Below are 121,607 nucleotides of genomic sequence, written 5' to 3'. Positions count from 1 at the left end.
TTATTTCGTATACAAATTGGTGTGACAATTCTTCTGGGTAGTTATCGTCTGGGAGTACCATCTACACCTGGGCAGTGAACTTGTTAGTAAGCTACTTTCTTAACAATACAATACGCAGTTCCTGTAGGTGCGAGAGAAAAAGAGAACATTCACGTGTTTACAGGTGTATTTGTGAGGCAATGTCTTTCAGGTCGGTTCTGACTATACTTGGGGGTCAATGGGCGGGGGTTCGGGCTCAGGTGGCGGAAGTATTTTTACTCCTTGAGCGTGTGACCATGGGGTGAGCAGTATGGGTATCACTCCTTTCTTCGTCAGTTATTGTCTCCGGGGAAGTTGGGTAGTGACACGGTAAGGGAACAATTGGGTCGTTGTCTGTGGTAGAACTTCCTTCCTCTGTAGGGGATGTTGTTGCTGTTCTTCCACTGGACCTGTCGTTGGCGCTGGGGCGGGTCTGCAGTTTGTAGATCTTTACATCATGTAAGTGGTTCCAGGCACGCTTGTCTTTTAGTTTTACTGCTCTTGTTGATACGTCCTCTACCAGATGGGGGCCAGTGAACCTCTTATCGTTCCACTTTCTATTGAAATTGCGAAGTAGCACGTGGTCACCTTTGGCAAGTTTGCACAAGTTCTCCTTTTCTAATTCGGTACTGGCGCCTTCTTCTTGATTGCTGGTGGACCCGCCCCGTGTGCGCTCGAGCTGTTGAGACACAAACACAACACTAGTAATCAAAGAAGACACATATTGATACATTTCATCACCTAACACACTTGCTGAACTTTCGTGGTCAGTGAATGCCCTTGACGTTGGCGTTAGGGGAAGGCGCATTTGACGTCCAGTAACCACCTCGTGCGGGGTGAGGTGGTGGTCGGACCCTGGCCTATTCCTCAATTCGAATAGGGCTAATGGAAGGCAATACAACCAGCTTTTCTTTGTTGTTTGTTGTATTTTTGCAATTGCCTCCTTCAGTAGGCCATTCAGGCGTTCACATACACCGTTAGCCTGTGGGTGGTATGCACATGCAAATTTATGTTTTATGTTCAGCAAGGATGTAATATGTTGGAACATTTCGTTTGCGAAATGTGGGCCGTTGTCTGACCTTAACACCTCGCACACTCCCCACCTGGGGAAGACCTCCCTTACTAGGAATTTGGCTGCTCTAAATGCATCTGGGTGTGAACAGGGCCCTGCTTCAATCCATCTAGAGAATGGGCATACTACTACAATCATATACCTATTACCTTGACATATGTTGATCATATCAACATAGTCAATGTGAAGGTGCCGAAAAGGTCCCTCTGGCCGGGGTATGGTACCTCTTATCACCTTTAGGGTATGACCGGCCATAAACTGCTGACATGTAAGACAATTGCTGATAAAATTTGACACATGAGAATTTAACTCAGGACAGAACCAATCTTCTCTAATTCGTACTGCAATTATTTCCTTGCCTGTATGGGCTGGGTGATGTAATTGGCTCAGGGCGGTGTTTAAAAGTGCCAATGGTATTACAACTTTCCCAGTGCTGCTCTGGCGCCATAATGCGTCGGTTGGTGACATTGTACATCCTCTTTTTACCCATATTTCTTTTTCGGCCATTGGTGCAGCCGCTTGTAGCTCCATAATCTGTGTGGCTGGAAGATGGGTGTACCCTTCTCTTATCAACATCTCCCTAGCCATTCCCCTCCCTCTCCCTCTCTGTGAGTCTGTAGGGTTCCATATCTCCCCAAAGTATGCAGCATATTTCGCATGTGCGTCTGCTGCTGCATTCCCTTTTGAGATGTGATCTTCCCCATTGGTGTGTGCGGTGCATTTTACTAGGGCTAGTTCTTGGGGGTCATTTATTACTTCAATTAGTTCAGCTAATGAGAGGGCATGTTGCACTGGGGTGCCATCAGCTCTCCTAAACCCTCTTCTTCTCCATTTTGATAGCCCTGAGTGGACAGTGGATGTAACATATGCACTGTCGGAATATATTGTTACTCGTTTGTCAAAACTTTCCTTCAATGCCAATATTAGTGCAACCAGTTCTGCGGCTTGAGCAGAATAATGCTGTGGTAATTGTACACATTTCATAGCCACACACACCGGCGCCTCCATCATTTTAACCACTGCTGCCCCCGTCCTCCTTATCCCATCTCCTTGATCAATAGTTGATGACCCATCAATAAACAAAAGTTCACCTCCCTCTAGTGCGTTTTCTTCAACTTTTCTAGTACCCGAGTACAGTTCAGTTATTTGGGTGCAATCATGGGCATAATCTCCCTCTTCAATTACTTCTGCTAGGAACCTTGCAGGGTTAACCGTGCTACATCTAACAATTGCTAGTTCAGCTCTAGACAAGATGATCTCATAACCTGATGCCCTTTGCGTTGTTAGTGTGGACTTAGGTTTATTCAATATTGCAAATAGTGCCTGTTCCACAAACAGTGTAGTCGGACACCCCATGGTTATTGCTGATGCTTTTTCCACTGCAAAAGCAGCTGCAGCGAGACCTTGTTTGCAAGGGAAGTGGCCTAACATCACAGGGTCTAAGTGACCGCTGTAAAATGCTACTGGTTTATAGCCCATGCTCATTTTTTGGGCCAATACTGCCTTCATCACTGCTGAGTCGCAATGTGAAAATATAAAAAATCGTCGCTCATAGTCTGGGGATGCCAGTACTGGAGCAGTTGAGATTGCATCTTTCAATTCATCAAAGGCCTCTCTCATTTCCATAGTCCACCTCAACTTTTTCTCTCCTTTATTTGCTTCTCTCAAACCCTCAAGCAGGGGTCCTATGTATGAGCTGTAATCAAATACCCATGCTCTGCAGTAGTTGCACAGCCCCAGAAATTGCTGCAGTTCTCTCACAGTCTGTGGCATTGGAGTGCTTGAAATGGCCTGTGCTCTTTGTGGTGCAATCTTTCTTCCATGTTGGGATATCAGTTGGCCAATGTAAAGTACCTGTTCCTGACAGTATTGTATCTTATTCATGTCTACCTTGTACCCTTTTTCAGCCAATATCGTCAACATTTTTAAGGAGTCCTCTCTACATTTACTTTCGTTTATACTGCAAATTATTATGTCATCCACATACTGCAACACTGTGCTTTCCATTTCAACGTTACTCAAATCCATCTGTATTACTCTATTGAAAATTGAGGGTGATTCACAATACCCCTGTGGCAATCTGGTATGTTTCCACTTTGTGTTTCGGTAAGTGAAGCTTGTCAAATCTTGTGAGTCTGGGTGTAATGGTATTGAGAAGAAAGCATTTTTAAGGTCAATCACTGTAAACCGTGATGCTTCTGCTGGAATGCCACACAATATTGTGGCCGGGTTTGCTGTTACTGGATACTCTGCTTCCACTATGTTATTCAAGGGCCTGAGGTCTTGTATGAAGCGCCAAGACCCCCCTTTAGCCTTGCACACTGGGTACACAGCCGTGTTGCAGGGTGACTCTGAGGGGACCAATATGCCATTGTTTGTAAGAGCCGTTATGGTTTCATATATACCCTCATCTGCCTCTCTTGACAGTGGGTACTGTTTCACTGTTGGTAGTATTGCACCTTTTTTCAATTTTATCCTTACACCCCCTATGCTTTTTATGCATCCCACGTCATAAGGGCTAGTAGTCCATAATGATTTGGGCACCTTTGACATATCCTCCTCAAAGAAGGGGACTGGGGTGCATGCGGGTGCCTCAAGTGCCATTGCAATTTTCTGTGCTACTTGTTTGTGAGCCACCCTTAGCCATATTCCTATACTCATCATGAACACCATTTCACCTTCCTCCTTTTCTTCTGAGAACAGCTCCTCATCTGACACCTGGGTCAGCCTACACCCTTCTGCTAGTGCTATCACTGCCCTCCATGCTCTCCCTTCTTTATCTTGGGCATGTACAGCAATATAATCAGCTGTTGCAATAATGCTCTCAATGTCCATTACAAACACCTTTCCTTCTGGTTCATTAACAGGTGTTTCTGGTCGGAACAGATAGGCAGCTGGCCTCCTCCATATTTTCCCTTCTATCCCTGGCATCCATGCAAATGCCATGTCTGTTCCATACTGGAATAGCTCGCCATCTACTGGCTCCGCCCTAATCGCTGTCTGTCCACAGTATGCTTGCATAATCTGTCGTGCTGCGAGCATGTTAATCCCTGGAGTAGAGCAAATTATGCCATCCTCTGTAAAGGAGATCGTCATATTCAACCTGTTCATTATGTCCCTCCCCAGTATATTCACTGGTGAGGCACTATAATATAAAAGTGGAACTGACAGATCATAATCTCCAATAGATAAGGGAACGTTATCAGTGAATGGAACCAACCCCTTAGCCCCAGAAAATCCTTGGGTGTTCATGGCTTCGCCTGACATCTTAAATTTACCTTCCCTTATGCAAGACCGGGTTGCCCCGGTGTCAACAAGGAATGATAATTTTTTGTCACCTATCGTTACCTCTATGCGTGGCTCCTCCGCACTATTAGGTGTTACTGACAGGGTTGGACACACGAAGGCCGTCTGTGGGCTGTCCTATTGTGGGTACAATGATTGGCCATTCCCTGTGTAAGGGTTGTGTCCCAAGACCGTCACCCTACCCAATTGCGTTTGTTGAGTTTGGGGTTGCTGTGTTAACGTTGCTTGTTGTTGTGGCAGTGGCTGTTGTTGTGGTATTTGTTGTTGTTGTGGGTCATTTCCTTGTTGTAACGTCTGCTGTTGTTGTATACCCTGCAGTTCTTGTGGGGTCCTAGGTTGTGCTTGTTCATTCCATGCTGGTGTCCCTGGCCTGACCCTACACGTACGTGACATGTGTCCTAATAACCCACAACTCCAACACACGGGTGGTTCCCTGCTTTGCCATGGGAAGCTCCCTGTGTTGTCCTGGTATACTGGTTGCCCTGTGGGGTAGGAATGTCTAAGTCCTCCCACCTGCTGTTGGGCATAGTATCCTCTCCCTCTCATAAATCCTCCTCTCCCCCTATTATAACTATAATACCCAGCTCCTTGCATTGGGTACCCTCCTCCCATGTTTGGTGCGTGTAATTGCAGTGGCGGGACTGGGACTTGTTGTGTTATAATCTGTGGAGGTGCTATTTGAGCAGGATCTTGTGCAGCCACTACTTGTATTGGGCTTTGGGCCATTGGTGTGGGCGTAGTTATTAGTGCCCCTTCCATTGTGTATTTAGTAAGTTTTTTCTGTACTAGTTTAGCCTCTTCTTTTTTCCTGTCCTCTTCTTTTTGTTTCATCTTTCCTTGCCATGTCCTGCAGTGATGTACTATAGTCAGTTGTATTTCTGGCCATGGTTTTGCTTCCATTCCCACTACTTTCTTTAGTTGTTTTTGAACTCCTTCTGGGAGCCCTTGTACTAGTATATGATAAAATATGGCTGGTGTTTTGTCCCATTGTTCTCTAGTTTCCATGCGCCACTTCTCTTGGATATCCTGGATATAATCAACAGGATCCTCATTCTCACGCATCTTACGGGAAGTAATTGCTCCTATGTCTGATGTGTCTGGGTATTGTACTCTCAGTGCCTGCCATAGCGCATGTCTGCAGTTTGCAAACGGTGCCCCATCATGCGATGTGTTTGTTATTGTTACCCCATGGAATCCCGCTCTCTTCCAAATGTCATCCGCTCTACCCCCTAATATTGATATTAACAGGCCCTTTACATCTCCTACTGCTAGTTTCTGTCCCGCGGTGTGTTTTTCCATTTCATATATCCACTTACCCGCACCTCCACTTAGTGATGGGAGCCTACATTTTATATTTTCCTTATCCGTATGCTTCCAAGGGACGTACTGTGGTCTAACCCCTCCTCTCTCCAACAGTGGCATTAAGTTGTGTCTGGTGTCACCCTTTATGTTCCACAATATCGAGTCTTCACACCCCTCCTCTTCTTCCGGTTCCTTTACCTCTTCAATTTCGTCCTTATTACCCCTGCTCCTAACTCCTTCTCCATCCTTTCCCCTTTCGTCATTTCCTGTAGTTAATGTGGGCGTGTTTATTTGTCTGTCTTGCCTGCGACTAGGGAGGTCTCTAAGCCTACATGCATAGGGTGTCAGTTCGTCCATGAAGGGCGCGAGCTTTATTCTGCGCAGCGAGCGTGTGGTGGTTGAGCATGTAGGGTGCGATGGGGGAGGGCGTGATGGAGATGGGGATGGTGTGTTTTCATGGGTTTGTCTTTCCACTAGTCCTTTCACTCCCTCCTCACTTCTCTCCAAGTCCTCCCTTCTCCTACTGATCCATGGCGAGCCTATGTTTGTTCGAGTGAGGTATAGCTTATCTAAGCTTTCCCTCTCACTCTTTCTTCCTTCACTCTCCACTCCTTCTTCCTCCTCACTGCAAAAATCATTCATAAATGGCACCCCCACTCTGCCTTTTTCCCTTTTATTGTTACTGTCTCTAAGTCTATTAGGTCTATTTCTCCTTTTCCTTTGTTATCAACCGCTCCCCCTAGTGCTGATGTTGTTGCTACTTCTCTACTTCTATATACATCCCCCCATCTTTTACACTCCCTACTCCTCCCCTCTCTTTCTCCTTCCCTTTTCTCCTCCATCTCCCTACTATTTTCCTCCCTCTTCCTTTTCAATTCCTCCATCACTTCGTTGCTCATCTGTTCCAATATTCTTTCATCCTCTTTCTTCCTTTCCTGTTTCACTCTTTCTCTCTCCACGATACTTTCTATTATTTTCCCCTCTTCATATTTCTTAGCTGTCTCTGATAGTACCCTCCTCTTCCATATTGCCATTTCCTTTTCTCTTTCTTCTTCTTCCTTCTTCTTTTCTCTCAACACTACTCTTGATACCCTGTCTGCTGCTGCTTTTACCCTTTCAGCTTCTCTCCTTTGCTCCTCATTTTGTTCCCTTAATTTTTCCAATTCGTTCTTACCTTCTTTTCTTTTCTTTTCCTCACTCTCTCTTTTTCCTCCCTCTCAAGCTGTTTGATCAGTTCATTCTGCTCATCCCTTAGCTTTGCTAATCTTTCCTCTAAAATCTCTTCCTTTTGCCGTAATAGCTCCTCCCCCCTTATTTCACTCTCTCTTGCACTATATTCGTCTGTTCTCTTTACTACCTCCCTCTCTTCTCCAGTTAGTGAACCTCGTAATTTTAATAATATTTGTGCAGCTACCCACTCATCATGTCCTATCTCTACAGTCTGCTCTTCTCCAATCTTCCCCTCTCCCACTGCCATTTTCCTATGAGCCACATATGGTGGAGGGCTGTATTCCGGGTTCGAGTATCCTTCAGCCGCCCTTAACTGTCCTTCTATTTCTCCTAATTCTCTTAAAGGGTACAACCCTCCTCCCTCCGTTTTCACTCCCGGTGTTATGGGTATCTCGTTGTTCAGTTCCTTTTTTATGTCGTCTGATTTAACACTCTTTTCTCCTGCCTCTCCTCCGTTCCCCGTATTGTTTGTGCTTTCACGCCCCTGTTTCCCATCCTCTCCTTCTTTCTTAGTCTCCTTTTCTTCCGGTGTTTCCCCCATAGTGAACATTCCATTTGGTCCCGGTCGGGACCCCTGGAACATCCTCCATAAGTTAAACACCTCCACATGGTTTGCCAACTTCTTCCCCTTGTATGTATTGTGCAGATGGTTTAGCAGTGAATGTTGGGCATATGGATCGAAACTCCCATTAGGCGGCCATGGTGTTAACATTTTGTTATCCGTCCCCTGGGTCCACTCTATGCTGTACTTTATTAACTTCTCCCTATGGGGTGGCAGTGTGGTGCATATGTGTTGTAATGGTGTAGTGAGGGTGTTCCCGTATGACATGGTTACTCTCCACTTGTTATCCTTTCCTTCACTGGTAGTTTACAATATACAACCTTATATTGTTTACCTGGCCCCGTAAGTATGGGGACTTACGACAATCCGTTATGTATGGTTTTACATTTGTTGATTCCCTTCTGTTACTACACCCTTACGGCCCCCTGCGGCCGAAGCGCACACAGCCCCCTGCGGCTGTGTACCCTTTACGACGCTCTTATATAGTTGTCCTGTTTCCCCGTTCTCCTCCCCCTGTTACACTTGCCGTGGCCGGCGTTCTCCATGCGCAGCCACGCCCCTTTCCCCTTCTTCTTTTCCCGATCCACTCGTTTATCGTTTATCTCCGCGCCCGCTCCCTTATCACATTTCTCTTCCCCACCACTCCCAAAACCAAACTTCCTTGCGTTCGCGCTATCCTATTAAATCCCTTCTGGTGACGTCACTGATCTCTTCGAGCTAATGGTACATTCTTATTATTTTCTTTTAAGTTCAAAATACACTTGCAACCTACCCCCGCTAACCCTACAGCTGTCTTCCTGTCACTCCTGGAACAAGGTAATCAAATCAATAATATAATCGGACTGCGCACACTGCGTCGCCTCGCGTGTGATACGCCCCTCAACAGGAGGGCTTAACCAGCCAATTATCTTCCGTATTGGGCAACTTAATTAACTAGCCACCGCCTACAGGGAATCGTCATCTACCTATCGAGTGTCTTGCTCGAACAATAGGGATCCTCGTCTACTCATTGATCAATAAATGCCAAATCGTAGGAAACCACACACACACACCCACCCTCACACGTGGTCGCGACTTAGGCCAATCAGTGCCTTACGAGCGGCCGCACGTGATGTTTTCGTGCTCCGCCCTCCCTCTTCCGCGTAACGTAGCCGACTGCTCTCGCACTCGTTTCGCTACCATTCATTCCATTGGCAACACTAAGTTTTTAGACCTTCGCCGCGCATCTGTACAACACCTCCCTCATTCACTTCCTCCCCCCTCCCTCACAATTTTGCATTGCTTGTTGTGCGTGTCATGCTCACCAAGTTCTCTCGATGCAGGGCCGCTCGACTGCGTGCACCCCTCCAAGCGGCTCGCCACCTCCCTTCGTCTGGACCACGTCTGGACACTCGCCAACCGCGGGTGGGATACTTCTCAACCGGCTCCCGAGGGCCAATATCCGGATTGCGCCGTCCGGTCTTCTCGCAGCTCCGCGATGGTCCTGCAGTCCTCAGAAGGGGACAACGGCAGAGGGGGCCGCGCCGCCGGGCCTCCTCGCAACGGGAGTGCCTGGAAAAATTAAAAATATATGGTCGAAGTAAAAAAGAAAAAGTCGATCTTAAACAGATCTCAGCAGTGCCTCCAACTTGTCGGGGGGAAATTCTGCCGGGGTCGGCCGGGCCGTCCGCGGACCTCCAGGCAGGGAGGCCCCAACTCCTCCCGTGTATCCCAGTTGAGACAGAGCGCGAGACACACACAAGGAGCAAGGTGACTCTGCTGTTTATTAGACAAAAACGGCAGGGATGGGTCAAGGAGCGTACGCGTCCGTCCTGACACACACACAATCGTGGGGCTCGCAGGCCCTTTTTACTGCATTATGACGAGCTATTCGCGTCACTTCAGAAAGTTAACAAAAAACCTATCGCCACTCTTAATTGGTTGCTCGAGTGGTAGGGTTAGTATAGCACACATATAGAGGACAATGTTACTGGACAAAGGGTAGTCAGGTGATATATCTGGGTTGTCCCTACAATTAGATACATGAAAATTGTTACATGAAGACTCCTGAGGATTGGCTAATATTACTGACGTCTGAGATAAGAGCCCCATGTTCTGATTGGTGCACCCGTGAGCTTCCCAGCCTGGGACCACCGTTGTTCCCAGCTCTCGGTGTACCTGCGATTGCAACAATGTTTCAATATGGGTACGTGCAGACAATGTGAGGATTTATTCATAGTTGGAAGGCTGACCGCTCCCACTGTCGCAGATGTCCATTGAGCCTTTCAAGTGTATCTGCCTGTGTCTCGTAGCGAGGGATCCAGACGCCTTTTCTCTCCTGGGTTTGGCATCTCGTCAGGTTCGGCTTGGTCACGTGGGGAGGGACCGTGTTTGAGGCAGAATTCTGCACAATTAATATTGCTCTTCCACTGTGTGTCTGGTTTAATTTGCAGGTGTGACCTTAACGTTGGTGCGCGGAGTGCGAGGCTGCAACATCGTGCCTTTGATGCTTTGTTCTTGGAATGTGGGTTTGCAACATCGCGACCTTGGCTGGTTGTTTCACCGGGCCCATTCTGCAGGATCAGCAACCAGACTCTTGCTTTGTTAACGTCCACGGGAGCTCTTGTTTGAGGCCTACTTGGGCCTGGTGCATACGTGATCCGGTTGGTGCATGGGTGCTTTAAGTTATAGTAGCATATAGTTCCATGACCAGTATCGTGTCTTCATTATAGTTCTTATAGTGGTAACTGGTTTCAAGAGAAGCGTGAGCAAGCTTTGTAAATGAGTTCATGACGCGTCTTGCGTTTCTGCATTCTGAAAGCCTATGTAAAAATAATAAAGATGCACGTCCGTGAATATGCCTGTCGCCTACGTCATAGCACTGAGTATATTCTTCGTGTATGATCGGTGTGGGAATGTCCAATGTGTGTATTTGTGCAGAGGTGCTTCCCGTTGTGTAGGTCGTCATGGCATCTCTAACGACGTGTAGATTTTAGTCTAGTTGTCCGTGCCGCAGGTGTCGGCATGGCCAGTGCGGGCTGTTGGGCAGGCAGATGGACACATCCGTATGTTCCTATACCAGGGTATTTGGTCATCTGGTAAATGAACAAACTCTTCTCGTGGCGGGTGTCTGGGTCGTGACCCTCTAGGCCAAGCGCGAGAGGTGAAGGACGGGAGCCTGGTCTTCGATTCTCCCACTTCAATGCAATCACCATCAAAGCAATGATTGTTCAGCCACCAAACCCTCCTTATAAGTATAAGGGGTGCAGATGATGTCCTTTATCTGCCTTGGTAAAATACAGTGAGGTTTCCTTTGCAAGAATTCATACATTTCGTATCACATGTAGATCTTGGAACATGGAAAAAAAATCTTTTGTCAAATGCACAAATTCTGCAAAATGTAACTGCTTCTCTACTGCAGTTTGTTGATTTTGTGCTAAGAGCATAGTTAAACCCAATTGTTCATTGTTTTGTATATGAAATGATGATATATCCTATTGTTTCTTACAGTGCATTGGGTTGAAAAACATTTTAACATGATCTATTTAAGAGGGTATATGGTTATGAAACAGGGACTTCTTGAACTACACTCCTACGCTCTACCACTGACATAAACCCTTCAATGTTGAAAACTGCCTTTTTTTAAAAAGGTGATAGAGTGGGTGACTCTATGGAACTTGTAGAACTAATGACATCAGTGCACTTCTGGTCAGCTGTACAAATTAATACATTTCATTAAGGGCATATTATTGGTTTCCACCACAGTTTTATAACATTCATATGAGCTTCCAATGGACTATTTCAAACTAATCATATCACCAGTAGAACTTGGGTGAATGTAAAACACAGCTTGTATCATATGAAGAAATCCTAAACAGCTTAATGGTGTTTACCCTATGTTTCAGGTGATGATCAGGAGTATTTCAAATGTAGAAATGTGTTGCTCATTACATAAAATGCTAAGATTGTAAATGTTTACTTCAATTTATTTAATTAAAAAAATATTTCTACAGGTAAAACAGTTGGACAAGGGGGCACCCAGATTTGAACTAGGGACTTTTGATCTGCAGTGAAATGCTCTACCCCTGAGCTATACCCCCATTTCTGAAATGTATACCTTTATTTATTAAGTAATATGTACAAAGTGGAAGCAACAGGCAATCACCATCAAAGCAATTCATTTTCAGCCACCAAACCCTCCTTATAAGTATAAGGGGTACAAAAGATGTCCTTTATCTGCCTTGGTAAAATACAGTGAGGTTTCCATTGCAAGAATTCATACATTTCGTATCACATGTAGATCTTGGAACATGGAAAAAAAATCTTTTGTCAAATGCACAAATTCTGCAAAATGTAACTGCTTCTCTACTGCAGTTTGTTGATTTTGTGCTAAGAGCATAGTTAAACCCAATTGTTCATTGTTTTGTATATGAAATGATGATATATCCTATTGTTTCTTACAGTGCATTGGGTTGAAAAACATGTTAACAGGATCTATTGACGAGGGTATATGGTTATGAAACAGGAACTTCTTGAAAAGCACTCCTACGCTCTACCACTGAGTTAAACCCTTGAATGCTGAAAACTGCCCTTTTTTAAAAAGGTGATAGAATGGGTGACTGTATGGAACTTGTAGAACTAATGACATCAGTTCACTTATGGTCAGCTGTACAAATTAATACATTTCATTAAGGCCATATTATTGGTTTCCACCACAGTTTTATAACATTCATATGAGCTTCCAATGGACTATTTCAAACTGATCATATCACCAGTAGAACTTGGGTGAATGTAAAACACAGCTTGTATCATATGAAGAAATCCTAAACAGTTTCATGGTGTTTACCCTATGTTTCAGGAGATGATCAGGAGTATTTCAAATGTAGAGATGTGTTACTCATTACATAAAATGCTAAGATTGTAAATGTTTTCTTCAATATATTTAATTAAAAAAATATTTCTACAGGTAAAACAGTTGAACAAGGGAGCACCCAGCTTTGAACTAGGGACCTCTTGATCTGCAGGCAAATGCTCTACCACGGAGCTATACCCCCATTTCTGAATTGTGTACCTTTATTTATTCAGCAATGTGTACAAAGTGGAAGCAACATGCAATCACCATCAAAGCAATGCATGTTCAGCCACCAAAACCCCCTTATAACTATAAGGGGTACAGATGATGTCCTTTATCTGCCTTGGTAAAATACAGTGAGGTTTCCATTGCAAGAATCATACATTTCGTATCACATGTAGATCTTGGAACATGGAAAAAAACTTTTGTCAAATGCACAAATTCTGCCAAATGTAACTGTTTCTCGACTGCAGTTTGGTGATTTTGTGCTAAGAGCATAGTTAAACCCAATTGTTCATTGTTTTGTATATGAAATGATGATATATCCTATTGTTTCTTATAGTGCATTGGGTTGAAAAACATTTTAACAGGATCTATTGAAGAGGGTATATGGTTATGAAACAGGAACCTCTTGAAAAGCACTCCCACGCTCTACCACTGACATAAATCCTTCAATGTTGAAAACTGCCCTTTTTTAAAAAGGTGATAGAGTGGGTGACTCTATGGAACTTGTAGAACTAATGACATCAGAGCACTTCTGGTCAGCTGTACAAATGAATACATTTCATTAAGGGCATATTATTGGTTTCCACCACAGTTTTATAACATTCATATGAGCTTCCAATGGACTATTTCAAACTGATCATATCACCAGTAGAACTTGGGTGAATGTAAAACACAGCTTGTATCATATGAAGAATTCCTAAACAGCTTAATGGTGTTTACCCTATGTTTCAGGTGATGATCAGGAGTATTTCAAATGTAGAAATGTGTTGCTCATTACATAAAATGCTATGAATGTAAATGTTGACTTCAATTTATTTAATTAAAAATATATTTCTACAGGTAAAACAGTTGGACAAGGGGACACCCAGATTTGAACTAGGGACCTCTTGATCTGCAGTGAAATGCTCTACCCCTGAGCTATAACCCCATTTCTGAAATGTCCACCTTTACTTATTCTGTAATATGTACAAAGTGGAAGCAACATGCAATCACCATCAAAGCAATGCATTTTCAGCCACCAAACCCACCTTATAAGTATAAGGGGTACAAAAGATGTCCTTTATCTGCCTTGGTAAAATACAGTGAGGTTTCCATTGCAAGAATTCCTACATTTCGTATCACATGTAGATCTTCGAACATGGAAAAAAAACTTTTGTCAAATGCACAAATTCTGCAAAACGTAACTGCTTCTCTACTGCAGTTTGTTTATTTTGTGCTAAGAGCATAGTTAAACCCAATTGTTCATTGTTTTGTATATGAAATGATGATATATCCTATTGTTTCTTACAGTGCATTGGGTTGAAAAACATTTTAACAGGATCTATTGAAGTGGGTATATGGTTATGAAACAGGGACTTCTTGAACTACACTCCTACGCTCTACCACTGACATAAACCCTTGAATGCTGAAAACTGCCCTTTTTAAAAAAGGTGATAGAGTGGGTGACTGTATGGAACTTGTAGAACTAATGACATCAGTTCACTTATGGTCAGCTGTACAAATTAATACATTTCATTAAGGCCATATTATTGGTTTCCACCACAGTTTTATAACATTCATATGAGCTTCCAATGGACTATTTCAAACTGATCATATCACCAGTAGAACTTGGGTGAATGTAAAACACAGCTTGTATCATATGAAGAAATCCTAAACAGTTTCATGGTGTTTACCCTATGTTTCAGGAGATGATCATGAGTATTTCAAATGTAGAGATGTGTTGCTCATTACATAAAATGCTAAGATTGTAAATGTTTTCTTCAATTTATTTAATTAAAAAAATATTTCTACAGGTAAAACAGTTGAACAAGGGAGCACCCAGCTTTGAACTAGGGACCTCTTGATCTGCAGGCAAATGCTCTACCACGGAGCTATAGCCCCATTTCTGAATTGTGCACCTTTATTTATTCAGGAATATGTACAAAGTGGAAGCAACATGCAATCACCATCAAAGCAATGCATGTTCAGCCACCAAAACCTCCTTATAACTATAAGGGGTACAAATGATGTCCTTTATCTGCCTTGGTAAAATACAGTGAGGTTTCCATTGCAAGAATCATACATTTCGTATCACATGTAGATCTTGGAACATGGAAAAAAACGTTTGTCAAATGCACAAATTCTGCAAAATGTAACTGCTTCTCGACTGCAGTTTGGTGATTTTGTGCTAAGAGCATAGTTAAACCCAAGTGTTCATTGTTTTGTATATGAAATGATGATATATCCTATTGTTTCTTACAGTGCATTGGGTTGAAAAACATTTTAACAGGATCTATTGAAGAGGGTATATGGTTATGAAACAGCAACTTCTTGAAAAGCACTCCCACGCTCTACCACTGACATAAATCCTTCAATGTTGAAAACAGCCCTTTTTTAAAAAGGTGATAGAGTGGGTGACTCTATGGAACTTGTAGAACTAATGATATCAGAGCACTTCTGGTCAGCTGTACAAATGAATACATTTCATTAAGGGCATATTATTGGTTTCCACCACAGTTTTATAACATTCATATGAGCTTCCAATGGACTATTTCAAACTGAACATATCACCAGTAGAACTTGGGTGAATGTAAAACACAGCTTGTATCATATGAAGAATTCCTAAACAGCTTAATGGTGTTTACCCTATGTTTCAGGTGATGATCAGGAGTATTTCAAATGTAGAAATGTGTTGCTCATTACATAAAATGCTATGAATGTAAATGTTTACTTCAATTTATTTAATTAAAAAAATATTTCTACAGGTAAAACAGTTGGACAAGGGGACACCCAGATTTGAACTAGGTACCTCTTGATCTGCAGTGAAATGCTCTACCCCTGAGCTATAACCCCATTTCTGAAATGTCCACCTTTACTTATTCAGTAATATGTACAAAGTGCAAGCAACATGCAATCACCATCAAAGCAATGCATTTTCAGCCACCAAACCTTCCTTATAAGTATATGAGGTGCGAAGGATGTCCTTTATCTGCCTTGGTAAAAAACAGTGAGGTTTCCATTGCAAGAATTCATACATTTCGTATCACATGTAGATCTTGGAACATGGAAAAAAAAAATCTTTTGTCAAATGCACAAATTCTGCAAAATGTAACTGCTTCTCTACTGCAGTTTGTTGATTTTGTGCTAAGAGCACAGTTAAAACCAATTGTTCATTGTTTTGTATATGAAATGATGATATATCCTATTGTTTCTTACAGTGCATTGGGTTGAAAAACATTTTAACAGGATCTATTGAAGAGGGTATATGGTTATGAAACAGGAACTTCTTGAAAAGCACTCCCACGCTCTACCACTGACATAAACCCTTGAATGTTGAAAACTGCCCTTTTTTAAAAAGGTGATAGAGTGGGTGACTGTATGGAACTTGTAGAACTAATGACATCAGAGCACTTCTGATCAGCTGTACAAATTAATACATTTCATTAAGGGCATATTATTGGTTTCCACCACAGTTTTATAACATTCATATGAGCTTCCAATGGACTATTTCAAACTAATCATATCACCAGTAGAACTTGGGTGAATGTAAAACACAGCTTCTATCATATGAAGAAATCCTAAACAGCTTAATGGTGTTTACCCTATGTTTCAGGTGATGATCAGGAGTATTTCAAATGTAGAAATGTGTTGCTCATTACATAAAATGCTAAGATTGTAAATGTTTACTTCAATTTATTTAATTAAAAAAATATTTCTACAGGTAACACAGTTGGACAAGGGGGCACCCAGATTTGAACTAGGGACCTTTTGATCTGCAGTGAAATGCTCTAACCCTGATCTATACCCCCATTTCTGAAATGTTCAACTTTACTTATTCAGTAATATGTACAAAGTGGAAGCAACATGCAATCACCATCAAAGCAATGCATTTTCAGCCACCAAACCCACCTTATAAGTATAAGGGGTACAAAAGATGTCCTTTATCTGCCTTGGTAAAATACAGTGAGGTTTCCATTGCAAGAATTCATACATTTCATATCACATGTAGATCTTGGAACACGGAAAAAAAATCTTTTGTCAAATGCACAAATTCTGCAAAATGTAACTGCTTCTCTACTGCAGTTTGTTGATTTTGTGCTAAGAGCATAGTTAAACCCAATTGTTCATTGTTTTGTAAATGAAATGATGATCTATCCTATTGTTTCTTACAGTGCATTGGGTTGAAATACATTTTAACAGGATCTATTGAAGAGGGTATATGGTTATGAAACAGGGACTTCTTGAACTACACTCCTACGCTCTACCACTGACATAAACCCTTCAATGTTGAAAACTGCCCTTTTTTAAAAAGGTGATAGAGTGGGTGACTCTATGGAACTTGTAGAACTAATGACATCAGTGCACTTCTGGCCAGCTGTACAAATTAATACATTTCATTAAGGGCATATTATTGGTTTCCACCACAGTTTTATAACATTCATATGAGCTTCCAATGGACTATTTCAAACTGATCATATCACCTGTAGAACTTGGGTGAATGTAAAACACAGCTTGTATCATATGAAGAAATCCTAAACAGATTAATGGTGTTTACCCTATGTTTCAGGTGATGATCAGGAGGATTTCAAATGTAGAAATGTGTTGCTCATTACATAAAATGCTAAGATTGTAAATGTTTTCTTCAATTTATTTAATTAAAAAAATATTTCTACAGGTAAAACAGTTCAACAAGGGAGCACCAAGATTTGAACTATGGACCTCTTGATCTGCAGTCAAATGCTCTACCACTGAGCTATAGCCCCATTTCTGAAATGTTCACCTTTATTTATTCAGTAATATGTACAAAGTGGAAGCAACAGGCAATCACCATCTAAGCAATGCATTTTCAGCCACCAAACCCTCCTTATAAGTATAAGGGGTACAAAAGATGTCCTTTATCTGCCTTGGTAAAATACAGTGAGGTTTCCATTGCAAGAATTCATACATTTGGTATCACATGTAGATCCTGGAACATGGAAAAAAACTTTTGTCAAAAGCACAAATTCTGCAAAACGTAACTGCTTCTCTACTGCAGTTTGTTGATTTTGTGCTAAGAGCATAGTTAAACCCAATTGTTCATTGTTTTTTATATGAAATGATGATATATCCTTTTGTTTCAATCAGTACATTGGGTTGAAAAACATTTTAACAGGATCTATTGACGAGGGTATATGGTTATGAAACAGGGACTTCTTGAACTGCACTCCTATGCTCTACCACTGAGTTAAACCCTTGAATGCTGAAAACTGCCCTTTTTTAAAAAGGTGATAGAGTGGGTGACTGTATGGAACTTGTAGAACTAATGACATCAGTGCACTTCTGGTCAGCTGTACAAATTAATACATTTAATTAAGGGCATATTATTGGTTTCCACCACAGTTTTATAACATTCATATGAGCTTCCAATGGACTATTTCAAACTTATAATATCACCAGTAGAACTTGGGTGAATGTAAAACACAGCTTGTATCATATGAAGAAATCCTAAACAGTTTCATGGTGTTTACCCTATGTTTCAGGAGATGATCAGGAGTATTTCAAATGTAGAAATGTGTTGCTCATTACATAAAATGCTAGGATTGTAAACGTTTTCTTCAATTTATTTAATTAAAAAAATATTTCTACAGGTAAAACAGTTCAACAAGGGAGCACCAAGATTTGAACTATGGACCTCTTGATCTGCAGTCAAATGCTCTACCACTGAGCTATACCCCCAGTTCTGAAATGTTCACCTTTATTAATTCAGTAATATGTACAAAGTGCAAGCAACATGCAATCACCATCAAAGCAATGCATTTTCAGCCACCAAACCCTCCTTATAGGTATATGGTTGCGAAGGATGTCCTTTATCTGCCTTGGTAAAATACAGTGAGGTTTCCATTGCAAGAATTCATACATTTCGTATCACATGTAGATCTTGGAACATGGAAAAAAAAATATTTTGTCAAATGCACAAATTTTGCAAAATGTAACTGCTTCTCTACTGCAGTTTGTTGATTTTGTGCTAAGAGCATAGTTAAACCCAATTGTTCATTGTTTTGTAAATGAAATGATGATATATCCTATTGTTTCTTACAGTGCATTGGGTTGAAAAACATTTTAACAGGATCTATTGACGAGGGTATATGGTTATGAAACAGGAACTTCTTGAAAAGCACTCCTACGCTCTACCACTGACATAAACCCTTGAATGCTGAAAACTGCCCTTTTTTAAAAAGGTGATAGAGTGGGTGACTGTATGGAACTTGTAGAACTAATGACATCAGTGCACTTCTGGTCAGCTGTACAAATTAATACATTTCATTAAGGGCATATTATTGGTTTCCACCACAGTTTTATAACATTCATATGAGCTTCCAATGGACTATTTCAAACTAATCATATCACCAGTAGAACTTGGGTGAATGTAAAACACAGCTTCTATCATATGAAGAAATCCTAAACAGCTTAATGGTGTTTACCCTATGTTTCAGATGATGATCAGGAGTATTTCAAATGTAGAAATGTGTTGCTCATTACATAAATGCTGATATTGTAAATGTTTTCTTCAATTTATTTAATTAAAAAAATATTTCTACAGGTAAAACAGTTGGACAAGGGGGCACCCAGGTTTGAACTAGGGACCTCTTGATATGCAGTGAAATGCTCTACCACGTATCTATACCCCCAATTCTGAAATGTTCACCTATATTAATTCAGTAATATGTACAAAGTGGAAGCAACATGCAATCACCATCAAAGCAATGCATTTTCAGCCACCAAACCCTCGTTATAACTATAAGGGGTACACAAGATGTCCTTTATCTGCCTTGGTAAAATACAGTGAGGTTTCCATTGCAAGAATTCATACATTTCGTATCACATGTAGATCTTGGAACATGGAAAAAAAACTTTTGTCAAATTGACAAATTCTGCAAAACGTCACTGCTTCTCTACTGCAGTTTGTTGATTTTGTGCCAAGAGCATAGTTAAACCCAATTGTTCATGTTTTGTATTTGAAATGATGATATATCTTATTGTTTCTTACAGTCCATTGGGTTGAAAAACATTTTAACAGGATCTATTGAAGAGGGGATATGGTTATGAAACAGGGACTTCTTGAACTGCACTCCTACGCTCTACCACTGAGTTAAACCCTTGAATGCTGAAAACGGCCCTTTTTTTTAAAAGGTGATAGAGTGGGTGACTGTATGGAACTTGTAGAACTAATGACATCAGTGCATTTCTGGTCAGCTGTACAAATTAATACATTTCATTAAGGGCATATTATTGGTTTCCACCACAGTTTTATAACATTCATATGAGCTTCCAATGGACTATTTCAAACTAATCATATCACCAGTAGAACTTGGGTAAATGTAAAACACAGCTTCTATCATATGAAGAAATCCTAAACAGCTTAATGGTGTTTATCCTATGTTTCAGGAGATGATCTGGAGTATTTCAAATGTAGAAATGTGTTGCTCATTACATAAAATGCTAAGATTGTAAAATTTTACTTCAATTTATTTAATTAAAAAAATATTTCTACAGGTAATACAGTTGAACTAGGGACCTCTTGATCTGCAGTCAAATGCTCTACCACTGAGCTATGCCCCTGTTCTGAAATGTTCACCTATATTAATTCAGTAATATGTACAAAGTGCAAGCAACATGCAATCACCATCAAAGCAATGCACTTACAGCCACCAAACCCTCCTTATAACTATAAGGGGTACACAAGATGTCCTTTATCTGCCTTGGTAAAATACAGTGAGGTTTCCATTGCAAGAATTCATACATTTCGTATCACATGTAGATCTTGGAACATGGAAAAAAAACTTTTGTCAAATGGACAAATTCTGCAAAACGTCACTGCTTCTCTACTGCAGTTTGTTGATTTTGTGCCAAGAGCATAGTTAAACCCAATTGTTCATGTTTTGTATTTGAAATGATGATATATTTTATTGTTTATTACAGTCCATTGGGTTGAAAAACATTTTAACAGGATCTATTGAAGAGGGGATATGGTTATGAAACAGGGACTTCTTGAACTGCATTCCTACGCTATACAACTGAGTTAAACCCTTGAATGCTGAAAACTGCCCTTTTTTAAAAAGGTATTAGAGTGGGTGACTGTATGGAACTTGTAGAACTAATGACATCAGAGCACTTCTGATCAGCTGTACAAATTAATACATTTCATTAAGGGCATATTATTGGTTTCCACCACAGTTTTATAACATTCATATGAGCTTCCAATGGACTATTTCAAACTAATCATATCACCAGTAGAACTTGGGTGAATGTAAAACACAGCTTCTATCATATGAAGAAATCCTAAACAGCTTAATGGTGTTTACCCTATGTTTCAGGTGATGATCAGGAGTATTTCAAATGTAGAAATGTGTTGCTCATTACATAAAATGCTAAGATTGTAAATGTTTACTTCAATTTATTTAATTAAAAAAATATTTCTACAGGTAACACAGTTGGACAAGGGGGCACCCAGATTTGAACTAGGGACCTTTTGATCTGCAGTGAAATGCTCTAACCCTGATCTATACCCCCATTTCTGAAATGTTCAACTTTACTTATTCAGTAATATGTACAAAGTGGAAGCAACATGCAATCACCATCAAAGCAATGCATTTTCAGCCACCAAACCCACCTTATAAGTATAAGGGGTACAAAAGATGTCCTTTATCTGCCTTGGTAAAATACAGTGAGGTTTCCATTGCAAGAATTCATACATTTCATATCACATGTAGATCTTGGAACATGGAAAAAAAATCTTTTGTCAAATGCACAAATTCTGCAAAATGTAACTGCTTCTCTACTGCAGTTTGTTGATTTTGTGCTAAGAGCATAGTTAAACCCAATTGTTCATTGTTTTGTAAATGAAATGATGATCTATCCTATTGTTTCTTACAGTGCATTGGGTTGAAATACATTTTAACAGGATCTATTGAAGAGGGTATATGGTTATGAAACAGGGACTTCTTGAACTACACTCCTACGCTCTACCACTGACATAAACCCTTCAATGTTGAAAACTGCCCTTTTTTAAAAAGGTGATAGAGTGGGTGACTCTATGGAACTTGTAGAACTAATGACATCAGTGCACTTCTGGCCAGCTGTACAAATTAATACATTTCATTAAGGGCATATTATTGGTTTCCACCACAGTTTTATAACATTCATATGAGCTTCCAATGGACTATTTCAAACTGATCATATCACCTGTAGAACTTGGGTGAATGTAAAACACAGCTTGTATCATATGAAGAAATCCTAAACAGATTAATGGTGTTTACCCTATGTTTCAGGTGATGATCAGGAGGATTTCAAATGTAGAAATGTGTTGCTCATTACATAAAATGCTAAGATTGTAAATGTTTTCTTCAATTTATTTAATTAAAAAAATATTTCTACAGGTAAAACAGTTCAACAAGGGAGCACCAAGATTTGAACTATGGACCTCTTGATCTGCAGTCAAATGCTCTACCACTGAGCTATAGCCCCATTTCTGAAATGTTCACCTTTATTTATTCAGTAATATGTACAAAGTGGAAGCAACAGGCAATCACCATCTAAGCAATGCATTTTCAGCCACCAAACCCTCCTTATAAGTATAAGGGGTACAAAAGATGTCCTTTATCTGCCTTGGTAAAATACAGTGAGGTTTCCATTGCAAGAATTCATACATTTGGTATCACATGTAGATCCTGGAACATGGAAAAAAACTTTTGTCAAAAGCACAAATTCTGCAAAACGTAACTGCTTCTCTACTGCAGTTTGTTGATTTTGTGCTAAGAGCATAGTTAAACCCAATTGTTCATTGTTTTTTATATGAAATGATGATATATCCTTTTGTTTCAATCAGTACATTGGGTTGAAAAACATTTTAACAGGATCTATTGACGAGGGTATATGGTTATGAAACAGGGACTTCTTGAACTGCACTCCTATGCTCTACCACTGAGTTAAACCCTTGAATGCTGAAAACTGCCCTTTTTTAAAAAGGTGATAGAGTGGGTGACTGTATGGAACTTGTAGAACTAATGACATCAGTGCACTTCTGGTCAGCTGTACAAATTAATACATTTAATTAAGGGCATATTATTGGTTTCCACCACAGTTTTATAACATTCATATGAGCTTCCAATGGACTATTTCAAACTTATAATATCACCAGTAGAACTTGGGTGAATGTAAAACACAGCTTGTATCATATGAAGAAATCCTAAACAGTTTCATGGTGTTTACCCTATGTTTCAGGAGATGATCAGGAGTATTTCAAATGTAGAAATGTGTTGCTCATTACATAAAATGCTAGGATTGTAAACGTTTTCTTCAATTTATTTAATTAAAAAAATATTTCTACAGGTAAAACAGTTCAACAAGGGAGCACCAAGATTTGAACTATGGACCTCTTGATCTGCAGTCAAATGCTCTACCACTGAGCTATACCCCCAGTTCTGAAATGTTCACCTTTATTAATTCAGTAATATGTACAAAGTGCAAGCAACATGCAATCACCATCAAAGCAATGCATTTTCAGCCACCAAACCCTCCTTATAGGTATATGGTTGCGAAGGATGTCCTTTATCTGCCTTGGTAAAATACAGTGAGGTTTCCATTGCAAGAATTCATACATTTCGTATCACATGTAGATCTTGGAACATGGAAAAAAAAATATTTTGTCAAATGCACAAATTTTGCAAAATGTAACTGCTTCTCTACTGCAGTTTGTTGATTTTGTGCTAAGAGCATAGTTAAACCCAATTGTTCATTGTTTTGTAAATGAAATGATGATATATCCTATTGTTTCTTACAGTGCATTGGGTTGAAAAACATTTTAACAGGATCTATTGACGAGGGTATATGGTTATGAAACAGGAACTTCTTGAAAAGCACTCCTACGCTCTACCACTGACATAAACCCTTGAATGCTGAAAACTGCCCTTTTTTAAAAAGGTGATAGAGTGGGTGACTGTATGGAACTTGTAGAACTAATGACATCAGTGCACTTCTGGTCAGCTGTATAAATTAATACATTTCATTAAGGGCATATTATTGGTTTCCACCACAGTTTTATAACATTCATATGAGCTTCCAATGGACTATTTCAAACTGATAATATCACCAGTAGAACTTGGGTGAATGTAAAACACAGCTTCTATCATATGAAGAAATCCTAAACAGCTTAATGGTGTTTACCCTATGTTTCAGATGATGATCAGGAGTATTTCAAATGTAGAAATGTGTTGCTCATTACATAAATGCTGATATTGTAAATGTTTTCTTCAATTTATTTAATTAAAAAAATATTTCTACAGGTAAAACAGTTGGACAAGGGGGCACCCAGGTTTGAACTAGGGACCTCTTGATATGCAGTGAAATGCTCTACCACGGATCTATACCCCCAATTCTGAAATGTTCACCTATATTAATTCAGTAATATGTACAAAGTGGAAGCAACATGCAATCACCATCAAAGCAATGCATTTTCAGCCACCAAACCCTCGTTATAACTATAAGGGGTACACAAGATGTCCTTTATCTGCCTTGGTAAAATACAGTGAGGTTTCCATTGCAAGAATTCATACATTTCGTATCACATGTAGATCTTGGAACATGGAAAAAAAACTTTTGTCAAATGGACAAATTCTGCAAAACGTCACTGCTTCTCTACTGCAGTTTGTTGATTTTGTGCCAAGAGCATAGTTAAACCCAATTGTTCATGTTTTGTATTTGAAATGATGATATATCTTATTGTTTCTTACAGTCCATTGGGTTGAAAAACATTTTAACAGGATCTATTGAAGAGGGGATATGGTTATGAAACAGGGACTTCTTGAACTGCACTCCTACGCTCTACCACTGAGTTAAACCCTTGAATGCTGAAAACGGCCCTTTTTTTTAAAAGGTGATAGAGTGGGTGACTGTATGGAACTTGTAGAACTAATGACATCAGTGCATTTCTGGTCAGCTGTACAAATTAATACATTTCATTAAGGGCATATTATTGGTTTCCACCACAGTTTTATAACATTCATATGAGCTTCCAATGGACTATTTCAAACTAATCATATCACCAGTAGAACTTGGGTAAATGTAAAACACAGCTTCTATCATATGAAGAAATCCTAAACAGCTTAATGGTGTTTATCCTATGTTTCAGGAGATGATCTGGAGTATTTCAAATGTAGAAATGTGTTGCTCATTACATAAAATGCTAAGATTGTAAAATTTTACTTCAATTTATTTAATTAAAAAAATATTTCTACAGGTAAAACAGTTGAACTAGGGACCTCTTGATCTGCAGTCAAATGCTCTACCACTGAGCTATGCCCCCGTTCTGAAATGTTCACCTATATTAATTCAGTAATATGTACAAAGTGCAAGCAACATGCAATCACCATCAAAGCAATGCACTTACAGCCACCAAACCCTCCTTATAACTATAAGGGGTACACAAGATGTCCTTTATCTGCCTTGGTAAAATACAGTGAGGTTTCCATTGCAAGAATTCATACATTTCGTATCACATGTAGATCTTGGAACATGGAAAAAAAACTTTTGTCAAATGGACAAATTCTGCAAAACGTCACTGCTTCTCTACTGCAGTTTGTTGATTTTGTGCCAAGAGCATAGTTAAACCCAATTGTTCATGTTTTGTATTTGAAATGATGATATATTTTATTGTTTATTACAGTCCATTGGGTTGAAAAACATTTTAACAGGATCTATTGAAGAGGGGATATGGTTATGAAACAGGGACTTCTTGAACTGCATTCCTACGCTATACAACTGAGTTAAACCCTTGAATGCTGAAAACTGCCCTTTTTTAAAAAGGTATTAGAGTGGGTGACTGTATGGAACTTGTAGAACTAATGACATCAGAGCACTTCTGATCAGCTGTACAAATTAATACATTTCATTAAGGGCATATTATTGGTTTCCACCACAGTTTTATAACATTCATATGAGCTTCCAATGGACTATTTCAAACTAATCATATCACCAGTAGAACTTGGGTGAATGTAAAACACAGCTTCTATCATATGAAGAAATCCTAAACAGCTTAATGGTGTTTACCCTATGTTTCAGGTGATGATCAGGAGTATTTCAAATGTAGAAATGTGTTGCTCATTACATAAAATGCTAAGATTGTAAATGTTTACTTCAATTTATTTAATTAAAAAAATATTTCTACAGGTAACACAGTTGAACAAGGGGGCACCCAGATTTGAACTAGGGACCTTTTGATCTGCAGTGAAATGCTCTAACCCTGATCTATACCCCCATTTCTGAAATGTTCAACTTTACTTATTCAGTAATATGTACAAAGTGGAAGCAACATGCAATCACCATCAAAGCAATGCATTTTCAGCCACCAAACCCACCTTATAAGTATAAGGGGTACAAAAGATGTCCTTTATCTGCCTTGGTAAAATACAGTGAGGTTTCCATTGCAAGAATTCATACATTTCATATCACATGTAGATCTTGGAACATGGAAAAAAAATCTTTTGTCAAATGCACAAATTCTGCAAAATGTAACTGCTTCTCTACTGCAGTTTGTTGATTTTGTGCTAAGAGCATAGTTAAACCCAATTGTTCATTGTTTTGTAAATGAAATGATGATCTATCCTATTGTTTCTTACAGTGCATTGGGTTGAAATACATTTTAACAGGATCTATTGAAGAGGGTATATGGTTATGAAACAGGGACTTCTTGAACTACACTCCTACGCTCTACCACTGACATAAACCCTTCAATGTTGAAAACTGCCCTTTTTTAAAAAGGTGATAGAGTGGGTGACTCTATGGAACTTGTAGAACTAATGACATCAGTGCACTTCTGGCCAGCTGTACAAATTAATACATTTCATTAAGGGCATATTATTGGTTTCCACCACAGTTTTATAACATTCATATGAGCTTCCAATGGACTATTTCAAACTGGTCATATCACCTGTAGAACTTGGGTGAATGTAAAACACAGCTTGTATCATATGAAGAAATCCTAAACAGATTAATGGTGTTTACCCTATGTTTCAGGTGATGATCAGGAGGATTTCAAATGTAGAAATGTGTTGCTCATTACATAAAATGCTAAGATTGTAAATGTTTTCTTCAATTTATTTAATTAAAAAAATATTTCTACAGGTAAAACAGTTCAACAAGGGAGCACCAAGATTTGAACTATGGACCTCTTGATCTGCAGTCAAATGCTCTACCACTGAGCTATAGCCCCATTTCTGAAATGTTCACCTTTATTTATTCAGTAATATGTACAAAGTGGAAGCAACAGGCAATCACCATCTAAGCAATGCATTTTCAGCCACCAAACCCTCCTTATAAGTATAAGGGGTACAAAAGATGTCCTTTATCTGCCTTGGTAAAATACAGTGAGGTTTCCATTGCAAGAATTCATACATTTGGTATCACATGTAGATCCTGGAACATGGAAAAAAACTTTTGTCAAAAGCACAAATTCTGCAAAACGTAACTGCTTCTCTACTGCAGTTTGTTGATTTTGTGCTAAGAGCATAGTTAAACCCAATTGTTCATTGTTTTTTATATGAAATGATGATATATCCTTTTGTTTCAATCAGTACATTGGGTTGAAAAACATTTTAACAGGATCTATTGACGAGGGTATATGGTTATGAAACAGGGACTTCTTGAACTGCACTCCTATGCTCTACCACTGAGTTAAACCCTTGAATGCTGAAAACTGCCCTTTTTTAAAAAGGTGATAGAGTGGGTGACTGTATGGAACTTGTAGAACTAATGACATCAGTGCACTTCTGGTCAGCTGTACAAATTAATACATTTAATTAAGGGCATATTATTGGTTTCCACCACAGTTTTATAACATTCATATGAGCTTCCAATGGACTATTTCAAACTTATAATATCACCAGTAGAACTTGGGTGAATGTAAAACACAGCTTGTATCATATGAAGAAATCCTAAACAGTTTCATGGTGTTTACCCTATGTTTCAGGAGATGATCAGGAGTATTTCAAATGTAGAAATGTGTTGCTCATTACATAAAATGCTAGGATTGTAAACGTTTTCTTCAATTTATTTAATTAAAAAAATATTTCTACAGGTAAAACAGTTCAACAAGGGAGCACCAAGATTTGAACTATGGACCTCTTGATCTGCAGTCAAATGCTCTACCACTGAGCTATACCCCCAGTTCTGAAATGTTCACCTTTATTAATTCAGTAATATGTACAAAGTGCAAGCAACATGCAATCACCATCAAAGCAATGCATTTTCAGCCACCAAACCCTCCTTATAGGTATATGGTTGCGAAGGATGTCCTTTATCTGCCTTGGTAAAATACAGTGAGGTTTCCATTGCAAGAATTCATACATTTCGTATCACATGTAGATCTTGGAACATGGAAAAAAAAATATTTTGTCAAATGCACAAATTTTGCAAAATGTAACTGCTTCTCTACTGCAGTTTGTTGATTTTGTGCTAAGAGCATAGTTAAACCCAATTGTTCATTGTTTTGTAAATGAAATGATGATATATCCTATTGTTTCTTACAGTGCATTGGGTTGAAAAACATTTTAACAGGATCTATTGACGAGGGTATATGGTTATGAAACAGGAACTTCTTGAAAAGCACTCCTACGCTCTACCACTGACATAAACCCTTGAATGCTGAAAACTGCCCTTTTTTAAAAAGGTGATAGAGTGGGTGACTGTATGGAACTTGTAGAACTAATGACATCAGTGCACTTCTGGTCAGCTGTACAAATTAATACATTTCATTAAGGGCATATTATTGGTTTCCACCACAGTTTTATAACATTCATATGAGCTTCCAATGGACTATTTCAAACTAATCATATCACCAGTAGAACTTGGGTGAATGTAAAACACAGCTTCTATCATATGAAGAAATCCTAAACAGCTTAATGGTGTTTACCCTATGTTTCAGATGATGATCAGGAGTATTTCAAATGTAGAAATGTGTTGCTCATTACATAAATGCTGATATTGTAAATGTTTTCTTCAATTTATTTAATTAAAAAAATATTTCTACAGGTAAAACAGTTGGACAAGGGGGCACCCAGGTTTGAACTAGGGACCTCTTGATATGCAGTGAAATGCTCTACCACGGATCTATACCCCCAATTCTGAAATGTTCACCTATATTAATTCAGTAATATGTACAAAGTGGAAGCAACATGCAATCACCATCAAAGCAATGCATTTTCAGCCACCAAACCCTCGTTATAACTATAAGGGGTACACAAGATGTCCTTTATCTGCCTTGGTAAAATACAGTGAGGTTTCCATTGCAAGAATTCATACATTTCGTATCACATGTAGATCTTGGAACATGGAAAAAAAACTTTTGTCAAATGGACAAATTCTGCAAAACGTCACTGCTTCTCTACTGCAGTTTGTTGATTTTGTGCCAAGAGCATAGTTAAACCCAATTGTTCATGTTTTGTATTTGAAATGATGATATATCTTATTGTTTCTTACAGTCCATTGGGTTGAAAAACATTTTAACAGGATCTATTGAAGAGGGGATATGGTTATGAAACAGGGACTTCTTGAACTGCACTCCTACGCTCTACCACTGAGTTAAACCCTTGAATGCTGAAAACGGCCCTTTTTTTTAAAAGGTGATAGAGTGGGTGACTGTGTGGAACTTGTAGAACTAATGACATCAGTGCATTTCTGGTCAGCTGTACAAATTAATACATTTCATTAAGGGCATATTATTGGTTTCCACCACAGTTTTATAACATTCATATGAGCTTCCAATGGACTATTTCAAACTAATCATATCACCAGTAGAACTTGGGTAAATGTAAAACACAGCTTCTATCATATGAAGAAATCCTAAACAGCTTAATGGTGTTTATCCTATGTTTCAGGAGATGATCTGGAGTATTTCAAATGTAGAAATGTGTTGCTCATTACATAAAATGCTAAGATTGTAAAATTTTACTTCAATTTATTTAATTAAAAAAATATTTCTACAGGTAAAACAGTTGAACTAGGGACCTCTTGATCTGCAGTCAAATGCTCTACCACTGAGCTATGCCCCCGTTCTGAAATGTTCACCTATATTAATTCAGTAATATGTACAAAGTGCAAGCAACATGCAATCACCATCAAAGCAATGCACTTACAGCCACCAAACCCTCCTTATAACTATAAGGGGTACACAAGATGTCCTTTATCTGCCTTGGTAAAATACAGTGAGGTTTCCATTGCAAGAATTCATACATTTCGTATCACATGTAGATCTTGGAACATGGAAAAAAAACTTTTGTCAAATGGACAAATTCTGCAAAACGTCACTGCTTCTCTACTGCAGTTTGTTGATTTTGTGCCAAGAGCATAGTTAAACCCAATTGTTCATGTTTTGTATTTGAAATGATGATATATTTTATTGTTTATTACAGTCCATTGGGTTGAAAAACATTTTAACAGGATCTATTGAAGAGGGGATATGGTTATGAAACAGGGACTTCTTGAACTGCATTCCTACGCTATACAACTGAGTTAAACCCTTGAATGCTGAAAACTGCCCTTTTTTAAAAAGGTATTAGAGTGGGTGACTGTATGGAACTTGTAGAACTAATGACATCAGTGCACTTCTGGTCAGCGGTACAAATTAATACATTTCATTAAGGGCATATTATTGGTTTCCACCACAGTTTTATAACATTCATATGAGCTTCCAATCTACTATTTCGAACTGATAATATCACCAGTAGAACTTGGGTGAATGTAAAACACAGCTTGTATCATAAGAAGAAATCCTAAACAGGTTAATGGTGTTTACCCTATGTTTCAGGTGATTATCAGGAGTATTTCAAATGTAGAAATGTGTTGCTCATTACATAAAATGCTAAGATTGTAAATGTTTTCTTCAATTTATTTAATTAAAAAAATATTTCCACAGGTAAAACAGTTGAACAAGGGGGCACCCAGATTTGGGCTAGCGACCTCTTGATCTGCAGTCAAATGCTCTACCACTGAGCTATACCACCACTTCTGAAATGTTCACCTTTATTAATTCAGTAATATGTACAAAGTGGAAGCAACATGCAATCACCATCAAAGCAATGCATTTTCAGCCACCAAACCCTCCTTATAACTATAAGGGATACACAAGATGTCCTTTATCTGCCTTGGTAAAATACAGTGAGGTTTCCATTGCAAGAATTAATACATTCCGTATCACATGTAGATCTTGGAAAATGGAAAAAAAACTTTTGTCAAATGCACAAATTCTGCAAAACGTAACTGCTTCTCTACTGCAGTTTGTTGATTTTGTGCTAAGAGCATAGTTAAACCCAATTGTTCATTGTTTTTTTTTATATGAAATGATGATATATCCTATTGTTTCTTACAGTGCATTGGGTTGAAAAATATTTTAACAGGATCTATTGAAGAGGGTATATGGTTATGAAACAGGGACTTCTTGAACTGCACTCCTACCACTACCACTGACATAAACCCTTGAATGCTGAAAACTGTTCTTTTTTAAAACGGTGATAGAGTGGTTGACTGTATGGAACTTGTAGATCTAATGACATCAGTGCACTTCTGGTCAGCTGTACAAATTAATACATTTCATTAAGGGCATATTACTGGTTTCCACCACAGTTTTATAACATTCATATGCGCTTCCAATGGACTATTTCAAACTGATAATATCACCAGTAGAACTTGGGTGAATGTAATACACAGCTTGTATCATACGAAGAATTCCGAAACAGCTTAATGGTGTTTACCCTATGTTTCCGGAGATGATCAGGAGTATTTCAAATGAAGAAATGTGTTGCTCATTACATAAAATGCTAAGATTGTAAATGTTTTCTTCAATTTATTTAATTAAAAAAATATTTCTACAGGTAAAACAGTAGGACAAGGGGGCAACTAGATTTGAACTAGGGACCTCTTGATCTGCAGTCAAATGCTCTACCACTGAGCTATACCCCCGGTTATAAAATATTCACCTTCATTAATTCAGTAATATGTACAAAGTGCAAGCAACATGCAATCACCATCAAAGCAATGCATTTTCAGTCACCAAACCCTTCTTATAAGTATATGGGGTGCGAAGGATGTCCTTTATCTGCCTTGGTAAAATACAGTGAGGTTTCCATTGCAAGAATTCATACATTTCGTATCATATGTAGATCGTGGAGCTTGGAAAAAAAATCTTTTGTCAAATGCACAAATTCTTCAAAATGTAACTGCTTCTCTACTGCAGTTTGTTGATTTTGTGCTAAGAGCATAGTTAAACCCAATTGTTCATTGTTTTGTATATGAAATGATGATATATCCTATTGTTTCTTACAGTGCATTGGGTTGAAAAACATTTTAACAGGATCTATTGAAGAGGGTATATGGTTATGAAACAGTGACTTCTTGAACTACACTCCTACGCTCTACCACTGATATAAACCCTTCAATGTTGAAAACTACCCTTTTTTAAAAAGGCGATAGAGTGGGTGACTCTATGGAACTTGTAGAACTAATGACATCAGTGCACTTCTGGTCAGCTGTACAAATTAATACATTTCATTAAGGGCATATTATAGGTTTCCACCACAGTTTTATAACATTCATGTGAGCTTCCAATGGACTATTCCAAACTGATCATATCACCAGTAGAACCTGGGTGAATGTTAAACACAGCTTGTATCACATGAAGAAATCCTAAACAGCTTAATGGTGTTTACCCTATGTTTCAGGTGATGATCAGGAGTATTTTAAATGGAGAAATGTGTTGCTCATTACATAAAATGCTAAGATTGTAAATGTTTACTTCAATTTATTTAATTAAAAAAATATTTCTACAGGTACAACAGTTGGACAAGGGGGCACCCAGATTTGCACTAGGGACCTCTTGATCTGCAGTGAAATGCTCTACCCCTGAGCTATACCCCCATTTCTGAAATGTTCACCTTTATTTATTCAGTAATATGTGGAAAGTGGAAGCTACATGCAATCACCATCAAAGCAATGCATTTTCAGCCACCAAACCCTCCTTATAAGTATATGGGGTGCAAAGGATGTCCTTTATCTTCCCTGGTAAAATACAGTGAGGTTTCCATTGCAAGAAGTCATACATTTCGTATCACATGTAGATCTGGGAACATGGAAAAAAATCTTTTGTCAAATGCACAAATTCTGCAAAATGTAACTGCTTCTCTACTGCAGTTTGTTGATTTTGTGCTAAGAGCATAGTTAAACCCAATTGTTCATTGTTTTGTATATGAAATGATGATATATCCTATTGCTTCTTACAGTGCATTGGGTTGAAAAACATTTTAACAGGATCTATTGAAGAGGGTATATGGTTATGAAACAGGGATTTCTTGAACTACACTCCGACGCTCTACCACTGACATAAACCCTTCAATGTTGAAAACTGCCCTTTTTTAAAAAGGTGATAGAGTGGGTGACTCTATGGAAATTTTAGAACTAATGACATCAGTGCACTTCTGGTCAGCTGCACAAATTAATACATTTCATTAAGGGCATATTACTGGTTTCCACCACAGTTTTATAAAATTCATATGAGCTTCCAATGGACTATCTCAAACTGATCATATCACCAGAAGAACTTGGGTGAATGTAAAACACACCTTGTATCATATGAAGAAATCCTAAGCAGCTTAATGGTGTTTAACCTATGTTTCAGGTGATTATAAAGAGGATTTCAATGTAGAAATGTGTTGCTCATTACATAAAATGCTAAGATTGTAAATGTTTTCTTCACTTTATTTAATTAAAAAATATTTCTACAGGTAAAACAGTTGGACAAGAGGGCACACAGATTTGAACTAGGGACCTCTTGAGCTGCAGTTAAACGCTCTACCACTGGACTATACCCCCAGTTCTGAAATTTTCACCTTTATTAATTCAGTAATATGTACAAAGTGGAAGCAACATGCAATCACCATCAAAGCAATGCATTTTCAGCCACCAAACCCTCCTTATAACTATAAGGGATACACAAGATGTCCTTTATCTGCCTTGGTAAAATACAGTGAGGTTTCCATTGCAAGAATTAATACATTCCGTATCACATGTAGATCTTGGAAAATGGAAAAAAAACTTTTGTCAAATGCACAAATTCTGCAAAACGTAACTGCTTCTCTACTGCAGTTTGTTGATTTTGTGCTAAGAGCATAGTTAAACCCAATTGTTCATTGTTTTTTTTTATATGAAATGATGATATATCCTATTGTTTCTTACAGTGCATTGGGTTGAAAAATATTTTAACAGGATCTATTGAAGAGGGTATATGGTTATGAAACAGGGACTTCTTGAACTGCACTCCTACCACTACCACTGACATAAACCCTTGAATGCTGAAAACTGTTCTTTTTTAAAAAGGTGATAGAGTGGTTGACTGTATGGAACTTGTAGATCTAATGACATCAGTGCACTTCTGGTCAGCTGTACAAATTAATACATTTCATTAAGGGCATATTACTGGTTTCCACCACAGTTTTATAACATTCATGTGCGCTTCCAATGGACTATTTCAAACTGATAATATCACCAGTAGAACTTGGGTGAATGTAATACACAGCTTGTATCATACGAAGAATTCCGAAACAGCTTAATGGTGTTTACCCTATGTTTCCGGAGATGATCAGGAGTATTTCAAATGAAGAAATGTGTTGCTCATTACATAAAATGCTAAGATTGTAAATGTTTTCTTCAATTTATTTAATTAAAAAAATATTTCTACAGGTAAAACAGTAGGACAAGGGGGCAACTAGATTTGAACTAGGGACCTCTTGATCTGCAGTCAAATGCTCTACCACTGAGCTATACCCCCGGTTATAAAATATTCACCTTCATTAATTCAGTAATATGTACAAAGTGCAAGCAACATGCAATCACCATCAAAGCAATGCATTTTCAGTCACCAAACCCTCCTTATAAGTATATGGGGTGCGAAGGATGTCCTTTATCTGCCTTGGTAAAATACAGTGAGGTTTCCATTGCAAGAATTCATACATTTCGTATCACATGTAGATCTTGGAACATGGGAAAAAAAAACTTTTGTCAAATGCACAAATTCTGCAAAACGTAACTGCTTCTCTACTGCAGTTTGTTGATTTTGTGCTAAGAGCATAGTTAAACCCAATTATTCATTGTTTTTTATATGAAATGATGATATATCCTATTGTTTCTTACAGTGCATTGGGTTGAAAAACATTTTAACAGGATCTATTGAAGAGGGTATATGGTTATGAAACAGGGACTTCTTGAACTGCACTCCTACCCTCTACCACTGACATAAACCCTTGAATGCTTAAAACTGCTCTTTTTTAAAAAAGGTGATAGAGTGGGTGACCGCATGGAACTTGTAGATCTAATGACATCAGTGCACTTCTGGTCAGCTGTACAAATTAATTCATTTCATTAAGGGCATATTATTGGTTTCCACCCCAGTTTTATAACATTCATATGCGCTTCCAATGGACTATTTCAAACTGATAATATCACCAGTAGAACTTTGGTGAATGTAATACACAGCTTGTATCATACGAAGAAATCCGAAACAGCTTAATGGTGTTTACCCTATGTTTCCGGAGATGATCAGGAGTATTTCAAATGTAGAAATGTGTTGCTCATTACATAAAATGCTAAGATTGTAAATGTTTTCTTCAATTTATTTAATTAATTAAAACAATATTTCTACAGGTAAAACAGTTGGACAAGGGGGCACCCAGATTTGCACTTGGAACCTCTTGATCTGCAGTCAAATGCTCTACCACTGAGCTATACCCCCAGTTCTGAAATGTTCACCTTTATTTATTCAGTAATATGTACAAAGAGGAAGCAACATGCAATCACCATCAAAGCAATGCCTTTTCAGCCACCAAACCCTCCTTATAAGTATAAGGGGTACAAAAGATGTCCTTTATCTGCCTTTGTAAAATACAGTGAGGTTTCCAGTGCAAGAATTCATACATTTCGTATCACATGTAGATCTTGGAACATGGAAAAAAAAAACTTTTGTCAAATGCACAAATTCTGCAAAACGTAACTGCTTCTCTACTGCAGTTTGTTGATTTTGTGCCAAGAGCATAGTTAAACCCAATTGTTCATTGTTTTTTTATGAAATGATTATATATCCTATTGTTTCTTACAGTTCATTGGGTTGAAAAACATTTTAACAGGATCTATTGAAGAGGGTATATAGTTATGAAAGAGGGACTTCTTGAACTGCACTCCAACGCTCTACCACTGAGTTATACCCTTGAATGCTGAAAACAGCCCTTTTTTAAAAAGATGATAGAGTGGGTGACTGTATGGAACTTGTAGAACTAATGGCATCGGTGCACTTCTGGTCAGCTGTACAAATTAATACATTTCATTAAGGGCATTTTATTGGTTTCCACCGCAGTTTTATAACATTCATATGAGCTTCCAATGGACTATTTCAAACTGATAATATCACCAGTTGAACTTGGGTAAATGTAATACACAGCTTGTATCATACGAAGAAATCCGAAACAGCTTAATGGTGATTACCCTATGTTTCAGGAGATGATCAGGAGTATTTCAAATGTAGAAATGTGTTGCTCATTACATAAAATGCTAAGATTGTAAATGTTTTCTTCAATTTATTTAATTAAAAAAATATTTCTACAGGTGCAACTGTTGGACCAGGGGGCACCCAGATTTGAACTAGGAACCTCTTGATCTACAGTCAAATGCTCTATCACTGAGCTATACCTGTACTTCTAAAATGTTCACCTTTATTAATTCAGTAATATGTACAAAGTGCAAGCAACATGCAATCGCCATCAAAGCAATGCATTTTCAGCCACCAAACCCTCCTTATAAGTATATGGGGTGCGAAGGATGACCTTTATCTGCCTTGGTAAAATACATTGAGGTTTCCATTGCAAGAATTCATACATTTCGTATCACATGTAGATCTTGGAACATGGAAAAAAAATCTTTTGTCAAATGCACAAATTCTGCAAAATGTAACTGCTTCTCTACTGCAGTTTGTTGACTTTGTGCTAAGAGCATATTTAAACCCAATTGTTCATGGTTTTGTATATGAAATGATGATATATCCTATTGTTTCTTACAGTGCATTGGGTTGAAAAACATTTTAACAGGATCTATTGAAGAGGGTATATGGTTATGAAACAGGGACTTCTTGAACTACACTCCTATGCTCCATCACTGACATAAACCCTTCAATGTTGGAAACTGCCCTTTTTTAAAAAGGTTATAGAGTGGGTGACTCTATGGAACTTGTAGAACTAATGACATCAGTGCACTTCTGGTCAGCTGTAAAAATTAATACATTTCATTAAGGGCATATTATTGGTTTCCACCACAGTTTTATAACATTCATATGAGCTTCCAGTGGACTATTTCAAACTGATCATATCACCAGTAGAACCTGGGTGAATTTAAAACACAGCTTGTATCATATGAAGAAATCCTAAACAGCTTAGTGGTGTTTACCCTATATTTCAGGTGATGATCAGGAGTATTTCAAATGTAGAAATGTGTTGCTCATTACATAAAATGCTAAGATTGTAAATGTTTACTTCAATTTATTTAATTAAAAAAATATTTCTACAGGTAAAACAGTTGAACAAGGGGCACCCAGTTTTGAACTAGAGACTTCTTGATCTGCAGTCAAATGCTCTACCACTGAGCTATACCCCCAGTTTTGAAAAGTTCACCTTTATTAATTCAGTAATATGTACAAAGTGCAAGCAACATGCAATCACCATCAAAGCAATGCATTTTCAGCCACCAAACCCTCCTTATAAGTATATGGGGTGCGATGGATGTCCTTTATCTGCCTTGGTAAAATACAGTGAGGTTTCCATTGCAAGAATTCATACATTTCGTATCACATGTAGATCTTGGAACATGGAAAAATAACTTTTGTCAAATGCACAAATTCTGCAAAGCGTAACTGCATCTCTACTGCAGTTTGTTGATTTTGTGCTGAGAGCATCGTTAAACCCAATTGTTCATTGTTTTGTATATGAAATGATGATATATCTTATTGTTTCTTACACTGCAATGGGTTGAAAAACATTTTAACAGGATCTATTGAAGAGGGTATATGGTTATGAAACATGGACTTCTTGAACTGCACTCCTACCCTCTACCACTGACATAAACCCTTGAATGCTGAAAACTGCCCTTTTTTAAAAAAGTGATAGAGTGGGTGGCTGTATGGAACTTGTAGAACTAATGACATCAGTGCACTTCTGGGCAGCTGTACAAATTAATACATTTCATTAAGGGCATATTATTGGTTTCCACCACAGTTTTATAACATTCATATGAGCTTCCAATGGACTATTTTAAAATGATCATATCACCAGTAGAACTTGGGTGAATGTAATACACAGCTTGTATCATACGAAGAAATCCGAAACAGCTTAATGGTGTTTACACTATGTTTCAGGAGATGATCAGGAGTATTTCAAATGTAGAAATGTGTTGCTTATTACATAAAATTCTAAGATTGTAAATATTTTCTTCAATTTATTTAATTAAGAAAATATTTCTACAGGTAAAACAGTTGGACAAGGGGGCACCCAGATTTGAACTAGGGATCTCTTGATCTGCAGTCAAATGCTCTACACTGAGCTATACCCCCAGTTCTGAAATGTTCACCTTTATTTATTCAGTAATGTGTACAAAGTGGAAGCAACATGCAATCACCATCAAATCAATGCATTTTCAGCCACCAAACCCTCCTTATAAGTATAAGGGGTACAAAAGATGTCCTTTATCTGCCTTCGTAAAATACAGTGAGGTTTCCAGTGCAAGAATTCATACATTTCGTGTCACATGTAGATCTTGGAACATGGAAAAAAAAAGCTTTTGTCAAATGCACAAATTCTGCAAAACGTAGCTGCTTCTGTACTGAAGTTTGTTGATTTTGTGCTAAGAGCATAGTTAAACCCAATTGTTCATTGTTTTGTATAAGAAATGATGATATATCTTATAGTTTCTTACAGTGCACTGGGTTGAAAAACATTTTAACAGGATCTATTGAAGAGGGTATATGGTTATGAAACAGGGACTTCTTGAACTGCACTCCTACACTCTACCACTGACATAAACCCTTGAATGCTGAAAACTGCCCTTTTTTAAAAAAGTGATAGAGTGGGTGACTGTATGGAACTTGTAGAACTAATGACATCAGTGCACTTCTGGGCAGCTGTACAAATTAATACATTTCATTAAGGGCATATTATTGGTTTCTACCACAGTTTTATAACATTCATATGAGCTTCCAATGGACTATTTCAAACTGATAATATCACCAGTAGAACTTGGGTGAATGTAATACACAGCGTGTATCATACGAAGAAATCCGAAACAGCGTAATGGTGTTTACACTATGTTTCAGGAGATGATCAGGAGTATTTCAAATGTAGAAATGTGTTTCTCATTACATAAAATGCTAAAATTGTTAATGTTTACTTCAATTTATTTAAAAACATATTTCTACAGGTACAACAGTTGGACCAGGGGGCACCCAGATTTGAATTAGGGACCTCTTGAACTGCAGTCAAATGCTCTACCACTGAGCTATACCCCCAGTTCCAAAATGTTTACCTTTATTAATTCAGTAATATGCACAAAGTGCAAGCAACATGCAATCACCATCAAAGCAAAGCATTTTCAGCCACCAAACCCTCCTTATAGGTATATGGGGTGCGAAGGATGTCCTTTATCTGCCTTGGTAAAATACAGTGAGGTTTCCATTGCAAGAATTCATACATTTCGTATCACATGTAGATCTTGGAACATGGAAAAAAAACGTTTGTCAAATGCACACATTCTGCAAAACGTAACTGCTCCTCTACTGCAGTTTGTTGATTTTGTGCTAAGAGCATAGTTAAACCCAATTATTCATTGTTTTGTATATGAAATGATGATATATCCTATTGTTTCTTACAGTGCATTGGGTTGAAAAATATTTAAACAGGATCTATTGAAGAGGGTATATGGTTATGAAACAGGGACTTCTTGAACTGCACTCCTACCCTCTACCACTGACATAAACCCTTGAATGCTGAAAACTGCTCTTTTTTAAAAAGGTGATAGAGTGGGTAACTGTAAGGAACTTGTAGAACTAATGAAATCAGTGCACTTCTGGTCAGCTGTACAAATTAATACATTTCATTAAGGGCATATTATTGGTTTCCACCACAGTTTTATAACATTCATATGCGCTTCCAATGGACTATTTCAAACTGATAATATCACCAGTAGAAATTGGGTGAATGTAATACACAGCTTGTATCATATGAAGAATTCCGAAACAGCTTAATGGTGTTTAACCTATGTTTCCGGAGATGATCAGGAGTATTTCAAATGTAGAAATGTGTTGCTCATTACATAAAATGCTAAGATTGTTAATGTTTACTTCAATTTATTTAAAAAAATATTTCTACAGGTACAAAAATTGGACCAGGCGGCACCCAGATTTGAACTAGGGACCTCTTGAACTGCAGTCAAATGCTCTACCACTGAGCTATGCCCCCAGTTCTGAAGTTTTCAACTTTATTAATTCAGTAATATGTACAAAGTGGAAGCAACATGCAATCACCATCAAAGCAATGCATTTTCAGCCACCAAACCCTCCTTATAACTATAAGGGGTACACAAGATGTCCTTTATCTGCCTTGGTAAAATACAGTGAGGTTTCCATTGCAAGAATTCATACATTTCGTATCACATGTAGATCTTGGAACATGGAAAAAAAACTTTTGTCAAATGCACAAATTCTGCAAAACGTAACTGCTTTTCTACTGCAGTTTGTTGATTTTGTGCTAAGAGCATAGTTAAACCCAACTGTTCATTGTTTTGTATATGAAATGATGATATATCTTATTGTTTCTTACACTGCATTGGGTTGAAAAACATTTTAACAGGATCTATTGAAGAGGGTATATGGTTATGAAACAGGGACTTCTTGAACTGCACTCCTACCCTCTACCACTGACATAAACCCTTGAATGCTGAAAACTGCCCTTTTTTAAAAAAATGATAGAGTGGGTGACTGTATGGAACTTGTAGAACTAATGACATCAGTGCACTTCTGGTCAGCTGTACAAATTAATACATTTCATTAAGGGCATATTATTGGTTTCCACCACAGTTTTATAACATTCATATGAGCTTCCAATGGACTATTTCAAACTGATAATATCACCAGTAGAACTTGGGTGAATGTAATACACAGCTTGTATCATACGAAGAAATCCGAAACAGCTTAATGGTGTTTACCCTATGTTTCAGGAGATGATCAGGAGTATTTCAAATGTAGAAATGTGTTGCTCATTACATAAAATGCTAAGATTGTAAATGTTTTCTTCAATTTATTTAAAAAAATATTTCTACAGGTGCAACAGTTGGACCAGGGGGCACTCAGATTTGAACTAGGGACCTCTTGATCTGCAGTCAAATGCTCTACCACTGAGCTATACCCGCACTTCTAAAACGTTCACCTTTATTAATTCAGTAATATGTACAAAGTGCAAGCACCATGCAATCACCATCAAAGCAATGCATTTTCAGCCACGAAACCCTCCTTATAAGTAAATGGGGTGCGAAGGATGTCCTTTATCTGCCTTGGTAAAATACAGTGAGGATTCCATTGCAAGAATTCATACATTTCGTATCACATGTAGATCTTGGAACATGGAAAAAAAACTTTTGTCAAATGCACAAATTCTGCAAAACGTAACTGCTTCTCTACTGCAGTTTGTTGATTTTGTGCTAAGAGCATAGTTAAACCCAATTGTTCATTGTTTTTTACACGAAATGATGATATATCCTATTGTTTCTTACAGTGCATTGGGTTGAAAAACATTTTAACAGGATCTATTGAAGAGGGTATATGGTTATGAAACAGGGACTTCTTGAACTGCACTCCTACGCTCTACCACTGACATAAACCCTTGAATGCTGAAAACTGCCCTTTTTAAAAAAAGTGATAGAGTGGGTGACTGTATGGAACTTGTAGAACTAATGACATCAGTACCCTTCTGGTCAGCTGGACAAATTAATACATTTCATTAAGGGCATATTATTGGTTTCCACCACAGTTTTATCACGTTCATATGAGCTTCCAATGGACTATTTCAAACTGATAATATCACCAGTAGAACTTGGGTGAATGTAAAACACAGCTTGTATCATATGAAGAAATCCTAAACAGCTTAATGGTGTTTACCCTATGTTTCAGGAGATGATCAGGAGTATTTCAAATGTAGACATGTGTTGCTCATTACATAAAATGCTAAGATTGTAAATGTTTTCTTCAATTTATTTAATTAAAAAAAAATTCTACAGGTAAAACAGTGGACAAGGGGGCACCCAGATTTGAACTAGGGACCTCTTGATCTGGGGTCAAATGCTCTACCACTGAACTATACCCCCAGTTCTGAAATGTTCTCCTTTATTAATTCAGTAATATGTACAAAGTGGAAGCAACATGAAATCACCATCAAAGCAATGCATTTTCAGCCACCAAACCCTCCTTATAACTATAAGGGATACACAAGATGTCCTTTATCTGCCTTGGTAAAATACAGTGAGGTTTCCATTGCAAGAATTCATACATTTCGTATCACATGTAGATCTTGGAACATGGAAAAAAAACTTTTGTCAAATGCACAAATTCTGCAAAACGTAACTGCTTCTCTATTGCAGTTTGTTGATTTTGTGCTAAGGGCATAGTTAAACCCAATTTTTCATTGTTTTTTATATGAAATGATGATATATCCTATTGTTTCTTACAGTGCATTGGGTTGAAAAACATTTTAACAGGATCTATTGAAGAGCGTATATGGTTATGAAACAGGGACTTCTGGAACTTCACCCCTACCCTCTACAACTGACATAAACCCTTGAATGCTGAAAACTGCTCTTTTTTAAAAAGGTGATAGAGTGGGTGACTGCATGGAACTTGTAGAACTAATGACATCAGTGCACTTCTGGTCAGCTGTACAAATTAATACATTTCATTAAGGGCATATTATTGGTTTCCACCACAGTTTTATAACATTCATATGAGCTTCCAATGGACTATTTCAAACTGATAATATCACCAGTAGAACTTGGGTGCATGTAATACACAGCTTGTATCATACGAAGAAATCCGAAACAGCTTAATGGTGTTTACCCTATGTTTCCAGAGATGATCAGGAGTATTTCAAATGTAGAAATGTGTTGCTCATTACATAAAATGCTGAGATTGTAAATGTTTTCTTCAATTTATTTAAGAAAATATTTCTACAGGTAAAACAGTTGGACAAGGGGGCACCCAGATTTGAACTAGGGATCTCTGCAGTCAAAATGCTCTACCACTGAGCTATACCCCCAGTTCTGAAATGTTCACCTTTATTTATTCAGTAATATGTACAAAGTGGAAGCAACATGCAATCACCATCAAAGCAATGCATTTTCAGCCACCAAACCCTCCTTATAAGTATAAGGGGTACAAAAGATGTCCTTTATCTGCCTTCGTAAAATACAGTGAGGTTTCCAGTGCAAGAATTCATACATTTCGTATCACATGTAGATCTTGGAACATGGAAAAAAAAACTTTTCTCAAATGCACAAATTCTGCAAAACGTAACTGCTTCTCTACTGCAGTTTGTTGATTTTGTGCTAAGAGCATAGTTAAACCCAATTGTTCATTGTTTTTTTTTATATGAAATGATGATATATCCTATTGTTTCTTACAGTGCATTGGGTTGAAAAATATTTTAACAGGATCTATTGAAGAGGGTATATGGTTATGAAACAGGGACTTCTTGAACTGCACTCCTACCACTACCACTGACATAAACCCTTGAATGCTGAAAACTGTTCTTTTTTAAAAAGGTGATAGAGTGGTTGACTGTATGGAACTTGTAGATCTAATGACATCAGTGCACTTCTGGTCAGCTGTACAAATTAATACATTTCATTAAGGGCATATTACTGGTTTCCACCACAGTTTTATAACATTCATATGCGCTTCCAATGGACTATTTCAAACTGATAATATCACCAGTAGAACTTGGGTGAATGTAATACACAGCTTGTATCATACGAAGAATTCCGAAACAGCTTAATGGTGTTTACCCTATGTTTCCGGAGATGATCAGGAGTATTTCAAATGAAGAAATGTGTTGCTCATTACATAAAATGCTAAGATTGTAAATGTTTTCTTCAATTTATTTAATTAAAAAAATATTTCCACAGGTAAAACAGTTGAACAAGGGGGCACCCAGATTTGGGCTAGCGACCTCTTGATCTGCAGTCAAATGCTCTACCACTGAGCTATACCACCACTTCTGAAATGTTCACCTTTATTAATTCAGTAATATGTACAAAGTGGAAGCAACATGCAATCACCATCAAAGCAATGCATTTTCAGCCACCAAACCCTCCTTATAACTATAAGGGATACACAAGATGTCCTTTATCTGCCTTGGTAAAATACAGTGAGGTTTCCATTGCAAGAATTAATACATTCCGTATCACATGTAGATCTTGGAAAATGGAAAAAAAACTTTTGTCAAATGCACAAATTCTGCAAAACGTAACTGCTTCTCTACTGCAGTTTGTTGATTTTGTGCTAAGAGCATAGTTAAACCCAATTGTTCATTGTTTTTTTTTATATGAAATGATGATATATCCTATTGTTTCTTACAGTGCATTGGGTTGAAAAATATTTTAACAGGATCTATTGAAGAGGGTATATGGTTATGAAACAGGGACTTCTTGAACTGCACTCCTACCACTACCACTGACATAAACCCTTGAATGCTGAAAACTGTTCTTTTTTAAAAAGGTGATAGAGTGGTTGACTGTATGGAACTTGTAGATCTAATGACATCAGTGCACTTCTGGTCAGCTGTACAAATTAATACATTTCATTAAGGGCATATTACTGGTTTCCACCACAGTTTTATAACATTCATATGCGCTTCCAATGGACTATTTCAAACTGATAATATCACCAGTAGAACTTGGGTGAATGTAATACACAGCTTGTATCATACAAAGAATTCCGAAACAGCTTAATGGTGTTTACCCTATGTTTCCGGAGATGATCAGGAGTATTTCAAATGAAGAAATGTGTTGCTCATTACATAAAATGCTAAGATTGTAAATGTTTTCTTCAATTTATTTAATTAAAAAAATATTTCTACAGGTAAAACAGTAGGACAAGGGGGCAACTAGATTTGAACTAGGGACCTCTTGATCTGCAGTCAAATGCTCTACCACTGAGCTATACCCCCGGTTATAAAATATTCACCTTCATTAATTCAGTAATATGTACAAAGTGCAAGCAACATGCAATCACCATCAAAGCAATGCATTTTCAGTCACCAAACCCTTCTTATAAGTATATGGGGTGCCAAGGATGTCCTTTATCTGCCTTGGTAAAATACAGTGAGGTTTCCATTGCAAGAATTCATACATTTCGTATCATATGTAGATCGTGGAGCTTGGAAAAAAAATCTTTTGTCAAATGCACAAATTCTTCAAAATGTAACTGCTTCTCTACTGCAGTTTGTTGATTTTGTGCTAAGAGCATAGTTAAACCCAATTGTTCATTGTTTTGTATATGAAATGATGATATATCCTATTGTTTCTTACAGTGCATTGGGTTGAAAAACATTTTAACAGGATCTATTGAAGAGGGTATATGGTTATGAAACAGTGACTTCTTGAACTACACTCCTACGCTCTACCACTGATATAAACCCTTCAATGTTGAAAACTACCCTTTTTTAAAAAGGCGATAGAGTGGGTGACTCTATGGAACTTGTGGAACTAATGACATCAGTGCACTTCTGGTCAGCTGTACAAATTAATACATTTCATTAAGGGCATATTATAGGTTTCCACCACAGTTTTATAACATTCATGTGAGCTTCCAATGGACTATTCCAAACTGATCATATCACCAGTAGAACCTGGGTGAATGTTAAACACAGCTTGTATCACATGAAGAAATCCTAAACAGCTTAATGGTGTTTACCCTATGTTTCAGGTGATGATCAGGAGTATTTTAAATGGAGAAATGTGTTGCTCATTACATAAAATGCTAAGATTGTAAATGGTTACTTCAATTTATTTAATAAAACAAATATTTCTACAGGTACAACAGTTGGACAAGGGGGCACCCAGATTTGCACTAGGGACCTCTTGATCTGCAGTGAAATGCTCTACCCCTGAGCTATACCCCCATTTCTGAAATGTTCACCTTTATTTATTCAGTAATATGTGGAAAGTGGAAGCTACATGCAATCACCATCAAAGCAATGCATTTTCAGCCACCAAACCCTCCTTATAAGTATATGGGGTGCAAAGGATGTCCTTTATCTTCCCTGGTAAAATACAGTGAGGTTTCCATTGCAAGAAGTCATACATTTCGTATCACATGTAGATCTGGGAACATGGAAAAAAATCTTTTGTCAAATGCACAAATTCTGCAAAATGTAACTGCTTCTCTACTGCAGTTTGTTGATTTTGTGCTAAGAGCATAGTTAAACCCAATTGTTCATTGTTTTGTATATGAAATGATGATATATCCTATTGCTTCTTACAGTGCATTGGGTTGAAAAACATTTTAACAGGATCTATTGAAGAGGGTATATGGTTATGAAACAGGGATTTCTTGAACTGCACTCCTACCCTCTACCACTGACATAAACCCTTGAATGCTGAAAACTGCCCTTTTTTAAAAAAGTGATAGAGTGGGTGGCTGTATGGAACTTGTAGAACTAATGACATCAGTGCACTTCTGGTCAGCTGTACAAATTAATACATTTCATTAAGGGCATATTATTGGTTTCCACCACAGTTTTATAACATTCATATGAACTTCCAATGGACTATTTCAAACTGATAATATCACCAGTAGAACTTGGGTGAATGTAATACACAGCTTGTATCATACGAAGAAATCCGAAACAGCTTAATGATGTTTACACTATGTTTCAGGAGATGATCAGGAGTATTTCAAATGTAGAAATGTGTTGCTTATTACATAAAATGCTAAGATTGTAAATATTTTCTTCAATTTATTTAATTAAGAAAATATTTCTACAGGTAAAACAGTTGGACAAGGGGGCACCCAGATTTGAACTAGGGATCTCTTGATCTGCAGTCAAATGCTCTACACTGAGCTATACCCCCAGTTCTGAAATGTTCACCTTTATTTATTCAGTAATATGTACAAAGTGGAAGCAACATGCAATCACCATCAAAGCAATGCATTTTCAGCCACCAAACCCTCCTTATAAGTATAAGGGGTACAAAAGATGTCCTTTATCTGCCTTCGTAAAATACAGTGAGGTTTCCAGTGCAAGAATTCATACATTTCGTGTCACATGTAGATCTTGGAACATGGAAAAAAAAAGCTTTTGTCAAATGCACAAATTCTGCAAAACGTAACTGCTTCTCTACTGCAGTTTGTTGATTTTGTGCTAAGAGCATAGTTAAACCCAATAGTTCATTGTTTTGTATATGAAATGATGATATATCTTATTGTTTCTTACACTGCATTGGGTTGAAAAACATTTTAACAGGATCTATTGAAGAGGGTATATGGTTATGAAACATGGACTTCTTGAACTGCACTCCTACCCTCTACCACTGACATAAACCCTTGAATGCTGAAAACTGCCCTTTTTTAAAAAAGTGATAGAGTGGGTGGCTGTATGGAACTTGTAGAACTAATGACATCAGTGCACTTCTGGTCAGCTGTACAAATTAATACATTTCATTAAGGGCATATTATTGGTTTCCACCACAGTTTTATAACATTCATATGAACTTCCAATGGACTATTTCAAACTGATAATATCACCAGTAGAACTTGGGTGAATGTAATACACAGCTTGTATCATACGAAGAAATCCGAAACAGCTTAATGGTGTTTACACTATGTTTCAGGAGATGATCAGGAGTATTTCAAATGTAGAAATGTGTTGCTTATTACATAAAATGCTAAGATTGTAAATATTTTCTTCAATTTATTTAATTAAGAAAATATTTCTACAGGTAAAACAGTTGGACAAGGGGGCACCCAGATTTGAACTAGGGATCTCTTGATCTGCAGTCAAATGCTCTACACTGAGCTATACCCCCAGTTCTGAAATGTTCACCTTTATTTATTCAGTAATATGTACAAAGTGGAAGCAACATGCAATCACCATCAAAGCAATGCATTTTCAGCCACCAAACCCTCCTTATAAGTATAAGGGGTACAAAAGATGTCCTTTATCTGCCTTCGTAAAATACAGTGAGGTTTCCAGTGCAAGAATTCATACATTTCGTGTCACATGTAGATCTTGGAACATGGAAAAAAAAAGCTTTTGTCAAATGCACAAATTCTGCAAAACGTAACTGCTTCTCTACTGCAGTTTGTTGATTTTGTGCTAAGAGCATAGTTAAACCCAATAGTTCATTGTTTTGTATATGAAATGATGATATATCTTATTGTTTCTTACACTGCATTGGGTTGAAAAACATTTTAACAGGATCTATTGAAGAGGGTATATGGTTATGAAACATGGACTTCTTGAACTGCACTCCTACCCTCTACCACTGACATAAACCCTTGAATGCTGAAAACTGCCCTTTTTTAAAAAAGTGATAGAGTGGGTGGCTGTATGGAACTTGTAGAACTAATGACATCAGTGCACTTCTGGTCAGCTGTACAAATTAATACATTTCATTAAGGGCATATTATTGGTTTCCACCACAGTTTTATAACATTCATATGAACTTCCAATGGACTATTTCAAACTGATAATATCACCAGTAGAACTTGGGTGAATGTAATACACAGCTTGTATCATACGAAGAAATCCGAAACAGCTTAATGGTGTTTACACTATGTTTCAGGAGATGATCAGGAGTATTTCAAATGTAGAAATGTGTTGCTTATTACATAAAATGCTAAGATTGTAAATATTTTCTTCAATTTATTTAATTAAGAAAATATTTCTACAGGTAAAACAGTTGGACAAGGGGGCACCCAGATTTGAACTAGGGATCTCTTGATCTGCAGTCAAATGCTCTACACTGAGCTATACCCCCAGTTCTGAAATGTTCACCTTTATTTATTCAGTAATATGTACAAAGTGGAAGCAACATGCAATCACCATCAAAGCAATGCATTTTCAGCCACCAAACCCTCCTTATAAGTATAAGGGGTACAAAAGATGTCCTTTATCTGCCTTCGTAAAATACAGTGAGGTTTCCAGTGCAAGAATTCATACATTTCGTGTCACATGTAGATCTTGGAACATGGAAAAAAAAAGCTTTTGTCAAATGCACAAATTCTGCAAAACGTAGCTGCTTCTGTACTGAAGTTTGTTGATTTTGTGCTAAGAGCATAGTTAAACCCAATTGTTCATTGTTTTGTATAAGAAATGATGATATATCTTATAGTTTCTTACAGTGCACTCGGTTGAAAAACATTTTAACAGGATCTATTGAAGAGGGTATATGGTTATGAAACAGGGACTTCTTGAACTGCACTCCTACACTCTACCACTGACATAAACCCTTGAATGCTGAAAACTGCCCTTTTTTAAAAAAGTGATAGAGTGGGTGACTGTATGGAACTTGTAGAACTAATGACATCAGTGCACTTCTGGGCAGCTGTACAAATTAATACATTTCATTAAGGGCATATTATTGGTTTCTACCACAGTTTTATAACATTCATATGAGCTTCCAATGGACTATTTCAATCTGATAATATCACCAGTAGAACTTGGGTGAATGTAATACACAGCGTGTATCATACGAAGAAATCCGAAACAGCGTAATGGTGTTTACACTATGTTTCAGGAGATGATCAGGAGTATTTCAAATGTAGAAATGTGTTTCTCATTACATAAAATGCTAAAATTGTTAATGTTTACTTCAATTTATTTAAAAACATATTTCTACAGGTACAACAGTTGGACCAGGGGGCACCCAGATTTGAATTAGGGACCTCTTGAACTGCAGTCAAATGCTCTACCACTGAGCTATACCCCCAGTTCCAAAATGTTTACCTTTATTAATTCAGTAATATGCACAAAGTGCAAGCAACATGCAATCACCATCAAAGCAAAGCATTTTCAGCCACCAAACCCTCCTTATAGGTATATGGGGTGCGAAGGATGTCCTTTTTCTGCCTTGGTAAAATACAGTGAGGTTTCCATTGCAAGAATTCATACATTTCGTATCACATGTAGATCTTGGAACATGGAAAAAAAACGTTTGTCAAATGCACACATTCTGCAAAACGTAACTGCTCCTCTACTGCAGTTTGTTGATTTTGTGCTAAGAGCATAGTTAAACCCAATTATTCATTGTTTTTTATATGAAATGATGATATATCCTATTGTTTCTTACAGTGCATTGGGTTGAAAAATATTTAAACAGGATCTATTGAAGAGGGTATATGGTTATGAAACAGGGACTTCTTGAACTGCACTCCTACCCTCTACCACTGACATAAACCCTTGAATGCTGAAAACTGCTCTTTTTTAAAAAGGTGATAGAGTGGGTAACTGTAAGGAACTTGTAGAACTAATGAAATCAGTGCACTTCTGGTCAGCTGTACAAATTAATACATTTCATTAAGGGCATATTATTGGTTTCCACCACAGTTTTATAACATTCATATGCGCTTCCAATGGACTATTTCAAACTGATAATATCACCAGTAGAAATTGGGTGAATGTAATACACAGCTTGTATCATATGAAGAATTCCGAAACAGCTTAATGGTGTTTAACCTATGTTTCCGGAGATGATCAGGAGTATTTCAAATGTAGAAATGTGTTGCTCATTACATAAAATGCTAAGATTGTTAATGTTTACTTCAATTTATTTAAAAGAATATTTCTACAGGTACAAAAATTGGACCAGGCGGCACCCAGATTTGAACTAGGGACCTCTTGAACTGCAGTCAAATGCTCTACCACTGAGCTATGCCCCCAGTTCTGAAGTTTTCAACTTTATTAATTCAGTAATATGTACAAAGTGGAAGCAACATGCAATCACCATCAAAGCAATGCATTTTCAGCCACCAAACCCTCCTTATAACTATAAGGGGTACACAAGATGTCCTTTATCTGCCTTGGTAAAATACAGTGAGGTTTCCATTGCAAGAATTCATACATTTCGTATCACATGTAGATCTTGGAACATGGAAAAAAAACTTTTGTCAAATGCACAAATTCTGCAAAACGTAACTGCTTTTCTACTGCAGTTTGTTGATTTTGTGCTAAAAGCATAGTTAAACCCAACTGTTCATTGTTTTGTATATGAAATGATGATATATCTTATTGTTTCTTACACTGCATTGGGTTGAAAAACATTTTAACAGGATCTATTGAAGAGGGTATATGGTTATGAAACAGGGACTTCTTGAACTGCACTCCTACCCTCTACCACTGACATAAACCCTTGAATGCTGAAAACTGCCCTTTTTTAAAAAAATGATAGAGTGGGTGACTGTATGGAACTTGTAGAACTAATGACATCAGTGCACTTCTGGTCAGCTGTACAAATTAATACATTTCATTAAGGGCATATTATTGGTTTCCACCACAGTTTTATAACATTCATATGAGCTTCCAATGGACTATTTCAAACTGATAATATCACCAGTAGAACTTGGGTGAATGTAATACACAGCTTGTATCATACGAAGAAATCCGAAACAGCTTAATGGTGTTTACCCTATTTTTCAGGAGATGATCAGGAGTATTTCAAATGTAGAAATGTGTTGCTCATTACATAAAATGCTAAGATTGTAAATGTTTTCTTCAATTTATTTAAAAAAATATTTCTACAGGTGCAACAGTTGGACCAGGGGGCACTCAGATTTGAACTAGGGACCTCTTGATCTGCAGTCAAATGCTCTACCACTGAGCTATACCCGCACTTCTAAAACGTTCACCTTTATTAATTCAGTAATATGTACAAAGTGCAAGCACCATGCAATCACCATCAAAGCAATGCATTTTCAGCCACCAAACCCTCCTTATAAGTAAATGGGGTGCGAAGGATGTCCTTTATCTGCCTTGGTAAAATACAGTGAGGATTCCATTGCAAGAATTCATACATTTCGTATCACATGTAGATCTTGGAACATGGAAAAAAAACTTTTGTCAAATGCACAAATTCTGCAAAACGTAACTGCTTCTCTACTGCAGTTTGTTGATTTTGTGCTAAGAGCATAGTTAAACCCAATTGTTCATTGTTTTTTACACGAAATGATGATATATCCTATTGTTTCTTACAGTGCATTGGGTTGAAAAACATTTTAACAGGATCTATTGAAGAGGGTATATGGTTATGAAACAGGGACTTCTTGAACTGCACTCCTACGCTCTACCACTGACATAAACCCTTGAATGCTGAAAACTGCCCTTTTTAAAAAAAGTGATAGAGTGGGTGACTGTATGGAACTTGTAGAACTAATGACATCAGTACCCTTCTGGTCAGCTGGACAAATTAATACATTTCATTAAGGGCATATTATTGGTTTCCACCACAGTTTTATCACGTTCATATGAGCTTCCAATGGACTATTTCAAACTGATAATATCACCAGTAGAACTTGGGTGAATGTAAAACACAGCTTGTATCATATGAAGAAATCCTAAACAGCTTAATGGTGTTTACCCTATGTTTCAGGAGATGATCAGGAGTATTTCAAATGTAGACATGTGTTGCTCATTACATAAAATGCTAAGATTGTAAATGTTTTCTTCAATTTATTTAAAAAAATATTTCTACCGGTACAACAGTTGGACCAGGCGGCACCCAGATTTGAACTAGGGACCTCTTGATCTGCAGTCAGATGCTCTACCACTGAACTATACCCCCAGTTCTGAAGTTTTCAACTTTAATAATTCAGTAATATGTACAAAGTGGAAGCAACATGCAATCACCATCAAAGCAATGCATTTTCAGCCACCAAACCCTCCTTATAACTATAAGGGGTACACAAGATGTCCTTTATCTGCCTTGGTAAAATACAGTGAAGTTTCCATTGCAAGAATTCATACATTTCGTATCACATGTAGATCTTGGAACATGGAAAAAAAACTTTTGTCAAATGCACAAATTCTGCAAAACGTAACTGCTTCTCTATTGCAGTTTGTTGATTTTGTGCTAAGGGCATAGTTAAACCCAATTTTTCATTGTTTTTTATATGAAATGATGATATATCCTATTGTTTCTTACAGTGCATTGGGTTGAAAAACATTTTAACAGGATCTATTGAAGAGCGTATATGGTTATGAAACAGGGACTTCTGGAACTTCACCCCTACCCTCTACAACTGACATAAACCCTTGAATGCTGAAAACTGCTCTTTTTTAAAAAGGTGATAGAGTGGGTGACTGCATGGAACTTGTAGAACTAATGACATCAGTGCACTTCTGGTCAGCTGTACAAATTAATACATTTCATTAAGGGCATATTATTGGTTTCCACCACAGTTTTATAACATTCATATGAGCTTCCAATGGACTATTTCAAACTGATAATATCACCAGTAGAACTTGGGTGCATGTAATACACAGCTTGTATCATATGAAGAAATCCGAAACAGCTTAATGGTGTTTACCCTATGTTTCCAGAGATGATCAGGAGTATTTCAAATGTAGAAATGTGTTGCTCATTACATAAAATGCTGAGATTGTAAATGTTTTCTTCAATTTATTTAAGAAAATATTTCTACAGGTAAAACAGTTGGACAAGGGGGCACCCAGATTTGAACTAGGGATCTCTGCAGTCAAAATGCTCTACCACTGAGCTATACCCCCAGTTCTGAAATGTTCACCTTTATTTATTCAGTAATATGTACAAAGTGGAAGCAACATGCAATCACCATCAAAGCAATGCATTTTCAGCCACCAAACCCTCCTTATAAGTATAAGGGGTACAAAAGATGTCCTTTATCTGCCTTCGTAAAATACAGTGAGGTTTCCAGTGCAAGAATTCATACATTTCGTATCACATGTAGATCTTGGAACATGGAAAAAAAAACTTTTCTCAAATGCACAAATTCTGCAAAACGTAACTGCTTCTCTACTGCAGTTTGTTGATTTTGTGCTAAGAGCATAGTTAAACCCAATTGTTCATTGTTTTGTATATGAAATGATGATATATTTTATTGTTTCTTACAGTGCATTGGGTTGAAAAACATTTTAACAGGATCTATTGAAGAGGGTATATGGTTATGAAACAGGGACTTCTTGAACTGCACTCCTACCCTCTACCACTGACATAAACCCTTGAATGCTGAAAACTGCCCTTTTTTAAAAAGGTGATATAGTGGGTAACTGTATGGAACTTGTAGAACTAATGACATCAGTGCACTTCTGGTCAGCTGTACAAATTAATACATTTCATTAAGGGCATATTATTGGTTTCCACCAAAGTTTTATAACATTCATATGAGCTTCCAATGGACTATTTCAAACTGATAATATCACCAGTAGAACTTGGGTGAATGTAATACACAGCTTGTATCATACGAAGAAATCCGAAACAGCTTAATGGTGTTTACCCTATGTTTCAGGAGATGATCAGGAGTATTTCAAATGTAGAAATGTGTTGCTCATTACATAAAATGCTAAGATTGTTAATGTTTACTTCAATTTATTTAAAAAGATATTTCTACAGGTACAAAAATTGGACCAGGCGGCACCCAGATTTGAACTAGAGACCTCTTGAACTGCAATCAGTTTGTTGATTTTGTGCTAAGAGCATAGTTAAACCCAATTGTTGATTGTTTTGTCTAAGAAATGATGATATATCTTATAGTTTCTTACAGTGCACTGGGTTGAAAAACATTTTAACAGGATCTATTGAAGAGGGTATATGGTTATGAAACAGGGACTTCTTTAACTGCACTCCTACCCTCTACCACTGACATAAACCCTTGAATGCTGAAAACTGCCCTTTTTTAAAAAAAAAAGTGATAGAGTGGGTGACTGTATGGAACTTGTAGAACTAATGACATCAGTGCACTTCTGGTCAGCTGTACAAATTAATACATTTCATTAAGGGCATATTATTGGTTTCCACCACAGTTTTATAACATTCATATGAGCTTCCAATGGACTATTTCAAACTGATAATATCACCAGTAGAACTTGGGTGAATGTAAAACACAGCTTGTATCATACGAAGAAATCCGAAACAGCGTAATGGTGTTTACACTATGTTTCAGGAGATGATCAGGAGTACTTCAAATGTAGAAATGTGTTTCTCATTACATAAAATGCTAAAATTGTTAATGTTTACTTCAATTTATTTAAAAACATATTTCTACAGGTACAACAGTTGGACCAGGGGGCACCCAGATTTGAATTAGGGACCTCTTGAACTGCAGTCAAATGCTCTACCACTGAGCTATACCCCCAGTTCCAAAATGTTTACCTTTATTAATTCAGTAATATGCACAAAGTGCAAGCAACATGCAATCACCATCAAAGCAAAGCATTTTCAGCCACCAAACCCTCCTTATAGGTATATGGGGTGCGAAGGGTGTCCTTTATCTGCCTTGGTAAAATACAGTGAGGTTTCCATTGCAAGAATTCATACATTTCATATCACATGTAGATCTTGGAACATGGAAAAAAAATCTTTTGTCAAATGCACAAATTCTGCAAAACGTAACTGCTTTTCTACTGCAGTTTGTTGATTGTGTGCTAAGAGCATAGTTAAACCCAACTGTTCATTGTTTTGTATATGAAATGATGATATATCTTATTGTTTCTTACACTGCATTGGGTTGAAAAATATTTTAACAGGATCTATTGAAGAGGGTATATGGTTATGAAACAGGGACTTCTTGAACTGCACTCCTACACTCTACCACTGACATAAACCCTTGAATGCTGAAAACTGCCCTTTTTTTAAAAAAGTGATAGAGTGGGTGACTGTATGGAACTTGTAGAACTAATGACATCAGTGCACTTCTGGTCAGCTGTACAAATTAATACATTTCATTAAGAGCATATTATTGGTTTCTACCACAGTTTTATAACATTCATATGAGCTTCCAATGGACTATTTCAAACTGATAATATCACCAGTAGAAATTGGGTGAATGTAATACACAGCTTGTATCATATGAAGAAATCCGAAACAGCGTAATGGTGTTTAACCTATGTTTCAGGAGATGATCAGGAGTATTTTAAATGTAGAAATGTGTTGCTCATTACATAAAATGCTAAGATTGTTAATGTTTACTTCAATTTATTTAAAAAGATATTTCTACAGGTACAAAAATTGGACCAGGCGGCACCCAGATTTGAACTAGGGACCTCTTGAACTGCAATCAGTTTGTTGATTTTGTGCTAAGAGCATAGTTAAACCCAATTGTTGATTGTTTTGTCTAAGAAATGATGATATATCTTATAGTTTCTTACAGTGCACTGGGTTGAAAAACATTTTAACAGGATCTATTGAAGAGGGTATATGGTTATGAAACAGGGACTTCTTGAACTGCACTCCTACCCTCTACCACTGACATAAACCCTTGAATGCTGAAAACTGCCCTTTTTTAAAAAAAAGTGATAGAGTGGGTGACTGTATGGAACTTGTAGAACTAATGACATCAGTGCACTTCTGGTCAGCTGTACAAATTAATACATTTCATTAAGGGCATATTATTGGTTTCCACCACAGTTTTATAACATTCATATGAGCTTCCAATGGACTATTTCAAACTGATAATATCACCAGTAGAACTTGGGTGAATGTAAAACACAGCTTGTATCATACGAAGAAATCCGAAACAGCGTAATGGTGTTTACACTATGTTTCAGGAGATGATCAGGAGTATTTCAAATGTAGAAATGTGTTTCTCATTACATAAAATGCTAAAATTGTTAATGTTTACTTCAATTTATTTAAAAACATATTTCTACAGGTACAACAGTTGGACCAGGGGGCACCCAGATTTGAATTAGGGACCTCTTGAACTGCAGTCAAATGCTCTACCACTGAGCTATACCCCCAGTTCCAAAATGTTTACCTTTATTAATTCAGTAATATGCACAAAGTGCAAGCAACATGCAATCACCATCAAAGCAAAGCATTTTCAGCCACCAAACCCTCCTTATAGGTATATGGGGTGCGAAGGGTGTCCTTTATCTGCCTTGGTAAAATACAGTGAGGTTTCCATTGCAAGAATTCATACATTTCATATCACATGTAGATCTTGGAACATGGAAAAAAAATCTTTTGTCAAATGCACAAATTCTGCAAAACGTAACTGCTTTTCTACTGCAGTTTGTTGATTGTGTGCTAAGAGCATAGTTAAACCCAACTGTTCATTGTTTTGTATATGAAATGATGATATATCTTATTGTTTCTTACACTGCATTGGGTTGAAAAATATTTTAACAGGATCTATTGAAGAGGGTATATGGTTATGAAACAGGGACTTCTTGAACTGCACTCCTACACTCTACCACTGACATAAACCCTTGAATGCTGAAAACTGCCCTTTTTTAAAAAAGTGATAGAGTGGGTGACTGTATGGAACTTGTAGAACTAATGACATCAGTGCACTTCTGGTCAGCTGTACAAATTAATACATTTCATTAAGAGCATATTATTGGTTTCTACCACAGTTTTATAACATTCATATGAGCTTCCAATGGACTATTTCAAACTGATAATATCACCAGTAGAAATTGGGTGAATGTAATACACAGCTTGTATCATATGAAGAAATCCGAAACAGCGTAATGGTGTTTAACCTATGTTTCAGGAGATGATCAGGAGTATTTTAAATGTAGAAATGTGTTGCTCATTACATAAAATGCTAAGATTGTTAATGTTTACTTCAATTTATTTAAAAAGATATTTCTACAGGTACAAAAATTGGACCAGGCGGCACCCAGATTTGAACTAGGGACCTCTTGAACTGCAGTCAGTTTGTTGGTTTTGTGCTAAGAGCATAGTTAAACCCAATTGTTGATTGTTTTGTCTAAGAAATGATGATATATCTTATAGTTTCTTACAGTGCACTGGGTTGAAAAACATTTTAACAGGATCTATTGAAGAGGGTATATGGTTAGAAACAGGGACTTCTTGAACTGCACTCCTACACTCTACCACTGACATAAACCCTTGAATGCTGAAAACTGCCCTTTTTTAAAAAAGTGATAGAGTGGATGACTTTATGGAACTTGTAGAACTAATGACATCAGTGCACTTCTGGGCAGCTGTACAAATTAATACATTTCATTAAGGGCATATTATTGGTTTCTACCACAGTTTTATAACATTCATATGAGCTTCCAATGGACTATTTCAAACTGATAATATCACCAGTAGAACTTGGGTGAATGTAATACACAGCTTGTATCATACGAAGAAATCCGAAACAGCGTAATGGTGTTTACACTATGTTTCAGGAGATGATCAGGAGTATTTCAAATGTAGAAATGTGTTTCTCATTACATAAAATGCTAAAATTGTTAATGTTTACTTCAATTTATTTAAAAACATATTTCTACAGGTACAACAGTTGGACCAGGGGGCACCCAGATTTGAATTAGGGACCTCTTGAACTGCAGTCAAATGCTCTACCACTGAGCTATACCCCCAGTTCCAAAATGTTTACCTTTATTAATTCAGTAATATGCACAAAGTGCAAGCAACATGCAATCACCATCAAAGCAAAGCATTTTCAGCCACCAAACCCTCCTTATAGGTATATGGGGTGCGAAGGATGTCCTTTATCTGCCTTGGTAAAATACAGTGAGGTTTCCATTGCAAGAATTCATACATTTCATATCACATGTAGATCTTGGAACATGGAAAAAAAATCTTTTGTCAAATGCACAAATTCTGCAAAACGTAACTGCTTTTCTACTGCAGTTTGTTGATTGTGTGCTAAGAGCATAGTTAAACCCAACTGTTCATTGTTTTGTAAATGAAATGATGATATATCTTATTGTTTCTTACACTGCATTGGGTTGAAAAATATTTTAACAGGATCTATTGAAGAGGGTATATGGTTATGAAACAGGGACTTCTTGAACTGCACTCCTACACTCTACCACTGACATAAACCCTTGAATGCTGAAAACTGCCCTTTTTTAAAAAAGTGATAGAGTGGGTGACTGTATGGAACTTGTAGAACTAATGACATCAGTGCACTTCTGGGCAGCTGTACAAATTAATACATTTCATTAAGGGCATATTATTGGTTTCTACCACAGTTTTATAACATTCATATGAGCTTCCAATGGACTATTTCAAACTGATAATATCACCAGTAGAACTTGGGTGAATGTAATACACAGCTTGTATCATACGAAGAAATCCGAAACAGCGTAATGGTGTTTACACTATGTTTCAGGAGATGATCAGGAGTATTTCAAATGTAGAAATGTGTTTCTCATTACATAAAATGCTAAAATTGTTAATGTTTACTTCAATTTATTTAAAAACATATTTCTACAGGTACAACAGTTGGACCAGGGGGCACCCAAATTTGAATTAGGGACCTCTTGAACTGCAGTTAAATGCTCTACCACTGAGCTATACCCCCAGTTCCAAAATGTTTACCTTTATTAATTCAGTAATATGCACAAAGTGCAAGCAACATGCAATCACCATCAAAGCAAAGCATTTTCAGCCACCAAACCCTCCTTATAGGTATATGGGGTGCGAAGGATGTCCTTTATCTGCCTTGGTAAAATACAGTGAGGTTTCCATTGCAAGAATTCATACATTTCATATCACATGTAGATCTTGGAACATGGAAAAAAAATCTTTTGTCAAATGCACAAATTCTGCAAAACGTAACTGCTTTTCTACTGCAGTTTGTTGATTGTGTGCTAAGAGCATAGTTAAACCCAACTGTTCATTGTTTTGTATATGAAATGATGATATATCTTATTGTTTCTTAAACTGCATTGGGTTGAAAAACATTTTAACAGGATCTATTGAAGAGGGTATATGGTTAGAAACAGGGACTTCTTGAAACACTCTACCACTGACATAAACCCTTGAATGCTGAAAACTGCCCTTTTTTAAAAAAGTGATAGAGTGGATGACTGTATGGAACTTGTAGAACTAATGACATCAGTGCACTTCTGGGCAGCTGTACAAATTAATACATTTCATTAAGGGCATATTATTGGTTTCTACCACAGTTTTATAACATTCATATGAGCTTCCAATGGACTATTTCAAACTGATAATATCACCAGTAGAACTTGGGTGAATGTAATACACAGCTTGTATCATACGAAGAAATCCGAAACAGCGTAATGGTGTTTACACTATGTTTCAGGAGATGATCAGGAGTATTTCAAATGTAGAAATGTGTTTCTCATTACATAAAATGCTAAAATTGTTAATGTTTACTTCAATGTATTTAAAAACATATTTCTACAGGTACAACAGTTGGACCAGGGGGCACCCAGATTTGAATTAGGGACCTTTTGAACTGCAGTCAAATGCTCTACCACTGACATAAACCATTGAATGCTGAAAACTGCCCTTTTTTAAAAAAATGATAGAGTGGGTGACTGTATGGAACTTGTAGAACTAATGACATCAGTGCACTTCTGGTCAGCTGTACAAATTAATACATTTCATTAAGGGCATATTATTGGTTTCCACCACAGTTTTATAACATTCATATGAGCTTCCAATGGACTATTTCAAACTGATAATATCACCAGTAGAACTTGGGTGAATGTAATACACAGCTTGTATCATACGAAGAAATCCGAAACAGCTTAATGGTGTTTACCCTATGTTTCAGGAGATGATCAGGAGTATTTCAAATGTAGAAATGTGTTGCTCATTACATAAAATGCTAAGATTGTAAATGTTTTCTTCAATTTATTTAATTAAAAAAATATTTCTACAGGTGCAACTGTTGGACCAGGGGGCACTCAGATTTGAACTAGGGACCTCTTGATCTGCAGTCAAATGCTCTACCACTGAGCTATACCCGCACTTCTAAAACGTTCACCTTTATTAATTCAGTAATATGTACAAAGTGCAAGCACCATGCAATCACCATCAAAGCAATGCATTTTCAGCCACCAAACCCTCCTTATAAGTAAATGGGGTGCGAAGGATGTCCTTTATCTGCCTTGGTAAAATACAGTGAGGATTCCATTGCAAGAATTCATACATTTCGTATCACATGTAGATCTTGGAACATGGAAAAAAAACTTTTGTCAAATGCACAAATTCTGCAAAACGTAACTGCTTCTCTACTGCAGTTTGTTGATTTTGTGCTAAGAGCATAGTTAAACCCAATTGTTCATTGTTTTTTACACGAAATGATGATATATCCTATTGTTTCTTACAGTGCATTGGGTTGAAAAACATTTTAACGGGATCTATTGAAGAGGGTATATGGTTATGAAAAAGGGACTTCTTGAACTGCACTCCTACGCTCTACCACTGACATAAACCCTTGAATGCTGAAAACTGCCCTTTTTAAAAAAAGTGATAGAGTGGGTGACTGTATGGAACTTGTAGAACTAATGACATCAGTACCCTTCTGGTCAGCTGGACAAATTAATACATTTCATTAAGGGCATATTATTGGTTTCCACCACAGTTTTATCACGTTCATATGAGCTTCCAATGGACTATTTCAAACTGATAATATCACCAGTAGAACTTGGGTGAATGTAAAACACAGCTTGTATCATATGAAGAAATCCTAAACAGCTTAATGGTGTTTACCCTATGTTTCAGGAGATGATCAGGAGTATTTCAAATGTAGAAATGTGTTGCTCATTACATAAAATGCTAAGATTGTAAATGTTTTCTTCAATTTATTTAATTAAAAAAAAATTCTACAGGTAAAACAGTGGACAAGGGGGCACCCAGATTTGAACTAGGGACCTCTTGATCTGGAGTCAAATGCTCTACCACTGAACTATACCCCCAGTTCTGAAATGTTCTCCTTTATTAATTCAGTAATATGTACAAAGTGGAAGCAACATGCAATCACCATCAAAGCAATGCATTTTCAGCCACCAAACCCTCCTTATAACTATAAGGGATACACAAGATGTCCTTTATCTGCCTTGGTAAAATACAGTGAGGTTTCCATTGCAAGAATTCATACATTTCGTATCACATGTAGATCTTGGAACATGGAAAAAAACGTTTGTCAAATGCACAAATTCTGCAAAACGTAACTGCTTCTCTACTGCAGTTTGTTGATTTTGTGCTAAGAGCGTAGTTAAACGCAATTGTTCATTGTTTTTTATATGAAATGATGATATATCCTATTGTTTCTTACAGTGCATTGGGTTGAAAAATATTTAAACAGGATCTATTGAAGAGGGTATATGGTTATGAAACAGGGACTTCTTGAACTGCACTCCTACCCTCTACCACTGACATAAACCCTTGAATGCTGAAAACTGCTCTTTTTTAAAAAGGTGATAGAGTGGGTGACTGTATGGAACTTGTAGAACTAATGACATCAGTGCACTTCTGGTCAGCTGTACAAATTAATACATTTCATTAAGGGCATATTATTGGTTTCCACCACAGTTTTATAACATTCATATGCGCTTCCAATGGACTATTTCAAACTGATAATATCACCAGTAGAACTTGGGTGAATGTAATACACAGCTTGTATCATACGAAGAAATCCGAAACAGCTTAATGGTGTTTACCCTATGTTTCAGGAGATGATCAGGAGTATTTCAAATGTAGAAATGTGTTGCTCATTACATAAAATGCTAAGATTGTAAATGTTTTCTTCAATTTATTTAAAAAAATATTTCTACAGGTGCACCAGGGGGCACTCAGATTTGAACTAGAGACCTCTTGATCTGCAGTTAAATGCTCTACCACTGAGCTATACCCGCACTTCTAAAATGTTCACCTTTATTAATTCAGTAATATGTACAAAGTGCAAGCAACATGCAATCTCCATCAAAGCAATGCATTTTCAGCCACCAAACCCTCCTTATAAGTATATGGGGTGCGAAGGATGTCCTTTATCTGCCTTGGTAAAATACAGTGAGGTTTCCATTGCAAGAATTCATACATTTCGTATCACATGTAGATCTTGGAACATGGAAAAAAAAACTTTTGTCAAATGCACAAAGTCTGCAAAACGTAACTGCTTCTCTACTGCAGTTTGTTGATTTTGTGCTAAGAGCATAGTTAAACCCAATTGTTCATTGTTTTGTATATGACATGATGATATATCTTATTGTTTCTTACACTGCATTGGGTTGAAAAACATTTTAACAGGATCTATCGAAGAGGGTATATGGTTATGAAACAGGGACTTCTTGAACTGCACTCCTACCCTCTACCACTGACATAAACCCTTGAATGCTGAAAACTGCCCTTTTTTTAAAAAAAGTGATAGAGTGGGTGGCTGTATGGAACTTGTAGAACTAATGACATCAGTGCACTTCTGGTCAGCTGTACAAATTAATACATTTCATTAAGGGCATATTATTGGTTTCCACCACAGTTTTATAACATTCATATGAGCTTCCAATGGACTATTTCAAACTGATAATATCACCAGTAGAACTTGGGTGAATGTAATACACAGCTTGTATCATACGAAGAAATCCGAAACAGCTTAATGGTGTTTACACTATGTTTCAGGAGATGATCAGGAGTATTTCAAATGTAGAAATCTGTTGCTCATTACATAAAATGCTAAGATTGTAAATGTTTTCTTCAATTTATTTAAGAAAATATTTCTACAGGTAAAACAGTTGGACAAGAGGGCACCCAGATTTGAACTAGGGATCTCTTGATCTGCAGTTAAATGCTCTACCACTGAGCTATACCCACAGTTCTGAAATGTTCACCTTTATTTATTCAGTAATATGTACAAAGTGGAAGCAACATGCAATCACCATCAAAGCAATGCATTTTCAGCCACCAAACCCTGCGAAAGATGTCCTTTATCTGCCTTCGTAAAATACAGTGAGGTTTCCAGTGCAAGAATTCATACATTTCGTATCACATGTAGATCTTGGAACATGGAAAAAAAACTTTTGTCAAATGCACAAATTCTGCAAAACGTAACTGCTTCTCTATTGCAGTTTGTTGATTTTGTGCTAAGAGCATAGTTAAACCCAATTTTTCATTGTTTTTTATATGAAATGATGATATATCCTATTGTTTCTTACAGTGCATTGGGTTGAAAAACATTTTAACAGGATCTATTGAGGAGCGTATATGGTTATGAAACAGGGACTTCTGGAACTTCACTCCTACCCTCTACAACTGACATAAACCCTTGAATGCTGAAAACTGCTCTTTTTTAAAAATTTGATAGAGTGGGTGACTGTATGGAACTTGTAGAACTAATGACATCAGTGCACTTCTGGTCAGCTGTACAAATTAATACATTTCATTAAGGGCATATTATTGGTTTCCACCACAGTTTTATAACATTCATATGAGCTTCCAATGGACTATTTCAAACTGATAATATCACCAGTAGAACTTGGGTGAATGTAATACACAGCTTGTATCATACGAAGAAATCGGAAACAGCTTAATGGTGTTTATCGTATGTTTCCAGAGATGATCAGGAGTATTTCAAATGTAGAAATGTGTTGCTCATTACATAAAATGCTAAGATTGTAAATGTTTTCTTCAATTTATTTAAGAAAATATTTCTACAGGTAGAATAGTTGGACAAGGGGGCACCCAGATTTGAACTAGGGATCTCTGCAGTCAAAATGCTCTACCACTGAGCTATACCCCCAGTTCTGAAATGTTCACCTTTATTTATTCAGTAATATGTACAAAGTGGAAGCAACATGCAATCACCATCAAAGCAATGCATTTTCAGCCACCAAACCCTCCTTATAAGTATAAGGGGTACAAAAGATGTCCTTTATCTGCCTTCGTAAAATACAGTGAGGTTTCCAGTGCAAGAATTCATACATTTCGTATCACATGTAGATCTTGGAACATGGAAAAAAAAACTTTTGTCAAATGCACAAATTCTGCAAAACGTAACTGCTTCTCTACTGCAGTTTGTTGATGTTGTGCTAAGAGCATAGTTAAACCCAATTTTTCATTGTTTTGTATATGAAATGATGATATATTTTATTGTTTCTTACAGTGCATTGGGTTGAAAAACATTTTAACAGGATCTATTGAAGAAGGTATATGGTTATGAAACAGCGACTTCTTGAACTGCACTCCTACCCTCTACCACTGACATAAACCCTTGAATGCTGAAAACTGCCCGTTTTTAAAAAAAGTGATAGAGTGGGTGACTGTATGGAACTTGTAGAACTAATGACATCAGTGCACTTCTGGTCAGCTGTACAAATTAATACATTTCATTAAGGGCATATTATTGGTTTCCACCAAAGTTTTATAACATTCATATGAGCTTCCAATGGACTATTTCAAACTGATAATATCACCAGTAGAACTTGGGTGAATGTAATACACAGCTTGTATCATACGAAGAAATCCGAAACAGCTTAATGGTGTTTACCCTATGTTTCAGGAGATGATCAGGAGTATTTCAAATGTAGAAATGTGTTGCTCATTACATAAAATGCTAAGATTGTAAATGTTTTCTTCAATTTATTTAAAAAAATATTTCTACAGGTGCAACAGTTGGACCGGGGGCACTCAGATTTGAACTAGAGACCTCTTGATTTGCAGTCAAATGCTCTACCATTGAGCTATACCCACACTTCTAAAATGTTCACCTTTATTAATTCAGTAATATGTACAAAGTGCAAGCAACATGCAATCACCATCAAAGCAATGCATTTTCAGCCACCAAAACCTCCTTATAAGTATATGGGGTGCGAAGGATGTCCTTTATCTGCCTTGGTTAAATACAGTGAGGTTTCCATTGCAAGAATTCATACATTTCGTATCACATGTAGATCTTGGAACATGGAAAAAAAAACTTTTGTCAAATGCACAAATTCTGCAAAACGTAACTGCTTCTCTATTGCAGTTTGTTGATTTTGTGCTAAGAGCATAGTTAAACCCAATTGTTCATTGTTTTGTATATGAAATGATGATATATTTTATTGTTTCTTACAGTGCATTGGGTTGAAAAACATTTTAACAGGATCTATTGAAGAGGGTATATGGTTATGAAACAGGGACTTCTTGAACTGCACTCCTACCCTCTACCACTGACATAAACCCTTGAATGCTGAAAACTGCCCGTTTTTAAAAAAAGTGATAGAGTGGGTGACTGTATGGAACTTGTAGAACTAATGACATCAGTACACTTCTGGTCAGCTGGACAAATGAATACATTTCATTTTCATTAAGGGCATATTATTGGTTTCCACCAGAGTTTTATAACGTTCATATGAGCTTCCAATGGACTATTTCAAACTGATAATATCACCAGTAGGACTTCGGTAAATGTAAAACACAGCTTGTATCATATGAAGAAATCCTAAACAGCTTAATGGTGTTTACCCTATGTTTCAGGAGATGATCAGGAGTATTTCAAATGTAGAAATGTGTTGCTCATTACATAAAATGCTAAGATTGTAAATGTTTTCTTCAATTTATTTAATTAAATAAATATTTCTACAGGTAAAAGAGTGGACAAGGGGGCACCCAGATTTGAACTAGGGACCTCTTGATCTGCAGTCAAATGCTCTACCACTGAACTATACCCCCAGTTCTGAAATGTTCTCCTTTATTAATTCAGTAATATGTACAAAGTGGAAGCAACATGCAATCACCATCAAAGCAATGCATTTTCAGCCACCAAACCCTCCTTATAAGTATATGGGGTGCGAAGGATGTCCTTTATCTGCCTTGGTTAAATACAGTGAGGTTTCCATTGCAAGAATTCATACATTTCGTATCACATGTAGATCTTAGAACATGGAAAAAAACGTTTGTCAAATGCACAAATTCTGCAAAACGTAACTGCTTCTCTACTGCAGTTTGTTGATTTTGTGCTAAGAGCGTAGTTAAACGCAATTGTTCATTGTTTTTTATATGAAATGATGATATATCCTATTGTTTCTTACAGTGCATTGGGTTGAAAAATATTTAAACAGGATCTATTGAAGAGGGTATATGGTTATGAAACAGGGACTTCTTGAACTGCACTCCTACCCTCTACCACTGACATAAACCCTTGAATGCTGAAAACTGCTCTTTTTTAAAAAGGTGATAGAGTGGGTGACTGTATGGAACTTGTAGAACTAATGACATCAGTGCACTTCTGGTCAGCTGTACAAATTAATACATTTCATTAAGGGCATATTATTGGTTTCCACCACAGTTTTATAACATTCATATGCGCTTCCAATGGACTATTTCAAACTGATAATATCACCAGTAGAACTTGGGTGAATGTAATACACAGCTTGTATCATACGAAGAAATCCGAAACAGCTTAATGGTGTTTACCCTATGTTTCAGGAGATGATCAGGAGTATTTCAAATGTAGAAATGTGTTGCTCATTACATAAAATGCTAAGATTGTAAATGTTTTCTTCAATTTATTTAAAAAAATATTTCTACAGGTGCACCAGGGGGCACTCAGATTTGAACTAGAGACCTCTTGATCTGCAGTTAAATGCTCTACCACTGAGCTATACCCGCACTTCTAAAATGTTCATCTTTATTAATTCAGTAATATGTACAAAGTGCAAGCAACATGCAATCTCCATCAAAGCAATGCATTTTCAGCCACCAAACCCTCCTTATAAGTATATGGGGTGCGAAGGATGTCCTTTATCTGCCTTGGTAAAATACAGTGAGGTTTCCATTGCAAGAATTCATACATTTCGTATCACATGTAGATCTTGGAACATGGAAAAAAAAACTTTTGTCAAATGCACAAAGTCTGCAAAACGTAACTGCTTCTCTACTGCAGTTTGTTGATTTTGTGCTAAGAGCATAGTTAAACCCAATTGTTCATTGTTTTGTATATGACATGATGATATATCTTATTGTTTCTTACACTGCATTGGGTTGAAAAACATTTTAACAGGATCTATCGAAGAGGGTATATGGTTATGAAACAGGGACTTCTTGAACTGCACTCCTCCCCTCTACCACTGACATAAACCCTTGAATGCTGAAAACTGCCCTTTTTTTTAAAAAAGTGATAGAGTGGGTGGCTGTATGGAACTTGTAGAACTAATGACATCAGTGCACTTCTGGTCAGCTGTACAAATTAATACATTTCATTAAGGGCATATTATTGGTTTCCACCACAGTTTTATAACATTCATATGAGCTTCCAATGGACTATTTCAAACTGATAATATCACCAGTAGAACTTGGGTGAATGTAATACACAGCTTGTATCATACGAAGAAATCCGAAACAGCTTAATGGTGTTTACACTATGTTTCAGGAGATGATCAGGAGTATTTCATATGTAGTAATCTGTTGCTCATTACATAAAATGCTAAGATTGTAAATGTTTTCTTCAATTTATTTAAGAAAATATTTCTACAGGTAAAACAGTTGGACAAGAGGGCACCCAGATTTGAACTAGGGATCTCTTGATCTGCAGTTAAATGCTCTACCACTGAGCTATACCCACAGTTCTGAAATGTTCACCTTTATTTATTCAGTAATATGTACAAAGTGGAAGCAACATGCAATCACCATCAAAGCAATGCATTTTCAGCCACCAAACCCTGCGAAAGATGTCCTTTATCTGCCTTCGTAAAATACAGTGAGGTTTCCAGTGCAAGAATTCATACATTTCGTATCACATGTAGATCTTGGAACATGGAAAAAAAACTTTTGTCAAATGCACAAATTCTGCAAAACGTAACTGCTTCTCTATTGCAGTTTGTTGATTTTGTGCTAAGAGCATAGTTAAACCCAATTTTTCATTGTTTTTTATATGAAATGATGATATATCCTATTGTTTCTTACAGTGCATTGGGTTGAAAAACATTTTAACAGGATCTATTGAGGAGCGTATATGGTTATGAAACAGGGACTTCTGGAACTTCACTCCTACCCTCTACAACTGACATAAACCCTTGAATGCTGAAAACTGCTCTTTTTTAAAAATTTGATAGAGTGGGTGACTGTATGGAACTTGTAGAACTAATGACATCAGTGCACTTCTGGTCAGCTGTACAAATTAATACATTTCATTAAGGGCATATTATTGGTTTCCACCACAGTTTTATAACATTCATATGAGCTTCCAATGGACTATTTCAAACTGATAATATCACCAGTAGAACTTGGGTGAATGTAATACACAGCTTGTATCATACGAAGAAATCGGAAACAGCTTAATGGTGTTTATCGTATGTTTCCAGAGATGATCAGGAGTATTTCAAATGTAGAAATGTGTTGCTCATTACATAAAATTCTAAGATTGTAAATGTTTTCTTCAATTTATTTAAGAAAATATTTCTACAGGTAGAATAGTTGGACAAGGGGGCACCCAGATTTGAACTAGGGATCTCTGCAGTCAAAATGCTCTACCACTGAGCTATACCCCCAGTTCTGAAATGTTCACCTTTATTTATTCAGTAATATGTACAAAGTGGAAGCAACATGCAATCACCATCAAAGCAATGCATTTTCAGCCACCAAACCCTCCTTATAAGTATAAGGGGTACAAAAGATGTCCTTTATCTGCCTTCGTAAAATACAGTGAGGTTTCCAGTGCAAGAATTCATACATTTCGTATCACATGTAGATCTTGGAACATGGAAAAAAAAACTTTTGTCAAATGCACAAATTCTGCAAAACGTAACTGCTTCTCTACTGCAGTTTGTTGATGTTGTGCTAAGAGCATAGTTAAACCCAATTGTTCATTGTTTTGTATATGAAATGATGATATATTTTATTGTTTCTTACAGTGCATTGGGTTGAAAAACATTTTAACAGGATCTATTGAAGAGGGTATATGGTTATGAAACAGGGACTTCTTGAACTGCACTCCTACCCTCTACCACTGACATAAACCCTTGAATGCTGAAAACTGCCCGTTTTTAAAAAAAGTGATAGAGTGGGTGACTGTATGGAACTTGTAGAACTAATGACATCAGTGCACTTCTGGTCAGCTGTACAAATTAATACATTTCATTAAGGGCATATTATTGGTTTCCACCAAAGTTTTATAACATTCATATGAGCTTCCAATGGACTATTTCAAACTGATAATATCACCAGTAGAACTTGGGTGAATGTAATACACAGCTTGTATCATACGAAGAAATCCGAAACAGCTTAATGGTGTTTACCCTATGTTTCAGGAGATGATCAGGAGTATTTCAAATGTAGAAATGTGTTGCTCATTACATAAAATGCTAAGATTGTAAATGTTTTCTTCAATTTATTTAAAAAAATATTTCTACAGGTGCAACAGTTGGACTGGGGGCACTCAGATTTGAACTAGAGACCTCTTGATCTGCAGTCAAATGCTCTACCATTGAGCTATACCCACACTTCTAAAATGTTCACCTTTATTAATTCAGTAATATGTACAAAGTGCAAGCAACATGCAATCACCATCAAAGCAATGCATTTTCAGCCACCAAAACCTCCTTATAAGTATATGGGGTGCGAAGGATGTCCTTTATCTGCCTTGGTTAAATACAGTGAGGTTTCCATTGCAAGAATTCATACATTTCGTATCACATGTAGATCTTGGAACATGGAAAAAAAAACTTTTGTCAAATGCACAAATTCTGCAAAACGTAACTGCTTCTCTATTGCAGTTTGTTGATTTTGTGCTAAGAGCATAGTTAAACCCAATTGTTCATTGTTTTGTATATGAAATGATGATATATTTTATTGTTTCTTACAGTGCATTGGGTTGAAAAACATTTTAACAGGATCTATTGAAGAGGGTATATGGTTATGAAACAGGGACTTCTTGAACTGCACTCCTACCCTCTACCACTGACATAAACCCTTGAATGCTGAAAACTGCCCGTTTTTAAAAAAAGTGATAGAGTGGGTGACTGTATGGAACTTGTAGAACTAATGACATCAGTACAATTCTGGTCAGCTGGACAAATGAATACATTTCATTTTCATTAAGGGCATATTATTGGTTTCCACCAGAGTTTTATAACGTTCACATGAGCTTCCAATGGACTATTTCAAACTGATAATATCACCAGTAGGACTTCGGTAAATGTAAAACACAGCTTGTATCATATGAAGAAATCCTAAACAGCTTAATGGTGTTTACCCTATGTTTCAGGAGATGATCAGGAGTATTTCAAATGTAGAAATGTGTTGCTCATTACATAAAATGCTAAGATTGTAAATGTTTTCTTCAATTTATTTAATTAAATAAATATTTCTACAGGTAAAAGAGTGGACAAGGGGGCACCCAGATTTGAACTAGGGACCTGTTGATCTGCAGTCAAATGCTCTACCACTGAACTATACCCCCAGTTCTGAAATGTTCTCCTTTATTAATTCAGTAATATGTACAAAGTGGAAGCAACATGCAATCACCATCAAAGCAATGCATTTTCAGCCACCAAACCCTCCTTATAAGTATATGGGGTGCGAAGGATGTCCTTTATCTGCCTTGGTTAAATACAGTGAGGTTTCCATTGCAAGAATTCATACATTTCGTATCACATGTAGATCTTAGAACATGGAAAAAAACGTTTGTCAAATGCACAAATTCTGCAAAACGTAACTGCTTCTCTACTGCAGTTTGTTGATTTTGTGCTAAGAGCGTAGTTAAACGCAATTGTTCATTGTTTTTTATATGAAATGATGATATATCCTATTGTTTCTTACAGTGCATTGGGTTGAAAAATATTTAAACAGGATCTATTGAAGAGGGTATATAGTTATGAAACAGGGACTTCTTGAACTGCACTCCTACCCTCTACCACTGACATAAACCCTTGAATGCTGAAAACTGCTCTTTTTTAAAAAGGTGATAGAGTGGGTGACTGTATGGAACTTGTAGAACTAATGACATCAGTGCACTTCTGGTCACCTGTACAAATTAATACATTTCATTAAGGGCATATTATTGGTTTCCACCAAAGTTTTATAACATTCATATGAGCTTCCAATGGACTATTTCAAACTGATAATATCACCAGTAGAACTTGGGTGAATGTAATACACAGCTTGTATCATACGAAGAAATCCGAAACAGCTTAATGGTGTTTACCCTATGTTTCAGGAGATGATCAGGAGTATTTCAAATGTAGAAATGTGTTGCTCATTACATAAAATGCTAAGATTGTAAATGTTTTCTTCAATTTATTTAAAAAAATATTTCTACAGGTGCAACAGTTGGACCGGGGGCACTCAGATTTGAATTAGAGACCTCTTGATCTGCAGTCAAATGCTCTACCATTGAGCTATACCCACACTTCTAAAATGTTCACCTTTATTAATTCAGTAATATGTACAAAGTGCAAGCAACATGCAATCACCATCAAAGCAATGCATTTTCAGCCACCAAAACCTCCTTATAAGTATATGGGGTGCGAAGGATGTCCTTTATCCGCCTTGGTTAAATACAGTGAGGTTTCCATTGCAAGAATTCATACATTTCGTATCACATGTAGATCTTGGAACATGGAAAAAAAAACTTTTGTCAAATGCACAAATTCTGCAAAACGTAACTGCTTCTCTATTGCAGTTTGTTGATTTTGTGCTAAGAGCATAGTTAAACCCAATTGTTCATTGTTTTGTATATGAAATGATGATATATTTTATTGTTTCTTACAGTGCATTGGGTTGAAAAACATTTTAACAGGATCTATTGAAGAGGGTATATGGTTATGAAACAGGGACTTCTTGAACTGCACTCCTACCCTCTACCACTGACATAAACCCTTGAATGCTGAAAACTGCCCGTTTTTAAAAAAAGTGATAGAGTGGGTGACTGTATGGAACTTGTAGAACTAATGACATCAGTACACTTCTGGTCAGCTGGACAAATGAATACATTTCATTTTCATTAAGGGCATATTATTGGTTTCCACCAGAGTTTTATAACGTTCATATGAGCTTCCAATGGACTATTTCAAACTGATAATATCACCAGTAGGACTTCGGTAAATGTAAAACACAGCTTGTATCATATGAAGAAATCCTAAACAGCTTAATGGTGTTTACCCTATGTTTCAGGAGATGATCAGGAGTATTTCAAATGTAGAAATGTGTTGCTCATTACATAAAATGCTAAGATTGTAAATGTTTTCTTCAATTTATTTAATTAAATAAATATTTCTACAGGTAAAAGAGTGGACAAGGGGGCACCCAGATTTGAACTAGGGACCTCTTGATCTGCAGTCAAATGCTCTACCACTGAACTATACCCCCAGTTCTGAAATGTTCTCCTTTATTAATTCAGTAATATGTACAAAGTGGAAGCAACATGCAATCACCATCAAAGCAATGCATTTTCAGCCACCAAACCCTCCTTATAACTATAAGGGATACACAAGATGTCTTTTATCTGCCTTGGTAAAATACAGTGAGGTTTCCATTGCAAGAATTCATACATTTCGTATCACATGTAGATCTTAGAACATGGAAAAAAACGTTTGTCAAATGCACAAATTCTGCAAAACGTAACTGCTTCTCTACTGCAGTTTGTTGATTTTGTGCTAAGAGCGTAGTTAAACCCAATTGTTCATTGTTTTTTATACGAAATGATGATATATCCTATTGTTTCTTACAGTGCATTGGGTTGAAAAATATTGAAACAGGATCTATTGAAGAGGGTATATGGTTATGAAACAGGGACTTCTTGAACTGCACTCCTACCCTCTACCACTGACATAAACCCTTGAATGCTGAAAACTGCTCTTTTTTAAAAAGGTGATAGAGTGGGTGACTGTATGGAACTTGTAGAACTAATGACATCAGTGCACTTCTGGTCAGCTGTACAAATGAATACATTTCATTAAGGGCATATTATTGGTTTCCACCACAGGTTTATAACATTCATATGAGCTTCCAATGGACTATTTCAAACTGATAATATCACCAGTGGAACTTGGGTGAATGTAATACACAGCTTGTATCATACGAAGAAATCCGAAACAGCTTAATGGTGTTTACCCTATGTTTCAGGAGATGATCAGGAGTATTTCAAATATAGAAACGTGTTGCTCATTACATAAAATGCTAAGATTGTAAATATTTTCTTCAATTAAAAAAATATTTCTACAGGTGCAACAGGTGGTACTCAGATTTGAACGAGGAACCTCTTGATCTGCAGTCAAATGCTCTACCACTGAGCTATACCTGCAGTTCTAAAATGTTCACCTTTATTAATTCAGTAATATGTACAAAGTGCAAGCAACATGCAATCACCATCAAAGCAATGCATTTTCAGCCACCAAACCCTCCATATAAGTATATGGGGTGCGAAGGATGTCCTTTATCTGCCTTGGTAAAATACAGTGAGGTTTCCATTGCAAGAATTCATACATTTCGTATCACATGTAGATCTTGGAACATGGAAAAAAAAACTTTTGTCAAATGCACAAATTCTGCAAAACGTAACTGCTTCTCTACTGCAGTTTGTTGATTTTGTGCTAAGAGCATAGTTAAACCCAATTGTTCATTGTTTTTTACACAAAATGATGATATATCCTATCGTTTCTTACAGTGCATTGGGTTCAAAAACATTTTACAGGATCTATTGAAGAGGGTATATGGTTATGAAACAGGGACTTCTTGAACTGCACTCCTACGCTCTACCACTGACATAAACCCTTGAATGCTGAAAATTGCCCTTTTTAAAAAAAGTGATAGAGTGGGTGACTGTATGGAACTTGTAGAACTAATGACATCAGTGCACTTGTGGGCAGCTGTACAAATTAATACATTTTATTAAGGGCATATTATTGGTTTCTACCAAAGTTTTATAACTTTCATATGAGCCTCCAATGAACTATTTCAAAGTGATAATATTACCAGAAGAACTTGGGTGAAGGTAATACACAGCTTGTATCATACGAAGAAATGAGAAACAGCTTAATGGTGTTTACACTATGTTTCAGAAGATGATCAGGAGTATTTCAAATGTAGAAATGCGTTGCTCATTACATAAAATGCTAAGATTGTAAATGTTTTCTTCAATTTATTTAAAACAATATTTCTACAGGTACAACAGTTGGACCAGGGGGCACCCAGATTCGAACTAGGGTCCTCTTGAACCGCAGTCAAATGCTCTACCACTGAGCTATACCCCCACTTCTTAAATGTTCACCTTTACTAATTCAGTAATATGTACAAAGTGCAAGCAACATGCAATCACCATGAAAGCAAAGCATTTTCAGCCACCAAACCCTCCTTATAGGTATATGGGGTGCGAAGGATGTCCTTTATCTGCCTTGGTAAAATACAGTGAGGTTTCTATTGCAAGAATTCATACATTTCGTATCACATGTAGATCTTGGAACATGGAAAAAAAACTTTTGTCAAATGCACAAATTCTGCAAAACGTAACTGCTTCTCTACTGCAGTTTGTTGATTTTGTGCTAAGAGCATAGTTAAACCCAATTGTTCATTGTTTTTTATATGAAATGATTATATATCCTATTGTTTCTTACAGTGCATTGGGTTGAAAAACATTTTAACAGGATCTATTGAAGAGGATATATGGTTATGAATTAGGGACTTCTTGAACTGCATTCCTACGCTCTACCACTGAGTTAAACCCTTGATTGCTGAAAACCGCCCTTTTTTAAAAAGGTGATAGGGTGGGTGACTGTATGGAACTTGTAGAACTAATGACATCAGTGCACTTCTGGTCAGCTGTACAAATGAATACATTTCATTAAGGGCATATTATTGGTTTCCACCACAGGTTTAGAACATTCATATGAGCTTCCAATGGACTATTTCAAACTGATAATATCACCAGTAGAACTTGGGTGAATGTAATACACAGCTTCTATCATACGAAGAAATCCGAAACAGCTTAATGGTGTTTACCCTATGTTTCAGGAGATGATCAGGAGTATTTCAAATATAGAAAGGTGTTGCTCATTACATAAAATGCTAAGATTGTAAATATTTTCTTCAATTAAAAAAATATTTCTACAGGTGCAACAGTTGGACCAGGGGGCACTCAGATTTGAACGAGGGACCTCTTGATCTGCAGTCAAATGCTCTACCACTGAGCTATACCTGCAGTTCTAAAATGTTTACCTTTACTAATTCAGTAATATGTACAAAGTGCAAGCAACATGCAATCACCATCAAAGCAAAGCATTTTCAGCCACCAAACCCTCCTTATAGGTATATGGGGTGTGAAGGATGTCCTTTATCTGCCTTGGTAAAATACAGTGAGGTTTCTATTGCAAGAATTCATACATTTCGTATCACATGTAGATCTTGGAACATGGAAAAAAAACTTTTGTCAAATGCACAAATTCTGCAAAACGTAACTGCTTCTCTACTGCAGTTTTTTGATTTTGTGCTAAGAGCATAGTTAAACCCAATTGTTCATTGTTTTTTATATGAAATGATTATATATCCTATTGTTTCTTACAGTACATTGGGTTGAAAAACATTTTAACAGGATCTATTGAAGAGGATATATGGTTATGAATCAGGGACTTCTTGAACTGCATTCCTACGCTCTACCACTGAGTTAAACCCTTGAATGCTAAAAACTGCCCTTTTTAAAAAAAGTGATCGAGTGGGTGACTGTATGGAACTTGTCAAACTAATGACATCAGTGCACTTCTGGTCACCTGGAGAAATTAATACATTTCATTAAGGGCATATTTTTGGTTTCCACCACAGTTTTATAACGTTCATATGAGCTTCCAATGGACTATTTCAAACTGATAATATCACCAGTAGAACTTGGGTGAATGTAAAACACAGCTTGTATCATATGAAGAAATCCTAAACAGCTTAATGGTGTTTACCCCATGTTTCAGGAGATGATCAGCCAGATTTCAATTAGGGACCTTTTGATCTGCAGTCAAATGCTCTACCACTGAACTATACGCCCAGTTCTGAAATTTTCACCTTTATTAATTCAGTAAAAAGTACAAAGTTAAAGCAACATGCAATCACCATCAAGGCAATGCATTTTCAGCCACCAAACCCTCCTTATAAGTATAAGGGGTACAAAAGATGTCCTTTATCTGCCTTCATAAAATACAGTGAGGTTTCCATTGCAAGAATTCATACATTTCGTATCACATGTAGATCTTGGAACATGGAAAAAAAATATTTTGTCAAATGCACAAATTCTGCAAAATGTAACTGCTTCTCTACTGCAGTGTGTTGATGTTGTGCTAAGAGCATAGTTAAACCCAATTGTTCATTGTTTTGTACATGAAATGATGATATATCCTATTGTTTCTTACAGTGCATTGGGTTGAAAAACATTTTAACAGTATCAATTGAAGAGGGTACATGGTTATGAAATAGGGACTTCTTGAACTACACTCCTACGCTCTACCAATGACATAAACCGTTCAATGCTGAAAACTGCCCTTTTTTAAAAAGGTGATAGAGTGATTGACTCTATGGAACTTGTAGAACTAATGACATCAGTGCACTTCTGGTCAGCTGTACAAATTAATACAGTTCATTAAGGGCACATTATTGGTTTCCACCACAGTTTTGTAACATTCATATGAGCTTCCAATGCACTATTTCAAACTGATCATATCACCAGTAGAACTTGGGTGAATGTAAAACACAGCTTGTATCATATGAAGAAATCCTAAAAAGCTTAATGGTGTTTACCCTATGTTTCAGGTGATGATCAGGAGTATTTCAAATGTAGAAAAGTGTTGCTCATTACATAAAATGCTAAGATTGTAAATGTTTACTTCAATTTATTTAATTGATAAATATTTCTACAGGTAAAACAGTTGGACAAGGGGGCACCCAGATTTGAACCAGGGACCTCTTGATATGCAGTGAAATGCTCGACCCCTGAGCTATAACCCCATTTCTGAAATGTTCACCTTTATTTATTCAGTAATATGTACAAAGTGGAAGCAACATGCAATCACCATCAAAGCAATTCATTTTCAGCCACCAAACCCTCATTATATGTATAAGGGGTACAAAATATGTCCTTTATCTGCCTTGGTAAAATACAGTGAGGTTTCCATTGCAAGAATTCATACATTTCGTTTCACATGTAGATCTTGGAACATGGAAAAAAAACTTTTGTCAAATGCACAAATTCTGCAAAACGTAACTGCTTCTCTACTGCAGTTTGTTGATTTTGTGCTAAGAGCATAGTTAAACCCAATTGTTCATTGTTTTTTATATGAAATTATGATATATCCTATTGTTTCTTACAGTGCATTGGGTTGAAAAACATTTTAACAGGATCTATTGATGAGGGTATATGGTTATGAAACAGGAACTTCTTGAACTGTACTCCTACGCTCTACCACTGAGTTAAACCCTTGAATGCTGAAAACTGCCCTTTTTTAAAAAGGTGATAGAGTGGGTGACTGTATGGAACTTGTAGAACTAATGACATCAGTGAACTTCTGGTCAGCTGTACAAATTAATACATTTCATTAAGGGCATATTATTGGTTTCCACCACAGTTTTATAACATTCATATGAGCTTCCAATGGACTATTTCAAACTGATAATATCACCAGTAGAACTTGGGTGAATGTAAAACACAGCTCGTATCATATGAAGAAATCCTAAACAGCTTAATGGTGTTTACCCTATGTTTCAGGTGATGATCAGGAGTATTTCAAATGTGGAAATGTGTTGCTCATTACATCAAATGCTAAGATTGTAAATGTTTTTTTCAATTTATTTAATTAAAAAAAAAATTCCACAGGTTAAACAGTTGAACAAGGGGACACCCAGATTTGAACTAGGGAACTCTTGATCTGCAGTCAAATGCTCTACCACTGAGCTATACCCCCAGTTCTGAAAATTTCACCTTTATTAATTCAGTAATATGTACAAAGTGCAAGCAACATGCAATCACCATCAAAGCAATGCATTTTCAGCCACCAAACCCTCCTTATAAGTATATGGGATGCGAAGGATGTCCTTTATCTACCTTGGTAAAATACAGTGAGGTTTCCATTGCAAGAATTCATACATTGCGTATCACATGTAGATCTTGGAACATGGAAAAAAAATCTTTTGTCAAATGCACAAATTCTGCAAAATGTAACTGCTTCTCTACTGCAGTTTGTTGATTTTGTGCTAAGCGCATAGTTAAACCCAATTGTTCATTGTTTTGTATATGAAATGATGATATATCCTATTGTTTCTTACAGTGCATTGGGTTGAAAAACATTTTAACAGGATCTATTGAAGAGGGTATATGGTTATGAAACAGGGACTTCATGAAAAGCACTCCTACGCTCTACCACTGACATAAACCCTTGAATGCTGAAAACTGCCCTTTTTTAAAAAGGTGATAGAGTGGGTGACTGTATGGAACTTGTAGAACTAATGACATCAGTGCACCTCTGGTCATTTGTACAAATTAATACATTTCATTAAGGGATATTATTGGTTTCCACCACAGTTTTATAACATTCATATGAGCTTCCAATGGACTATTTCAAACTGATAATATCACCAGTAGAACTTGGGTGAATGTAAAACACAGCTTGTATCATATGACGAAATCCTAAACAGTTTCATGGTGTTTACCCTATGTTTCAGGAGATGATCAGGAGTATTTCAAATGTAGAAATGTGTTGCTCATTACATCAAATGCTAAGATTGTAAATGTTTTTTTTTCTACAGGTAAAATAGTTGAACAAAGGGGCACCCAGATTTGAACTAGAGACCACTTGATCTGCAGTCAAATGCTCTACCACTGAGCTATACCCCACCTCTGAAAAGTACACCTTTATTAATTCAGTAATATGTACAAAGTGCAAGCAACATGCAATCACCATCAAAGCAAACCATTTTCAGCCACCAAACCCTCCTTATAAGTATATGCGGTGCGAAGGATGCCCTTTATCTGCCTTGGTAAAATACAGTGAGGTTTCCATTGCAAGAATTCATACATTTCGTATCACATGTAGATCTTGGAACATGGAAAAAAAACTTTTGTCAAATGCACAAATTCTGCAAAACGTAACTGCTTCTCTACTGCAGTTTGTTGATTTTGTGCTAAGAGCATAGTTAAACCCAATTGTTCATTGTTTTTTATATGAAATGATTATATATCCTATTGTTTCTTACAGTGCATTGGGTTGAAAAACATTTGAACAGGATCTATTGATGAGGGTATGTGGTTATGAAACAGGAACTTCTTGAACTGTACTCCTACGCTCTACCACTGAGTTAAACCCTTGAATGCTGAAAACTGCCCTTTTTTAAAAAGGTGATAGAGTGGGTGACTGTATGGAACTTGTAGAACTAATGGCATCAGTGCACTTCTGGTCAGCTGTACAAATTAATAAATTTCATTAAGGGCATATTATTGGTTTCCACCACAGTTTTATAACATTCATATGAGCTTCCAATGGACTATTTCAAACTGATAATATCACCAGTAGAACTTGGGTGAATGTAAAATACAGCTTGTATCATATGAAGAAATCCTAAACAGCTTAATGGTGTTTACCCTAAGTTTCAGGTGATGATAAGGAGTATTTCAAATGTGGAAATGTGTTGCTCATTACATCAAATGCTAAGATTGTAAATGTTTTTTTCTATAGGTAAAACAGTTGAACAAGGGGGCACCCAGATTTGAACTAGGGACCTCTTGATCTGCAGTCACATGCTCTACCACTGAGCTATAATCCCAGTTCTGAAAAGGTTACCTTTATTAATTCAGTAATATGTACAAAGTGCAAGCAACATGCAATCACCATCAAAGCAATGCATTTTCAGCCACCAAACCCTCCTTATAAGTATATGGGATGCGAAGGATGTCCTTTATCTACCTTGGTAAAATACAGTGAGGTTTTCATTGCAAGAATTCATACATTTCGTATCACATGTAGATCTTGGAACATGGAAAAAAAAATCTTTTTTCAAATGCACAAATTCTGCAAAATGTAACTGCTTCTCTACTGCAGTTTGTTGATTTTGTGCTAAGGGCATAGTTAAAACCAATTGTTCATTGTTTTGTATATGAAATGATGATATATCCTATTGTTTCTTACAGTGCATTGGGTTGAAAAACATATTAACAGGATCTATTGAAGAGGGTATATGGTTATGAAACAGGGACTTCTTGAAAAGCACTCCTACGCTCTACCACTGACATAAACCCTTGAATGCTGAAAACTGCCCTTTTTTAAAAAGGTGATAGAGTGGGTGACTGTATGGAACTTGTAGAACTAATGACATCAGTGCACCTCTGGTCATTTGTACAAATTAATACATTTCATTAAGGGCATATTATTGGTTTCCACCACAGTTTTATAACATTCATATGAGCTTCCAATGGACTATTTCAAACTGATAATATCACCAGTAGAACTTGGGTGAATGTAAAACACACCTTGTATCATATGACGAAATCCTAAACAGTTTCATGGTGTTTACCCTATGTTTCAGGAGATGATCAGGAGAATTTCAAATGTAGAAATGTGTTGCTCATTACATCAAATGCTAAGATTGTAAATGTTTTTTTCTATAGGTAAAACAGTTGAACAAGGGGGCACCCAGATTTGAACTAGGGACTTCTTGATCTGCAGTCACATGCTCCACCACTGAGCTATACTCCCAGTTCTGAAAAGTTTACCTTTATTAATTCAGTAATATGTACAAAGTGCAAGCAACATGCAATCACCCTCAAAGCAATGCATTTTCAGCCACCAAACCCTCCTTATAAGTATAAGGGGTACAAAAGATGTCCTTTATCTGCCTTGGTAAAATACAGTGAGGTTTCCATTGCAAGAATTCATACATTTCGTATCACATGTAGATCTTGGAACATGGAAAAAAAAACTTTTGTCAAATGCACAAATTCTGCAAAACGTAACTGCTTCTCTACTGCAGTTTGTTGATTTTGTGCTAAGAGCATAGTTAAACCCAATTGTTCATTGTTTTTTATATGAAATGATGATATATCCTATTGTTTCTTACAGTACATTGGGTTGGAAAACATTTTAACAGGATGTATTGACGAGGGTATATGGTTATGAAACAGGGACTTCTTGAACTGCACTCCTACGCTCTACCATTGAGTTAAACCCTTGAATGCTGAAAACTGCCCTTTTTTAAAAAGGTGATAGAGTGGGTGACTGTATGGAACTTGTAGAACTAATGACATCAGTGCACTTCTGGTCAGCTGTACAAATTAATACATTTCATTAAGAGCATATTATTGGTTTCCACCACAGTTTTATAACATTCATATGAGCTTCAAATGGACTATTTCAAACTAATCATATCACCAGTAGAACTTGGGTGAATGTAAAACACAGCTTGTATCATATGAAGAAATCCTAAACAGTTTCATGGTGTTTACCCTATGTTTCAGGAGATGATCAGGAGTATTTCAAATGTAGAAATGTTTTGCTCATTACATAAAATGCTAAGATTGTAAATGTTTTCTTCAATTTATTTAATTAAAATAATATTTCTACAGGTAAAACAGTTGAACAAGGGGGCACCCAGATTTGAACTAGGGACCTCTTGATCTGCAGTCAAATGCTCTACCACTGAGCTATACCCCCAGTTCTGAAAAGGTCCCCTTTATTAATTCAGTAATATGTACAAAGTGCAAGCAACCATCAAAGCAAAGCATTTTCAGCCACCAAACCCTCCTTATAAGTATATGCGGTGCGAAGGATGTCCTTTATCTGCCTTGGTAAAATACAGTGAGGTTTCCATTGCAAGAATTCATACATTTCGTATCACATGTAGATCTTGGAACATGGAAAAAAAATCTTTTGTCAAATGCAAAAATTCTGCAAAATGTAACTGCTTCTCTACTGCAGTTTGTTGATTTTGTGCTAAGAGCATAGTTAAACCCAATTGTTCCTTGTTTTGTATATGAAATGATGATATATCCTATTGTTTCTTACAGTGCATTTGGCTGTAAAACATTTTAACAGGATCTATTGAAAAGGGTATATGGTTATGAAACAGGGACTTCTTGAAAAGCACTCCTACGCTCTACCACTGACATAAACCCTTGAATGCTGAAAACTGCCCTTTTTTAAAAAGGTGATAGAGTGGGTGACTGTATGGAACTTGTAGAACTAATGACATCAGTGCACTTCTGGTGAGGTGTACAAATTAATACATTTCATTAAGGGCATATTATTGGTTTCCACCACAGTTTTATAACATTCATATGAGCTTCCAATGGACTATTTCAAACTGATAATATCACCAATAGAACTTGGGTGAATGTAAAACACAGCTTGTATCATATGACGAAATCCTAAACAGTTTCATGGTGTTTACCCTATGTTTCAGGAGATGATCAGGAGTATTTCAAATGTAGAAATGTGTTGCTCATTACATCAAATGCTAAAATTGTAAATGTTTTTTTTCTACAGGTAAAATAGTTGAACAAAGGGGCACCCAGATTTGAACTAGAGACCACTTGATCTGCAGTCAAATGCTCTACCACTGAGCTATACCCCCCGTTCTGAAAAGTTCACCTTTATTAATTCAGGAATATGTACAAAGTGGAAGCAACATGCAATCAACCTCAAAGCAATGCATTTTCAAACACCAAACCCTCCTTACAAGTATAAGGGGTACAAAAGATGTCCTTTATCTGCCTTGGTAAAATACAGTGAGGTTTCCATTGCAAGAATTCATACATTTCGTATCACATGTAGATCTTGGAACATGGAAAAAAAAACTTTTGTCAAATGCACAAATTCTGCAAAACGTAACTGCTTCTCTACTGCAGTTTGTTGATTTTGTGCTAAGAGCATAGTTAAACCCAATTGTTCATTGTTTTTTATATGAAATGATGATATATCCTATTGTTTCTTACAGTACATTGGGTTGGAAAACATTTTAACAGGATGTATTGACAAGGGTATATGGTTATGAAACAGGGACTTCTTGAACTGCACTCCTACGCTCTACCATTGAGTCAAACCCTTGAATGCTGAAAACTGCCCTTTTTTAAAAAGGTGATAGAGTGGGTGACTGTATGGAACTTGTAGAACTAATGACATCAGTGCACTTCTGGTCAGCTGTACAAATTAATACATTTCATTAAGAGCATATCATTGGTTTCCACCACAGTTTTATAACATTCATATGAGCTTCCAATGGACTATTTCAAACTGATAATATCACCAGTAGAACTTGGGTGAATGTAAAACACAGCTTGTATCATATGAAGAAATCCTAAACAGTTTCATGGTCTTTACCCTATGTTTCAGGAGATGATCAGGAGTATTTCAAATGTAGAAATGTGTTGCTCATTACATTAAATGCTAAGATTGTAAATGTTTTCTTCAATTTATTTAATTAAAATAATATTTCTACAGGTAAAACAGTTGAACAAGGGGGCACCCAGATTTGAACTAGGGACCTCTTGATCTGCCGTCAAATGCTCTACCATTGAGCTATACCCCACGTCTGAAAAGTTCACCTTTATTAATTCAGTAATATGTACAAAGTGCAAGCAACATGCAATCACCATCAAAGCAAACCATTTTCAGCCACCAAACCCTCCTTATAAGTATATGCGGTGCGAAGGATGCCCTTTATCTGCCTTGGTAAAATACAGTGAGGTTTCCATTGCAAGAATTCATACATTTCGTATCACATGTAGATCTTGGAACATGGAAAAAAAAACTTTTGTCAAATGCACAAATTCTGCAAAACGTAACTGCTTCTCTATTGCAGTTTGTTGATTTTGTGCTAAGAGCATAGTTAAACCCAATTGTTCATTGTTTTGTATATGAAATGATGATATATTTTATTGTTTCTTACAGTGCATTGGGTTGAAAAACATTTTAACAGGATCTATTGAAGAGGGTATATGGTTATGAAACAGGGACTTCTTGAACTGCACTCCTACCCTCTACCACTGACATAAACCCTTGAATGCTGAAAACTGCCCGTTTTTAAAAAAAGTGATAGAGTGGGTGACTGTATGGAACTTGTAGAACTAATGACATCAGTACACTTCTGGTCAGCTGGACAAATGAATACATTTCATTTTCATTAAGGGCATATTATTGGTTTCCACCAGAGTTTTATAACGTTCATATGAGCTTCCAATGGACTATTTCAAACTGATAATATCACCAGTAGGACTTCGGTAAATGTAAAACACAGCTTGTATCATATGAAGAAATCCTAAACAGCTTAATGGTGTTTACCCTATGTTTCAGGAGATGATCAGGAGTATTTCAAATGTAGAAATGTGTTGCTCATTACATAAAATGCTAAGATTGTAAATGTTTTCTTCAATTTATTTAATTAAATAAATATTTCTACAGGTAAAAGAGTGGACAAGGGGGCACCCAGATTTGAACTAGGGACCTCTTGATCTGCAGTCAAATGCTCTACCACTGAACTATACCCCCAGTTCTGAAATGTTCTCCTTTATTAATTCAGTAATATGTACAAAGTGGAAGCAACATGCAATCACCATCAAAGCAATGCATTTTCAGCCACCAAACCCTCCTTATAACTATAAGGGATACACAAGATGTCTTTTATCTGCCTTGGTAAAATACAGTGAGGTTTCCATTGCAAGAATTCATACATTTCGTATCACATGTAGATCTTAGAACATGGAAAAAAACGTTTGTCAAATGCACAAATTCTGCAAAACGTAACTGCTTCTCTACTGCAGTTTGTTGATTTTGTGCTAAGAGCGTAGTTAAACCCAATTGTTCATTGTTTTTTATACGAAATGATGATATATCCTATTGTTTCTTACAGTGCATTGGGTTGAAAAATATTGAAACAGGATCTATTGAAGAGGGTATATGGTTATGAAACAGGGACTTCTTGAACTGCACTCCTACCCTCTACCACTGACATAAACCCTTGAATGCTGAAAACTGCTCTTTTTTAAAAAGGTGATAGAGTGGGTGACTGTATGGAACTTGTAGAACTAATGACATCAGTGCACTTCTGGTCAGCTGTACAAATGAATACATTTCATTAAGGGCATATTATTGGTTTCCACCACAGGTTTATAACATTCATATGAGCTTCCAATGGACTATTTCAAACTGATAATATCACCAGTGGAACTTGGGTGAATGTAATACACAGCTTGTATCATACGAAGAAATCCGAAACAGCTTAATGGTGTTTACCCTATGTTTCAGGAGATGATCAGGAGTATTTCAAATATAGAAACGTGTTGCTCATTACATAAAATGCTAAGATTGTAAATATTTTCTTCAATTAAAAAAATATTTCTACAGGTGCAACAGGTGGTACTCAGATTTGAACGAGGAACCTCTTGATCTGCAGTCAAATGCTCTACCACTGAGCTATACCTGCAGTTCTAAAATGTTCACCTTTATTAATTCAGTAATATGTACAAAGTGCAAGCAACATGCAATCACCATCAAAGCAATGCATTTTCAGCCACCAAACCCTCCATATAAGTATATGGGGTGCGAAGGATGTCCTTTATCTGCCTTGGTAAAATACAGTGAGGTTTCCATTGCAAGAATTCATACATTTCGTATCACATGTAGATCTTGGAACATGGAAAAAAAAACTTTTGTCAAATGCACAAATTCTGCAAAACGTAACTGCTTCTCTACTGCAGTTTGTTGATTTTGTGCTAAGAGCATAGTTAAACCCAATTGTTCATTGTTTTTTACACAAAATGATGATATATCCTATCGTTTCTTACAGTGCATTGGGTTCAAAAACATTTTACAGGATCTATTGAAGAGGGTATATGGTTATGAAACAGGGACTTCTTGAACTGCACTCCTACGCTCTACCACTGACATAAACCCTTGAATGCTGAAAATTGCCCTTTTTAAAAAAAGTGATAGAGTGGGTGACTGTATGGAACTTGTAGAACTAATGACATCAGTGCACTTGTGGGCAGCTGTACAAATTAATACATTTTATTAAGGGCATATTATTGGTTTCTACCAAAGTTTTATAACTTTCATATGAGCCTCCAATGAACTATTTCAAAGTGATAATATTACCAGAAGAACTTGGGTGAAGGTAATACACAGCTTGTATCATACGAAGAAATGAGAAACAGCTTAATGGTGTTTACACTATGTTTCAGAAGATGATCAGGAGTATTTCAAATGTAGAAATGCGTTGCTCATTACATAAAATGCTAAGATTGTAAATGTTTTCTTCAATTTATTTAAAACAATATTTCTACAGGTACAACAGTTGGACCAGGGGGCACCCAGATTCGAACTAGGGTCCTCTTGAACCGCAGTCAAATGCTCTACCACTGAGCTATACCCCCACTTCTTAAATGTTCACCTTTACTAATTCAGTAATATGTACAAAGTGCAAGCAACATGCAATCACCATGAAAGCAAAGCATTTTCAGCCACCAAACCCTCCTTATAGGTATATGGGGTGCGAAGGATGTCCTTTATCTGCCTTGGTAAAATACAGTGAGGTTTCTATTGCAAGAATTCATACATTTCGTATCACATGTAGATCTTGGAACATGGAAAAAAAACTTTTGTCAAATGCACAAATTCTGCAAAACGTAACTGCTTCTCTACTGCAGTTTGTTGATTTTGTGCTAAGAGCATAGTTAAACCCAATTGTTCATTGTTTTTTATATGAAATGATTATATATCCTATTGTTTCTTACAGTGCATTGGGTTGAAAAACATTTTAACAGGATCTATTGAAGAGGATATATGGTTATGAATTAGGGACTTCTTGAACTGCATTCCTACGCTCTACCACTGAGTTAAACCCTTGATTGCTGAAAACCGCCCTTTTTTAAAAAGGTGATAGGGTGGGTGACTGTATGGAACTTGTAGAACTAATGACATCAGTGCACTTCTGGTCAGCTGTACAAATGAATACATTTCATTAAGGGCATATTATTGGTTTCCACCACAGGTTTAGAACATTCATATGAGCTTCCAATGGACTATTTCAAACTGATAATATCACCAGTAGAACTTGGGTGAATGTAATACACAGCTTCTATCATACGAAGAAATCCGAAACAGCTTAATGGTGTTTACCCTATGTTTCAGGAGATGATCAGGAGTATTTGAAATATAGAAAGGTGTTGCTCATTACATAAAATGCTAAGATTGTAAATATTTTCTTCAATTAAAAAAATATTTCTACAGGTGCAACAGTTGGACCAGGGGGCACTCAGATTTGAACGAGGGACCTCTTGATCTGCAGTCAAATGCTCTACCACTGAGCTATACCTGCAGTTCTAAAATGTTTACCTTTACTAATTCAGTAATATGTACAAAGTGCAAGCAACATGCAATCACCATCAAAGCAAAGCATTTTCAGCCACCAAACCCTCCTTATAGGTATATGGGGTGTGAAGGATGTCCTTTATCTGCCTTGGTAAAATACAGTGAGGTTTCTATTGCAAGAATTCATACATTTCGTATCACATGTAGATCTTGGAACATGGAAAAAAAACTTTTGTCAAATGCACAAATTCTGCAAAACGTAACTGCTTCTCTACTGCAGTTTTTTGATTTTGTGCTAAGAGCATAGTTAAACCCAATTGTTCATTGTTTTTTATATGAAATGATTATATATCCTATTGTTTCTTACAGTACATTGGGTTGAAAAACATTTTAACAGGATCTATTGAAGAGGATATATGGTTATGAATCAGGGACTTCTTGAACTGCATTCCTACGCTCTACCACTGAGTTAAACCCTTGAATGCTAAAAACTGCCCTTTTTAAAAAAAGTGATCGAGTGGGTGACTGTATGGAACTTGTCAAACTAATGACATCAGTGCACTTCTGGTCACCTGGAGAAATTAATACATTTCATTAAGGGCATATTTTTGGTTTCCACCACAGTTTTATAACGTTCATATGAGCTTCCAATGGACTATTTCAAACTGATAATATCACCAGTAGAACTTGGGTGAATGTAAAACACAGCTTGTATCATATGAAGAAATCCTAAACAGCTTAATGGTGTTTACCCCATGTTTCAGGAGATGATCAGCCAGATTTCAATTAGGGACCTTTTGATCTGCAGTCAAATGCTCTACCACTGAACTATACGCCCAGTTCTGAAATTTTCACCTTTATTAATTCAGTAAAAAGTACAAAGTTAAAGCAACATGCAATCACCATCAAGGCAATGCATTTTCAGCCACCAAACCCTCCTTATAAGTATAAGGGGTACAAAAGATGTCCTTTATCTGCCTTCATAAAATACAGTGAGGTTTCCATTGCAAGAATTCATACATTTCGTATCACATGTAGATCTTGGAACATGGAAAAAAAATATTTTGTCAAATGCACAAATTCTGCAAAATGTAACTGCTTCTCTACTGCAGTGTGTTGATGTTGTGCTAAGAGCATAGTTAAACCCAATTGTTCATTGTTTTGTACATGAAATGATGATATATCCTATTGTTTCTTACAGTGCATTGGGTTGAAAAACATTTTAACAGTATCAATTGAAGAGGGTACATGGTTATGAAATAGGGACTTCTTGAACTACACTCCTACGCTCTACCAATGACATAAACCGTTCAATGCTGAAAACTGCCCTTTTTTAAAAAGGTGATAGAGTGGGTGACTCTATGGAACTTGTAGAACTAATGACATCAGTGCACTTCTGGTCAGCTGTACAAATTAATACAGTTCATTAAGGGCACATTATTGGTTTCCACCACAGTTTTGTAACATTCATATGAGCTTCCAATGCACTATTTCAAACTGATCATATCACCAGTAGAACTTGGGTGAATGTAAAACACAGCTTGTATCATATGAAGAAATCCTAAAAAGCTTAATGGTGTTTACCCTATGTTTCAGGTGATGATCAGGAGTATTTCAAATGTAGAAAAGTGTTGCTCATTACATAAAATGCTAAGATTGTAAATGTTTACTTCAATTTATTTAATTGATAAATATTTCTACAGGTAAAACAGTTGGACAAGGGGGCACCCAGATTTGAACCAGGGACCTCTTGATATGCAGTGAAATGCTCGACCCCTGAGCTATAACCCCATTTCTGAAATGTTCACCTTTATTTATTCAGTAATATGTACAAAGTGGAAGCAACATGCAATCACCATCAAAGCAATTCATTTTCAGCCACCAAACCCTCATTATATGTATAAGGGGTACAAAATATGTCCTTTATCTGCCTTGGTAAAATACAGTGAGGTTTCCATTGCAAGAATTCATACATTTCGTTTCACATGTAGATCTTGGAACATGGAAAAAAAACTTTTGTCAAATGCACAAATTCTGCAAAACGTAACTGCTTCTCTACTGCAGTTTGTTGATTTTGTGCTAAGAGCATAGTTAAACCCAATTGTTCATTGTTTTTTATATGAAATTATGATATATCCTATTGTTTCTTACAGTGCATTGGGTTGAAAAACATTTTAACAGGATCTATTGATGAGGGTATATGGTTATGAAACAGGAACTTCTTGAACTGTACTCCTACGCTCTACCACTGAGTTAAACCCTTGAATGCTGAAAACTGCCCTTTTTTAAAAAGGTGATAGAGTGGGTGACTGTATGGAACTTGTAGAACTAATGACATCAGTGAACTTCTGGTCAGCTGTACAAATTAATACATTTCATTAAGGGCATATTATTGGTTTCCACCACAGTTTTATAACATTCATATGAGCTTCCAATGGACTATTTCAAACTGATAATATCACCAGTAGAACTTGGGTGAATGTAAAACACAGCTCGTATCATATGAAGAAATCCTAAACAGCTTAATGGTGTTTACCCTATGTTTCAGGTGATGATCAGGAGTATTTCAAATGTGGAAATGTGTTGCTCATTACATCAAATGCTAAGATTGTAAATGTTTTTTTCAATTTATTTAATTAAAAAAAAAATTCCACAGGTTAAACAGTTGAACAAGGGGACACCCAGATTTGAACTAGGGAACTCTTGATCTGCAGTCAAATGCTCTACCACTGAGCTATACCCCCAGTTCTGAAAATTTCACCTTTATTAATTCAGTAATATGTACAAAGTGCAAGCAACATGCAATCACCATCAAAGCAATGCATTTTCAGCCACCAAACCCTCCTTATAAGTATATGGGATGCGAAGGATGTCCTTTATCTACCTTGGTAAAATACAGTGAGGTTTCCATTGCAAGAATTCATACATTGCGTATCACATGTAGATCTTGGAACATGGAAAAAAAATCTTTTGTCAAATGCACAAATTCTGCAAAATGTAACTGCTTCTCTACTGCAGTTTGTTGATTTTGTGCTAAGCGCATAGTTAAACCCAATTGTTCATTGTTTTGTATATGAAATGATGATATATCCTATTGTTTCTTACAGTGCATTGGGTTGAAAAACATTTTAACAGGATCTATTGAAGAGGGTATATGGTTATGAAACAGGGACTTCATGAAAAGCACTCCTACGCTCTACCACTGACATAAACCCTTGAATGCTGAAAACTGCCCTTTTTTAAAAAGGTGATAGAGTGGGTGACTGTATGGAACTTGTAGAACTAATGACATCAGTGCACCTCTGGTCATTTGTACAAATTAATACATTTCATTAAGGGATATTATTGGTTTCCACCACAGTTTTATAACATTCATATGAGCTTCCAATGGACTATTTCAAACTGATAATATCACCAGTAGAACTTGGGTGAATGTAAAACACAGCTTGTATCATATGACGAAATCCTAAACAGTTTCATGGTGTTTACCCTATGTTTCAGGAGATGATCAGGAGTATTTCAAATGTAGAAATGTGTTGCTCATTACATCAAATGCTAAGATTGTAAATGTTTTTTTTTCTACAGGTAAAATAGTTGAACAAAGGGGCACCCAGATTTGAACTAGAGACCACTTGATCTGCAGTCAAATGCTCTACCACTGAGCTATACCCCACCTCTGAAAAGTACACCTTTATTAATTCAGTAATATGTACAAAGTGCAAGCAACATGCAATCACCATCAAAGCAAACCATTTTCAGCCACCAAACCCTCCTTATAAGTATATGCGGTGCGAAGGATGCCCTTTATCTGCCTTGGTAAAATACAGTGAGGTTTCCATTGCAAGAATTCATACATTTCGTATCACATGTAGATCTTGGAACATGGAAAAAAAACTTTTGTCAAATGCACAAATTCTGCAAAACGTAACTGCTTCTCTACTGCAGTTTGTTGATTTTGTGCTAAGAGCATAGTTAAACCCAATTGTTCATTGTTTTTTATATGAAATGATTATATATCCTATTGTTTCTTACAGTGCATTGGGTTGAAAAACATTTGAACAGGATCTATTGATGAGGGTATGTGGTTATGAAACAGGAACTTCTTGAACTGTACTCCTACGCTCTACCACTGAGTTAAACCCTTGAATGCTGAAAACTGCCCTTTTTTAAAAAGGTGATAGAGTGGGTGACTGTATGGAACTTGTAGAACTAATGGCATCAGTGCACTTCTGGTCAGCTGTACAAATTAATAAATTTCATTAAGGGCATATTATTGGTTTCCACCACAGTTTTATAACATTCATATGAGCTTCCAATGGACTATTTCAAACTGATAATATCACCAGTAGAACTTGGGTGAATGTAAAATACAGCTTGTATCATATGAAGAAATCCTAAACAGCTTAATGGTGTTTACCCTAAGTTTCAGGTGATGATAAGGAGTATTTCAAATGTGGAAATGTGTTGCTCATTACATCAAATGCTAAGATTGTAAATGTTTTTTTCTATAGGTAAAACAGTTGAACAAGGGGGCACCCAGATTTGAACTAGGGACCTCTTGATCTGCAGTCACATGCTCTACCACTGAGCTATAATCCCAGTTCTGAAAAGGTTACCTTTATTAATTCAGTAATATGTACAAAGTGCAAGCAACATGCAATCACCATCAAAGCAATGCATTTTCAGCCACCAAACCCTCCTTATAAGTATATGGGATGCGAAGGATGTCCTTTATCTACCTTGGTAAAATACAGTGAGGTTTTCATTGCAAGAATTCATACATTTCGTATCACATGTAGATCTTGGAACATGGAAAAAAAAATCTTTTTTCAAATGCACAAATTCTGCAAAATGTAACTGCTTCTCTACTGCAGTTTGTTGATTTTGTGCTAAGGGCATAGTTAAAACCAATTGTTCATTGTTTTGTATATGAAATGATGATATATCCTATTGTTTCTTACAGTGCATTGGGTTGAAAAACATATTAACAGGATCTATTGAAGAGGGTATATGGTTATGAAACAGGGACTTCTTGAAAAGCACTCCTACGCTCTACCACTGACATAAACCCTTGAATGCTGAAAACTGCCCTTTTTTAAAAAGGTGATAGAGTGGGTGACTGTATGGAACTTGTAGAACTAATGACATCAGTGCACCTCTGGTCATTTGTACAAATTAATACATTTCATTAAGGGCATATTATTGGTTTCCACCACAGTTTTATAACATTCATATGAGCTTCCAATGGACTATTTCAAACTGATAATATCACCAGTAGAACTTGGGTGAATGTAAAACACACCTTGTATCATATGACGAAATCCTAAACAGTTTCATGGTGTTTACCCTATGTTTCAGGAGATGATCAGGAGAATTTCAAATGTAGAAATGTGTTGCTCATTACATCAAATGCTAAGATTGTAAATGTTTTTTTCTATAGGTAAAACAGTTGAACAAGGGGGCACCCAGATTTGAACTAGGGACTTCTTGATCTGCAGTCACATGCTCCACCACTGAGCTATACTCCCAGTTCTGAAAAGTTTACCTTTATTAATTCAGTAATATGTACAAAGTGCAAGCAACATGCAATCACCCTCAAAGCAATGCATTTTCAGCCACCAAACCCTCCTTATAAGTATAAGGGGTACAAAAGATGTCCTTTATCTGCCTTGGTAAAATACAGTGAGGTTTCCATTGCAAGAATTCATACATTTCGTATCACATGTAGATCTTGGAACATGGAAAAAAAAACTTTTGTCAAATGCACAAATTCTGCAAAACGTAACTGCTTCTCTACTGCAGTTTGTTGATTTTGTGCTAAGAGCATAGTTAAACCCAATTGTTCATTGTTTTTTATATGAAATGATGATATATCCTATTGTTTCTTACAGTACATTGGGTTGGAAAACATTTTAACAGGATGTATTGACGAGGGTATATGGTTATGAAACAGGGACTTCTTGAACTGCACTCCTACGCTCTACCATTGAGTTAAACCCTTGAATGCTGAAAACTGCCCTTTTTTAAAAAGGTGATAGAGTGGGTGACTGTATGGAACTTGTAGAACTAATGACATCAGTGCACTTCTGGTCAGCTGTACAAATTAATACATTTCATTAAGAGCATATTATTGGTTTCCACCACAGTTTTATAACATTCATATGAGCTTCAAATGGACTATTTCAAACTAATCATATCACCAGTAGAACTTGGGTGAATGTAAAACACAGCTTGTATCATATGAAGAAATCCTAAACAGTTTCATGGTGTTTACCCTATGTTTCAGGAGATGATCAGGAGTATTTCAAATGTAGAAATGTTTTGCTCATTACATAAAATGCTAAGATTGTAAATGTTTTCTTCAATTTATTTAATTAAAATAATATTTCTACAGGTAAAACAGTTGAACAAGGGGGCACCCAGATTTGAACTAGGGACCTCTTGATCTGCAGTCAAATGCTCTACCACTGAGCTATACCCCCAGTTCTGAAAAGGTCCCCTTTATTAATTCAGTAATATGTACAAAGTGCAAGCAACCATCAAAGCAAAGCATTTTCAGCCACCAAACCCTCCTTATAAGTATATGCGGTGCGAAGGATGTCCTTTATCTGCCTTGGTAAAATACAGTGAGGTTTCCATTGCAAGAATTCATACATTTCGTATCACATGTAGATCTTGGAACATGGAAAAAAAATCTTTTGTCAAATGCAAAAATTCTGCAAAATGTAACTGCTTCTCTACTGCAGTTTGTTGATTTTGTGCTAAGAGCATAGTTAAACCCAATTGTTCCTTGTTTTGTATATGAAATGATGATATATCCTATTGTTTCTTACAGTGCATTTGGCTGTAAAACATTTTAACAGGATCTATTGAAAAGGGTATATGGTTATGAAACAGGGACTTCTTGAAAAGCACTCCTACGCTCTACCACTGACATAAACCCTTGAATGCTGAAAACTGCCCTTTTTTAAAAAGGTGATAGAGTGGGTGACTGTATGGAACTTGTAGAACTAATGACATCAGTGCACTTCTGGTGAGGTGTACAAATTAATACATTTCATTAAGGGCATATTATTGGTTTCCACCACAGTTTTATAACATTCATATGAGCTTCCAATGGACTATTTCAAACTGATAATATCACCAATAGAACTTGGGTGAATGTAAAACACAGCTTGTATCATATGACGAAATCCTAAACAGTTTCATGGTGTTTACCCTATGTTTCAGGAGATGATCAGGAGTATTTCAAATGTAGAAATGTGTTGCTCATTACATCAAATGCTAAGATTGTAAATGTTTTTTTTCTACAGGTAAAATAGTTGAACAAAGGGGCACCCAGATTTGAACTAGAGACCACTTGATCTGCAGTCAAATGCTCTACCACTGAGCTATACCCCCCGTTCTGAAAAGTTCACCTTTATTAATTCAGGAATATGTACAAAGTGGAAGCAACATGCAATCAACCTCAAAGCAATGCATTTTCAAACACCAAACCCTCCTTACAAGTATAAGGGGTACAAAAGATGTCCTTTATCTGCCTTGGTAAAATACAGTGAGGTTTCCATTGCAAGAATTCATACATTTCGTATCACATGTAGATCTTGGAACATGGAAAAAAAAACTTTTGTCAAATGCACAAATTCTGCAAAACGTAACTGCTTCTCTACTGCAGTTTGTTGATTTTGTGCTAAGAGCATAGTTAAACCCAATTGTTCATTGTTTTTTATATGAAATGATGATATATCCTATTGTTTCTTACAGTACATTGGGTTGGAAAACATTTTAACAGGATGTATTGACGAGGGTATATGGTTATGAAACAGGGACTTCTTGAACTGCACTCCTACGCTCTACCATTGAGTCAAACCCTTGAATGCTGAAAACTGCCCTTTTTTAAAAAGGTGATAGAGTGGGTGACTGTATGGAACTTGTAGAACTAATGACATCAGTGCACTTCTGGTCAGCTGTACAAATTAATACATTTCATTAAGAGCATATCATTGGTTTCCACCACAGTTTTATAACATTCATATGAGCTTCCAATGGACTATTTCAAACTGATAATATCACCAGTAGAACTTGGGTGAATGTAAAACACAGCTTGTATCATATGAAGAAATCCTAAACAGTTTCATGGTCTTTACCCTATGTTTCAGGAGATGATCAGGAGTATTTCAAATGTAGAAATGTGTTGCTCATTACATTAAATGCTAAGATTGTAAATGTTTTCTTCAATTTATTTAATTAAAATAATATTTCTACAGGTAAAACAGTTGAACAAGGGGGCACCCAGATTTGAACTAGGGACCACTTGATCTGCCGTCAAATGCTCTACCATTGAGCTATACCCCACGTCTGAAAAGTTCACCTTTATTAATTCAGTAATATGTACAAAGTGCAAGCAACATGCAATCACCATCAAAGCAAACCATTTTCAGCCACCAAACCCTCCTTATAAGTATATGCGGTGCGAAGGATGCCCTTTATCTGCCTTGGTAAAATACAGTGAGGTTTCCATTGCAAGAATTCATACATTTCGTATCACATGTAGATCTTGGAACATGGAAAAAAAAACGTTTGTCAAATGCACAAATTCTGCAAAACGTAACTGCTTCTCTACTGCAGTTTGTTGATTTTCTGCTAAGAGCATAGTTAAACCCAATTGTTCATTGTTTTTTATATGAAATGATGATATATCCTATTGTTTCTTACAGTACATTGGGTTGAAAAACATTTTAACAGGATGTATTGACGAGGGTATCGAGGGTATATGGTTATGAAACAGGGACTTCTTGAAAAGCACTCCTACGCTCTACCACTGACATAAACCCTTGAATGCTGAAAACTGCCCTTTTTTAAAAAGGTGATAGAGTGGGTGACTGTATGGAACTTGTAGAACTAATGACATCAGTGCACTTCTGGTCAGGTGTACAAATTAATACATTTCATTAAGGGCATATTATTGGTTTCCACCACAGTTTTATAACATTCATATGAGCTTCCAATGGACTATTTCAAACTAATCATATCACCAGTAGAACTTGGGTGAATGTAAAACACAGCTTGTATCATATGAAGAAATCCTAAACAGCTTAATGGTGTTTACCCTATGTTTCAGGTGATGATCAGGAGTATTTCAAATGTAGAAATGTGTTGCTCATTACATGAAATGCTAAGATTGTAAATGTTTACTTCAATTTATTTAATTAAAAAAATATTTCTACAGGTAAAACAGTTGGACAAGGGGCCACCCAGATTTGAACTAGGGACCTTTTGATCTACAGTGAAATGCTCTACAACTGAGCTATGCCCCCATTTCTGAAATGTTCACCTTTATTTATTCAGTAATATGTACAAAGTGGAAGCAGCATGCAATCACCATCAAAGCAATGCATGTTCAGCCACCAAACCATCCTTATAAGTATCAGGGGTGCAAAGGATGTCCTTTATCTGCCTTGGTAAAATACATTGAGGTTTCCATTGCAAGAATTCATACATTTCGTATCACATGTAGATCTTGGAACATGGAAAAAAAATATTTTGTCAAATGCACAAATTCTGCAAAATGTAACTGCTTCTCTACTGCAGTTTGTTGAGTTTGTGCTAAGAGCATAGTTAAACCCAATTGTTCATTGTTTTGTGTATGAAATGATGATATATCCTATTGTTTCTTACAGTGCATTGGGTTGAAAAACATTTTAACAGGATCTATTGAAGAGGGTATATGGTTATGAAACAGGGACTTCTTGAATGACACTCTTACGCTCTACCACTGACATAAACCCTTGAATGTTGAAAACTGCCCTTTTTAAAAAGGTGATAGAGTGGGTGACTCTATGGAACTTGTAGAACTAATGACATCAGTGCACTTCTGGTCAGCTGTACAAATTAATACATTTCATTAAGGGCACATTATTGGTTTCCACCACAGTTTTATAACATTCATATGAGCTTCCAATGGACTATTTCAAACTGATCATATCACCAGTAGAACTTGGATGAATGTAAAACACAGCTTGTATCATATGAAGAAATCATAAACAGCTTAATGGTGTTTACCCTATGTTTCAGGTGATGATCAGGAGTATTTGAAATATAGAAATGTGTTGCTCATTACATGAAATGCTAAGATTGTAAATGTTTTTTTTCTACGGGTAAAACAGTTGAACAAGGGGGCACCGAGATTTGAACTAGAGACCACTTGATCTGCAGTCAAAGGCTGTACCACTGAGCTATACCCCCAGTTCTGAAAGGTTTACCTTTATTAATTCAGGAATATGAACAAAGTGGAAGCAACATGCAATCACCCTCAAACCAATGAATTTTCAGCCACCAAACCCTCCTTATAAGTATAAGGGGTACAAAAGATGTCCTTTATCTGCCTTGGTAAAATACAGTGAGGTTTCCATTGCAAGAATTCATACATTTCGTATCACATGTAGATCTTGGAACATGGAAAAAAAACGTTTGTCAAATGCACAAATTCTGCAAAACGTAACTACTTCTCTACTGCAGTTTGTTGATTTTGTGCTAAGAGCATAGTTAAACCCAATTGTTCATTGTTTTTTATATGAAATGATGATATATCCTATTGTTTCTTACAGTACATTGGGTTGAAAAACATTTTAACAGGATGTATTGATGAGGGTATATGGTTATGAAACAGGGACTTCTTGAACTGCACTCCTACGCTCTACCATTGAGTTAAACCCTTGAATGCTGAAAACTGCCCTTTTTTAAAAAGGTGATAGAGAGTGGGTGACTGTATGGAACTTGTAGAACTAATGACATCCGTGCACTTCTGGTCAGCTGTACAAATTAATACATTTCATTAAGAGCATATTATTGGTTTCCACCACAGTTTTATAACATTCATATGAGCTTCCAATGGACTATTTCAAACTGATAATATCACCAGTAGAACTTGGGTGAATGTAAAACACAGCTTGTATCATACGAAGAAATCCGAAACAGCTTAATGGTGTTTACCCTATGTTTCAGGAGATGATCAGGAGTATTTCAAATGTAGAAATGTGTTGCTCATTACATAAAATGCTAAGATTGTAAATGTTTTCTTCAATTTATTTAATTAAAATAATATTTCTACAGGTAAAACAGTTGAACAAGGGGGCACCCAGATTTGAACTAGGTACCTCTTGATCTGCAGTCAAATGCTGTACCACTGAGCTATACCCCCATTTCTGAAAAGTTCACCTTTATTAATTCAGTAATATGTACAAAGTGCAAGCAACATGCAATCACCATCAAAGCAAAGCATTTTCAGCCACCAAACCCTCCTTGTAAGTATATGCGGTGCGAAGGATGTCCTTTATCTGCCTTGGTAAAATACAGTGAGGTTTCCATTGCAAGAATTCATACATTTCTTATCACATGTAGATCTTGGAACATGGAAAACAATCTTTTGTCAAATGCACAAATTCTGCAAAATGTAACTGCTTCTCTACTGCAGTTTGTTGATTTTGTGCTAAGAGTATAGTTAAACCCAATTGTTCATTGTTTTGTATATGAAATGATGATATATCCTATTGTTTCTTGCAGTACATTGGGTTGAAAAACATTTTAACAGGATGTATTGATGAGGGTATATGGTTATGAAACAGGGACTTCTTGAACTGCACTCCTACGCTCTACCATTGAGTTAAACCCTTGAATGCTGAAAACTGCTCTTTTTTAAAAAGGTGATAGAGTGGGTGACTGTATGGAACTTGTAGAACTAATGACATCAGTGCACTTCTGGTCAGCTGTACAAATTAATACATTTCATTAAGAGCATATTATTGGTTTCCACCACAGAATTATAACATTCATATGAGCTTCCAATGGACTATTTCAAACTGATAATATCACCAGTAGAACTTGGGTGAATGTAAAACACAGCTTGTATCATATGAAGAAATCCTAAACAGTTTCATGGTGTTTACCCTATGTTTCAGGAGATGATCAGGAGTATTTCAAATGTAGAAATGTGTTCCTCATTACATCAAATGCTAAGATTGTAAATGTTTTTTTTCTACAGGTAAAACAGTTGAACAAGGGGGCACCCAGATTTGAACTAGAGACCACTTGATCTGCAGTCAAATGCTGTACCACTGAGCTATACCCCCAGTTCTGAAAGGTTTACCTTTATTAATTCAGGAATATGAACAAAGTGGAAGCAACATGCAATCACCCTCAAAGCAATGATTTTTCAGCCACCAAACCCTCCTTATAAGTATAAGGGGTACAAAAGATGTCCTTTATCTGCCTTGGTAAAATACAGTGAGGTTTCCATTGCAAGAATTCATACATTTCGTATCACATGTAGATCTTGGAACATGGAAAAAAAACGTTTGTCAAATGCACAAATTCTGCAAAACGTAACTACTTCTCTACTGCAGTTTGTTGATTTTGTGCTAAGAGCATAGTTAAACCCAATTGTTCATTGTTTTTTATATGAAATGATGATATATCCTATTGTTTCTTACAGTACATTGGGTTGAAAAACATTTTAACAGGATGTATTGATGAGGGTATATGGTTATGAAACAGGGACTTCTTGAACTGCACTCCAACGCTCTACCATTGAGTTAAACCCTTGAATGCTGAAAACTGCCCTTTTTTAAAAAGGTGATAGAGTGGGTGACTGTATGGAACTTGTAGAACTAATGACATCAGTGCACTTCTGGTCAGCTGTACAAATTAATACATTTCATTAAGAGCATATTATTGGTTTCCACCACAGTTTTATAACATTCATATGAGCTTCCAATGGACTATTTCAAACTGATAATATCACCAGTAGAACTTGGGTGAATGTAAAACACAGCTTGTATCATATGAAGAAATCCTAAACAGTTTCATGGTGTTTACCCTATGTTTCAGGAGATGATCAGGAGTATTTCAAATGTAGAAATGTGTTGCTCATTACATAAAATGCTAAGATTGTAAATGTTTTCTTCAATTTATTTAATTAAAATAATATTTCTACAGGTAAAACAGTTGAACAAGGGGGCACCCAGATTTGAACTAGGTACCTCTTGATCTGCAGTCAAATGCTGTACCACTGAGCTATACCCCCATTTCTGAAAAGTTCACCTTTATTAATTCAGTAATATGTACAAAGTGCAAGCAACATGCAATCACCATCAAAGCAAAGCATTTTCAGCCACCAAACCCTCCTTATAAGTATATGTGGTGCGAAGGATGTCCTTTATCTGCCTTGGTAAAATACAGTGAGGTTTCCATTGCAAGAATTCATACATTTCGTATCACATGTAGATCTTGGAACATGGAAAAAAAATCTTTTGTCAAATGAAAAAATTCTGCAAAATGTAACTGCTTCTCTACTGCAGTTTGTTGATTTTGTGTTAAGAGCATAGTTAAACCCAATTGTTCATTGTTTTTTATATGAAATGATGATATATCCTATTGTTTCTTACAGTACATTGGGTTGAAAAACATTTTAACAGGATGTATTGATGAGGGTATATGGTTATGAAACAGGGACTTCTTGAACTGCACTCCTACGCTCTACCATTGAGTTAAACCCTTGAATGCTGAAAACTGCCCTTTTTTAAAAAGGTGATAGAGAGTGGGTGACTGTATGGAACTTGTAGAACTAATGACATCCGTGCACTTCTGGTCAGCTGTACAAATTAATACATTTCATTAAGAGCATATTATTGGTTTCCACCACAGTTTTATAACATTCATATGAGCTTCCAATGGACTATTTCAAACTGATAATATCACCAGTAGAACTTGGGTGAATGTAAAACACAGCTTGTATCATATGAAGAAATCCTAAACAGTTTCATGGTGTTTACCCTATGTTTCAGGAGATGATCAGGAGTATTTCAAATGTAGAAATGTGTTGCTCATTACATAAAATGCTAAGATTGTAAATGTTTTCTTCAATTTATTTAATTAAAATAATATTTCTACAGGTAAAACAGTTGAACAAGGGGGCACCCAGATTTGAACTAGGTACCTCTTGATCTGCAGTCAAATGCTGTACCACTGAGCTATACCCCCATTTCTGAAAAGTTCACCTTTATTAATTCAGTAATATGTACAAAGTGCAAGCAACATGCAATCACCATCAAAGCAAAGCATTTTCAGCCACCAAACCCTCCTTGTAAGTATATGCGGTGCGAAGGATGTCCTTTATCTGCCTTGGTAAAATACAGTGAGGTTTCCATTGCAAGAATTCATACATTTCGTATCACATGTAGATCTTGGAACATGGAAAACAATCTTTTGTCAAATGCACAAATTCTGCAAAATGTAACTGCTTCTCTACTGCAGTTTGTTGATTTTGTGCTAAGAGTATAGTTAAACCCAATTGTTCATTGTTTTGTATATGAAATGATGATATATCCTATTGTTTCTTGCAGTACATTGGGTTGAAAAACATTTTAACAGGATGTATTGATGAGGGTATATGGTTATGAAACAGGGACTTCTTGAACTGCACTCCTACGCTCTACCATTGAGTTAAACCCTTGAATGCTGAAAACTGCTCTTTTTTAAAAAGGTGATAGAGTGGGTGACTGTATGGAACTTGTAGAACTAATGACATCAGTGCACTTCTGGTCAGCTGTACAAATTAATACATTTCATTAAGAGCATATTATTGGTTTCCACCACAGAATTATAACATTCATATGAGCTTCCAATGGACTATTTCAAACTGATAATATCACCAGTAGAACTTGGGTGAATGTAAAACACAGCTTGTATCATATGAAGAAATCCTAAACAGTTTCATGGTGTTTACCCTATGTTTCAGGAGATGATCAGGAGTATTTCAAATGTAGAAATGTGTTCCTCATTACATCAAATGCTAAGATTGTAAATGTTTCTTTTCTACAGGTAAAACAGTTGAACAAGGGGGCACCCAGATTTGAACTAGAGACCACTTGATCTGCAGTCAAATGCTGTACCACTGAGCTATACCCCCAGTTCTGAAAGGTTTACCTTTATTAATTCAGGAATATGAACAAAGTGGAAGCAACATGCAATCACCCTCAAAGCAATGATTTTTCAGCCACCAAACCCTCCTTATAAGTATAAGGGGTACAAAAGATGTCCTTTATCTGCCTTGGTAAAATACAGTGAGGTTTCCATTGCAAGAATTCATACATTTCGTATCACATGTAGATCTTGGAACATGGAAAAAAAACGTTTGTCAAATGCACAAATTCTGCAAAACGTAACTACTTCTCTACTGCAGTTTGTTGATTTTGTGCTAAGAGCATAGTTAAACCCAATTGTTCATTGTTTTTTATATGAAATGATGATATATCCTATTGTTTCTTACAGTACATTGGGTTGAAAAACATTTTAACAGGATGTATTGATGAGGGTATATGGTTATGAAACAGGGACTTCTTGAACTGCACTCCAACGCTCTACCATTGAGTTAAACCCTTGAATGCTGAAAACTGCCCTTTTTTAAAAAGGTGATAGAGTGGGTGACTGTATGGAACTTGTAGAACTAATGACATCAGTGCACTTCTGGTCAGCTGTACAAATTAATACATTTCATTAAGAGCATATTATTGGTTTCCACCACAGTTTTATAACATTCATATGAGCTTCCAATGGACTATTTCAAACTGATAATATCACCAGTAGAACTTGGGTGAATGTAAAACACAGCTTGTATCATATGAAGAAATCCTAAACAGTTTCATGGTGTTTACCCTATGTTTCAGGAGATGATCAGGAGTATTTCAAATGTAGAAATGTGTTGCTCATTACATAAAATGCTAAGATTGTAAATGTTTTCTTCAATTTATTTAATTAAAATAATATTTCTACAGGTAAAACAGTTGAACAAGGGGGCACCCAGATTTGAACTAGGGACCTCTTGATCTGCAGTCAAATGCTGTACCACTGAGCTATACCCCCATTTCTGAAAAGTTCACCTTTATTAATTCAGTAATATGTACAAAGTGCAAGCAACATGCAATCACCATCAAAGCAAAGCATTTTCAGCCACCAAACCCTCCTTATAAGTATATGTGGTGCGAAGGATGTCCTTTATCTGCCTTGGTAAAATACAGTGAGGTTTCCATTGCAAGAATTCATACATTTCGTATCACATGTAGATCTTGGAACATGGAAAAAAAATCTTTTGTCAAATGAAAAAATTCTGCAAAATGTAACTGCTTCTCTACTGCAGTTTGTTGATTTTGTGTTAAGAGCATAGTTAAACCCAATTGTTCATTGTTTTGTATATGAAATGATGATATATCCTATTGTTTCTTACAGTGCATTGGGTTGAAAAACATTTTAACAGGATCTATTGAAAAGGGTATATGTTTATGAAACAGGGACTTCTTGAAAAGCACTCCTACGCTCTACCACTAACATAAACCCTTGAATGCTGAAAACTGCCCTTTTTTAAAAAGGTGATAGAGTGGGTGACTGTATGGAACTTGTAGAACTAATGACATCGGTGCACTTCTGGTCAGGTGTACAAATTAATACATTTCATTAAGGGCATATTATTGGTTTCCACCACAGTTGTATAACATTCATATGAGCTTCCAATGGACTATTTCAAACTAATCATATACCCAGCAGAACTTGGGTGAATGTAAAACACAGCTTGTATCATATGAAGAAATCCTAAACAGCTTAATGGTGTTTACCCTATGTTTCAGGTGATGATCAGGAGTATTTCAAATGTAGAAATGTGTTGCTCATTACATAAAATGCTAAGATTGTAAATGTTTACTTCAATTTATTTAATTAAAAAAATATTTCTACAGGTAAAACAGTTGGACAAGGGGGCACCCAGATTTGAACTAGGGACCTTTTGATCTACAGTGAAATGCTCTACCACTGAGCTATACCCCCATTTCTGAAATGTTCACCTTTATTTATTCAGTAATATGTACAAAGTGGAAGCAGCATGCAATCACCATCAAAGAAATGCATGTTCAGCCACCAAACCCTCCTTATAAGTATCAGGGGTGCGAAGGATGTCCTTTATCTGCCTTGGTAAAATACAGTGATGTTTCCATTGCAAGAATTCATACATTTCGTATCACATGTAGATCTTGGAACATGGAAAAAAATCTTTTGTCAAATGCACAAATTCTGCAAAATGTAACTGCTTCTCTACTGCAGTTTGTTGATTTTGTGCTAAGAGTATAGTTAAACCCAATTGTTCATTGTTTTGTATATGAAATGATGATATATCCTATTGTTTCTTACTGTGCATTGGGTTGAAAAACATTTTAACAGGATCTATTGAAGAGGGTATATGGTTATGAAACAGGGACTTCTTGAACTACACTCCTACGCTCTACCACTGACAAAAACCCTTGAATGTTGAAAACTGCCCTTTTTAAAAAGGTGATAGAGTGGGTGGCTGTATGGAACTTGTAGAACTAATGACATCAGTGCACTTCTGGTCAGCTGTACAAATTAATACATTTCATTAAGGGCATATTATTGGTTTCCACCACAGTTTTATAACATTCATATGAGCTTCCAATGGACTATTTCAAACTGATAATATAACCAGTAGAACTTGGGTGAATGTAAAACACAGCTTGTATCATATGAAGAAATCCTAAACAGTTTCATGGTGTTTACCCTATGTTTCAGTAGATGACCAGGAGTATTTCAAATGTAGAAATGTGTTGCTCATTACATGAAATGCTAAGATTGTAAAAGTTTACTTCAATTTATTTAATTGATAAATATTTCTACAGGTAAAACAGTTGGACAAGGGGGCACCCAGATTTGAACTAGGGATCTCTTGATATTCAGTGAAATGCTCTACCCCTGAGCTATAACCCCATTTCTGAAATGTTCACCTTTATTAATTCAGGAATATGAACAAAGTGGAAGCAACATGCAATCACCTTCAAAGCAATGCATGTTCAGCCACCAAACCCTCCTTATAAGTATCAGGGGTGTGAAGGATGTCCTTTATCTGCCTTGGTAAAATACAGTGAGGTTTCAATAACAATAATTCATACATTTCGTATCACATGTAGATCTTGGAACATGGAAAAAAATCTTTTGTCAAAAGCACAAATTCTGCAAAATGTAACTGCTTCTCTACTGCAGTTTGTTGATTTTGTGCTAAGAGTATAGTTAAACCCAATTGTTCATTGTTTTGTATATGAAATGATGATATATCCTATTGTTTCTTACAGTGCATTGGGTTGAAAAACATTTTAACAGGATCTATTGAAGAGGGTATATGGTTATGAAACAGGGACTTCTTGAACTACACTCCTACGCTCTACCACTGACAAAAACCCTTGAATGTTGAAAACTGCCCTTTTTAAAAAGGTGATAGAGTGGGTGGCTGTATGGAACTTGTAGAACTAATGACATCAGTGCACTTCTGGTCAGCTGTACAAATTAATACATTTCATTAAGGGCATATTATTGGTTTCCACCACAGTTTTATAACATTCATATGAGCTTCCAATGGACTATTTCAAACTGATAATATAACCAGTAGAACTTGGGTGAATGTAAAACACAGCTTGTATCATATGAAGAAATCCTAAACAGTTTCATGGTGTTTACCCTATGTTTCAGGAGATGATCAGGAGTATTTCAAATGTAGAAATGTGTTGCTCATTACATGAAATGCTAAGATTGTAAATGTTTACTTCAATTTATTTAATTGATAAATATTAATACAGGTAAAACAGTTGGACAAGGGGGCACCCAGATTTGAACTAGGGACCTCTTGATCTGCAGTCAAATGCTGTACCACTGAGCTATACCCCCATTTCTGAAAAGTTCACCTTTATTAATTCAGTAATATGTACAAAGTGCAAGCAACATGCAATCACCATCAAAGCAAAGCATTTTCAGCCACCAAACCCTCCTTATAAGTATATGTGGTGCGAAGGATGTCCTTTATCTGCCTTGGTAAAATACAGTGAGGTTTCCATTGCAAGAATTCATACATTTCGTATCACATGTAGATCTTGGAACATGGAAAAAAAATCTTTTGTCAAATGAAAAAATTCTGCAAAATGTAACTGCTTCTCTACTGCAGTTTGTTGATTTTGTGTTAAGAGCATAGTTAAACCCAATTGTTCATTGTTTTGTATATGAAATGATGATATAGCCTATTGTTTCTTACAGTGCATTGGGTTGAAAAACATTTTAACAGGATCTATTGAAGAGGGTATATGTTTATGAAACAGGGACTTCTTGAAACGCACTCCTACGCTCTACCACTGACATAAACCCTTGAATGCTGAAAACTGCCCTTTTTTAAAAAGGTGATAGAGTGGGTGACTGTATGGAACTTGTAGAACTAATGACATCAGTGCACCTCTGGTCATTTGTACAAATTAGTACATTTCATTAAGGGCATATTATTGGTTTCCACCACAGTTTTATAACATTCATATGAGCTTCCAATGGACTATTTCAAACTGATAGTATCACCAGTAGAACTTGGGTGAATGTAAAACACAGCTTGTATCATATGACGAAATCCTAAACAGTTTCATGGTGTTTACCCTATGTTTCAGGAGATGATCAGGAGTATTTCAAATGTAGAAATGTGTTCCTCATTACATCAAATGCTAAGATTGTAAATGTTTTTTTTCTACAGGTAAAACAGTTGAACAAGGGGGCACCCAGATTTGAACTAGAGACCACTTGATTTGCAGTCAAATGCTGTACCACTGAGCTATACCCCCAGTTCTGAAACGTTCACCTTTATTAATTCATGAATATGAACAAAGTGGAAGCAACATGCAATCACCCTCAAAGCAATGCATTTTCAGCCACCAAACCCTCCTTATAAGTATAAGGGGTACAAAAGATGTCCTTTATCTGCCTTGGTAAAATACAGTGAGGTTTCCATTGCAAGAATTCATACATTTCGTATCACATGTAGATCTTGGAACATGGAAAAAAAAACTTTTGTCAAATGCACAAATTCTGCAAAACGTAACTGCTTCTCTACTGCAGTTTGTTGATTTTGTGCTAAGAGCATAGTTAAACCCAATTGTTCATTGTTTTTTATATGAAATGATGATATATCCTATTGTTTCTTACAGTACATTGGGTTGAAAAACATTTTAACAGGATGTATTGACAAGGGTATATGGTAATGAAACAGGGACTTCTTGAAAAGCACTCCTACGCTCTACCACTGACATAAACCCTTGAATGCTGAAAACTGCCCTTTTTTAAAAAGGTGATAGAGTGGGTGACTGTATGGAACTTGTAGAACTAATGACATCAGTGCACTTCTGGTCAGGTGTACACATTAATACATTTCATTAAGGGCATATTATTGGTTTCCACCACAGTTTTATAACATTCATATGAGCTTCCAATGGACTATTTCAAACTAATCATATCACCAGTAGAACTTGGGTGAATGTAAAACATAGCTTGTATCATATGAAGAAATCCTAAACAGCTTAATGGTGTTTACCCTATGTTTCAGGAGATGATCAGGAGTATTTCAAATGTAGAAATGTGTTCCTCATTACATCAAATGCTAAGATTGTAAATGTTTACTTCAATTTATTTAATTAAAAAAATATTTCTACAGGTAAAGCAGTTGGACAAGGGGGCACCCGGATTTGAATGAGGGACCTCTTGATCTGCAGTGAAATGCTCTACCCCTGAGCTATAACCCCATTTCTGAAATGTTCACCTTTATTTATTCAGTAATATGTATAAAGTGGAAGCAACATGCAATCACCATCAAAGCAATTCATTTTCAGCCACCAAACCCTCCTTATAAGTATAAGGGGTACAAAAGATGTCCTTTATCTGTCTTGGTAAAATACAGTGAGGTTTCCATTGCAAGAATTCATACATTTCGTATCACATGTAGATCTTGGAACATGGAAAAAAAACTTTTGTCAAATGCACAAATTCTGCAAAACGTAACTACTTCTCTACTGCAGTTTGTTGATTTTGTGCTAAGAGCATAGTTAAACCCAATTGTTCATTGTTTTTTATATGAAATGATATATCCTATTGTTTCTTACAGTGCATTGGGTTGAAAAACATTTTAACAGGATCTATTGACGAGGGTATATGGTTATGAAACAGGGACTTCTTGAACTGCACTCCTACGCTCTACCACTGAGTTAAACCCTTTAATGCTTAAAACTGCCCTTTTTTAAAAAGGTGATTGAGTGGTGACTGTATGGAACTTGTAGAACTAATGACATCAGTGCACTTCTGGTCAGCTGTACAAATTAATACATTTCATTAAGGGCATATTATTGGTTTCCACCACAGTTTTATAACATTCATATGAGCTTCCAATGGACTATTTCAAACTGATAATATCACCAGTAGAACTTGGGTGAATGTAAAACACAGCTTGTATCATATGAAGGAATCCTAAACAGTTTCATGGTGTTTACCCTATGTTTCAAGAGTATTTCAAATGTAGAAATGTGTTGCTCATTACATCAAATGCTAAGATTGTAAATGTTTTTTTCTACAGGTAAAACAGTTGAACAAGAGGGCACCCAGATTTCAACTAGGGACCTCTTGATCTGCAGTCAAATGCTCTACCACTGAGCTATACCCCCAATTTTGAAAAGTTCACCTTTATTAATTCAGTAATATGTACAAATTGCAAGCAACATGCAATCACCATCAAAGCAATGCATTTTCAGCCACCAAACCCTCCTTATAAGTATATGGGGTACGATGGATGTCCTTTATCTGCCTTGGTAAAATACAGTGAGGTTTCCATTGCAAGAATTCATACATTTCGTATCACATGTAGATCTTGGAACATGGAAAAAAATCTTTTGTCAAATGCACAAATTCTGCAAAATGTAACTGCTTCTCTACTGCAGTTTGTTGATTTTGTGCTAAGAGCATAGTTAAACCCAATTGTTCATTGTTTTGTATTTGAAATGATGATATATCCTATTGTTTCTTAAAATGCATTGGGTTGAAAAACATTTTAACAGGATCTATTGAAGAGGGTATATGGTTATGAAACAGGGACTTCTTGAAAAGCACTCCTACGCTCAACCACTGACATAAACCCTTGAATGCTGAAAACTGCCCTTTTTTAAAAAGGTGATAGAGTGGGTGACTGTATGGAACTTGTAGAACTATTGACATCAGTGCACTTCTGGTCAGCTGTACAAATTAATACATTTCATTAAGGGCATATTATTGGTTTCCTCCACACTTTTATAACATTCATATGAACTTCCAATGGACTATTTCAAACTGATAATATCACCAGTAGAACTTGGGTGAATGTAAAACACAGCTTGTATCATATGAAGAAATCCTAAACAGCTTAATGGTGTTTACCCTATGTTTCAGGTGATGATCAGGAGTATTTCAAATGTAGAAATGTGTTGCTCATTACATCAAATGCTAAGATTGTAAATGTTTTTTTCTACAGGTAAAACAGTTGAACAAGAGGTCACCCAGATTTGAACTAGGGACCGCTTGATCTGCGGTTAAATGCTCTACCACTGAGCTATACCCCCAATTTTGAAAAGTTCACCTTTATTAATTCAGTAATATGTACAAAGTGCAAGCAACATGCAATCACCATCAAAGCAATGCATTTTCAGCCACCAAACCCTCCTTATAAGTATATGGGGTGCGAAGGATGTCCTTTATCTGCCTTGGTAAAATACAGCGAGGTTTCCATTGCAAGAATTCATACATTTCGTATCACATGTAGATTTAGGAACATGGAAAAAAAATCTTTTGTCAAATGCACAAATTCTGCAAAATGTAACTGCTTCTCTACTGCAGTTTGTTGATTTTGTGCTAAGAGCATAGTTAAACCCAATTGTTCATTGTTTTGTATATGAAATGATGATATATCCTATTGTTTCTTAAAGTGCATTGGGTTGAAAAACATTTTAACAGGATCTGTTGAAGAGGGTATATGGTTATGAAACAGGGACTTCTTGAACTGCACTCCTACGCTCTACCACTGAGTTAAACCCTTGAATGCTGAAAACTGCCCTTTTTTAAAAAGGTGATAGAGTGGGTGACTGTATGGAACTTGTAGAACTAATGACATCAGTGCACTTCTGGTCAGCTGTACAAATTAATACATTTCATTAAGGGCATATTATTGGTTTCCTCCACACTTTTATAACATTCATATGAGCTTCCAATGGACTATTTCAAACTGATAATATCACCAGTAGAACTTGGGTGAATGTAAAACACAGCTTGTATCATATGAAGAAATCCTAAACAGCTTAATGGTGTTTACCCTATGTTTACCCTATGTTTCAGGTGATGATCAGGAGTATTTCAAATGTAGAAATGTGTTGCTCATTACATCAAATGCTAAGATTGTAAATGTTTTTTTCTACAGGTAAAACAGTTGAATAAGAGGTCAGCCAGATTTGAACTAGGGACCTCTTGATCTGCGGTTAAATGCTCTACCACTGAGCTACACCGCCAGTTCCGAAAGGTTCATCTTTATTTATTCAGTAATATGTACAAAGTGGAAGCAACATGCAATCACCATCAAAGCAATGCATGTTCAGCCACCAAACCCTCCTTATAAGTGTAAGGGGTGTGAAGGATGTCCTTTATCTGCCCTGGTAAAATACAGTGAGGTTTCCATTGCAAGAATTCATACATTTCGTATCACATGTAGATCTTGGAACATGGAAAAAAAATCTTTTGTCAAATGCACAAATTCTGCAAAATGTAACTGCTTCTCTACTGCAGTTTGTTGATTTTGTGCTAAGAGTATAGTTAAACCCAATTGTTCATTGTTTTGTATATGAAATGATGATATATCCTATTGTTTCTTACAGTGCATTGGGTTGAAAAACATTTTAACAGGATCTATTGAAGAGGGTATATGGTTATGAAACAGGGACTTCTTGAACTACACTCCTGTGCTCTACCACTGACATAAACCCTTCAATGTTGAAAACTGCCCTTTTTTAAAAATGTGATAGAGTGGGTGACTCTATGGAACTTGTAGAACTAATGACATCAGTGCACTTCTGGTCAGCTGTACAAATTAATACATTTCATTAAGGGCATATTATTGGTTTCCACCACAGTTTTATAACATTCATATGAGCTTCCAATGGACTATTTCAAACTAATCATATCACCAGTAGAACTTGGGTGAATGTACAACACAGCGTGTATCATATGAAGAAATCCTAAACAGCTTAATGGTGTTTACCCTATGTTTCAGGTGATGATCAGGAGTATTTCAAATGTAGAAATGTGTTGCTCATTGCATAAAATGCTAAGATTGTAAATGTTTACTTCAATTTATTTAATTAACAAAAATATTTCTACAGGTAAAACAGATAGATAAAGGAAGCACCCAGATTTGAACTAGGGACCTCTTGATCTGCAGTGAAATGCTCTACCCCTGAGCTATAACCCAATTTCTGAAATGTTCACCTTTATTTATTCAGTAATATGTACAAAGTGGAAACAACATGCAATCACCACCAAAGCAATGCATTTTCAGCTGCAACCAAACCCTCCTTATAAGTATAAGGGGTACAAAAGATGTCCTTTATCTGCCTTGGTAAAATACAGTGAGGTTTCCATTGCAAAAATTCATACATTTCGTACTACATGTAGATCTTGGAACATGGAAAAAAAAAACTTTTGTCAAATGCACAAATTCTGCAAAACATAACTGCTTCTCTACTGCAGTTTGTTGATTTTGTGCTAAGAGCATAGTTAAACCCAATTGTTCATTGTTTTATATATGAAATGATGATATATCCTATTGTTTCTTACAGTACATTGGGTTGAAAAACATTTTAACAGGATCTTTTGACGAAGGTATATGGTTATGAAACAGGGACTTCTTGAACTGCACTCCTACGCTCTACCACTGAGTTAAACCCTTGAATGCTGAAAACTGCCCTTTTTTAAAAAGGTAATAGAGTGGGTGACTGTATGGAACTTGTAGACTAATGACATCAGTGCACTTCTGGTCAGCTGTACACATTAATACATTTCATTAAGGGCATATTATTGGTTTCCACCACAGTTTTATAACATTCATATGAGCTTCCAATGGACTATTTCAAACTGATAATATCACCAGTAGAACTTGGGTGAATGTAAAACACAGCTTGTATCATATGAAGAAATCCTAAACAGTTTCATGGTGTTTACCGTATGTTTCAGGAGTATTTCAAATGTAGAAATGTGTTGCTCATTTCATCAAATGCTAAGATTGTAAATGTTTTTTTCTACAGGTAAAACAGTTGAACAAGAGGGCACCCAGATTTGAACTAGGGACCGCTTGATCTGCGGTTAAATGCTCTACCACTGAGCTATACCCCCAATTTTGAAAAGTTCACCTTTATTAATTCAGTAATATGTACAAAGTGCAAGCAACATGCAATCACCATCAAAGCAATGCATTTTCAGCCACCAAACCATCCTTATAAGTATATGGGGTGCGAAGGATGTCCTTTATCTGCCTTGGTAAAATACAGCGAGGTTTCCATTGCAAGAATTCATACATTTCGTATCACATGTAGATCTAGGAACATGGAAAAAAAATCTTTTGTCAAATGCACAAATTCTGCAAAATGTAACTGCTTATCTACTGCAGTTTGTTGATTTTGTGCTAAGAGCATAGTTAAACCCAATTGTTCATTGTTTTGTATATGAAATGATGATATATCCTATTGTTTCTTAAAGTGCATTGGGTTGAAAAACATTTTAACAGGATCTGTTGAAGAGGGTATATGGTTATGAAACAGGGACTTCTTGAACTGCACTCCTACGCTCTACCACTGAGTTAAACCCTTGAATGCTGAAAACTGCCCTTTTTTTAAAAAGGTGATAGAGTGGGTGACTGTATGGAACTTGTAGAACTAATGACAACAGTGCACTTCTGGTCAGCTGTACAAATTAATACATTTCATTAAGGGCATATTATTGGTTTCCTCCACACTTTTATAACATTCATTAGAGCTTCCAATGGACTATTTCAAACTGATAATATCACCAGTAGAACTTGGGTGAATGTAAAACACAGCTTGTATCATATGAAGAAATCCTAAAGAGCTTAATGGTGTTTACCCTATGTTTCAGGTGATGATCAGGAGTATTTCAAATGTAGAAATGTGTTGCTCATTACATCAAATGCTAAGATTGTAAATGTTTTTTTCTACAGGTAAAACAGTTGAACAAGAGAGCAGCCAGATTTGAACTAGGGACCTCTTGATCTGCGGTTAAATGCTCTACCACTGAGCTACACCGCCAGTTCCGAAAAGTTCACCTTTATTTAATCAGTAATATGTACAAAGTGGAAGCAACATGCAATCACCATCAAAGCAATGCATGTTCAGCCACCAAACCCTCCTTATAAGTATAAGGGGTGTGAAGGATGTCCTTTATCTGCCTTGGTAAAATACAGTGAGGTTTCCATTGGAAGATATCATACATGTAGATCTTCGAACATGGAAAAAAAATCTTTTGTCAAATGCACAAATTCTGCAAAATGTAACTGCTTCTCTACTGCAGTTTGTTGATTTTGTGCTAAGAGCATAGTTAAACCCAATTCTTCATTGTTTTGTATATGAAATGATGATATATCCTATTGTTTCTTACAGTGCATTGGGTTGAAAACATTTTAACATGATCTATTGAAGAGGGTATATGGTTATGAAACAGGGACTTCTTGAAAAGCACTCCTACGCTCTACCACTGACATAAACCCTTGAATGCTGAAAATTGACCTATTTTAAAAAGGTGATAGAGTGGGTGACTGTATGGAACTTGTAGAACTAATAAAATCAGTGCACTTCTGGTCAGCTGTACAAATTAATACATTTCATTAAGGGCATATTATTGGTTTCCACCACAGTTTTATAACATTCATATGAGCTTCCAATGGACTATTTCAAACTAATCATATCACCAGTAGAACTTGGGTGAATGTAAAACACAGGATGTATCATATGAAGAAATCCTAAACAGTTTCATGGTGTTTACCCTATGTTTGAGGAGATGATCAGGAGTATTTCAAATGTAGAAATGTGTTGCTCATTACATAAAATGCTAAGATTGTAAATGTTTTCTTCAATTTATGTAATTAAAATAATATTTCTACAGGTAAAACAGTTGAACAAGGGGGCACCCAGATTTCAACTAGGGACCTCTTGATCTGCAGTCAAATGCTCTACCACTGAGCTATACCCCCAGTTCTGAAAAGTGCACCTTTATTAATTCAGTAATATGTACAAAGTGCAAGCAACATGCAATCACCATCAAAGCAAAGCATTTTCAGCCACCAAACCCTCCTTATAAGTATATGGGGTGCGAAGGATGTCCTTTATCTGCCTTGGTAAAATACAGTGAGGTTTCCATTGCAAGAATTCATACATTTCGTATCACATGTAGATCTTGGAACATGGAAAAAAAATCTTTTGTCAAATGCAAAAATTCTGCCAAAAGGTAACTGCTTCTCTACTGCAGTTTGTTGATTTTGTGCTAAGAGCATAATTAAACCCAATTGTTCATTGTTTTTTATATGAAATGAAGATATATCCTATTGTTTCCTACAGTGCATTGGGTTGAAAAACATTTTAACAGGATCTATTGACGAGGGTATATGGTCATGAAACAGGGACTTCTTGTACTGCACTCCTACGCTCTACCACTGAGTTAAACCCTTGAATGCTTAAAACTGCCCTTTTTTAAAAAGGTGATTGAGTGGTGACTGTATGGAACTTGTAGAACTAATGACATCAGTGCACTTCTGGTCAGCTGTACAAATTAATACATTTCATTAAGGGCATATTATTGGTTTCCACCACAGTTTTATAACATTCATATGAGCTTCCAATGGACTATTTCAAACTGATAATATCACCAGTAGAACTTGGGTGAATGTACAACGCAGCGTGTATCATATGAAGAAATCCTAAACAGTTTCATGGTGTTTACCCTATGTTTCAGGAGTATTTCAAATGTAGAAATGTGTTCCTCATTACATCAAAAGCTAAGATTGTAAATGTTTACTTCAATTTATTTAATTAAAACAATATTTCTACAGGAAAAACAGTTGGACAAGGGGGCACCCAGATTTGAACTAAGGACTTTTGATCTGCAGTGAAATGCTCTACCCCTGAGCTATACCCCCATTTCTGAAATGTTCACCTTTATTTATTCAGTAATATGTACAAAGTGGAAGCAACATGCAATCACCATCAAAGCAATGCATTTTCAGCCACCAAACCTTCCTTATAAGTATATGGGGTGCGAAGGATGTCCTTTATCTGCCTTGGTAAAATACAGTGAGGTTTCCATTGCAAGAATTCATACATTTCGTATCACATGTAGATCTTGGAACATGGAAAAAAAATCTTTTGTCAAATGCACAAATTCTGCAAAATGTAACTGCTTCTCTACTGCAGTTTGTTGATGTTGTGCTAAGAGCATAGTTAAACCCAATTGTTCATTGTTTTGTATATGAAATGATGATATATCCTATTGTTTCTTACAGTCATTGGGTTGAAAAACATTTTAACAGGATCTATTGAAGAGGGTATATGGTTATGAAACAGGGACTTCTTGAACTACACTCCTACGCTCTACTACTGACATAAACCATTCAATGTTGAAAACTGGCCTTTTTTAAAAAGGTGATAGAGTGGGTGACTGTATGGAACTTGTAGAACTAATGACATCAGTGCACTTCTGGTCAGCTGTACACATTAATACATTTCATTAAGGGCATATTATTGGTTTCCACCACAGTTTTATAACATTCATATGAGCTTCCAATGGACTATTACCAACTGATAATATCACCAGTAGAACTTGGATGAATGTAAAACACAGCTTGTATCATATGAAGAAATCCTAAACAGTTTCATGGTGTTTACCCTATGTTTCAGGAGATGATCAGGAGTATTTCAAATGTAGAAATGTGTTGCTCATTACATAAAATGCTAAGATTGTAAATGTTTTCTTCAATTTATTTAAAAAAATATTTCTACAGGTAAAACAGCTGAACAAGGGGGCACCCAGATTTGAACTAGGGACCTCTTGATCTGCAGAGAAATGCTCTACCACTGAGCTATATCCCCGTTTCTGAAATGTTCACCTTTATTTATTCAGTAATATGTACAAAGTGGAAGCAACATGCAATCACCATCAAAGCAATGCATTTTCAGCCACCAAACCCTCCTTATAAGTATAAGGGGTACAAAAGATGTCCTTTATCTGCCTTGGTAAAATACAGTGAGGTTTCCATTGCAAGGATTCATACATTTCGTATCACATGTAGATCTTGGAACATGGAAAAAAAAATCTTTTGTTAAATGCACAAATTCTGCAAAATGTAACTGCTTCTCTACTGCAGTTTGTTGATGTTGTGCTAAGAGCATAGTTAAACCCAATTGTTCATTGTTTTGTATATGAAATGATGATATATCCTATTGTTTCTTACAGTGCATTGGGTTGAAAAACATTTTAACAGGATCTATTGAAGAGGGTATATGGTTATGAAACAGGGACTTCTTGAACTACACTCCTACGCTCTACCACTGACATAAACCCTTCAATGTTGAAAACTGCCCTTTTTTAAAAAGGTGATAGACTGGGTGACTCTCCGGAACTTGTAGAACTAATGACATCAGAGAACTTCTGGTCAGCAGTACAAATTAATACATTTCTTTAAGGGCATATTATTGGTTTCCACCACAGTTTTATAACATTCATATGAGCTTCCAATGGACTAGTTCAAACTGATCATATCACCAGTAGAACTTGGGTGAATGTAAAGCACAGCATGTATCATATGAAGAAATCCTAAACATCTTAATGGTGTTTACCCTATGTTTCAGGTGATGATCAGGAGTATTTCAAATGTAGAAATGTGTTGCTCATTACATAAAATGCTAAGATTGTAAATGTTTACTTCAATTTATTTAATTAAAAAAATATTTCTACAGGTAAAATAGTTGGATAAGGGGGCACCCAGAATTGAACTAGTGACCTCTTGATCTGCAGTGAAATGCTCTATCCCTGAGCTATAACCCCATTTCTAAAATGTTCACCTTTACTTATTCAGTAATATGTACAAAGTGGAAGCAACATGCAATCACCATCAAAGCAATGCATTTTCAGCCACCAAACCCTCCTTATAAGTATAATGGGTACAAAAGATGTCCTTTATCTGCCTTGGTAAAATACAGTGAGGTTTCCATTGCAAGAATTCATACATTTCGTATCACATGTAGATCTTGGAACATGGAAAAAAAATCTTTTGTCAAATGCACAAATTCTGCAAAACGTAACTACTTCTCTACTGCAGTTTGTTGATTTTGTGCTAAGAGCATAGTTAAACCCAATTGTTCATTGTTTTTTTATATGAAATGATATATCCTATTGTTTCTTACAGTGCATTGGGTTGAAAAACATTTTAACAGGATCTATTGACGAGGGTATATGGTTATGAAACAGGGACTTCTTGAACTGCACTCCTACGCTCTACCACTGAGTTAAACCCTTGAATGCTGAAAACTGCCCTTTTTTAAAAAGGTGATAGAGTGGGTGACTGCATGGAACTTGTAGAACTAATGACATCAGTGCACTTCTGGTCATCTGAACAAATTAATACATTTCATTAAGGGCGAATTATTGGTTTCCACCACAGTTTTATAACATTCATATGAGCTTCCAATGGACTATTTCAAACTGATAATATCACCAGTAGAACTTGGGTGAATGTAAAACACAGCTTGTATCATATGAAGGAATCCTAAACAGTTTCATGGTGTTTACCCTATGTTTCAGGAGTATTTCAAATGTAGAAATGTGTTGCTCATTACATCAAATGCTAAGATTGTAAATGTTTTTTTCTACAGGTAAAACAGTTGAACATGAGGGCACCCAGATTTCAACTAGGGACCTCTTGAACTGCAGTCAAATGCTCTACCACTGAGCTATACCCTCAATTTTGAGAAGTTCACCTTTATTAATTCAGTAATATGTACAAAGTGCAAACAACATGCAATCACCATCAAAGCAATGCATTTTCAGCCACCAAACCCTCCTTATAAGTATATGGGGTGCGATGGATGTCCTTTATCTGCCTTGGTAAAATACAGTGAGGTTTCCATTGCAAGAATTCATACATTTCGTATCACATGTAGATCTTGGAACATGGAAAAAAATCTTTTGTCAAATGCACAAATTCTGCAAAATGTAACTGCTTCTCTACTGCAGTTTGTTGATTTTGTGCTAAGAGCATAGTTAAACCCAATTGTTCATTGTTTTGTATATGAAATGATGATATATCCTATTGTTTCTTAAAGTGCATTGGGTCGAAAAACATTTTAACAGGATCTATTGAAGTGGGTATATGGTTATGAAACAGGGACTTCTTGAAAAGCACTCCTACGCTCTACCACTGACATAAACCCTTGAATGCTGAAAATTGCCCTTTTTTAAAAAGGTGATAAAGTGGGTGACTGTATGGAACTTGTAGAACTAATAACATCAGTGCACTTCTGGTCAGCTGTACAAATTAATACATTTCATTAAGGGCATATTATTGGTTTCCACCACAGTTTTATAACATTCATATGAGCTTCCAATGGACTATTTCAAACTAATCATATCACCAGTAGAACTTGGGTGAATGTAAAACACAGCATGTATCATATGAAGAAATCCTAAACAGTTTCATGGTGTTTACCCTATGTTTCAGTAGATGACCAGGAGTATTTCAAATGTAGAAATGTGTTGCTCATTACATGAAATGCTAAGATTGTAAAAGTTTACTTCAATTTATTTAATTGATAAATATTTCTACAGGTAAAACAGTTGGACAAGGGGGCACCCAGATTTGAACTAGGGATCTCTTGATATTCAGTGAAATGCTCTACCCCTGAGCTATAACCCCATTTCTGAAATGTTCACCTTTATTAATTCAGGAATATGAACAAAGTGGAAGCAACATGCAATCACCTTCAAAGCAATGCATGTTCAGCCACCAAACCCTCCTTATAAGTATCAGGGGTGTGAAGGATGTCCTTTATCTGCCTTGGTAAAATACAGTGAGGTTTCAATAACAATAATTCATACATTTCGTATCACATGTAGATCTTGGAACATGGAAAAAAATCTTTTGTCAAAAGCACAAATTCTGCAAAATGTAACTGCTTCTCTACTGCAGTTTGTTGATTTTGTGCTAAGAGTATAGTTAAACCCAATTGTTCATTGTTTTGTATATGAAATGATGATATATCCTATTGTTTCTTACAGTGCATTGGGTTGAAAAACATTTTAACAGGATCTATTGAAGAGGGTATATGGTTATGAAACAGGGACTTCTTGAACTACACTCCTACGCTCTACCACTGACAAAAACCCTTGAATGTTGAAAACTGCCCTTTTTAAAAAGGTGATAGAGTGGTTGGCTGTATGGAACTTGTAGAACTAATGACATCAGTGCACTTCTGGTCAGCTGTACAAATTAATACATTTCATTAAGGGCATATTATTGGTTTCCACCACAGTTTTATAACATTCATATGAGCTTCCAATGGACTATTTCAAACTGATAATATAACCAGTAGAACTTGGGTGAATGTAAAACACAGCTTGTATCATATGAAGAAATCCTAAACAGTTTCATGGTGTTTACCCTATGTTTCAGGAGATGATCAGGAGTATTTCAAATGTAGAAATGTGTTGCTCATTACATGAAATGCTAAGATTGTAAATGTTTACTTCAATTTATTTAATTGATAAATATTAATACAGGTAAAACAGTTGGACAAGGGGGCACCCAGATTTGAACTAGGGACCTCTTGATCTGCAGTCAAATGCTGTACCACTGAGCTATACCCCCATTTCTGAAAAGTTCACCTTTATTAATTCAGTAATATGTACAAAGTGCAAGCAACATGCAATCACCATCAAAGCAAAGCATTTTCAGCCACCAAACCCTCCTTATAAGTATATGTGGTGCGAAGGATGTCCTTTATCTGCCTTGGTAAAATACAGTGAGGTTTCCATTGCAAGAATTCATACATTTCGTATCACATGTAGATCTTGGAACATGGAAAAAAAATCTTTTGTCAAATGAAAAAATTCTGCAAAATGTAACTGCTTCTCTACTGCAGTTTGTTGATTTTGTGTTAAGAGCATAGTTAAACCCAATTGTTCATTGTTTTGTATATGAAATGATGATATAGCCTATTGTTTCTTACAGTGCATTGGGTTGAAAAACATTTTAACAGGATCTATTGAAGAGGGTATATGTTTATGAAACAGGGACTTCTTGAAACGCACTCCTACGCTCTACCACTGACATAAACCCTTGAATGCTGAAAACTGCCCTTTTTTAAAAAGGTGATAGAGTGGGTGACTGTATGGAACTTGTAGAACTAATGACATCAGTGCACCTCTGGTCATTTGTACAAATTAGTACATTTCATTAAGGGCATATTATTGGTTTCCACCACAGTTTTATAACATTCATATGAGCTTCCAATGGACTATTTCAAACTGATAGTATCACCAGTAGAACTTGGGTGAATGTAAAACACAGCTTGTATCATATGACGAAATCCTAAACAGTTTCATGGTGTTTACCCTATGTTTCAGGAGATGATCAGGAGTATTTCAAATGTAGAAATGTGTTCCTCATTACATCAAATGCTAAGATTGTAAATGTTTTTTTTCTACAGGTAAAACAGTTGAACAAGGGGGCACCCAGATTTGAACTAGAGACCACTTGATTTGCAGTCAAATGCTGTACCACTGAGC

General features: G+C 36.5%; 20 non-coding genes across 20 annotated transcripts; all 20 read right to left on the bottom strand.

Moving 5' to 3' along the window:
- Positions 1 to 31,440: 31,440 nt before the first annotated feature.
- TRNAC-GCA (transfer RNA cysteine (anticodon GCA)) lies at positions 31,441 to 31,512 on the bottom strand. The gene has a single exon. It is a non-coding gene; the product is annotated as a tRNA-Cys (tRNA).
- Positions 31,513 to 34,300: 2,788 nt separating this feature from the next.
- Positions 34,301 to 34,372, bottom strand: TRNAC-GCA (transfer RNA cysteine (anticodon GCA)). Its single transcript has one exon. It is a non-coding gene; the product is annotated as a tRNA-Cys (tRNA).
- Positions 34,373 to 40,019: 5,647 nt separating this feature from the next.
- On the bottom strand, positions 40,020 to 40,091 carry TRNAC-GCA (transfer RNA cysteine (anticodon GCA)). Its single transcript has one exon. It is a non-coding gene; the product is annotated as a tRNA-Cys (tRNA).
- Positions 40,092 to 41,919: 1,828 nt separating this feature from the next.
- Positions 41,920 to 41,991, bottom strand: TRNAW-CCA (transfer RNA tryptophan (anticodon CCA)). The gene has a single exon. It is a non-coding gene; the product is annotated as a tRNA-Trp (tRNA).
- Positions 41,992 to 44,774: 2,783 nt separating this feature from the next.
- On the bottom strand, positions 44,775 to 44,846 carry TRNAC-GCA (transfer RNA cysteine (anticodon GCA)). Its single transcript has one exon. It is a non-coding gene; the product is annotated as a tRNA-Cys (tRNA).
- Positions 44,847 to 50,488: 5,642 nt separating this feature from the next.
- On the bottom strand, positions 50,489 to 50,560 carry TRNAC-GCA (transfer RNA cysteine (anticodon GCA)). The gene has a single exon. It is a non-coding gene; the product is annotated as a tRNA-Cys (tRNA).
- Positions 50,561 to 61,457: 10,897 nt separating this feature from the next.
- Positions 61,458 to 61,529, bottom strand: TRNAW-CCA (transfer RNA tryptophan (anticodon CCA)). Its single transcript has one exon. It is a non-coding gene; the product is annotated as a tRNA-Trp (tRNA).
- Positions 61,530 to 66,183: 4,654 nt separating this feature from the next.
- On the bottom strand, positions 66,184 to 66,255 carry TRNAC-GCA (transfer RNA cysteine (anticodon GCA)). Its single transcript has one exon. It is a non-coding gene; the product is annotated as a tRNA-Cys (tRNA).
- Positions 66,256 to 72,816: 6,561 nt separating this feature from the next.
- On the bottom strand, positions 72,817 to 72,888 carry TRNAC-GCA (transfer RNA cysteine (anticodon GCA)). Its single transcript has one exon. It is a non-coding gene; the product is annotated as a tRNA-Cys (tRNA).
- A 1,811-nt stretch (positions 72,889 to 74,699) lies between these two features.
- TRNAR-GCG (transfer RNA arginine (anticodon GCG)) lies at positions 74,700 to 74,771 on the bottom strand. Its single transcript has one exon. It is a non-coding gene; the product is annotated as a tRNA-Arg (tRNA).
- Positions 74,772 to 78,380: 3,609 nt separating this feature from the next.
- On the bottom strand, positions 78,381 to 78,452 carry TRNAC-GCA (transfer RNA cysteine (anticodon GCA)). Its single transcript has one exon. It is a non-coding gene; the product is annotated as a tRNA-Cys (tRNA).
- A 3,666-nt stretch (positions 78,453 to 82,118) lies between these two features.
- Positions 82,119 to 82,190, bottom strand: TRNAC-GCA (transfer RNA cysteine (anticodon GCA)). Its single transcript has one exon. It is a non-coding gene; the product is annotated as a tRNA-Cys (tRNA).
- A 2,760-nt stretch (positions 82,191 to 84,950) lies between these two features.
- Positions 84,951 to 85,022, bottom strand: TRNAC-GCA (transfer RNA cysteine (anticodon GCA)). Its single transcript has one exon. It is a non-coding gene; the product is annotated as a tRNA-Cys (tRNA).
- A 1,811-nt stretch (positions 85,023 to 86,833) lies between these two features.
- On the bottom strand, positions 86,834 to 86,905 carry TRNAR-GCG (transfer RNA arginine (anticodon GCG)). Its single transcript has one exon. It is a non-coding gene; the product is annotated as a tRNA-Arg (tRNA).
- A 3,609-nt stretch (positions 86,906 to 90,514) lies between these two features.
- On the bottom strand, positions 90,515 to 90,586 carry TRNAC-GCA (transfer RNA cysteine (anticodon GCA)). The gene has a single exon. It is a non-coding gene; the product is annotated as a tRNA-Cys (tRNA).
- A 3,666-nt stretch (positions 90,587 to 94,252) lies between these two features.
- Positions 94,253 to 94,324, bottom strand: TRNAC-GCA (transfer RNA cysteine (anticodon GCA)). Its single transcript has one exon. It is a non-coding gene; the product is annotated as a tRNA-Cys (tRNA).
- A 9,364-nt stretch (positions 94,325 to 103,688) lies between these two features.
- Positions 103,689 to 103,760, bottom strand: TRNAC-GCA (transfer RNA cysteine (anticodon GCA)). The gene has a single exon. It is a non-coding gene; the product is annotated as a tRNA-Cys (tRNA).
- A 2,784-nt stretch (positions 103,761 to 106,544) lies between these two features.
- Positions 106,545 to 106,616, bottom strand: TRNAC-GCA (transfer RNA cysteine (anticodon GCA)). Its single transcript has one exon. It is a non-coding gene; the product is annotated as a tRNA-Cys (tRNA).
- An 8,335-nt stretch (positions 106,617 to 114,951) lies between these two features.
- TRNAC-GCA (transfer RNA cysteine (anticodon GCA)) lies at positions 114,952 to 115,023 on the bottom strand. Its single transcript has one exon. It is a non-coding gene; the product is annotated as a tRNA-Cys (tRNA).
- Positions 115,024 to 120,615: 5,592 nt separating this feature from the next.
- On the bottom strand, positions 120,616 to 120,687 carry TRNAC-GCA (transfer RNA cysteine (anticodon GCA)). The gene has a single exon. It is a non-coding gene; the product is annotated as a tRNA-Cys (tRNA).
- Between the last annotated feature and the right edge of the window lie 920 nt (positions 120,688 to 121,607).

Source organism: Ambystoma mexicanum, unplaced genomic scaffold (assembly GCF_040938575.1).
Source record: "Ambystoma mexicanum isolate Mex_15411 unplaced genomic scaffold, UKY_AmexF1_1 Mex_scaf66, whole genome shotgun sequence".
Taxonomy (NCBI): domain Eukaryota; kingdom Metazoa; phylum Chordata; class Amphibia; order Caudata; family Ambystomatidae; genus Ambystoma; species Ambystoma mexicanum.
The sequence above is the reverse complement of the archived record's forward strand: the minus strand, read 5'-3'. Positions and strand labels throughout refer to the sequence as shown.